The 144,179-nt window shown below is 47.5% G+C and overlaps 4 protein-coding genes across 8 annotated transcripts; 3 read left to right on the forward strand and 1 right to left on the reverse strand.

The window, feature by feature from the left end:
• Window positions 1–7,017: 7,017 nt before the first annotated feature.
• SFTPB (surfactant protein B) lies at window positions 7,018–33,110 on the forward strand. Its single transcript, XM_063931962.1, has 11 exons — window positions 7,018–7,083; window positions 14,439–14,569; window positions 16,492–16,563; window positions 18,575–18,700; window positions 19,370–19,519; window positions 21,093–21,179; window positions 21,813–21,996; window positions 23,221–23,372; window positions 32,480–32,560; window positions 32,748–32,855; window positions 32,970–33,110. The coding sequence occupies exons 1-11, from the start codon at window positions 7,035–7,037 to the stop codon at window positions 33,003–33,005; spliced, it is 1,176 nt and encodes a 391-aa protein (XP_063788032.1). The 5' UTR covers window positions 7,018–7,034; the 3' UTR covers window positions 33,006–33,110.
• Window positions 33,111–35,395: 2,285 nt separating this feature from the next.
• On the reverse strand, window positions 35,396–58,942 carry USP39 (ubiquitin specific peptidase 39). Its single transcript, XM_063931963.1, has 13 exons — window positions 58,796–58,942; window positions 57,715–57,790; window positions 57,532–57,626; window positions 57,299–57,435; window positions 56,745–56,897; window positions 56,380–56,605; window positions 56,208–56,285; window positions 53,102–53,169; window positions 40,007–40,195; window positions 37,640–37,782; window positions 37,183–37,318; window positions 36,574–36,660; window positions 35,396–35,765 (listed from the first exon to the last, which is right to left on the reverse strand). Exons 1-13 carry the CDS (start codon window positions 58,851–58,853, stop codon window positions 35,718–35,720), a joined length of 1,494 nt encoding a protein of 497 aa, XP_063788033.1. The 5' UTR covers window positions 58,854–58,942; the 3' UTR covers window positions 35,396–35,717.
• Window positions 58,943–59,116: 174 nt separating this feature from the next.
• C6H2orf68 (chromosome 6 C2orf68 homolog) lies at window positions 59,117–90,287 on the forward strand. 4 transcript variants are annotated; one of them, XM_063931964.1, is made up of 4 exons: window positions 59,117–59,302; window positions 61,197–61,312; window positions 62,951–63,096; window positions 88,367–90,287. In XM_063931964.1, the coding sequence occupies exons 1-4, from the start codon at window positions 59,178–59,180 to the stop codon at window positions 88,487–88,489; spliced, it is 510 nt and encodes a 169-aa protein (XP_063788034.1). In that variant the 5' UTR covers window positions 59,117–59,177; the 3' UTR covers window positions 88,490–90,287. The 4 variants fall into 4 exon arrangements, with proteins under 4 accessions (XP_063788034.1, XP_063788035.1, XP_063788036.1 ...); XM_063931965.1 differs by having other exon boundaries at window positions 59,122–59,278; XM_063931966.1 differs by lacking the exon at window positions 59,117–59,302 and adding an exon at window positions 59,310–59,392.
• Window positions 90,288–113,655: 23,368 nt separating this feature from the next.
• Window positions 113,656–123,884, forward strand: TMEM150A (transmembrane protein 150A). 2 transcript variants are annotated; one of them, XM_063931969.1, is made up of 8 exons: window positions 113,656–113,862; window positions 116,161–116,335; window positions 117,510–117,557; window positions 119,997–120,083; window positions 120,208–120,275; window positions 120,508–120,635; window positions 120,792–120,969; window positions 121,514–123,884. In XM_063931969.1, exons 2-8 carry the CDS (start codon window positions 116,271–116,273, stop codon window positions 121,753–121,755), a joined length of 816 nt encoding a protein of 271 aa, XP_063788039.1. In that variant the 5' UTR covers window positions 113,656–113,862; window positions 116,161–116,270; the 3' UTR covers window positions 121,756–123,884. The 2 variants fall into 2 exon arrangements, with proteins under 2 accessions (XP_063788039.1, XP_063788038.1); XM_063931968.1 differs by having other exon boundaries at window positions 113,657–113,862; window positions 116,192–116,335.
• The last annotated feature ends 20,295 nt before the right edge of the window (window positions 123,885–144,179 follow it).

The following is a 144,179-nucleotide window of genomic DNA, read 5'->3' on the forward strand; positions in this document are numbered from 1 at the left end:
ACTTGCAAAAAAGTTCAAATAAGAAATAAATTCTTTAGGTTTTTATTGTACAACTTATGTGTGCTGTACCCCACTGTGGTTACATAAATATAAGCACTGAATCAATATGGATCACTATCAGTCGACAGAAGAGCAGGTGCAGCAACTAAGTACTAGCGTCATGGCTATTGCCAGTCATGATAGTACTACACAGTCTAATAAAGGTGGTCCAGGGCACAAAAAGTTTAGGAAAGGGCACCTGAAATCAAAATATTTTACACTGTTAAAAAAAGGGGTAGAGGTGTTACATTAAAAACCAACAAATCAGTGCCCAAAAAAGGACACTAATGATGAATAACAAACTGTGTGTTCACAAATCCCCAAGGAGAGTCCACATTAGCTACTGTATGTGTGAGTCTGACATTTCTCAAACTGTACTCATAGAGAAGCCTAGAAACATAGAAACATAGAAACATAGAAACATAGAATTTGTCGGCAGATAAGAACCACTTGGCCCATCTAGTCTGCCCCTTATTTTTATTTTTTTTTATATTATTTTTTATCACTAACCTTATTTGATCCTTATTTCTTTGTAAGGATATCCTTATGTCTATCCCATGCATGTTTAAATTGCTCTACTGTCTTAGCCTCTACCACCTCTGATGGGAGGCTATTCCACTTGTCCACTACCCTTTCTGTGAAATAATTTTTCCGCAAATTTCCACTGAACCTCCCCCCCTCCAGTCTCAGTGCATGTCCTCGTGTCCTATTGCTTCTCTTCATTTGGAGAATGTTTCCCTCCTGGACTTTGTTAAAACCCTTCATATATTTGAAAGTTTCTATCATGTCCCCCCTTTCCCTTCTCTGCTCCAAACTATACATATTGAGATTTCTTAGTCTTTCTGGGTATGTTTTGTGATGTAGGCCATGCACCATTTTAGTTGCCCTCCTTTGTACAGTTTCTAATGTATTAATATCCTTTTGAAGATATGGCCTCCAGAACTGAATACAGTATTCTAGATGAGGCCGTACTAATGACCTATACAGTGGCATTATTACTTCTTTCTTTCTGCTGCTGATTCCTCTCCCAATGCAGCCAAGCATCTGACTAGCCTTCCTCATTGCCTTGTTACATTGCTTACCTGCTTTTAAGTCATCTGAAATAGTGACTCCTAGATCCCTTTCCTCCTCAGTAGTTTCCAGTATAGTGCCATTAATACTGTATTTAGCTTTAGGATTTTTGAGACCCAAGTGCATGATTTTGCATTTTTTGGCATTAAACTGTAATTGCCAGACTCTTGACCATTCCTCTAGTCTACCTAGATCCTCAATCATTTGTTTTACCCCACCTGGTGTGTCTACCCTGTTGCATACCTTTGTGTCATCTGCAAAAAGGCATACTTTCCCTTTAATGCCATTTGCAATGTCACCAATAAAGATATTAAAAAGCACTGGTCCAAGTACAGATCCCTGGGGTACTCCACTGGTAACATTTCCCTCCTGTGAATGCACTCCATTTACCACAACTCTCTGTTTTCTATCCTTCAACCAAGATCTTATCCATTCAATAATCCTAATATCCAATCCCAAACTTTCAAGTTTATTTAGCAGTCTGCGATGTGGAACTGTGTCAAAAGCCTTACTAAAGTCTAGATAAGCTATATCCATGGCTCCACCTTTATCCATCACTTTAGTCACACAATCAAAAAAGTCAATAAGATTTGTTTGACATGATCTCCCCCCAGTGAATCCATGCTGTTTGGGATCCAGTAAATTGCCGGATTTGAGATAATCTACAACTCTTTCTTTTAAGAGTGTTTCCATCAATTTCCCTACTACTGATGTAAGACTCACTGGTCTGTAGTTGTTTGCCTCTTCCTTGCTTCCACTTTTGTGCAGTGGGACTACGTTTGCTCTTTTCCAGTCCCCTGGAATTTCTCCTGTAGCTAATCATTCGCTCATTCCACCATTTCTGCAGCATCTGCTAATGTGGGGATGAACAGTACAAATAAAGATGGTGGTGGTGATGATGATGATGACGACATAAAAAAAACTGAGGATGCTACTGTGGAAGTGGAATGGGATGAGGGAGATATTTGTGTACTATATGATGCTACTGAGGATGATGAGGATGTTGATGATGTTGTTTGTGTAAGCCAGCCACCAATGGCAGCAGTCCTTGCCATGATAAAAAGAAAGCCATTGTGATGCCTGGGCATAAGACTAAAAAGCCATCTCTTGGGTGTGGGATTATTTTTACCCAAATCCCGATGATTGTGAAGGCTTCTGCTCCATTGTAAGGCACCTCCTCTATGTTATGTAATTTGCGGTGAAGTCATTAAATTTATTTTTACAAAATTATAAGAATTTATTGTACTTAACACCCTCATCATCAACCTCCTCATTAGTGATCGGAGGAAGACCTTCCAAAAAATTGGTTTGTGGGGGGGCCCCAAACAAACCAAGCACTTCAGCCACTAAAATGGCAGTCCATGTTGCTGAAGTGTTTAGTTTGTTAAACTGTGTATGTCCTTCATAAATGTGGATGGGAGGGCCCAATGACAATTCCATATTGCACCACTTCTCTTTTCATAATGGGCTGTATTTTTGAGGAGGGCATTGGAGATGGTGTTTGCATTACTAATTTGCAACACATTTTTAACAAGAAATTATATGGTTCCTCACACATGTTAATTTGAATCAATCAATCGATCATTCTTGTAGTCTCTTATAGCTTTTTCTCTCCTTGCTGTAAAACAGAAGGTTGATACAAGGGTTATTCAGCAGGCACCTGGCAGGTGTTGTTTGTATACTACACTATACTGAGTATGTTCTCCTACAGTATGTGAGGCACCTTCAGATGATTCTCGGACCCCTGCTCCTTCCTGTAAGAAGGAGGTCCAGGTGCAGAAAACGGATTCCGCTGGATGCCAGCGTCTTCACGCTCATGCGTGAACCCCAGTCCATGCATGCGTACTAGCACTGCCGAGTCAGACTTGGCAGTACTAAGTTTCACTGCTACAGAAGTAGCGGTTATTGGAACACAGGGACAGCTGATCTTCATATCAGCTGTCTCTGCACATGAGCAATATTGAATTGCTGTGCTGTTTTAGTATCCATCCTACTTGCAGCGCGTTGGATACTAAAGTTGCCAGTGTCTACTGCGCATGCAAAGGTCTTCGGGAAGATGGCCCCTGTGTCTTGTTCACACTATCTACAGAACATGCACAAATCTCCTGGGAGAATGGCCACTATACCATTTTCTCAGTGATTTGTGCTGCTGCTGCAGTGCCGACTTGGACTCTCATCCATCTCTCTGATGCATCGAGGAGTTTGTGTGCCTGGCACAGTCCGTTTCTCTGACGTTGGGAGTAGGGGGCTCTCTGGGTCAGTCCTTCTCTCTGCTGCCGGAAGAGGGGTGTTGCCAGCAGGGCCCTTCTCTTTCATGATTGGAGGAGGGGCCTTCCCGGAACGGTCCATCTCCTGACGCTGGGAGGAGAGTGTGCCCGACACAGCCTATAGTAGTCACTCACACCCAGCAGACCAGGCATGATGCAGTGTGATTGGGTGCAGGAAGAAAGACTGTTCCCGGGAGTACTGACTGAGCCCTATAGCACAGTCACACAGCCACACCCACTGCACCCACGATAGCTATACCTACGGCTTACATATTATTGATTAAATCTAATAAACTGTGCTTTGTATTATCAGTTTTCCAAAACAATGTGTAACAGTCCTTGCTGGTAACGTAAGAGTTACCTGGTCTGATCCTTTATGTGCATACATGAGATGTTTGCTGGACACTTCATAAGAGAAGATTTTGTAACCTTCTTCTAAATACCAGAGTACTTGAGAGAACAGTGTAGGAGATCTCATACCGCTTTGTGTGTTTAGTGGGGGCTAAAGACTAACGAGGAAGGGGGGGTGTATGCTACTGTGTATAATGGGGTATGGGTCGTTGGGTCGACTCAACTTAGGTCGACCACTGAAGGTCGACATGCATTAGGTCGACCGGGGCAAAAGGTCGACATGGTCATTGGGGCGACATATACTAGGTAGACAGGTCAAAAGGTCGTCATGGGTTTTTGGACTTTTTTGGTGTTGTTTTCTTCGTAAAGTGACAGGGAACCCCTATTAGTGCACCGTGTTCGCTCGTCATGCTTCGGGCAAGGTGCCTTGCTGCGCTCGGCAAAGGTTACCATTCCCAATTGTAGTCCACATAGAAAAAGTCCAAAAAATGGAAAAAAAAAGTGAAAAACTCATGTCAGAGTGGTCTATGGGACACAATACAACAACTGGTGAGGGTGCTATGGAATATTATTAATGGTTTATAATGTGCGCTAGAAGCGTTAAGCTGCCACCTTAACCTACACACCGGAAGGAGCCATTGGGCAGGAGCAGTATCCATACCAATGTACTATTATTTTATGTCCTGCTATTTATTTATGTAGCGCCACCATAATAAAAAGTGCTGTATAGAGAACATCTAATTATTCGCATCAGTCTCTATCCCATTACTGCTTACAGTCTATGTTTCCAAACTCACACTCGCATGCATGCACGCACACGGTTTGATTCAGCAGCCCATTATACTATCAGTACCTTACTGGAATCTGGAAGGGAACCAGAGCACATGGAGGAAATCTATGCAAACACAGGTAGAACATGAAACTTCAAACCGATTGGGCTCTGATCAGTAGAGAACCCATGGCGCCAGCACTGTGAGGCAGCAATGCTAACCACTGTGCCACGATTGTAGTCCAACAGTGGAACTACAATTAGGTGCTATGCTGGCTGGAGATGATCCCTATGCCAGCCACCAGCCTCTGCACTGCTCTTCTGATCATGGGGGTCATTCCGAGTTGTTCGCTCATTGGCCCTCATTCCGAGTTGTTCGCTCGGTAAAAATCTTCGCATCGCATCGATTTTCTGCTTAATGCGCATGCGCAATGTCCGCACTGCGACTGCGCCAAGTAAATTTGCTATGCAGTTAGGATTTTTACTCACGGCTTTTTCATCGTTCTGGCGATCGTAATGTGATTGACAGGAAATGGGTGTTACTGGGCGGAAACAGGCCGTTTTATGGGCGTGTGGGAAAAAACGCTACCGTTTCCGGAAAAAACGCAGGAGTGGCTGGAGAAATGGGGGAGTGTCTGGGCGAACACTGGGTGTGTTTGTGACGTCAAACCAGGAACGACAAGCACTGAAATGATCGCAGATGCCGAGTAAGTCTGAAGCTACTCAGAAACTGCTACGAGGTGTGTAATCGCAATATTGCGAATACATCGTTTGCAATTTTAAGATGCTAAGATTCACTCCCAGTAGGCGGCGGCTTAGCATGAGCAAATCTGCTAAAATTCACTTGCGAGCGAACAACTCGGAATGAGGGCCATTATTTTTTTCTCGCAACGGAGCGATTAGTCGCTAATGCGCATGCGCAATGTCCGCAGTGCGACTGCGCCAAGTAAATTTGCTATGCAGTTAGGTTTTTTACTCACGGCATTACAAGGTTTTTTCTTCGTTCTGGTGATCGTAGTGTGATTGACAGGAAGTAGGTGTTTCTGGGCGGAAACTGGCCGTTTTATGGGTGTGTGCGAAAAAACGCTACCGTTTCTGGGAAAAACGCGGGAGTGGCTGGAGAAATGGAGGAGTGTCTGGGCGAACGCTGGGTGTGTTTGGGACGTCAAACCAGGAACGAAACTGACTGAACTGATCGCAGATGCCGAGTAAGTGTGGAGCTACTCAGAAACTGCTAAGAAGTGTCTATTCGCAATTCTGCTAATCTTTCGTTCGCAATTTTGATAAGCTAAGATTCACTCCCAGTAGGCGGCGGCTTAGCGTGTGCAAAGCTGCTAAAAGCAGCTTGCGAGCGAACAACTCGGAATGACCCCCCATGTGTGGGGCTTGTATATGCGCAGAGAAGACCCATTTAGGCTCCTGAGTTGGACTAGTATGGCTGACATTTCCATCCTTTCCCCTTTACACAAATTTGCTATGGGGCCAGCCAATGCAGCTTTACAACACGGATGCAGCATATCTTCTCACTAGGAACTAGTGAATTAGGAATTTGTGTCATACTGTTGTCATTAGTTCCCTGTGAATTGAGAGGCTGTGTTCCCATAAACTTTAGATCATACCACAAAATGGCTGCCTCAAAGATTCATTAATTATAAATAAATTGATAGGCAGCTTTCAAGTGCCCACAAAATGGCTTCCGTCAAGTTGTGTAGACAAATGGTGTAATTTAGGTTTGAAGGGTGGCCACAAAAGATAGACAGGAACAAAGAGCAGATGGACAAATGTGTGTGATGAGTACAGTATGCATTATGAGGAGGGCTATCTTAATGTATAGGCACACTGGGTAGCTGCCCAGCGCCCCATGATTCTAGGGGCCTTTGAGAAGGGGCGAGCTGGGTCGGTTGCATCTGCCTCCTTGGGAGGCAGGTAACGAAAGCTGCCCGGTCGCTCTGCATTAAACACAATTTGAGTGACCCAGTTGCATTCTCTACCAGCCTCCCAGTCTGCAGCTAGACAGTGAATGGCTGTCAACATGCTGACTGGTGGATGGCTGGAGCTATCTACCAATCAGAGTACTGACAGCCGTTCACTGTATGGAAGCATGTGGAGAGAAGGTGCGGGACTGCAGGAGGGGTAAGTTATGATTTTTATTTAAGTATTCCCATAAATGGGTGGGTAGGGGCCCCAGTGCATTGCTTTGTCCAGGCCTACAATGTTGCTAAGACAGCTCTGACTATGAAGGTACAACTAGACACTAAATAAATTGTGCGCAAACACAGTTCTGCCACTGCTTACTGTAGACATTAAGGACACCAGTGAGGCTCGTAGTGAGTGGGTCAGTGTGCAGGGGTAGCAGCGAGTTGCAGGATGAATGTGTGGTAACATAATGTTCAGCGATGCATAATAAAGACAGTCCCTGCCAGTGAGCCTCAGTGGGAGTGGTACCTTATATCTGGGAGTGCCGTCTGCATCTTCCACCCCTCCTGCCCAGGTATATAGAGATAGCAGTTAGGGGATGAAGCCTATTACATCTAAACATGGAAAGGACACGCTTGAGCCTGTTATGCCTCCTGTGCGTGATTGCAGGTGAGTGCTTTCTCCTTATCATAGGATGTTATGCAGGAGATGTGAGGACAGATATGAGCAGTGCTGTAATAATGAGGAAGACAGGTGGTGTCCTCAGGCTGCAAGAACTTGTGGGCAGAATACTATACTGTACTTTTTCTTACATAATATAAGACAATGACAGTTATCTAGAAGACGACGTTCACCGCATATAAGTAACAGAATGACATAAGACATAAAGGGTATGACGCAGAGTTGAACGCAAGTCAGGTTTCGTACTGCACATGCTCCATAATCAGGCACCCACATATATGGAGGAGTTGTACACATCACAGTCACATCTAATGATCCAATTATGCTATGCTGTCATGTTAATTATTATTTAACTATTAAAGCTATATCTTGCACATATTAGTTCATTTAATTAAGGTTCATTAGTTCATTTAATTAGTTCATTGATTACAGCATCAATTTCTTGGATCTCCCTTTCGAGCCAAATATATTACTACTAGTTACCAGCCCATCAAAATGACGGAACAACATAACAGTAATGTCAGTGCCGCCGTCTGTGCGCTTCCGAACAGAGCAACACTTGAATTGCTCCGTCCGGCGCAATCTAGCGGCCTCCGGCCTGCAAAACACTTGAATTCCCCCAAAAGAGGAGCAGCATTATTCTTTTATTGGGTGTGGTATGTAAGGTCGAAAGTAAGTAGGTCGACCACTGTTGGTCGACAGTAAAGTCGACAGGGATAATAGGTCAACAGGGTCTTTAGGTCGACATGCTCTAGGTTGACAGGTCAAAAGGTCGACATGCATTTTTTTATTTATTTTTTTGGTGTCGTTTTTTCCGTACAGTGACCGGGAACCCCAATTAGTGCACTGTGTCCCCTCGCTATGCTTCGGGCAAGGTTACCGTTCCCAATTGTAGTTAGTCCACATGGATCGTAAAGTATGAAAAAGTTAAAATAACAATTAAAAAAATGGAAACCGCATGTCGACCTTTTGACCTGTCGACTTAGAACATGCCGACCTAATGACCCTGTCGACCTAGAAACCCTGACGACCTACTAACTGTCGACCAATAGTGGTCGACCAAAACATTGTCGTCCTACTTACTGTCGATCTAAAGACCTGAATCCCCCTTTTATTATATAGGATTGTCTGTGTCGACAGCAGTCAGTGCAGCATAGTGGTCAATTAATCCTGTGTAAGGCAATAGGACATGTCGCCTTAGTTTACTCAAGCAGCATTTTGTTGGTGAGAATGAGTTCTTATTGATGGAACAAATGCTAGAGCTGTGGTGTTTATCCCCCCCAGCCTCACTGGACTATCACACTTGTAGCACAAAACAGGTGTCTGCATTATCACTGATTAGCCGATAGTGCTGTCTGTAGAATTAATAAATGAACAACTATCACCGCACCAATGAGACCTGCTGCGCAGTGCTCTTCTATAGACATAAGGGACATGGACATACATCAGTCCCAGATCAACAGCCTTCATGGTAGATTGAAGTGATAGACTGAAGTGTGGAGTCTGGAGTGGGAAGAGACAAGTGAGAGGAAGGCAAGAGAGGAGAGGATTGCAGTAATCAAGGAGGGAAATGACAAGAGCATGAATGAGACTTTTGGTGGTGGCCATTGTGAGGAAAGGTTGGATTGCTTAGATGTGTACATTATGTTCCTACTTATGTGAGAGACAATGAGAGGTGGTGTAATAAAATATTCAGGGCCCCCCTTCCCCGATGGCGCCCTGATTGGGGCTTCTGTGTAAGGATACCACAGTGTTCATACCATACTTGCCTACCTGACCCGCTCCATGAGGGAGAAAATGCTCTGTTCCTGGACTTTCCTGGTAATGTATGATTGCCATCACCTGTGGTGAAACACCTTTCTTATCAATTAACTGGCTCACCACAGGTGATGGCAATCATACATTACCAGGAAAGTCCAGGAACAGAGCATTTTCTCCCTCATAGAGAGGGTCAGGTAGGCAAGTATGCTTCATACCCCACATTAGTAGTAACAAGTCCATACTATGAGTGTTCGGATTTGGTTCCCTTTTGGGGGTGTAAAGCCAACAATTTTTTGAATGCTGCAAAAATCTTTGCTGTTTATTACAGAAATGATCTTTGTACTTTGGGTTGAGCACCCACCTGAGATAAACCTAGATACAAGTGTATCTGGAGATGTGGCCTACTCAGCATAGACAGCACATTCCGGGTCGGGTGACCGGCAGTCAGTATACCGACACCGGGATCCCGTCCACCAGAATGCAGACAGTGGGGGAGCGAGCATAACAAAGCCCCTTGCAGGCTTGCTGCGCTCGCCGCGCTGTGGGTTCGGTTCCTCACTGCGCTCGCCACTGGTTCTATTCCCACTCTATGGGTGTCGTGGACACCCACGAATGGGAATAGTCCTGGGCCCCCTGCCGGCATTCTGCCAGCCGGGATCCCGACGTCGGTATGCTGACCACCAGGATTCCGACCGCATACCTCTTCCGATGTGCCACATTTACCTGTGCACGCCATTACTATCCTCACTTGCACTTGTACACCCCATTCTGCTTCTCCATGTGAAGGGGGGCTGCAAGTACAACTTAGGTGAAACACACACAGTAAAACAAATTGGAATTTTGCTCTTGAACTTGGATCTTACATCCAGTTCTGCTTAAATTATTAAATGATGAAGCAAACCTATACACTGTTTGTCACCATGATGATATACAATCACCCTGTGAGCAGGGTTTATATTGTGGAGATCTCTGCTCAATAGAACATTTGCAAAGACAGAGGACTCACTAACTAGGAGTAAATCTTTAGGGCTGCTCAGGGGATTACAGGTTACTTACAGCTACTGTAGGTCAGACACACTCATTTTAACTTTGATTCTTTTTTATAACATTACACGTGGGAAGAATTGTGCACAACTATTTCAAAATGATCACTGTGTAACACGTGACAAAATCAAAAAGTAAAGTAGGCAGATGAGAATTGGAGCTTATTTATTAAGGAAGCAAGGGTAGCAGCTGCCATGGGTCCTGACAGCTGAGGCTGAGCACTCAGGGGCCCCTACAGAATGCTTCTACAGGGATCCCAAGGTTACTCCCTGGGTTAAATATTTATTTATTGCTTAAATATTTATTTATTGCTTCTCCGATCCTATCAGCCTATCCCGGCGGTCAGGAGACCGACGCCGGGATACCGGCAGCGATCGCAGAGGGACGCCTAGCGTGCCCTCTGTGTTCGCCACGCTTCGGGCACGCATTATATCCCCATCGGGTGGTGGTGTGGACCACCACCCAAGTGGGGATTCCAGACGGTGTTTCACTGGGTGTCAGGATTCCAGCATCGGTATCCTGACAGTCGGTATCCTGACAGCCAGGATCCTAACAACAGGAAAATTGAATGTCTCCCGCAGCAGCAGGTCCATCTCTGGCTCCCAGCTCATATGCAAAATGTGGAGACCACTCAGCCACAGGCAGCTTCTGCAGACATGCGCTTGGAGGGCAGGAAACATGCCAGGCGCATACCTAGCAATGTGTGCCAGGCACACACCCAAGAGCACACTCACCATCTGGCAGCCAATAGCAGCAGTGCTAGAGCAGGCAAGGGACAGCTGTCTTATATTACTGTGTATACTGCCGGACAGCTGCACAGTATATATATAATGAGCAGAGGGGACCCATGTAAATAAAGAGAAATTATATTTTAGGCTTTCTGCAGCTAAAGCATACCTCCCAACATGACCCTCTCCAGGAGGGACAGAATGCTCTGCTTCTGGACTTCCCTCTTAGTTTAAAGTTGCCCTCACCTGTGGTAAAACACCTTTCTTATCAATTAACCTGTTCAATACAGGTGATGGCAATCATACATTAAGAGAAAAGTCCAGAAGTAGAGCATTGTGTCCCTCCTGGAGAGGGTCATGTTGGGAGGTATGGCTAAAGTGCTGAAGAAAAGTTGGCTGTATGTTTATGAAATAGACTCCCTAGAAACTACATTATCAGGATACTTAGAGGTAACTAAGTAATTTTACATTTTTTATTATTCTAGGTAGTTTTTTAGGTTTTGTACAATGTAACGGGGACAGAGCATGTTCCCACCCTGAAATTCCTATTTCCAAAGCAGATCATTACCTGCCAGGGCTGGTAGCACTATGGGGGTCATTCCGACCCGTCGCACGCAGTGGTTTTTCGCTGCTGTGCAAACGGGTGCGGAATGCGCATGCGCGGCGGGCGCAGGGCACATGCGTGACGTTGCCCGGCGACAGGGGTCGCTGGGTTATGTTGCGGCTTCCGACGGGAGCGGTCGCAGTGGCGACCGCTAAGAAGATTGACAGCAAGGAGGAGTGGAGGGGCGGATCCGGACCGTTGGAGAGCGTTTTCGGGGAGTGGTGAGTATAACGCAGGCGTGTCCAGGACAACGGAGGGCGGAGGTGTGACGTCAAAGCCGGGCCCATCATCGCTGAAGCCATCGCACAGGGTAAGTATGTCCAGGGCTACTCTTCCTCTGCTTGATTTTTTTTCTAGCTTAGCAGGGCTGCACATGCGATTGCTAAAATACACTCCCCCATAGGCGTGGACTATTGATCGCAGCCAGCAGCTAAAAGCTGCTGGCTGCGATCAACTCAGAATGACCACCTATAGCAGGTGGGTAGCGCGTAACCTCCCCCCATCCCATGGGGAAGCGGCCCCATGCTGATAGAGCTACGGATAATCCTCATGTAAAAAAATGTATTAATATTATTTCTTTTTTTACTTGTGCACTACAGGTCACAGCTAGCCCTGGCATGCCTGATATTAAAGTATGTCTGGGTATTCTGGCACCTGACATTTTTTAAAATAAATACAGTGCATGACACCACAGATCTAAATTCTTTAATAAATACACACCCAGACCCCACATTGTTACAGATCCATAGTTAAAAGTCCTCTTTGCATCCATGATACTTGTCAAAATAAGCCAGATTGCATAACATCACTTCCTATTAAGAGACCCCAACGCTAATGGTAGGTCACTCACGGGCACTACCATCGGCATAGATGGAGCAGTCTGGTCAGGGCATGGCACCTGCCATTACCATAATGATCTCATAGGAAGAGATCTTTTCCCAGTTTTTTTTTTTGTGGCCCCACATCCTTAGGGTTACCAGTCGTATGCTGACAGGCCTGGGGCTGCATGGCACTATGGCGGGGGAAGCCCCCACCGTAAGACCCACCTGCTATAGTGCTGCATTATATTGTGATTGATTCTGGGGGGTTCCTGGAAGCTTTGCATATATTCACATGCTATTGCATATGGTGACTTGAAACGGGAGGCAGTTAAGGTGCCGGATGTCGGAATCCCGGCAATCAGCATACCAATGACGGAATCCTGCCACCTGTCAAAATGCAGATGGCAGAATACCGACATGGTCAGGAGACCAATGCTGGAATACCGATAGCCGGCATCCCGACTATAAGTATAGTGGACGGGAGGTTAGCTTTAGTTGCCATTCAGTGAAGGGGGGTTGGGGTAGGTAGGGTTAGGCTACAGGGGGGGGGGGGGGGGGGGGGGGGGGGTTAGAGTTATGCTGCGGGGAAGGGGGTGTTAGTTAAGGCACCACTGGGGGCGAGGTTTGGCATTAAGAGAGATGTTAGGGTTAGGCACTAAGGGGGCAGGAAAGGGTTAGACTGCGGGAAAGGAGGGTTAGGGGGTAGGGGAGAGGGGGAAACATACTTACCCCGCTCCTGTATTGATTGTTATGATCGGGATTCTGGCATTGGTATTGTGACTTTCACCATTCCATTCGGTAGTCAATCAAACTGAATCCCTTGCAAAATCAAAGGCAAGTACATTACCCCTATATTTCTTATCTTGCACTACCTTTTCTATGACTATTTTATTTTGCTGCTGTATAATTAGACTAGTCCCACCTGTGGGTTTAGTATGAAATGCCGGATACGGGATCCCAGCGGTCATAATGCCGACGCTGGGATCCCGATGAGTGAAAGACCGATAGGGGTGAGTGTGGGCTGTTTTCCACTCTCCCCTACACCCTAACTTTCTGTTCCCGCACCCTAATCCTAACCTCCCTCCTTAGTGCCTGACCCTAACCACCCCCCAGAGGTGCTTAAACCTAATAACCCCCATCCCTGTTGCCTAAACCTAACCCTCCCTCCCTCCAATGCAGCCTAACCCTAACTGCCCATCCCCCCCAGGGGTGCTTAACCCTCCCTGCCTGCAGCCTAACCCCAACCTTCCTTCAGCCTATCCCTAACCCCCCTAACCCCCCCATATGGCACCTAAACCTATACCCCCCAAACCTAACCTGACGGCGTCAGTCTCCTGTCCCTGTCAGAGTTCCGGTGTCTGGATTTTAAAGGGAATCGAGATTCCGGCATAGGTAGTTCATCTGCCAGGATCCTGACAGCCGGCATCTTGACCACATCCCCCACCTGTGTGTCATGGCATTGGATATCTTTGTGTATATATAGTTGCAAGTAGAAAGTAATCTTGACAGCACCTCTACTACAGGGCAATGGTAAGCAACTTATGCCCGGCATGCAATTGTTGGCCTGATCCTCAGATTATCTGCGGACTGGGCCAATAATTGTACAGTGTATAGCAGCAACTGATCATCGATGAACATGGATGATCAGACAGTCGGTCATGCTGCAATCTTCCAAAATACCTGACTGATCAGATCATCCTTTACAGGGGAGGAACAGGAAATGTCTCCTCCACAGGGGAGGGACGGGAAAATGTATCCTCCACAGGGGAGGAACGGGAAATGTCTCCTCCACAGGGGAGGAATAGGAAATGTCTCCTCCACAGGGGAGGAACGGAAAATGTCTCCTCCACAGGGGAGGAACGGAAAATGTCTCCTCCACAGGGGAGGAACGGGGGAAATGTCTACATCACAGGAGAGGAACGGGGAAATGTCTCCACCAGAGAGGAGGAACGGTGACATGTCTCCATCACAGGGGAGGAACGTTGAAATGTCTCCATCACAGGGGAGGAATGGTGAAATGTCTCCACCAGAGAGGAGGAACGGTGACATGTCTCCATCACAGGGGAGGAACGGTGAAATGTCTCCATCACAGGGGAGGAACGGGGAAATGTCTCCATCACAGGGGAGGAATGGGAAATGTCTCCTTCACAGATATCCTGTGGCCATACTGGAGTGAGATATCTGACAGTGTGTGGCAAAGATATCTGCTGAGTTATAGGCTGTCAGATTATATGTCTGTTGGCCTAACAGGCATTTTATCTGGCAGTGTATATCCAGCATTACCACCTCCAATATACTGTATCAAGAATAAGAATTATTAAATGAATCCATCAAAGTTCATTACTGGTGCTATTATTATACCTCTTCTCGTAAATCCTCATATAGCTGCATCTGGGAAGGTTCTGATGAAGAACACATGTGCCCAGGGTCCAGAGTTCTGGTGTCAGGATCTGGTGACAGCCACTCAGTGTGGAGCAGTGGATCATTGCGAGCAGAATGTGTGGAAGGAAGGAGAGGTAAGACCTGAACAACTGCTGCACCTGATCCATGCCAGTGCACCCCATTGTGCTTATAGCTCTAGAACTAACCCCGGTAACTTTCCATATACTATGTGTACGTCCTCTTCTCTACCAATGCTGCCCATTACACTTGTATCTCTGTACCTAACACGTCTAGCTTCCCATATACAAATCTCTGTCTTTAGTGATCCTTTTATTATTATAACACTCTGTTAGGGTGGCTACACACCAGAACGACCACGATCGTGCGACGAACGTGAAACTATTTCCCTTCAACTTCCCGGGAGCTCCCGGGCAGTCCCAGGCTCACAATTTGTTAAAACCTGTGCATTTGTGCCAAACGATTGTCAAACGATCACAAATCTGATTCCGATGGTCGTTAGACGGTCGGATCTGGTGCATCGTGTGTTGCACAGCACACCATGCGACCATCTTGCAGATTGGCCTTTGTAATTTCAAATAGGCGGGTTGCACGATGAGCTTACGATGGATTGGAGATGCAAACGCACACATGATCTGCACACGATCGGCACCCAATCGAAGGTCAGATCGGAAATCTTTACTGCAGTAGGTAAAATCTCCAATCCGACATACGAGCGGCGGGGGCGCACATCGGATTGGAATCGTTGTCAAAACAGGTACGATTCTGCACTTTTTCCATAAAATCGATCGTACAACGCATCGAAATCGGGGGAATGGAGGTCAAATCGTCCTGGTGTATAGGAGTACTTACACTGTAGCTAATCAAAGTAACCAAACATATTGTACATACCAATGTACACAATACATACTACATGATACCCTGTAGGTACAAAAGGGCGACATGGCCAATACATCGACATGCAAAAGGTTGACAGTGCTTAAGGTCGACAGGTTCAAATGGTCAACATGACAATGGTCGAAACACACATGGTCGACACAAGGGTTTTTAAAATTATTTTTTTCAATTTGTTCATCCTTTATCACCCACGTGGATTACAATTGGGAATAGTAACCTGTGCCGAGTGAAGTGATAGTGAAGCGAGGCGCCTTGCCCGAGGTGTGGCCACCAAAAAAACTTGTGTCGACCTTTTCAAGTGTCTACCTTTCACATTTGAACATACTGACCCTGTTGACGAGCTGCATGATGACCATATAGGGTCAACCTATTGACTGTTGACCTAATACTGGTCGACCCAATGATCCACACCCCTATGGATGACATCATGGGGCAAGCTGCACATTTAGGCACTTATGCCTCTTCGCTGCTGCCCTTGCGTCTCTTACTGCATCTGTGACTTTAATCTGATCCTGCTACAAAGCCCTTCCCTGGTGTAGATCAGTGTGCCCGAATGTGCAAGGCCTGAGATACCCACTTGCAGCATCTACAGATGCTGCATTACCATCTGGTGCTTCTTTAGACGTACAATCGAAACTTGCACCAGACCTGTGGCAGCCTGAGAATGGCCTTCTATGTGAGCTGCTGCGCATCCTTGTATGCAAACGCTTTCAGCGACATGCCATAAGACTTATAGCCAGTCACCGTCCATGAGTGGCCCTTATCTGCTACCGTGCGACTAAACTTGATCTGCCACTCTGTACGAACAATCAGGACACATGCCCAGACGCAAAAAATTGGTCCTGTGTGGAGTTTGTATATTCTCCCTGTGGTTCCGTGGGTTTTCTCCCGGTACTCCAGTTTCCTCCCACACTCCAAAAATATACTGGTAGGTTATTTGCTCCCTACTAAAATGAATCCTAGCGTGTATATGTGTGTGCATGTGGTAGGGAATGTAGATTGTAAATTCCACTGGGGCAAGGAATTATGTGAATGGCCAAATATTCTCTGTAAAGCGCTGCAGAATATCTATACGCTATATAAATAAATAAAATAAACATAATCTGTCTCACCCTGTCTCTCGGTCTCTTTCCCTGAACAGGAGACCCTGTGTGACCAGTGTAAGCAGATTGTCGCAGTAATGCTTAACATGGTGAAGTCATCATCTATCCAGGTAATAAAGGAGCTGTAAAATGTAAATAGGAACATACAAACTATACTTTAGTGTCTGTGTTCTAAAAGCACCTCCTGCTTCTCCCAGCATATTTACTAAAGGATATCACTGCCACCTCTACGGTGTTTGACTTAAGAACTACACAGTAATTTTGCTGACCCAGCTATGAACATTGGGCCTAATTCAGACCTTATCGCTAGGCTGCGTTTCATACAGCGAGCAATCAGGTCTAAACTGTGCATGCGTATGTACCACAATGCGCAGGTGCGTCGCACGGGTACAAAGTGGATCGCCGCTCAGCGATGGGTTTGTGCGAAGAATCCATTCGCATGGGCGTTCGCAAAGAGTTTGTCAGGAAGAAGGCATTTGTGGGTGGCAACTGACCGTTTTCTGGGAGTGGTTGGAAAAACGCAGACGTGTCCAAGCGTTTGCAGGGAGGGTTCCTGACGTCAATTCCAGTCCCGGACAGGCTGAAGTGTTCGCAGCGGCTGAGTAATTCCTGGGCTGCGCAGAGACTGCACAAGATCTATTTCTACAGCTCTGCTACACATGCGATCGCACACTTGCACAGCTAAAATACACTCCCCCCGTAGGCGGCGACTATCTGATCTGCAAAAATCGCCTGCTAGCGATCAGGTCTGAATTAGGCTCCTATTCATAGCATCAAACTTGTTAGCATATGGGCAAAACCAGGTGCACTGCAGGGGGGGACAGATATAACATGTGCAGAGAGAGTTAGATTTGGGTGGGGTGTGTTCAAACTGAAATCTACATTGATGTGTACAAATAAAGCAGCCAGTATTTAGCCTGCACAGAAACAATATAGGGGGTCATTCCGAGTTGATCGCTAGCTGCCGTTGTTCGCATTGCAGCGTTCAGGCTAAAAATCGGCATTTCTGCGTATACGTATGCACCGCAATGCGCACGCACGACATACGGGTACACAGTACTTTGTGGTTTTGCACAGGTTCTAGTGTACGTTTTCATTCGCACTGGCGGCCGCAAGAAGATTGACAGGAAGGGGGCATTTCTGGGTGTCAACTGACCGTTTCAGGGAAGTGCTTAGAAAAACGCAGGCGTGCCAGGGAAAATGCAGGCATGGCTGGGCGGGTGTGTGACGTCAAAAGCCAACCCTCCAACGTTAGACTCATCGCACACGAAGAGAAAGTTCAGGGCTGGTCTTGTTTTGCACAAAATGTTTTTTTCAGGCGCTCTGCTGCACAGGCGTTCGCACTTCTGCAAAGTGAAAATACATTCCCCAGTGGGAGGCGACAGTGCGTTTGCATGGCTGCTAAAAACTGCTAGCGAGCGAACAACTCGAAATGACCACAATAACCAACCCAAATCTACCTCTCTCTACACATGTTATATCTGCCCCCCCAGCAGTGCACATGGGGGGGTCATTCCGACCCGATCGCTCACTGCATTTTGTCGCAGCGCAGCAATCGGGTCAGAATTGCGAGTGCGCCGGTGCATGGCAGCCGTCGTTGCCTAGTGATCGCCTCTGAGGCAGAGGCGGTCGCTGGGCGGGAGGGGGCTGCCGCCGTTTAGGGGGAGCGGTCTGGCCAACACAGGCGTGGCCGGACCATTGGGGGGGTGGGCCGCAGCGGCTCCGTGATGTCACACGCAGCCGCTGCGGGCCGGGGAGCGATGAGTAGCTCGCGGCCAGCACGCTAAAGCTGCACTGGCCGGGTGCTACTCTTGAAGTGCAAAGGCATCGCAGCTGTGTGGATACCTTTGCACTTCTGCGGGGAAGGGGGGGGGCGCGGCACTGACATGTGGGGCGGACTAGCCCTGTGCTGGGCGTCCCCCCGCATGTCCGTGTGAATGATCGTAGCTGTGCTAAATTTAGCACAGCTATGATCAACTCGGAATGACCCCCATGGTTTTGCCGATTTGCTAACAAATTTGCTGCTACGATCAGGTCTGAATTAGGCCCATTGTGCTCTGGCACTATACAGTATCGCCCAGTACAAGAGGCTTGTATTAAACATCATTATCATGTCTGCAGACGTCTATCAAGAAGTTCCTGCACAATCAGTGCACCCACATCCCTGTGTCCGCACTCATCGATCAGTGCTTCCAGCTGGTGGAGGAGTATGAGGGTGTCCTGATCAGCATCCTGGAAAACCAGATTGTAAGTAGCAGTCATCAATGTATTCCCTTTTATTTACCAGATGCATGAGTATACAACTCAGGGATGGGTGGGGCTGGAGCAGCCTGCAGCCAGACCATTCCAAGTTTCACTGGATTAGACCAATTTGCAACCAATCAAAACAAGTGTACATTCACAACAAAATAACAATACAGTATGTGTAGGAAAGTCTAATTTTGTTAAGTAGTCAGAAAGTGGTGGTAGGTGGTGGCTGTGGAAGTAGAAGCGTGGGGCTGGTAGTGTATTTGGCCAGGATACTGAGTAACTTTGTAAAGAGGACCAGTGGAAAGGTTGCACATAGCAATCCACCAGCTACTACCTATAATTTTATAGAATGTTCTTGAGAATTGCTACCTCCAATCTGATGGGTTGCTATGGGCAACTTCTCCACACTTTTCATCGCTTGATAGATCAACCTCAAAGGATGCTGCACGTCAGCCAAAGAGAGATTTGCTTCCATTTTCTTACTCCATACTAAAATAATGAGAGCTAAAATCTGACTGGTGGATATTGCCAATACCCCCTTTTCAGAAATGTCTGACAATATTGGTAGAAGAGCTTACAAATGTTATGTTGCAAAATAAAACATTGTAGGCCACAGCTTCCACTTATAAAGCACCGTATGAATTGTATTTATGTGCTGCTTTGCAGAACCCCACTTCAATCTGCTCTAAAATCACCTTATGTCCTTCTGAGCCATCCACTGACTGGAGCCCAGATATGCCGGGCAGCGCCATCTTGGAAAGTATCTTGCCTCTCATCCATGATAGTATTCAGACTATCCATGCAAAAGCAACCCAGGTAAAACATTTTCTTTTATATATTAAAGTTCAAGCGTCACCTCCACAGAGGAAGCAGCTACTTTGTACCCTGAACCAGCATTCATGAGAGAATGCGGCCAATCATTTTATCAGGAACTAGAGACAAATATATTGGCTCCACTGCATGTAGGAGATATTTCACCCGGACTAAAAGTACAAAATTCCTAGGATGGTGATATCCAAATTAAGGGCCCAATTCAGACCTGATTGCCGTTGTGCGATTTCACAAGGCGGCCAATTATCGATCGACTGCGCATGCGTATGTTTTGCCAAACCGCGAAAGAATCCAGCAATTTGTTTTGATCACTAGGCATACGCAAGTTGATTGACAGGAAGCGTACGTTTGGGTAACTGGCCGTTTTCTAGGAGTGTCAGGAAAAACGCAGGCGTTACCAAGCGTTTTCAGGGGTGTGTGATGTTAGCTCCGGCCCCTAACAGCCTGTTGCTATCACACTGTAGGAGTAAGTCCTAGGCTACGCACAGACTGGAAAAAACATTAGATTGTGAGTGAGTTGAGAATGGATTTGCAGCTGACCGACAGAGATTTTCGCAAGGCGTACGCAGACTTGCACGGGGCGGGTGTTCACTGTTTGGGCGGCGACTATCTGCAGAGGAGCGATTAGGTCTGAATTAGGCCCTAAATTTGGAACATGCACATAATGCACAGCTAACTGGTAAATCTAAAATTATGCAATATCATTTTGTGTGACGAAAAGTAAATTTCTGTAATCAGTGACACAGCCCACAGGCAGTCCAATGTCATTGTATTGCTGTATTACTGTATTTTGGGTACTAGATAAACAATCTCATATTACGGTATTACTGTGTTTCGGGTACTAGATGAATAATGTTATTATATTGCCGTATTACTGTATTTGGGTACTATATGAATAATCTCTTATTGCTGTATTACTGTATTTGGGTACTATATGAATAATCTCTTATTGCTGTATTACTGTATTTGGGTACTATATGAATAATCTCTTATTGCTGTATTACTGTATTTGGGTACTATATGAATAATCTTATTGCTGTATTACTGTATTTGGGTACTATATGAATAATCTTATTGCTATATTACTGTATTTGGGTACTATATGAATAATCTCTTATTGCTGTATTACTGTATTTGGGTACTATATGAATAATCTCTTATTGCTGTATTACTGTATTTGGGTACTATATGAATAATCTCTTATTGCTATATTACTGTATTTGGGTACTATATGAATAATCTCTTATTGCTGTATTACTGTATTTGGGTACTATATGAATAATCTCTTATTGCTGTATTACTGTATTTGGGTACTATATGAATAATCTCTTATTGCTGTATTACTGTATTTGGGTACTATATGAATAATCTCTTATTGCTATATTACTGTATTTGGGTACTATATGAATAATCTCTTATTGCTGTATTACTGTATTTGGGTACTATATGAATAATCTCTTATTGCTGTATTACTGTATTTGGGTACTATATGAATAATCTCTTATTGCTGTATTACTGTATTTGGGGTAATACTTGAGTATGTATCACTGTCTGACAGAACCTGAAGGAAGACTGGCCCATCCCAAAGCCAATGTGCTGGATGTGTAAATCTTTTATGTCAAAGTTTGAGGCAGCAATCCCAAAGGTAAGTCTCCTCCTAACACCACATACAGATGTCTTCACCACATAGAAAACTCCCACCAGACAAACTTCCATTCATCTTCCTCTAAAACCCTCAGTATTTACTCGTCAATAAATACCCTGCACGCTTTCCGTGCTCACGTATCGCTATGTGCCGTCAGCAGAGTCACAGGCAGGCGACAGAGGACTGGTCATGCTGGGCACATCACAGGGAAAACTGAATGTACATACTGACATTATAGAGAATGTGTTTTCTGTGATATCTCCATTGTATATATGCTGTTTTGCACCTGTGCCCCTATCTCATCACTGCCAATTAAAAACAAATCCAGAGGAACCATGAAGAAAGGAATAACAAAGATGGCAGCAGGTACTTGGGAGATGTTATGGCCCCTCAGAGACAATTTGTTCTCCAGGCACCGTGAAGCTGAAAGTCCAGAGCCTGGCGTCCACTTTAATTCCACTAAAGTATTCTGGAACATTGGTTGCGCCCAAATATTGTCTATCGTCACTGTGTACAGGTGCCTGAAAAGCATCTGCGTCAGGTTATAAAGCAATGTAATAGAATTCCTGAGCTGTGACGTTCTCACTGGTGTAACCCTTACTGTGACTGTAATGTGACATGTGCTGTTTGCAGGGCGCCATTGCAAAGGGTGCATCCGCTCTATGCCTAGCCCTGCCTGGAGCAATTGCCGGGGTGTGCCAGTGCTTGGTTGAGAAGTATACAATCATTATAATAGATACCGTAGTGGGAAAGCTGGGACCGAAACTGGTGTGTGGGCTGTTATTCCTGTGCGTTACAGAGGACAACTGTGTGTCCGGTGAGTACTGCTTATTCTATATACACATGTATTGCAAACTTGTCAGTTATTACAGTATAGGGGAGATGCATCAAACCTTGGAGAAAAACGGAGAGATATAAAGTATCAACCAATCAGCTCCTGTCATTTTTCAAATACAGCCTGTAAAATGATAGTTAGGAGCTGATTGGTTGGTACTTTATCTGTCCGCGGTTTGATACATCACTTCCTCTATCTTCAATAAATGCTCAAAAGTCCCATCAGTCTGAAAGTGAGGTCATCCTTTACAGTGTACACAGATCCTTACGGGATTCCGGTGCCCATCCTTAATACCCCATATGTTTTCCTATAAATAGGGCCAATGGGTTGTACTAAAGGAAAGACAAAACACAACTATAGTAATAACCACTGACAATATAAAAGGTACAAGAAAGTGAGGGCACAATGGCACTCCATGATCAATATTCATAAGTCGCTGGTTCCTAGACTACTGATATGTTAAATTCTACTTAAATAATAAATATAGTGATCATTAGAAAAATGATTTACAACACATGGTGCACTGATGGCAGGTGCCCATTAAAGATTAAAAGGTAAAGCCACATTACTATTAGGTAAATTTATAGTCGCCTAGATAATAAATGGTTAATACACTGAACCAGTGGGGATGGTATCAGAATCCCGGCACTTGGGATGCAGGCAGTCAAAATACAGACAGCTGCATCCAGACACCAAATTTGTGAGTAAACCACCCCAAACCCCCTATCCCCATAACCCTCCTTTCCTGCAGCCTGACCCTAAAACCACCACCCCGCCCCGCAGCCTAACCCTAACCCTCTATGTTGGTGCCTAGTCCCCCTCCCCGCATCCTAGTCCAACCCCCCCCCCCCTCTACGTCTTAACAGTGCAGATTGGCGGCATTCTGAGAAGCATTGTAGGGTTTCCAGCGTCAGTATTCCGACTGCCAGGATCCCGAGCGCCAGAATCCTGACTGGATCCTAACCAGTGACCAGTTGACCCTATAAGGAGCGCCAGCTGCTGAAATGAAGGAAAAGCAGTGTCTAGCCTGTGAAGTGCAGTACTTGTCTGTGATCTAACAACTGAGCACCACACTCCCAGTTGGAGAAGCTGCAAATGCCTTCTCCATCTCTCTCCTGCTAAGGCACGGATATTGGCTATGAAGTCGTTTTGTTACGGAGTTGCTTCTACTGTACATAAATGATGATGCATCTCTCTTCTGTACAGGAATAATTCCAGACCTGGAGTCTGAAGGGACCTGTGACATGTGTCTGACCATCACCTCCACTGTAAAGCCTACAAGAGGTGCAAACATGACGCAGGAAGAAATAAATGCTATTTTGTCCAGAGTGTGCACTGACTCGCTGGAGTGGAAAGAGGTGGGACATGGACTGACATCTGGCCCGGCTACATTTAGTTATTCAGACAATAGGATACAGGCTGAGGGCCTAATTCAGAGTTGATCGCAGCAGCAAATTTGTTAGCAGTTGGGTAAAACAAAGGGGGTAATTCCAAGTTGATTGCAGCAGGAATTTTTTTAGCAGTTGGGCAAAACCATGTGCACTGCAGGGGGGGGGGACAGATATAACATGTGCAGAGAGAGAAAGATTTGGGTGTGGTGAGTTCAATCTGCAATCTACATTGCAGTGTAAAATTAAAGCAGCCAGTATTTACCCTGCACAGAAACAAAATAACCCACCCAAATCTAACTCTCTGCACATGTTATATCTGCCTCCCCTGCAGTGCACATGGTTTTGCCCAACTGCTACAAAATATCCTGCTGCGATCAACTTGGAATTACCCCCAATGTGCACTCTAGGGGGGGGGGGGGGGGGGGGGCAGATATAACATGTGCAGAGAGAGTTAGATTTGGGTGGGGTATGTTCAAACTTAAATCTAAATTGCAGTGTAAAAATAAAGCACCCAGTATTTACCCTGCACAGAAACATTATAATCCACCCAAACCTAACTCTCTCTACAAATGTTATATCTGCCCCATCTGCAGTGCACATGGTTTTACCCAACTGATAACAAATTTGCTGCTGCGATCAGGTCTGAATTACCCCCGTGTCTCCCAAATCCAAAATACTTGGGACCAGAAGTATTTTGGATTTTTCCCTTGTTTGGAATATTTGCATACCATAAATGAGATACCTTGGAGATGGAACCAGAGTATAAACACGAAATGCATTTATGTTTCATTATATCACACAGAGCCTGAAGGTCATCTTATACAATACTTTTAATAATTTTGTGCATGAAACAAAGTTTGTGGATACTGAACCATCAGAAAGCAAAAATGGCAGTTGCTCTGTCACACTCCAAAAATGTGGGAGTTGGGGATTTTGGAATTTCGATTATGGTAGACTTAACCTGTTTCTGCTTCTAACTAATCAAAGGCTTTAGTGATTTCTCTATTTAAAAAGTGACCAGCAATCAAGTAAAATAACTTAAAAAGAAAAATTATTTTAACTGCTAATCATATTCGTTGAAAACATTATTACACATTTTTAGTCAGGGAGGTTAAATATATGCTGGAATTCCCATCCATTCAAGCCACAGGTCATGTCAGGCACTGATGGTGGGTGATCAGGCCTGGCTCACACTTCATCCCAAAGGTGTTTGATGGGATTGGGATCTGGACTTGGTGCAGGCCAGTCATATTCTTTGAAACTAAACCATTTTTTGATGCACATACCTTAGTGCACAGGGGCAGTGTTGAAACAAGAAAAAGGGCCTTCCCCACACTGTTGCTACAAAGTTTTAAGCAGACAATCCCCCAGAAAGTCGTCGCATGCTCCGGCATTACATTCTTCCTTCACTGGAACCAATGGCCCATTCTGTGAGTTTGTGCCTCCTACTGTTTTGCAGCTGTTGTTGATGCTTGAGATTCCTGACGTCCCATTTGCTGCTGTTACTGGTGCCGGGGCAGCCCCAGCAGGGCAGAAATCTAGCAGGCTCAGTGCTGGAAAAGTAGCATCAATGGATAGTCAAAGTCACGGAGCGCTCCTGTATAACCCATTAATGTATTACACACATCAACCACAGTAAAGACTTATTCCTATAATTAAGGCCAGGTATTGCTGGGTATGCTAATCTAAAGCTTTACAGGGTTGTATTGGCAAATATTAATGTATGGGCCTAATATAGCTCATGGAAAGCAGTCATTTTAAATTAGAACTATCCATTTTGTTTTCCATATAACCAAAATGTAATGTAAATAACTTCTTCAATGTCATTTCTGTACAGTTTCTAGAAATAACTTTTGGTATGAAAGTAATCCTAACAGTATGTGTATAGAATTGGATGGCTATGCCACATAGGATTTTGCAAATTTACGGTCAGCATAACAAACTAACTAATCTTACACTTTAAGTTTCGTGTGGCTGTTGCAAGGAAAGTAGACTGTAGTCTCCACTGGTATAGGGATTGAAGTTAATGGTTAAAATTTCTCTGTACATCTCTGTGCTAGATGTATGCACTATAAAAAGCATCACTAATACTAGAGATTTGGATTTCAATTGGCTGATGCCTTAAGTTGGGTACACACCTATACAATCGTCAAGTGAATGGCTGTTGATTGAACAGATGTGTATCCAATGCTGATGCAGGTGTATTAGCCGATAAACGGCTTATGACGCACCTGTAACAGTCAGGACCGGGAGGTCACATCTTATGTTCTGCACAGCCGACCTCCCGATCCCCTATGGAGAAACTGCTTACCCTCCGCCTCACAGGAGGTCCTGGCTTAATACACTAATCTGAAGCGTTTAACCCGATCAGCCAGGAATCGAATAGGTGTGTACTCAGCTTTAAGAGTGTGGTAGTCACTGGGTGTAATTCTGTTACATGTCAATTAGTAACCGACTTGTATGGATGTTAAATGTGGCCATAAGCACCTGGCAGGTATGTAAACAGGAGCATATGGCCATATATATATGCAAGGTGGTGGGATTTCTTGCATGGATAGGCTGGAAGACTGCGACAGCCCACAAAAATAGGATTTTGGTACTTACCAGGTAAATCCTTTTCTTTGAATCCATAGGGGTCACTGGAGTACTCTTGGGACATGGACGGGCTTCCGTAGGAACACAGCACTGAATATTTAAATTTAGTAACACTCCACCCCTCCATATCCCTGAGCACTTACTCAGTGTTTTTTACTGAGCCGAACAGGAATTAAGAGAGGTTAATAATGGAGTATTACATATAACATAACTGACAATAACGAAGTTAACCCATAACGTTACTGACAACTAACAGTTGACACCCTAACCAGCACTTGTAACTTGAACCAGTCGGTGAAAATGTGTTACCATAAGATCCTCAGAACTAACCCCAAGTAAGTAAACTGCTCTGGGTGGGCGTCCAGTGACCCCTATGGATTCAAAGAAAAGGATTTACCTGGTAAGTACCAAAATCCTATTTTCTTTTTCATCCACTAGGGGTCACTGGAGTACTCTTGGGACGTACCAAAGCTTCCCCCGTGGGCGGGAGAGCAGTTTGGCACTTGTAACACTAGGCGGCCAAAGCTAGATGCTGATGCCGCAAAAGTATCAAACTTGTAAAAGCGCACAAACGTGTGCACTGAAGACCATGTAGCCGCCCGGCAAAGCTGCGTCGCAGAAGCCCCACGACCAGCTGCCCATGAAGTTCCCACAGAACGTGTGGAATGAGCGGTTACTGACGTAGGCGGTTGTAACCTAGCATGAAGGTAAGCCTGGCGTATGGTCAGTTTTATCCATCTGGATAAAGTTTGTTTAGATGCTGGCCAACCCATCTTGGCAGCATCATAGAGAACAAATAACGTATCCGTCTTACGAACTGAAGACGTTCGGGTTACATAAACGCGTAACGCACGAACCACATCCAGAGTTCCAGACTGTGCTGTCAACACAGGAACTACTATTGGTTGATTGATGTGAAAAGATGACACTACCTTTGGTAAGAAGGCGGGATTCGTCCGAAGTTCCGCTCTGTCATCATGAAACACCAAATACGGTGGCTTGCATGACAAGGCACCCAAATCCGAAACACGCCTTGCCGAAGCTAAGGCTAAGAGAAAAATTGTTTTCCAAGTGAGAAACTTTATATCCACTTGTTGTAAGGGTTCAAAATATGAAGACTGTAAGAACTCCAAAACCAGATTCAAGTCCCATGGCGCTGTAGGTGGAATGAAAGGAGGCTGTACCCTGATTACACCTTGGAGAAAGGTGCGTATAGACGGCAATAGAGCCAATCGTCTTTGAAAGTAAATTGACAAAGCAGATACCTGCACCTTTAGTGTAGATAAACGCAAACCTCCATCTAAGCCTGATTGTAGAAACAACAAAAGGCGGCATAACTTGAAAGCTGATGTCGGAAATTTCCGAGCTTCACACCAACCTATATAGGCACGCCATATTCTGTAATAATGAGCTGCCGTAACCGGCTTCCTAGCTCGTAACATGGTTGGTATAACTGAATCTGGAATGCCCTCTCTTTTTAAGAGGGCGGTCTCAACAGCCACCCCGTCAAACGCAGCCGCGCTAAATCGGGGTAAAGAAAAGGACCCTGTTGTAACAGGTCTGGACGTATCGGGAGCGGCCACGGATCGTCTGCGAGTAATCCTCGAAGATCCGAGAACCAAGCTCTCCGAGGCCAATGAGGCGCCACTAGTATGACTGTGAGCGACTCTCCTTTGATCCGTTTTAGCACCAGAGGGAGCAGCGGAAACGGTGGAAACAGATACACCAGACTGTACGGCCACGCGACAGTGAGAGCATCCACCGCGACTGCCTTTGGATCTCTTGTTCTGGACACATACTGGGGCGTTTGATGATTGTGTCGAGATGCCATCAGGTCCACCTGAGGATAACCCCATCGCTGAACCAACATGTGAAACACTTCTGGATTTAATGACCATTCGCCTGGGTGAAGATCCCGACGACTGAGATAATCCGCTTCCCAGTTGTCCACTCCCGGAATGAACACGGCCGACAATATCACCTGGTGGTATTCTGCCCAATTGAGGATTCGAGCTACTTCCCGCATTGCCATGCGGCTTCTCGTTCCTCCTTGTTTGTTGATGTATGCGACCGCTGTCGCATTGTCCGACTGCACTTGGACAGGCTGAGAGCGAACCATGTGCACCGCTTGTCGTAGCGCATTGAAAATCGCGCGGAGTTCTAGAACATTTATTGACAGCAATTTTTCGTGATCCGCCCAGAGACCCTGGAGCTGACAATTTTGAATTACCGCTCCCCAACCTCTGAGACTGGCGTCCGTAGTTAGAATTATCCAATTGCAAACTCCGAACCGTCTTCCTGCGGTTAAATTGTGTTCCTTGAGCCACCATAGCAGAGAAACTCTTGCTATTGGTGACAACCTCACTCTGTGGTGAATCTGCAGATGCGAGCCCGACCACTGGGCAAGCACGTTCAGCTGAAATGGACGAGAGTGAAATCTCCCGAACTGAAGCGCCTCGAAAGCTGCCACCATTGTGCCTAACAGGCGAATGCACAAGTGTACCGACACTGTGCGTGGTTTGAGTACTAATTGTACTAGATGGCGTAGCATTTGTACTTTCTGTTGTGGTAGGTAAATCCTTTGATTGACCGTATCGAGAATCATACCTAGGAACTGAAGGCGTTGAGACGGAATCAGATGTGATTTCTTGAAATTGACAATCCAACCGTGGTGAACCAATACATTGTAAGTTAGCAGCGCATGTTGGGTAAGTATCTGTTGAGACGGAGCTTTGATGAGCAGATCGTCTAAATACGGAACTATCGTCACTCCCAGGGATCTGAGGTGAGCTATCATCACAGACATTACTTTGGTGAATACCCGAGGCGCTGATGACAGGCCAAACGGCAGAGCCTGAAACTGGTAATGGTTCTGGCGTATTGCAAATCGTAAGAATTTCTGATGAGGCTGCCAAATTGGAATGTGTAAGTACGCATCCTTGAGGTCTAGCGCAATCATAAATTCCTTGGTCTCTAACCCCGCAATCACCGACCGTAGAGACTCCATTTTGAATCTGTAGTAAGTTACGTACTGATTGAGGCCCTTTAAGTTCAATATTGGTCTGACTGAGCCATCCGGCTTCGGGACCACAAACAGGCTTGAATAATAACCCTGACCCTGTTGGTGTACAGGGACCGGAATCAACACTGCCGAATCCAGTAAGGACTGAATGGCAATTTGCAAAACTCTCCTCTTGTCGTCCGACAGAGGCAATCCTGTCTTGAAAAACCGCAGAGGCGGCAGACAGTCGAACTCTATTTTGTAACCTTTTAACACTAAATTGCGAATCCAGCCCTCCGCGGATGTGTGGAACCACGCCCCATGGAACGTCTGAAGGCGTGCTCCCACAATTGGAGAACCGAGATGGGCTGGTAACCCGTCATGCCACTGGCTTGTCGGTAACCTTAGCGTCTTGGCGAGTTGTGTTGGTTTGATGGAAACCACGTCCTCGACCACGTCTAGCAGGCGTGGCTGATCCTCTGCCACGTCCTCGAAAGGGCTGAGGTCTAAAGGATTTGAACGAAGGTCCAGCGTACCTTCTTCTTGGCGCAGGTGGAGGCAATGGTAAGAACACAGACTTACCTCCCGTAGCCTCCTTAATCCATGCGTCCAATTCTGGACCAAACAACTTCTTGCCATCGTAAGGCAACGCCTCTATACTTCGTTTGACCTCTGCCTCCGCTTGATAAGTACGCAGGTAGAGTGCTCTTCGTGCCGTAACTAGCGAAGATGAAATACGAGAAGTGAGCTGACAGACGTCAGTAGACGCTGTACAGAGATACTCTACAGCCTCAATCATTTGATTCACCTGAATTATCAGGTTTTCGTCATGTAAAGCCGATTTGAGTTCTGTAAGCCATATTATGAGCGCCTTAGTGACCCAAATGCCAACCAATCCAGGTCTTAGCATCACACCTGCTGCTACATACATGGATTTAAGCATAGTTTCTATCTTACGATCTGACGGATCTTTAAGCGTAGTAGCTGATGGCACTGGTATGGTTAATTTCTTGGTAAGCTTTGACACTGAAGAATCAACTATTGGTGGATTCTCCCATGTACCCGTTACCGATTCTGGAAACGGATAACTAGACTTAAATCTGCGAGGTATAGAAAACCGTTTATCTGGATTCTGTCTGGATTCTACTAACATCTGATTTAGAGAATCCGACACAGGAAAACTTACTGGCGTCTTCCGTCGTTTAGTAAATATGACCTGATCATTGGTGAGAGGCTGCTCAGCTTCAGGAAACCTTAGCGACTGCCGTACCGCTCTGATGAGATCATCAATGCCGGAACTGTTAACATCCTCGCCGTCTGACTCCACTTCGCCCTCCTCCCCCTCATCGTGTTCCGTGAGGTCTGGGATGGAATCGTCAGACTGCAACATAGCAGACACTGGAAAATCATAAGACATATGAAAATTATCCCGTTTGCCCAAAATGGATTTGGACCCTACGCAAGGCTGAGACGCCTCCGGTAGTTCTGGCGGTCTCACCCTAGACTCAGATCTTAGCGTTTCTCGCTCCAGACGAGCAGCGGTCATTTCAGTCTGAAATTTCTCCAGTACATTTACTAACATACCCCACGGAGGGTCCGGTGATGAAATTGGTTGCAAAACCGGAGCAGAAATGGTATTCTGAACGGAATCCACAAAACATACGTTACATGTGGTAGATCCAACCGGTAACACACTGCCACATACTTTGCAAATATGCTTTTTAGTTTTTGCTGGTGCCTTACTCATTATGGCGACAGACAATACAATACACAAAACACAGACACCTGCACGACTCAGTAAAATAGCAATAAGGTGGCTCTGTATATATATCTGGCCCAGTGCAATACACGTGGCCAGTACTATGAAATTTGATCCCAAATTCCCACGAACACCCCTGCGCCTCCGGTGGAGAAGAGATGTAGGACAGGAACGTTCTGGAATCACAGAGGAAGACACAGGAAGCTGTTAAAAATGGCTGCCCTGCTATACTTATACACATAATCACAGTGCATTCACTGATTATACTGTAACAATCCCTCTGCTGCTGCAGTATTTCACTGATATGTCCCCCCTGTAATGGCTGTTTATCTTATTACAGCGGCAGCGCAGCGTGTGGGCCCCCAGCGGGTATCGTAGAGCGCTACGTGTGTCCCAGCGGTGGGCTCCTATATATAGCGTGTCAGCTACCAAGGTAGCGCTGCTGTTCCGAGGTGCCTGGCCGGAGGCTGTGGCCTAACGGGCGGGTACCTGAGCGGGGAGAGCCGCGGCGCCTGCACGGAGGTCTGTGGCCGAACGTGTGGGCGCCTGAGTGGATAGAGCCGCTGCGCCTGCACGGAGGTCTGTGGCCGAACGTGCGGGCGCCTGAGAGGGGAGAGCCGCTGCGCCTGCACGGAGGTCTGTGACGAACGTGCGGGCGCCTGAGTGGAGAGAGCCGCGGTGCCTGCACGGAGGTCTGTGGACGAACGTGCGGCCGCCTGAGCGGGGTGGAATGGGCGGGCGCCTGAGCGGGAAGATGCCGGAGGCTGAGAGGGGAGAGCCGCTCCTTGCCGTCACCCAGCACTATGTCTCCACACGTCGGGGCGGCAGCGGGAGCTGACCGCCCCGTTTCACATACCTCACTCCTGCAGACGTGCGGAGGCTCCGACGGGGCTTTTCAGTAAGCGCCGGCCAGCCAGTGCAGGAGGATGTGAGGGCTGTGAGGGAGCTCTTTCAGAGAGGCCCGACACGCCCGTGCTGCAATCAGCAGCTGCACTATCCCTGACCCTGCCTTTTGGAAGGGGGACAGGGATGTGGTCAAACAGTAGAAAAAATAAAAATAAAAATAAATAAAAGTTTCTTCAACAAAACCGTGACTTCAGCTAAGCATGTGTTGCCACGTTCAGCACAGAAAAAACACTGAGTAAGTGCTCAGGGATATGGAGGGGTGGAGTGTTACTAAATTTAAATATTCAGTGCTGTGTTCCTACGGAAGCCCGTCCATGTCCCAAGAGTACTCCAGTGACCCCTAGTGGATGAAAAAGAAATGACGGTTGTGTATAGGCTCTTTAAACTAGCCCTAGTAGTAATCTCCCTATTAGATACCCTGCCACAGCTGAGGGAGAGGTCAAATGAACAGCATTCAGCACAGAATACACTTTGCTGTAAAAGTATGCACACAGGTTGTTAAAGTAAAATATTCTGCTAGTTCATTCCCTGCATGTTCAGTAAAATGTCAGAATAAAGCAGCACACAGAGCTGCCACTGCCTTCAGATTGGAATGTGTTAACACAATAGTGTGCTGCTGTTCTGCAGGTCTGGCCAAATAAGACACTATTTAAAATGCTAGTGACATAGTGCCCCCACATGGCCAAATATCAACAGGCAACTTTAGAACAAAGTCTCTCCCACAGTATGCTCTAAACATCTAATGCTTACAGAACATGCAGTATTTCAGTATAAAGTACCCTTTATATACAGGATCCTTTTCTGTGTTCTCAGTGTCATGTATTCCTGCAAGAACACCAGACACAACTATCTGAGCTTCTCCTCAAGCCTTGGGATAACAAGATGACCTGTCAGGTATGTAAAGTAGGCAGGTATTAAGGTTACATGGATAAATGAACAGGTCCAAAACATTGGTCTCAAAATTGTTGTGGAACTAAAAGGCAAAAGCATGCTAGAACTTGTAGTACCACGACAGCAGGAGAAAACAAGCATCTTTTATTATTGTGGAACAGCACAGTACAACCCTTATCTCTACCCACAGGCAGTAGGTGCTTGTCCAGCTCCATCTAAAACCACCCCGGAGGATTCTGGGTGCACAACTGGACCGACATATTGGTGCCAAAGCCTGGACACTGCAAGAGAGTGCAAGGTGGGTGTGGAAAGAGCTCACATATAACCCAATAATACTTGAAATTCTAACTTAAATGCTAACAGACAAAAACATATAAAATACAAGGTGATAATTTTTTATTCTATGTTCCAGGCCATTGGACATTGTCTTGCCCACGTATGGCATTAAACTGCTGTGTCGCAGATCACTTAATACTCACCTTCAATAAACTGATGTCTGTATAAATTCAGTTTCCACTCCTATGTTGAAATAAAAGCTGGCAACAAACATGAATATTTTTTTGTTTTGAATCTGCTGCCATTACTGCACCACATCAACACTCAGCTGTGACACAAAATTGGTCAGATCTGATAGAACCATGTGGGATTTTTTTATTTTATTTTCAAGACCGAATTTAAAAAAAATACAAAAAAGGGAGAAAGGTTGCATTACACACTGCTAACAGAAAGGGACATGATTTAATATGCTCTGTACAGCGCTGTACATTGTGCTGGCACTACATAAGCAAGAAATAAAACTGGTTAGTTTTCTGGGTGTAAATGTTTTACATTGCTTGTTAGAATGGACTTATGTATTAAGCTACGGATATGGGGTGTGCTTTGTCACATCTTCCCACAATAGACACTGACGTGTATGGCCCCCATCCCATGCCATGGTGTCCCAGATATTCCAAAGAACAGGGCAAGCAGGGCTAAGGGACTGTCAGCGTACGTCATGGAACTTGTTCTAGTAAGAGTCAAGTATCCTGAGGACCACTCATGGAATCTGTTGCAGGCGCTGCCATGGAAACCTATCAAATTTCTAGTAAACACGCTAAAACATTGCAGCACCGATTCTACAGTCTCCTTTACAACTTTCTAACGTTCTCTGTGTATTTCATAGGGTTTATCAGCGAAAGTGGGTCGTTAAACCTCGTTAGGGTGCAGGAATCCAGTCAGAATGTGGACTTGGACATAAGAATGACAGATATGTCAACAGAACATTTTTGTGTTATTTTTAGGATTTGCTTTAGGGTAAGGATAAAATATACCTGTCAAATCTCTGCATGTTGACCTTTCACACCACACCCAGTGTGCATTTAAGCGAGCAATGTATAAAACCCATAGAACAGAGTGGACCGAAATGGAAGTATATTCATTTTATTTAGAAAAAAAACAAACAAAAAACAAAAAAAAACACAAGAACCCCTCCCACACAAAATATAATCACTTAAGTGTTACCTAATGTACAAAAGTGAACTATACCTCTTTCCCGCACCAGCGCTGACTGGTACAGATGGGATGCAGTTCATTTCCCGACATTCGGGATCCCGGCGGTCGAAATACAGATGCCGGAATCCCAGCAACAGTCAAAATGACTATATTCCCCCACCCGAGGGGGAATTTAATAGTGTGGCGAGCGAAGCAAGCCCGCGAGGGGACACACTGCACTCAATGTCGGGATTTTGACATCAGTATTTCGACCGCCGGGAAATCCTACTGAATCCATACAGACACGTGTCCAGTTGTAAGCTTCGGTACCACCTTACCGACAATAGGGAATCTTCTATAACATCTAGAAAGTGCAAGTATACTGCTTTCAATGGTGCAACCTATACAGCATTGACAAAGCATGTTTTGTGAATCCAAAAAGACTAACGAAGTACACAACATACAAAGCACTTTTACAGCAATGTCTACACAGCGTCTCAGAAAGCAAAGAAGTCACTGATTGCATTGGATTAATCAGTGCTAGATAACTGCAATAATTACCGTACCTAGGGGCTAAGTCAGACCTGATCGTAGCAGAAAATTTGTTAGCAGTTGGGAAAAACCATGTGCACTGCAGGGGGGGCAGATGTAACATGTGCAGTGTGTTAGATTTGGGTGGGTTATGTTGTTTCTGTGCAGGGTAAATACTGGGTGCTTTATTTTTACACTGCAATTTAGATCTCAGTTTGAACACACCCCACCCAAATCTAACTCTCTGCACATGTTACATCTGTCCCCCCTGCAGTGCAACATGGCGGCTAGTTCAGACCTGATCGCTGCTGTGCATTTTCGAACAGCTGGCAATCAGGTCTGAACTGCGCATGTGCAAGTGCCGCAGTGCGCCGGCGCATGTCAGAGATGCGATTGGCCACTCAGCCCAGCAATCGCCTCTGCCTGGCGTTCGTTGGGCGGGAGGGGGCGGTGCTGGGTCACTGTTTTGTGGTGCACGGTCCAGGCAACGCAGGCGTGCCCAGACCGTGCAAGGGGCGGGCTGCGACAGGTAGCTCTCTGCCAGCGCGCAGCAATGCTTTTGTACCTGTGGATGGGGGGGCAGAGCCAGACATGCGGGGCGGACTAGCCCTGTGCTGGGCGTCCCCCCGAATGTCTGTGAAAGTGATCATAGAGGTGTTAAATTTAGCACATCATACGATCAGGTCTGAATTACCCCACATGGTTTTGCCCAACTGCTAACAAATTTGCTGCTGCAACCAACTCTGAATTAGGCCCCTAGTTACTAAAGAGCTCCACGCTGTTACCAGCAACTGAGGCAATATAGAGAATAATAATCACACGGACAAAAAACGCATCTAGGAGGAAACCGGTTTAATCCACAGGGACAACAAAAACATATAATCCATGGTTACTCCTTTTAGACTTTATCTATAAAATGTACACACGGTCACACAGCACCGAGGAGCTACAATAAAAGTGAGCTCTGCAGGAGACTATCAGGATGGAAAACAGGAGGAACAGTCGTCCGTCTCATTGGTCTTAGACAGAGCGTTTAGAACCATTAGTCTGTACAGTTCCTGGCTGTGTAAGGGTCAACACTCCACACTCAATATTACGGTCTCATTTCTCTCAAGTGTGTGTCCATCTCCCGAGAGAGAGAGGGGTTCAGTGGCTCTTATCACGCTCCATCCTGGTTCTGCTCACTGTCTTCGCGTCTCTTCCATATCTGTTGGTGGTGAAATAACAATCATTACCCTGGAGGCCAGAGATACTCAGCAGGTGAGGTCATAGGAACATTATGTGGCACTCAGGTTTACATCCTTCAGTGTGCAGGTTTGCAGAATTGAGGAACCCGCTCCGGAGAGTCTCTCCAGAGCTGCCGGGGTTCTGGGCAGGAGGACTGCTGCAATAGCGTAACATGCTCTGCTCCCCCCCCACTACACGCACCCAGTGGGCAGGCAGATACAAGCCCTGAAACACTGCTGTCAAGGGGCAATATTGTACAGAGGCACTAAAAAAAAAGTCAATCAACCAGGGGGTACCCCAACCACAAGAAACATCTTTTTTTTTTTTGCAAAAGAATAAAAGAGTTTATAGGCAAATAAGATTTGTAGTTAGCAGTTGTCACAATACACCCAGAACCGTTACACAACAGTCGCCACTTATCATGCAAGTGCACTTTACTTTCAGCTCCTTGAGCCACAAAGGGAACACACTGTGTATGTTCTGGTATATAAGAGGCACAATTCCTAGACAGCTTCTCTGAGACCTCTTACCCAATCATGTGCTCTACAGACACACCACCTACACCCCTCAGCATGCCTCACATCTCCCTCAGCAGGCTCAAGTACCGATTTCTTCTCTCGAGAGGACTTGGCAGCCTCCCTTACCCATTCCATAGGGAGGCGTGACCTCTCCACTTCTAATCACAGTGTGAGCACATGAACGCTGGCAGGGCTTGCTGCATATTTTGGTTAGTGTCCCCATAACACCACATTTTCTAACATGGGATGAATTTACAAAAAAATACCAACCTGAATATAGGCTTCTGATAGAGTGATCATCTGGGGCAGGATGTCCGTTACCTGCAAGTCTTGCATCTCATACCATTTCCCAGTGCCCTGAACACAGACAGAGACTGTCAGGGGATGATGATAACATTACAGAGCACATACATATCCTTGTGCAAGTACGTAAAACCAGTATGAACAGGATGGCAGCAGAATTATTAGGATAAAATGGCACAGCTGTTACCAGCCTATCTCGAAGCAACTAATAATAACTGTACCTTATATGTATAACACCCCCTACACACTTCTATCTATAATAGAACATTAACTATCTGTCCCCATATGCACCATCCAATAAGGGGGTGTATCGGACCATCACCCTGACATCTAAAATAATAAAGTAGAATGAAGGCGACGTTTGGCCACCAAGGACGTGTCTGTATGTGAGCAGGTCATAGCCAGGGAGCCTGCCATTCAAAATCCCCGTTGCTCTTAGACCTGGCAAAAGCATTTAAAACGACTCACTGGATCTTGAATAGTGAGGGGTGAGGGCAGCCAAAGGCCACTGCATTTATATTACAGATATGGGCATGTGGAAATGGCTATGGTGTAAAGTCTCATGGGAGTACTCACATGGTGCAGGACATGAATACGGTACGAGCCCTCATTGGGTTTCCCATCATGCACTATGTTAGCGATGAGATCGTAAGTTGTGCTCTTGTGCACAGCCTGGAATTCCTCGGCCAGATACTCGCGAAGATCCACATTCCTGATAGGGTGACAAGAGGAGTAATACAGCCAATGATATAAGCATCTTCAGCAACAAGGTAAGGAATCCTCTATCATAATCAGACACTCATTTTCGAGCCATAAGAAAAGGCATATCACCACGTCTTTGAAAATTGATGCAACTTGAATCAGTCTCTAGGCTTTATTTACAAGCAGAAAAATAACCTGGGAGTACCACACTTTACATAGAACCGATGGACAAAAAATGCTACATATGCAAATAAATACAGCTGTGTAAACAGTACTATGCTTCTGTATTGCACTCTGCAAGGTTCTTTAGTAAAGCTGCGATGACACTCACGTGATGGGGAAATTCACAATTGTCGGGTTTTTCTCCACAAAAAAGTTGTTCTTAGTGAAACGTTTAATGCAGAATATCAGGTACGGTGGCAGCTTAGTTAGCTGGAAGCGCTTCAGGAAGTTTTCTTTGTAGGTCTTGTACTCCTATAGAGACAAGATCACTTCCTACGTTACTCTCCACCAGGGCTCCATCAGTGTGCATGTATAACAAATAACATGATACAACCACTAGAGGGAGTATGTTCATCATCAGGAAAACTTGCAGTCAGGTTAGGTAATGGGATAGTTACAGAGAGCAAGTGTTCTCCGCACACAAGGCCTGATTCAGATGTGGTCGCAAACTGGATGGTGTTGCAACTGAGAAAGTATTAGTAGACTGCGCAAGCGTTCTGGCCACAGTGCACACGCGCCAAGGTACCTTTGCAATGCCGCTAGCAGTGAGGAATCCGTTGCAGTGTTTGACAAGACAAGACTGTTTGGGGGGAGGTAATAGGGAGAGTCAGCAAAAATGCTGGCGCGTCCTGATCGTTTTCAGGGTGTGTCTTGGCGTATGACCGCAATCTGATACGTATAAATTATAGAACCAGTGTCGCAGCTCCCACAGCCATAGACGCACTTAGGGAGTCGATGTTCCTCAAATCTGCATCAGTTACAATGTAGTACCCAGTTGCCGAGACTGGTGCAAAGGCTTCAGTGGGCAGCTGCTACACTTGCGTTGCCTCGCAGTTCCGTCACTGTAAAGAATCACTGCTGCAACGGAATTGCAACTGCATCTGAACAAGGCCCAGTTATTAGGAAACAGCTCTGCATTTGTGCTTTACAGCCTCATTCCCCACACAACACAAATTACTAGAAATCCCTGTTGTAATACCTAAGGGTCACTGTATATATGGAATGTGACTGTACGGATGGTGTAATGGTTAGCATTACTGCCTGACAGCATTGAGGTCATGGGTTTGATTACCCTGTGTGGAGTTTGTATATGCTCCCCGTGCTTGTGTGGGTTTCCTCCGGGTACTCTTGTTTCCTCCCACAATCCAAAAATATGCTGGTAGGTTAATTGGCTCTCAGCAAAAATAAACCCCAGATTGTGCATGTGATAGGGAATATAGATTGTAAACTCCATGTGAGTGACTGAATATTCTCTGAAAAAACTCTGCAGAATGTGTGATCTATATAAAGAACTGATAGTAAATAAAAATAATGCTTAATATAGGGTCATTTGATGGGATCTGGTCAGGATCCCAGTATTTGGTATGCCGGCAGTTGGGATACTGACACCGGAATCCTGACGGCAGGATGCAAACATTAATCGTACTGCCAGCACCGGGATCCCAAACATAAGTATGCAGAGGCTGCTGAGAGATAAGGGGGAATGGGGGGGTATTAGGTTTAGGCTGGGAGGGGGAGGTTAGCGTTAGGCTTGGGGTTTAAGCACCACAGGGGAGGGTTACAGTTAGGCTGCAGGGAGGCAGTGTTCCTTCTAGGCTGTTTCAGCAGGGTCCTGCACTCTGCCCTTTTTCAGTGCACCCTGCAGGATCGTAAATCACCGTTGTATACACAATGCAACAGTCAGAGTACATGTTACAATGTAGCCGTCTACGCCTTGCCCACCTCTGAAATTGGAACATAATTTCTATCCTTAGCTAAATGGATTGCAGAGGAGGGACTGTAACAGACATCACTACTGTGGCTGCCTGCATAACACAGCACTCTGATAAAGAGGGAAAGAACAGGGTAAGCAGTGAGCATGTACTGCTTACAGTATTTCCCTAGTAGAAGAACATACTTTCATTTTGTACCTATACTATATATTTTAACCCTCTGCTTAACTAGGGTTAGGCTTTGGGGGGTATGTTAGGGTTAAGTGGCGGGGAAGAAGGGTTAGGCACCACCAGAGAGGATTAGGTTTAGGCTGAGGGGAAGGGGGGGGGGGGTTTAGGAACCACCGGGGAGGGTTAGGGAAGGCATATCTACCTAGTAGGTGTCTGGATCCTGAGCATCGGGATGCCGCTATCGGTATTCTGACAGTCGGCATCCCAAACGCCGGTGATCCCCATACCATCCACATTTGACACACAGTGACTGGAACTCAATTTTCTAAGAGAATAAAAGTGAATGGAACCAGTATTACAGTGCTCCTGTCATCTCATACACAGTAAGAGACAGTCTACAGCTCAGCTGTATTTGCTGCATTTCCATGACTGGCTGCCTACAGAACTAGATTTCTGTCTAATGATCATTGGTCAGTCCTTAGAACAAGTGCTACCTCCGTGTCGTGGTTTGCCCAAGTGAAGTCACTGCTTCCTATACAGACTACATAACAAGGAGGGACAGATACAACGTAATGCAACATGTGACCTCGTACCTTCTCAGTGATGCCATTGAACTTGCCAAGGATACTGAAGAGCGGCACCTGTGGGATGATGAGCTGCTCCTTTTCATCCTTATAGAGCGGGGCAGTAGGCAAGTCTAAGGTCAGGTACATGAAAGGAGACTCCAGGATTTTCTCCTGGTACTCCTCATTGTGCAACAGCTGCTCCTTCTCCTCGGCTGGCTGGGGAGAGAACACAATAGTTAGTGCTTAGATTAACTAGTCGAGTCGCCTAAGACACCATCTCCCGCAGGAAATGGCTATACAACACTGACATCATCTATGTCACTTCTGCTGTATAAATGATCATAGGTGACAAAGAGGGAAATAGGATTTTGGTACTTACCAGATAAATCCTTTTCTTTGAATCCATAGGGGGCACTGGAGTACTCTTGGATATGGATGGTGCGTTAGCAGGGATAGGCACATTTAAATATTTAAATGTGTAACCCTCCTTCCCCCTCCATACTCCCCAGATGCCTCAGTGTTTTTTTTGCCGAGCCAAATAGGAGCCATAGAGAGGATGTACCATGGAGAATTACATATAACCTAACATTACAGACAACTATAAAGTTGACACGACAATAGATAACAATCACCTTAACATTTGAACAACTCGGTGAGAATGTGTTACCATAAGATCTACTGAACTTACCACAAGCCAGGTGAAACTGCTCTGGGTGGGCGTCCAGTGCCCCCTATGTACTCAAAGAAAAGGATTTATTTGGTAAGTACCAAAATCCTATTTTCTTTTCCATCCACTAGAGGTCACTGTAGTACTCTTGGGACTTACCAAAGTTTCCCCCTTGGGCGGGAGAGCTGTTTTGCATCTATAACACTAGACGGCCAAAGCTAGATGCTGATGCCGCAAACGTATCAATCTTGTAAAAGCGCACAAACGTGTGCACTGATGACCATGTAACCGCACGGCAAAGTTGTGTCGTAGAAGCTCCACGACCTGCTGCCCATGACGTTCCCACAGAGCGTGTGGAATGAGCTGAAACTGATGCAGGCGGATCTAGACTAGCATGAAAGTAAGCCTGACGAATGGTCGGCTTAATCCATCAGGCCAAGGTCTGCTTGGAAGCTGGCCAACCCATTTTGACAGCATCATAGAGAACAAACAACGTATTTGTTTTACGTACTGTTGATGTTTGTGCTACATGAACGCGAAGTGCACTTACCACATCCAAAGTAGCTGGAGTTCCTGCATCTTCTGAAAAAACGGGAACTACGATTGGGTGATGTGAAAAGAAGATACCACCTTTGGTAGAAAAGCGAGATTCCTCCAAAGTTCCGCTCTGTTATTATAAAATACCATATACAGTGGCTTGCAGGACAAGGCACCCAATGCAGAAACACACCCTGCCGACGCTAAGGCTAGGAGAAACACTGTTTTCCAAGTTAGAAACTTAACATCCACTTGTTGTAAGGGTTCAAAAATAGAACACTGCCAAAAATCTAAAACTAGATTCAAGACCCATGGCGCTGTCGGTGGTATAAATGGAGGTGGACTCTAAGGACACCTTGCAGGAAAGTGTGAACTGTTGGCAAAAGAGCCAAACGCCTTTGAAAGAAAATTGACAAGGCAGAGACCTGCACATTTAGTGTAGCTAAACGTAGTCCTCCATCCAACCCAGTCTCCAAAAATAGCAAAAGACGGGATAACTTGAAAGATGTCGGAAACTTCCGAGTTTTACACCAACCTATATAAGCTTGCCAAATCCTGTGATAATGAGCTGCTGCTACTGGCTTCCTAGCACGTAACATGGTTGGTATACTCTGGAATGCCCTCTCGTCTTAAGAGAGCGGTTTTAACAGCCATCCCGTCAAACGTAGCTGCGCTAAATTGCGGCCAAGGAACGGACCTTGTTGTAGTAGGTCTGGACATAGCGGAAGCGGCCACGGATAGTCTGCGAGTAGACCGCGGTGATCCGAGAACCACGCTCTCTGAGGCGTCACTAGTATGACGGTTGTGGACTCTCTTTGATTCGCTGTAGCAACAGAGGAAGTAGCAGAAATGGTGGACACAACTACACGAGGCTGTACGGCCACGCGAATGTGAGAGCATCCACTGCCACTGGATCTCTTGTTCTGGACACACTGGTGTGTTTGATGATTTTGGCGAAATGCCTTTAGAACCACCGCTGGACCAACATCTGGAACACTTGTGGATGTAAAGCCCATTCTCCTGGATGAAAATCCTGACATCTGAGATAATCTGCTTCACAGTTGTCTACTCCTGGAATGAACACCGCCGACAATGGGGGTCATTCACAGTTGATCGCTAGCTGAAAATGTTCGCTGCGATTAAGGAAAAAAAAGTCACTTCTGCGCATGCGGAGCAGTGCGCACAAAGCTTTTCAGTCGCACTGCTGACCGCAGAGTGATTGACATGAAGTGCGCGTTTCTGGGTATCAACTGACCGTTTTCAGGGAGTGTTCGAAAAACCGCAGGCATGGCTGGCCGAACGCAGGGCTTGTTTGTGACGTCAAATCCGTAACTGAATGGTCTGAAGTGATCGCAAGCGCTGAGCAGGTCTGAAGCTACTCAGAAACTACACAATATTTTTATGTAGCCGCTCTGCGATCCTTTCATTCGCACTTCTGCTAAGCTAAAATACACTCCCAGAGGGCGGCGGCTTAGCGTTTGCACGGCTGCTAAAAACTGCTAGCGAGCGAACTCGGAATGACCCCCAATATCACATGGTGATGCTCGGCCCAATTCAGGGTTCAAGCAACTTCTCGCATGGCCATGGGACTTCGAGTCCCTCCTTGTTTGTTGATGTATGCGACTGCTGTCGCGTTGTCTGACTGCACCTGAACAGTCTGAGACTGGAGCATGTGCACTGCCTGTCGCAGCGCGTTGTAAATTACCCTGAGTTCCAGGACATTTATTGACAGTAATCTTTTTCGGTCTGACCATAGACCCTGAAACTGTAGGACTGCAACTGTAGGACGACTGCTCCCCAACCTCTGAGATTTACGTTCATCGTCTCCGAATCTTTTTCCTGCGGCGAGATTGTGTATGTGGAGCCACCAGCGTAGTGACACTCTGGCACTTGGAGATAACTGTACCATCTGATGAATTTGTAGATGAGAGCCTGACCACTGTGCTAGAAGATCTAGCTGAAAAGGGGCTTGAGGGAAATCTTCCGAACTGGAGTGCTTTGAAAGACGCCACCATTTATCGTAATAGACGAAAGAACAAATGCACCGAGACTGTCCGTGGTTTGAGCACTAACTGTACCAGATGACGAATACTTTGTGATTTCTGTTGTGGCAGGCAAATATGTTTATCCACCGTATCCAGAATCCTTCCTAGAAATTGAATTCTTTGAGACGGGACCAGGCTTGATTTCTTGAAGTTGACAATCCAACCGTGCTGAACTAGTACATTGTACGTGAGTAAGGTATGTTGAAGGAGTATATGCAAGGTCGTCTAAGAACGGAACTATTATCACTTCCAGGAATCTGAGATGAGCTATCATCACAGACATCACCTTTGTGAATACCGGAGGTGCTGATGAGAGGCTAACCGGTAGTGCCTGAAATTGATAATGGTTGTGTTGAACTGCAAACCGTAAGTACAGCTGATGAGCGCATTATTGAGATCCAGCAAAATCATGAATTACTGTGGTTGTAAACCTGCAAACACTGACCGCAGGGATTTCATCTTGAATCTGTAGTAAGTGACATCCTGATTGAGCCCCTTTGGGGTCAATATCGGTCTGACTGAGCCGTCCGGCTTTGGCACTACAAAAAAATTGGAATAACAACCTTGACCCTGCTGGTGAACTGGAACCTGAATCAAAACGTGCTGAATCTATGAGACATTGAACTGCCGTCTGCCGAACTGCCTTTTTGTCAGCTGACACAGGCAGGCCTGTCTTGAAACAGCGCTACGGTGGTAGACAATCAAACTATTTTGTAATCTTGAACACTAAATTGCGGATACACCCATCTGTGGATGTCTGAAACCACACCAAGTGAAACGTTTGAAGGGGTGCATCCACAACAGAAGAACCTAGATGGGCTGGAAGCCCATATTGCCACTAGCTTGTTAGCGTCCTTTGTGTCCTGACGACGGTTAGTGGTTTGATGAAAACCACGTCCTCTACTACGTCTACATCTGTGAAAGGACTGAGGTCTAAAAGATTTGCATGCTGGTCCGGCGTAATTCCTTTAGGAACTGGTGTAGGCAATGGTAGAAACAATTTCCCTCCAGTAGCCTGAGAAATCTATTTGTCGATTCAGGACCAATAACATCTTCAGTATAAGGCAACGCCTGTTCTCGTTTCAACAGAGCCTTGGCCTTCAAAGAACGCAACCACAGCGGTCTTCAGGCCACAATTAGTACAGCTGAAAGCCAAGAACAAACTTTGCAGACATCCACAGAAGTCGTTCCTAAATACTCAGCCAATTCACAAATGTGATTGGTAAAAAGTATAAGCAGGTCTGAGGGAAAAACCCTGTTGTAGACATAACCTGAGCTGTTTCACCCATGCAACTACGGGCTTGTTAATCCAATTCCAACGCCAAGCGGTGTAAGCAACACTCCTGTTGCGGTATACATGGACTATAGCATGGCCTCCAGCTTACGCTCTGAGGGGTCTGTAAGCGTAGCTGCAGCTCAGACTGAAACAGTTAACTTTTGTGAAAGTTTTGAAACGGACTCCACCGGTGGTGATTTAGAGGTCATAGCCAGTGGGAAAAGATATTTAGACAGAAATCGCTTTGTCACAGAAAAGCGTTTAACTGGTTAACTGCTTATTAAGGGATTTGAAAAAGAGAAAAACACAGTCGCCGTTTGTCTGCAAGCAATAAAACCTCATGTTTTAGAGCAACCTAGCAGTTGGCGCACTGCTGTCTATGAGTGACCTCACTATCTGACTCCTGGTCCAATTCTGAGATATCAGATGCGGCATTGAATCGTCATAATGTAATTATGATACAAACTATGACTATTTGTAGAAACTTTGTAAAAATAACTGATGTCTATAATACAGCGTGCACCGCACCGTGTTATAGAGCAAATTTATGAAGTTTGTGGTCAACGTGCCACCTACCAACACCCCTGCACCCTCCAGTGGCTGTGTGTTGTAGGACTGACATATTTGTGCACAAAGAAGCAGGAAGTAAGTTTGTAACCTTTGTGGTAAAATGGCATACCAGCATGGGGTTTTTCTTTTTTTTCTTTTTTTTTTAACACATATATACATTACCTATACCATAGATGTAAAACATATGTACCCCTGAAAGCACGCATAACTTAGGCTTAATAGCCTGTTATGCCCCCTATAGCTGTGGCCACCACCCCTTATATGTAAGGCAACCTATGGACTAGGGACCACCATGACCTCACCCCCACCGCTTAAAGCTGTGCATGTGTGCCCCGTGGCTAGCTTCTTGCACCCAGCCCCCCCCCCCCCACCACCACCACAGTGCTAGCGGCGTCTGTGACGGCGCCCTGCAGCAGCAGCTACCGCCTGCGATCTGGTGGAAGCCGGAGAGTGGGGGATGTGTTTGACGGGCGCCCAGCGGCGGCAGTGTGCTCTGACCGCAGCCGGGAGCCGATTCTGAGCCCTGACAGGCGCCCAGCGGCAGCGCTGTTTCTCCTGTGGTGGAGATGTTGGAGTGTGACGGGCACCCAACGGCAGCAGTGATCTGACCGCCGCTGTGAGCCGCTCAGCTGGACTGTACTTCAGCGGGGAGCGCGCAGGCGTGGAGCGTGACGGGCGCCCAGCGGCACTGTGAGCTGACCGCTGCTGGGAGCCGGAAAAGGAGGGCTCAGTAATGTTAAACATTAGTAAGCAGCTTCTCTGCAAAACACGGAAGGGCGGCAGCAGTAGCGGACCGCCCCACTATCACAGCAACCAGGCCCCCCCACTTATTACCTCAGTGTAATGTGGAGGCTCCGACGGGGCTTCTCTCTAAGCTCCGTCCAGCTCCTGCAGCCAAGGCTGAGCCAGCTAACGCTGTTGAAGGTCTATGGCGGGGCTTCTCTGTCTAAGCACTGACAAGCCTTCACTGCACATCAGCAGCACACACTCCCGGACCCACACTTCTTAATAAGCTGGGAAGGGAGTGTGATTGATAAAAGAAAAAAGATTTTACTTACCGATAAATCTATTTCTCGTAGTCCGTAGTGGATGCTGGGGACTCCGTCAGGACCATGGGGATTAGCGGCTCCGCAGGAGACAGGGCACAAAAATAAAGCTTTAGGATCAGGTGGTGTGCACTGGCTCCTCCCCCTATGACCCTCCTCCAAGCCTCAGTTAGGATACTGTGCCCGGACGAGCGTACACAATAAGGAAGGATTTTGAATCCCGGGTAAGACTCAAACCAGCCACACCAATCACACCGTACAACTTGTGATCTGAACCCAGTTAACAGTATGACAAACGTAGGAGCCTCTGAACAGACGGCTCACAACAATAACAACCCGATTTTTTTGTAACAATAACTATGTACAAGTATTGCAGACAATCCGCACTTGGGATGGGCGCCCAGCATCCACTACGGACTACGAGAAATAGATTTATCGGTAAGTAAAATCTTATTTTCTCTGACGTCCTAGTGGATGCTGGGGACTCCGTCAGGACCATGGGGATTATACCAAAGCTCCCAAACGGGCGGGAGAGTGCGGATGACTCTGCAGCACCGAATGAGAGAACTCCAGGTCCTCTTTAGCCAGGGTATCAAATTTGTAGAATTTTACAAACGTGTTCTCCCCCGACCACGTAGCTGCTCGGCAGAGTTGTAATGCCGAGACCCCTCGGGCAGCCGCCCAGGATGAGCCCACCTTCCTTGTGGAATGGGCCTTGACAGATTTAGGCTGTGGCAGGCCTGCCACAGAATGTGCAAGTTGAATTGTGCTACAAATCCAACGAGCAATCGTCTGCTTAGAAGCAGGAGCACCCAGCTTGTTGGGTGCATACAGTATAAACAGCGAGTCAGATTTCCTGACTCCAGCCGTCCTTGAAATATATATTTTCAATACCCTGACAACGTCCAGCAACTTGGAATCCTCCAAATCGCTAGTAGCCGCAGGCACCACAATAGGCTGGTTCAGGTGAAACGCTGACACCACCTTAGGCAGAAAATGAGGACGCGTCCGCAGTTCTGCCCTGTCCGAATGGAAAATCAGATATGGGCTTTTATACGATAAAGCCGCCAATTCTGACACTCTCCTGGCTGAAGCCAGGGCCAGTAGCATGGTTACTTTCCATGTAAGATATTTCAAATCCACCGATTTGAGTGGCTCAAACCAATGGGATTTGAGAAAATCCAAAACTACATTAAGGTCCCACGGAGCCACGGGGGGCACAACCGGGGGCTGTATATGTAGTACTCCTTTTACAAAAGTCTGGACTTCAGGAACTGAAGCCAATTCTTTCTGGAAGAAAATCGACAGGGCCGAAATTTGAACCTTAATGGACCCCAATTTGAGGCCCATAGACAATCCTGTTTGCAGGAAATGTAGGAACGACCCAATTGAAATTCCTCCGTGGGGGCCTTCCTGGCCTCACACCACGCAACATATTTTCTCCAAATGCGGTGATAATGTTGTGCAGTCACCTCCTTCCTGGCTTTTACCAGTGTAGGAATGACCTCTTCCGGAATGCCTTTTTCCCTTAGAATTCGGCGTTCAACCGCCATGCCGTCAAACGCAGCCGCGGTAAGTCTTGGAAAAGACACGGTCACTGCTGAAGCAGGTCCCGTCTTAGAGGTAGAGGCCACGGATCTTCCGTGAGCATCTCCTGAAGTTCCGGGTACCAAGTTCTTCTTGGCCAATCCGGAGCCACGAGTATCGTTCTTACTCCCCTTTGCCGTATAATTCTCAGTACTTTTGGTATGAGAGGCAGAGGAGGAAACACATACACTGACTGGAACACCCACGGTGTTACCAGAGCGTCCACAGCTATTGCCTGAGGGTCTCTTGACCTGGCGCAATACCTGTCTAGTTTTTTGTTGAGGCGAGACGCCATCATGTCCACCTTTGGTTTTTCCCAACGGTTCACAATCATGTGGAAAACTTCTGGATGAAGTCCCCACTCTCCCGGGTGTAGATCGTGTCTGCTGAGGAAGTCTGCTTCCCAGTTGTCCACTCCCGGAATGAACACTGCTGACAGTGCTATCACATGATCTTCCGCCCAGCGAAGAATCCTTGCAGCTTCTGCCATTGCCCTCCTGCTTCTTGTGCCGCCCTGTCTGTTTACGTGGGCGACTGCCGTGATGTTGTCCGACTGGATCAACACCGGCTGACCCTGAAGCAGGGGTTTTGCCAGGCTTAGAGCATTGTAAATCGCTCTTAGCTCCAGTATATTTATGTGAAGAGACATTTCCAGGCTTGACCATACTCCCTGGAAGTTTCTTCCCTGTGTGACCGCTCCCCAGCCTCTCAGACTGGCATCCGTGGTCACCAGGACCCAGTCCTGTATGCCGAATCTGCGGCCCTCTAACAGATGAGCACTTTGCAACCACCACAGAAGAGACACTCTTGTCCGTGGCGATAAGGTTATCCGCTGATGCATCTGCAGATGTGATCCGGACCATTTGTCCAGCAGATCCCACTGAAAAGTTCTTGCGTGGAATCTGCCGAATGGAATCGCTTCGTAAGAAGCCACCATCTTTCCCAGGACTCTTGTGCACTGATGCACAGACACTTTCCCTGGTTTTAGGAGGTTCCTGACAAGTTCGGATAACTCCCTGGCTTTCTCCTCCGGAAGAAACACCTTTTTCTGAACCGTGTCCAGAATCATTCCCAGGAACAGCAGACGTGTCGTCGGGGTCAATTGAGATTTTGGAAAATTCAGAATCCACCCGTGCTGTTGCAGCACTACTTGGGTTAGTGCTACTACGTCCCCCAGCTGTTCCCTGGACCTTGCCCTTATCAGGAGATCGTCCAAGTAAGGGATAATTAATACGCCTTTTCTTCGCAGAAGAAACATCATTTCGGCCATTACCTTGGTAAAGACCCGAGGTGCCGTGGACAATCCAAACGGCAGCGTCTGAAACTGATAATGACAGTTTTGCACCACGAACCTGAGGTACCCTTGATGTGAAGGGCAAATTGGGACATGCAGGTAAGCATCCTTGATGTCCAGGGACACCATAAAGTCCCCTTCTTCCAGATTCGCTATCACTGCTCTGAGTGACTCCATCTTGAACTTGAATTTTTGTATGTACAGGTTCAAAGATTTCAGATTTAGAATAGGTCTTACCGAGCCGTCCGGCTTCGGTACCACAAATAGTGTGGAATAATACCCCTTTCCCTGTTGTAGGAGGGGTACCTTGACTATCACCTGCTGAGAATACAGCTTGTGAATGGCTTCCAATACCGTCGCCCTGTCTGAGGGAGACGTTGGCAGAGCAGACTTTAGGAACCGGCGAGGGGGAGACTTCTCGAATTCCAACCTGTAACCCTGAGATACTATCTGCAGGATCCAGGGGTCCACCTGTGAGTGAGCCCACTGTGCGCTGAAATTCTTGAGTCGACCCCCCACGCCCCTGAGTCCGCTTGTAAAGCCCCAACGTCATGCTGAGGGCTTTGCAGAAGCCGGGGGGGGGCTTCTGCTCCTGGGAAGAAGCTGCTTGGTGCACTCTCTTACCCTTTCCTTTGCCTCGGGGCAAATATGACTGTCCTTTCGCCCGCTTGTTCCTATAGGAACGAAAGGACTGCGGCTGAAAAGACGTTGTCTTTTTCTGTTGGGAGGGGACCTGAGGTAAAAAGGTGGATTTCCCGGCTGTTGCCGTGGCCACCAAATCCGATAGACCGACCCCAAATAATTCCTCCCCCTTATACGGCAATACTTCCATATGCCGTTTGGAATCCGCATCACCTGACCATTGTCGCGTCCATAAACTTCTTCTGGCAGATATGGACATCGCACTTACTCTCGATGCCAGAGTGCAAATATCCCTCTGAGCATCTCGCATATAAAGAAAAGCATCCTTTAATTGCTCTAAAGTCAATAAAATACTGTCCCTATCTAGGGTATCAATATTTTCAGTCAGGGAATCCGACCAAACCACCCCAGCACTGCACATCCATGCAGAGGCGATGGCTGGTCGCAGTATAAAACCAGTATGAGTGTATATACTTTTCAGGGTAGTTTCCAGCCTCCTATCCGCTGGATCCTTGAGGGCGGCCGTTTCAGGAGACGGTAACGCCACTTGTTTAGATAAGCGTGTGAGCGCCTTATCCACCCTAGGGGGTGTTTCCCAGCGCGCCCTAACCTCTGGCGGGAAAGGATATAATGCCAATAACTTCTTTGAAATTAGCAGTTTTCTATCGGGGTTAACCCACGCTCCATCACACACTTCATTCAATTCGTCTGATTCAGGAAAAACTACAGGTAGTTTTTTCAGACCCCACATAATACCCCTTTTTGTGGTACATGCAGTATCAGAGATATGCAAAGCCTCCTTCATTGCCGTGATCATATAACGTGTGGCCCTACTGGAAAATACGTTTGTTTCTTCACCGTCGACACTAGATTCGGTGTCCGTGTCTGGGTCTGTGTTGACCGACTGAGGTAAAGGGCGTTTTACAGCCCCTGACGGTGTCTGAGACGCCTGTACAGGTACTAACTGGTTTGTCGGCCGTCTTATGTCGTCAACTGATTTTTGTAATGTGCTGACATTATCACGTAATTCCATAAACAAAGCCATCCATTCCGGTGTCGACTCCCTAGGGGGTGACATCACCATTACCGGCAATTGCTCCGCCTCCACACCAACATCGTCCTCATACATGTCGACACACACGTACCGACACACAGCAGACACACAGGGAATGCTCTTATCGAAGATAGGACCCCACTAGCCCTTTGGGGAGACAGAGGGAGAGTTTGCCAGCACACACCCAAGCGCTATAAATATATAGGAACAACCCTATAGAAGTGTTGTCTCCCTTATAGCAGCTTAATATATATCAAAAAACGCCAAAAAAGTGCCCCCCCCTCTCTGTTTTACCCTGTTTCTGTAGTGCAGTGCAGGGGAGAGTCCTGGGAGCCTTCCTCGCAGCGGAGCTGAGCAGGAAAATGGCGCTGTGTGCTGAGGAGATAGGCCCCGCCCCCTATTTCGGCGGGCTCTTCTCCGGAGTTTGTGAGACCTGGCAGGGGTTAAATACATCCATATAGCCCCAGGGGCTATATGTGATGTATTTTTTAGCCAGAACAAGGTATTCTCATTGCTGCCCAGGGCGCCCCCTGCAGCGCCCTGCACCCTCCGTGACCGTTGGTGTGAAGTGTGTGACAATGGCGCACAGCTGCAGTGCTGTGCGCTACCTCATGAAGACTGAAAAGTCTTCTGCCGCCGGTTTCTGGACCTCTTCACTTTTCGGCATCTGCAAGGGGGTCGGCGGCGCGGCTCCGGGACCGGACTCCATGGCTGGGCCTGTGTTCGATCCCTCTGGAGCTAATGGTGTCCAGTAGCCTAAGAAGCCAATCCATCCTGCACGCAGGTGAGTTCACTTCTTCTCCCCTAAGTCCCTCGTTGCAGTGAGCCTGTTGCCAGCAGGACTCACTGTAAAATAAAAAACCTAAAAACTTTTTCTAAGCAGCTCTTTAGGAGAGCCACCTAGATTGCACCCTGCTCGGACGGGCACAAAAACCTAACTGAGGCTTGGAGGAGGGTCATAGGGGGAGGAGCCAGTGCACACCACCTGATCCTAAAGCTTTATTTTTGTGCCCCGTCTCCTGCGGAGCCGCTAATCCCCATGGTCCTGACGGAGTCCCCAGCATCCACTAGGACGTCAGAGAAAATATCTTTAGAAAAATTAAAAGTAAACCCTGGAGTGATTTCAGGATGCAAACTTCCCTGGTGAAGGCACAAAAAACACTGAGGCATCTGGGGAGTACGGAGGGGGAAGAAGGGTTACACATTTAAATATTTAAAATGTGCCTATCCCTGCTAACGCCCCATCTATATCCAAGAGTACTCCAGTGACCCCTAGTGGATGAAAAAGAAAGGCTGTCACAAGAATTACAAAAATAAAATAAAAACAACCCACAGAATAGGTGTTTGGACGAATAGAGAAAGTATCCAATAAGGGAATGGCAACTGCCTTGTGTCAACATACATGATGCACTTTATATGACTGGACTAGAGGCCCAATTCAGGTCTGATCGTAGATGTGCTAAATTTAGCACATCTACGATCAGTTTCTCAGACATGCGGGGGGACGCCCTAGTCTGCCCCGCATGTCTGGCTCTGCCGCCCCGCACGGGTGAGAAGCCTCGCTGGCAGGGAGCTACTCGCCGCAGCGGCTGCGTGAGACGTAACGAAGCCACCGCCGCAATGGTCCGGACTGCGCCCCACCAACGGCGTTCTAACGCCGTTGGCACAGCCCCTCCCGCCCTGCGACCGCCTCTGCCTGTCATTTAGGCAGAGGTGAACGCAGCGCTGAGATGCAGCGATCCAGTCTCAATTACCCCCTATATGCAAAACCATATGTACTACTGCTGTTGACCACCTTCTAGACATTGCCAGTTTTTAACAGAACACTCAGCTATTAACATGTAGGAGAGTATACAGCACGTAGATGTGGAGGACACTGGCTGGTAGATGGAGGAAATAGTATGATATGTATGGAAGACCATGGCCGGTATGTGGAGGCCCCAATATGCCGTGGGGAAATGGGTATTTGTAAAAGATACAGGACATTTCAGCTAGATCATTTATAGACAGGTGGAACGTAACTGACACTATAAGAGTCTAAGGGGGACATTTACTAAGCAGTGATAAGAGCGGAGAAGTGAGCCAGTGGAGAAGTTGCCCCATCAACAGCTCTGTATAATTTTATAGTATGCAAATTATAGATGTTACTTCAGGGCTGATTGGTCGCCATGGGCACTTCTGCACTGGCTCACTTCTCCACTCTTATCACTGCTTAGTAAATGTCCCCGTAAACTGTAATGTGCATCTGGCAGCTTCCCAGTCCTAACAGAGCTGACCAAGAGAAAAAGATACAAGTGATAAAAAAAAAAAAAGTACAGACTGAATATAAATGTTTTTCTATACAAAATCCGCTCTCTCCCTACACGTCTGCAGAAATATCTGCTTAAAGTATGCATAATCTTACCAAATCAGGATGAGGCAACTTCTTTGTGAAAATCCTCATTGATCCCTGGAACACATCAGTTACAATAGCTGAAAAAAGGAGAAAGCATTGGATATAGCACAGTTTAATCCACACAACTAATGTGTAAGCCTTAGGGGGGGTGGTATCCAATTTCCTGAGAAGAAACATCGGGCGAGAAAAACTTTACATTTTGCCCCATATTTCACCTGGTTTTTTTTTTTTTTTTTTTTACAGGTTATCCAATTTGGTCACCTGTAAAAAAAAAAAAAATTCTCACGAAAACACAGGTTCAGTGACACCTGTGTGTTTTCGGTAGAAACAGCCCTGTCTTCGGATGAAAACGGGGATGTTTCCGGGGATTTGGTTTTGCCTGCCTGAGGCAGCCCCCATCGGCTTGTTGGGGCTAATATAATAGCCCACGGTGAGACAATTAGCCGCATTAATTGACCGCAATTAACTGGATACCCCCCTTAGTCATTTATTATGAAAAACAAAAAGCACAGACAGGCATTAGACAAAATCAATTCAAAAGCCCACAGGTTTCAATGTTCTACAAGTAGCAGTATATTTGGTAAAATGTATTTGTAAATGACTTGTGTAAAATCAGAGTGTGTACATCTTCTCGTTGCGTCACATCTACTATTTGTTAAATCATAATTTCATACACTCTACTGCTTGATTTGATGGTCTGGAGTGCCCACTGCTATATAGCTCCTCGGTTACAATCGAGCACAAAATTTAATAATCACAAGTTAAACTGAAGCACAGTAACTAATCAGAAATTATCTTCTGTATTTTGCACTATAGCCAATGCAAGCAAGTGTCCGATTGGTTACTACAGTTTGGTGCAAATTTTGACCCTAAACACAAGGTCATCAGTCAGGTGTTAAGTCAGATCTTTCACTACAGGCTCTGTGGCCGTCAATATTAAACTAACACATCAGCGGGTTTGACTATTTATTTAATACCTCCCAGTGACTTATCAGTTTGCATAGGTTAAGGTACAGCCACCTTTGAGAGATGCACAAGTAGGAAAGACATTTAAACCATATACCCAACTTATGTAGAGATTAAACACACAAACAAAATATTGTTTTGTGATTTCACACAGCACCAGTATTCACTCATTACGCACACTAAAATCTCAAATCTGCTCCTATGGCAAATGTATCTTTAGCACCTGCTGAGATACCATTTCTTCATTTTGTTTCCCATTAAATATTTTTAATACCTTATCATGCATGGTCTATGTCACTACACGCATCAGTCTTAGGACAGACCATCCACGACTATTATATAGTTAGATTTGGGGGGGGACCAGACATAAAGGGCAAATACAAGTCAGTGACTTTCAGGGCCTGCAAAATGTATAACAATCTATTATACAGTGAGACAGAAGACTTATAAAAAAAAACTCTCTCTCTATGGCGATCCCTATCACTTGTCTACAGAGATCACCGCTCTATTAGATCGACCAAAGTGTCCAGCACGGATTGTCCCGCACTCAGAAAAACAGCACCTTTATAAAGCATAAGCTACATTTCCGCTCTATGGGCTGGTGTACAAGCCATGTTTTCCTCTCCTCGAGTCTGACAACTCCCTCCTTTCCTATATAAAGTCTACTGAATGGAGCCCAACCCTAAGATCTGCTAGGAGGAGTGCTGCGGAATCTCTTACAAACAAGTCTCTTACAGTCATATGAAAAAGTGTAACTTGACCAGATACCAGACACATAATTTTATTTATATAGAGCTCTTTCTCCAATAGGACTCACGGCGCTTAACAGATACATAGCCTAATATAGTACAGAGACAATTGAGTACAGAACAGCTTTTCATAAAATACAGAAGCATGAAGATACTAAAGGGACATTATAGAAATGCTTGAATAAACAGGAAAGTCTTGAGTCTATTTTTGAAGGATTCTATAGTTGGGGCCTCTCGCACTGTGCGGGGGAAGCGAGTTTCATAGAGTCAGAGCTGCATGACTAAAAGCTCGAAACGCAGATGAATTATGGGAGATTCTAGGTACTGCTAAAAGTCCTTCATCTTCAGATTGCAGTAATCGAGTGGGGCAGTATGTAGTGCTTTGAAACTCAGTAAGCCAATCTTGAAGATGATTCATCATCTTATAGGCAGCCAGTGAAGGAAGTAGATGATGGGTGTTATGTGGCTAGAACGGGGCTGGCTGCTTAACAGCCTAGCAGCTGTGTTTTGCACCAGCTGTAAGCAGTGCAATTCTTTTGCTGGGAGACCAAGGTAGAATGCATTACAGTAGTCTAATTGAGATGATACAAATGCATGTATGACTTTTGGCAGATCATGTGAGGGAATTAAGTGCTTTATTCTGGTTATGTTCCTCAGGTGAAAGAATGAGGATCGGTGGTTTGTAATTCTGAATCCCCAAGTGTAAGTCCAGTTGGTTGGCTATGCTGCAGTCTTGTCCTTTGATGTTGCGGTCCTATCATAAGGACCTCTGTTTTATCCGGGTTCAGTTGCAGCCAACTGGCACTCATCCACTCCTGGAGCGCAACTAGACAGCCATCCGCACATGCAAACAATGCAGCTGTACAGTAGTGTCTGTTTTACGTGGCACAGTACAAGAATATTAGTTCCGTAACAGGAGGAGATTGTCAGGAGACCATTACACAATTGTAATCTAATCATATAATGGGAAGATGAAGTATAATGAAGTATATTTATACTTTGAACCTTTTTATCCTATCGTTGTTTAGATGTATGCAGCTGCATGATTGTATCTTACACTTCCCATCTACTATAGAGCAGGTTTTCAAAATGCGGCCCTCCAGCTGCTGTGGAATTACTCATTTCAGCATGCCCTACCGTAGTTTTGCTATTAAGGCATGCTAAACTGTAACAGGGCATGCTGGGATGTGTTGTTTCACATCAGCTGGAGAAACACACGTTGAATACCCCCATTATAAAGTATTGCTTTCTGTTGCATTAAACATGGCTGTTGAATGTTTACATATATGGCTGTAGTCATAGGACCTGCTTCACTGTTACAATCTCCTTTCCCCTTCCTAACCATAATCTCCATCACTACGTTCTGGATCTGTAGAAGTACTAGAAGAGTGGTCACTTACTTTTCTTCTTCTTCTTTGTGCCCCCAAGAGCAGAGTTTAAAGCATTTAAGAACCAGGAGAGAAAGTCCACTCCATCACCTGCATAGGTTACAGATGGGAAAAGTTATCAATGTAAAGTGACATGTTGCCAGACCCTGGGATCAGTGAAGCTGCCACTGAGTGCTTCTCTCACCCTGCTTAGTGATCTGGAAGTTCTTCTTGCTGCAAAGGACCACAGCCTGCAGCATCTCATGGGGGGAAACATGGGCCTTGAAGTTTCTGGGGTTCCACAGTTTGCGCATCAGCTCTCCAAACCTCTGCACTAATAGGAACATTATATCCCCTGGTGGGCGCTGGATGGTACGGTAATTTTCTTCCTCCAAAAAGTAGTTCCTCAGAGGAGGAACATTTGATAATGCCTGAAACCAGAATAAGTATGCATCTAGTAGTCTGATTCCATATGAAAAAGCGTGACAATTCTGTATATACCACACATACAGGCATAATAGAGCCTCTGATGGAATGTTCCTCATACAGATCACCCCCCAATTTCCTCACCTGCAACACAGCATTGGCGTAATCATTCGCTTTGATGTTATTGAGCCCCACAATTCCTGGAAGGTAAGTGGTCCCATCATAAGCTCGGGAGAGCTTGGCCTGTTTATCCAAATTTCTAATTTGGGCTTGGGTGAATGTTGGCTTCAGTACATACTGGAAGTATGAGACAGGTAGACAAGAGTCAATGGAGCGTTAGGAGCAGCACGACACAAATGCAAATGAGAGACCCCGACTACCGGAGAGCCCAAGAAAGGGCGGCAGCACCTACAGGCGAGGCAAAATAAAATGAAAACAAAGCACACAGGAGAACTTTGTCTAGGTAAAGGGTTACTTTTGCCTTTAGATTCTGTAAATTTATTATCAATATTGTACATAACGGTATGTTTCTATTATCCAATGAGCATTTATACAATTGGCTTCTTATTTGTCCCTTATGTGTGACATAACATCACCTGAAACAATTACGGTCGTTTCCCCAGCAAGCTACTCCTTCACCATGTAGAGATCACACTGAAAGTCATTCTTACACTGTACACAGCCTGGCCAGCACATACCGTAATATCCTCCAATGAGGAGTCTATAATCTTGTAGTTATCTGGAAGGCAATAAAACCTTAGGGTATGAAGATTCAGGAAAACATGGTGACTAAACTGGACACTGTGGATGTAGGCATGAGATTTCAACCCGCGACCTGCAGCCAATTAGAAGAGGAAAAAAAAAATATATATAAACCACTTTGTCGCTCTAGAACGTAGATCGACACACATACTCCATTGCCGTTACTCACCCTGGAAGTATTTCCCGCACACCAGACATGCATATACATTGATGTGGGAGAGTGAAATAGAGCATAGCTTCTCAAAGTCAAAATCCAGGACACTCCTGTTATCGAGGGGAGAAGCAAAGAACTAGGGTTAGCCTTCTGGAAGTAAACCACAAGAGCAGACACCTGCATCATCTTCATACTTACCTATTGATTGTGTCCAAATAGGGACAGTGGCGGCTACGTCGGTCTTCAGGCTCATTGCGCCAACGCTTTGCTGAAACTGAGAGAACAAATGCCACAAGGTCATACCATGTAAGTAGGGTCAGTGCAATATAATTATTATTATTATTATCATTATCATCATCCTTTATTTATATGGCGCCACAAGGGTTCCGCAGCCCCCAATTACAGAGTACATAAACAAATAATCAAACAGGAAAACAGCAACTTACAATTAATGACAGTATAGGACAAGTACAGGGTAAATAAACATAGTTACATCAGCAGATGACACTGGAATAAGTATCAGGTGGCAGAAGACTGCTGGATTTGGTGCAGTTGAAGATTATTAAAGTAAGAAAGGATAAGCACATGAGGGAAGAGGGCCCTGCCGTGAGAGCTTACATTCTAAAGGGGTGGGGTAGACAGACAGGGGTGACACAGATGGGGTACATAATCACTTGTAACATGTATTTGAAGCACAATAATCTGACATAAATTTAATTTGGTTGCAACTTGTAAGCAATATTTTTTTCTGGCTGTTATTTATCCTGGGGAAGGGGGGTGGGATCAAACTTTCTAAGGTATACAAGTGGCGTGCTGCCCTTAGAAATCAATCTCACGGATCATATTACAAAATGTACTCATGAGAGGGTTTGATACATTTTCGCCTATTAAGCTGCAGTGGAACTACATGGTCACATAGCATACAGTGCTGGGATATGTAGTTCATGAACAAATGGCTACCGCTGGTCTATGTAATAAAATACACCAGTTGTCTTCAGAGGGGCCTGCAGCAAGCAAATACCCTGCAAACACCTCTGCACAAAACACAGCAGGGTCATCAGGGATGTGAGCGCAGAAAGTGGCAACGATCAGCTAGCAACTTGGATTTCCCCATTGCTGAGTGGAAGTAAAGTGCAGCAGTGCTGGGCTGCTCGAATACTAGGTGAGACGTGACACAGGGTAAATATAGCCTGCCGCCTCCGGCATGTAGAAAGGTATTACACGTCTTCGCCTCCGGGCATGCAGAGAGGGAACAGGGCCCAAATATAAAGACTCCTACCCGCCTCCTCATCCGGGTAATCCTCCGCATCCCGATTAAGCCGCTTCTCCGCACTCATACTGCCCACACACCGCCACCGGGTCGGCTGTGTGTTGCGTACCAAGCCTCCCAACCAACGCCGTCCCCGCCCCTCTCCCACAAAAGCCTCCGATTGGGTAATACTGCCACCACAGGGAGGCTTGACACGCAGAATATTTTTGGATTCTGATTGGCTTCCTGTGTGAGAGCGTCGGGAACGATTCACCAATCAGTGGTAGCCGCCCCACAGGAGCCACTCACTGGGTAGCGTCTAGATTACCTTCGTGGAGTGTCTCTTAGTGGGCGTGTCTGTGATATTTGACTAATCAGGGAGGGGGTTTGGTTGAGGCGCACCGGCCGGGGCATGGAGGAGGAAACGGAACGGCGTGGGAAAGCCGGGCCTGGGGGGCGGCTGGACATGAGTCACGGCTTCGTCCACCATATCCGCCGGAACCAGAAAGCGCGGTGGGAGAGCTCGGATATCACTGCGTGTGTGCTGCAGTGGCTGCAGCCCGGGGTCATGGGGATCCAAGCACAGCATGGATGGAGGGTGGTAGAGGCCACACACACAAACTGGGGGTACAGGGCAGGACAGATCCGGTAGCGGTTGGGCACTAGTGAGGGGGCTCTGGTTAGAATGGGGACTCATGGTCTTAATCCCAGTGTTATGAGATTGCAGTGCTAGCCACTGTGCCACCGGGATGCTGGCTGTCAGTATACCGACAGCAGCATCTCGGCCACCATTATGCCGGCAGTGGGGTGAGCGTGCTACGCCGCATGTACGGTGGCTCGCTGCACTCGTAACAGGTTATATTCTACCTCTATGGGTGTACTAGAGCACAGGTTCTCAAACTCGGTCCTCAGGACCCCACACAGTGCATGTTTTGCAGGTCTCCTCACAGAATCACAAGTGAAATAATTACTCCACCTATGGACCTTTTAAATTGTGTCAGTGAGTAATTAATACACCTGTGCACTTGCTGGGTTACCTGCAAAACATGCACTGTGTGGGGTCCTGAGGACCGAGTTTGAGAACCACTGTACTAGACCATAATCTACCTCGCTGGTATTCCACTGCTGCGCGGGATCCTGGCATCGGCATTGTGATGGCCGGGATCCCGCGCAGCGGTATCTTATCCCCTTCTCCCAGAGGGGTTTGGTATCAATTATACCCCTTTCACATCGCCAATGCCGGATCCCACCCAGGAATTGGAAACGGGTCCTTCCTGGGTGGGATCCGGCATTGGACGCAACTGCTGGCTTCCCTGACCCGGCAATATGCTTGGTGCGTTGCCATAGCGGTGGGCGGCGGGGCTGGCAGCGGGGGCGGAGGCAGCTGCTGAGAGATGAGAGCATCTCCGTGCCGCCTCTCCCTGTTGTAGTTAATGGGCCGGGAGCCCGTTTACGCTGCCATTGACCCGGTATTCAACCCGGGAATAACACTACTTTATTCCCAGGTTGAATTGCTGGGTCAGGTGACCCGGGATTTCAGCTATGGCGCTTTCACACCGCACGCTGACCCTTGTCGATTTGGCAATATGCCGGGTCGATACCAGGTTATTTGTGTAGTGTAAAAGGGGTATAACTGATGGCCAGGATGCCAGCCATCAGTGGCATCCCAGTGTCTGGTACATCTGGGTACTATAGCCTAATGAGTAATGACTACTCCAGTGGCTCCCAAACTGGGTGTCTCGGGGCACATGCAGGGGCGCCCTGGGTTGGTGATCTAGAACCAACTGAAATTAATTATGGTCAACGTAATATGCAAAACCAGTGCCTGTGGGTTCCAATCGTACAATATTTGGAGAAACAGAAGGGAGTCCTGTGGCTAATCACAGAACTGAAACTAATGGCCCATACAAACTGGCCGATTTTGAGCTCACAGTAGCTCACTTTTGGGGTTTTGAGCTCAAACTCGGCAGTGTGTATGGCCGGATGGTGAGCGCTTATCCGTGCTCCTGCATCGTCGCTGGGCGCCGCCGTCTGTTGGATAGTTTTAACAGCCGAGTGAACCACTTTCCACAGTCTCCTACTGTGGACAGTGGTTCACCCTCCATGAACATTGCTGGGCAGTGAAAATCGTATGCACTGAGCTATTTTCCTGCCAGCGATGTTCACATCATTGCCCAAAACGCCCAGTGTGTATACACCTTAAGGATGACAGATAAACAAGTTTTGTAATATTTTTTTCTGAATTCTTCAATAAGAAACTTTTGGCCATAAAAAAATTCTGATACTGCCCTGATTCAAAAATAGTTTGGGAACCACAGGACTACTCTGTGAGCCAGGCTTTTGTTGGAGTATATCTATATAGTAGAGATACACTTTCTTGTGGCTGCACCTAAAGCACACTTAATGTATATGTATATATTTTTATGATTAGAGATGATTATGACAAGGAAGTTAAGCAGGCTCAAGAGAAACAAAAGAAAAGGCACACTCCCGGACCATCCCGACCCAAGAAACCAGACCTCCAGGTGTACCACCCACGTCAGAGAGGTGAGATCACAGCAGAGGTTTATACAGAAAACTCTATGATGTGAGCAGGGAATCACCAGATGTTTACATTAAGTGAGCCCACATGTTATGTAATGGTGGTTCTCATGTTCTTGGATATTAGGGGTTTCTGATGGTCTCTTTTAATGTAATATTTATTATACCATGTGCAGCGGCTAGCTGTCCTTCATAGGGTTAAGCTGTGTGTGGAGGAGGGGGGGGGATTAGGCACCGCCAGGGAGGGAGCGGTAGGTTTAGGCGGCGGGGAGGGAGGGTAGGTTTAGGCTGCGGAAGGGTGGTTAGGTTTAGGCTGCGGTAAAGGTGGGTTAGGGTTCGTGGGGTTAGGGATCAGGGTTAGATGTCGCATTAGTCAGGGTGGGTATTTCAATAAACGGATGTCGCTGTCTGTATTTTACAACGCCTACATCCACTGCTAGACTGTGACCTAGTAATCTGCTCTCCAGTTTTCAAATCAGTTAAATTGCAGCCAAACGGAAGACATATTCTTTCTTCATTGTATCCCACCTTGTATCCAGCGTATCTGCCGGCAGCCAATCACTTTTTATGACTTAAATCCAATTTTTCTATCCTTCAAAGAGATGTGTGCTGAGTGAGGAAGGAAGGGGGGGGGGGGGGGGGGGAGGGCTCAATTCACACAGCTGTGAAGTGAGCGATCTAGAGTCAGCGATTGCGACGGGCCACGCATTGCTATGGGGCATACACACGAGAGATCCGTGCTTAACTTCTAAGCAGTCTAGTCAGATTGCTTAGAATTTAAGCACGGAATTCTCAGTGTGTACCCCCCCTTTACCCACTCTGGCACACAATTGTATTACTGACCTCATATCCTGCTCCACATCTACTTGTCTGTGCAGAAGCCAATCTACTCTCCAGATACCTTAGCACTGCTGCTGAATCTGGACTGCCATCCTTTCTCTGCCACACGTCTGGAAGCTCCCATTGCCTGTTGGGGATCAAAATGAATTCTTGCACCTCTTAAAACTCTGTTTTTGAAGTACTACTTAGGAAAATCAATGTGAGTTCTTAGTTTAGTTTACGCCCTATCCCTGCTAACTAATGAATTTGTTTTCAGTATATTTTTGCACTTCTTTGGCCATTGAACAACTGAGGGGCAGATTTATTAAGCTCGGTGAAGTGATAAAGTGGAAGGTGATAAAGGACCAGCCAATCAGATCCTATCTTCCATGTAACAGGCTGGGTTTAAAAAATGACAGTTAGGAGCTGACTGGCTGGTTTTATCACCTTCCAATTTATCACTTCACCGAGCTTAATAAATCTGCCCCTGAGTTCCTGAAGGGGCTAATGTCAAAATGAAGCAATAAATATATAATGTATCCTGTACAGGCTATGAGCCAACAAAATAGGTTGTTTGCTATCTGATCTGTCTTTTGACCAAGAGTAAAGGAGTAACTTGGTATAACTTTAAGATTTTTGAACCTTTTCATAGGCTGCAATAGCAACAGTGATGCTGGAAAATTACCTAAATAAATGTGGTCATCAAGTCCCTTATTCTCCCTAATGAAAAATACTTTTAACACAGTCTCTCTAAATCCCATATGTTGTGCTCTGTGTTCTATAGCACTTCCTGGTACTGAAATTAATGTTCCTGTCTCTCCTCAGATAGGGGGCACCACAGTTCAGATCTGGTTGATGATGGGATGAGTGATAGCGATTCCAGTACAGACCCGGAGCAGCTAGGGAATCAGCTCTTCTGCCTGGAGTTTGAGGCGGATGGAGGTGAAATTACGTCCATTATTGTGTACGAGGTATGTTCTTCTGTCTGCAGTTTCAACTTGTGGTGAAAATTGTTTCAGATTTTTGATAACGATGATTTTATTAAGTTACTTACCAGTGACTGCACAATATCTATTGTGTGTTGGTAAAACAGAAGTGAGTGTTAGCTGTTGAGGAAGGGAGAATTGGTGTACTACACTTGGCTATCGGATGAAACAACTCCTGAAACCTGGTATTTGAAAAGTTTAGTGGCTAATTGCTTCACCTTTACTGGGCTGTCTTTCAGGTTCACTTTCATTTCTCTTACGTCCTAGAGGATGCTGGTGACTCCGTAAGGACCATGGGGTATAGACGGGCGCCGCAGGAGACATGGGCACTATAAAGAACTTTAGATGGGTGTGCACTGGCTCCTCCCTCTATGCCCCTCCTCCAGACCTCAGTTAGATCCTGTGCCCAGAGGAGACTGGGTGCACTACAGGGGAGCTCGCCTGAGTTTCTCTGAAAAATAATTTTGTTAGGTTTTTTATTTTCAGGGAGCACTGCTGGCAACAGGCTCCCTGCATCGTGGGACTGAGGGGAGAGAAGCAGACCTACTTAAATGATAGGCTCTGCTTCTTAGGCTACTGGACACCATTAGCTCCAGAAGGTCGGAACGCAGGTCTCACCCTCGCCGTTCGTCCCGGAGCGGCGCCGCCGTCCTCCTCACAGAGCCGGAAGATAGAAGCCGGGTGAGTATAAGAAGAAAGAAGACTTCAAAGGCGGCTGAAGACTTCAGATCTTCTCTGAGGTAACGCTGCGCGCCATTGCTCCCACACACAACACACACAGCGGGCACTGAAGGGTGCAGGGCGCAGGGGGGGCGCCCTGGGCAGCAATAATAAACCTCTATGGACTGGCTAACATATATATATATATATATAGGCTGCAGAGACAGTATATTAAATAATCCTCCACCAGTATTGGAAATTTGAGCGGGACCGAAGCCCGCCGCTGAGGGGGTGGAGCTTGATCCTCCAGCACTAACCAGCGCCATTTTCTCCACAGCACACTGCAGAGAAGCTGGCTCCTCGGACTCTCCCCTGCTGAACACGGTGACAGAGGGCAAAAAAGAGGGGGGCACTTTTAATTGGCGCAGTGTGTGTGTGTGTGTGTGTGTGTGTGTATATATATATATATATATATATATATATATATATATATATATATATATATATAATTATTATTATTATTTTTTATATATAAAAGCGCTGTTTTATCTGGGAATTTTGTTTCCAGTGTCAGTTGGCGCTGGGTGTGTGCTGGCATACTCTCTCTGTCTCTACAAAGGGCCTTATTGGGGAATTGTCTCCATATAGATATATCCCTGAGTGTGTGGGGGTGTCGGTACGCGTGTGTCGGCATGTCTGAAGCGGAAGGCTCATCTAAGGAGGAGGTGGAGCAGATGATTGTGGTGTCTCCGTCTGCAACGCCGACACCTGATTGGTTGGATATGTTGAATGTTTTAAATGCAAATGTGACCTTATTACATAATAGATTAGACAAAGCAGAGTCCAGGGATAGAACAGGGAGTCAATCCTTGGCTTTGACTGTGTCACAGGGCCCTTCAGTGTCTCAGAAACGTCCCCTGTCCCAAGTAGCAGACACTGATACCGACACGGATTCTGACTACAGTGTCGACTACGATGAAGCGAGGTTACACCCAAGGGTGGCCAAAAGTATTCATTATATGATTATTGCAATAAAGGATGTTTTACATATCACAGATGATCCCTCTGTCCCTGACAAGAGGGTACACATGTTTAAGGAAAAGAAACCAGAGGTAACCTTTCCCCCATCTCATGAGCTGAACGCGTTATTTGAAAAGGCTTGGGAAACTCCAGACAAGAAACTGCAGATTCCCAAAATAATTCTTATGGCATATCCTTTCCCTGCGCAGGACAGGTTACGGTGGGAATCCTCACCCAGGGTGGACAAGGCGTTAACGCGCTTGTCTAAAAAGGTGGCGCTACCGTCTCCAGGCACGGCAGCCCTCAAGGATCCTGCTGATCGCAGACAGGAAACTACTTTAAAATCAATTTATACACATACGGGTGCCTTGCTCAGACCGGCAATAGCGTCGGCTTGGGTTTGTAGCGCTGTTGCGGCTTGGACGGATACTTTGTCAGCTGACATTGATACCCTGGATAGGGATACCATTTTATTGACCTTATGTCACATTAAAGACGCAGTCTTTATATATGAGAGACGTTGGTCTGCTAGGTTCGAGAGCCAACGCCATGGCGATTTCTGCTAGGCGAGCCCTGTGGACCCGCCAATGGACGGGTGATGCCGACTCAAAGAAGCATATGGAAGTTTTACCTTACAAAGGTGAGGATTTATTTGGGGAAGGTCTTGCGGACCTGGTTTCCACAGCTACCGCGGGTAAATCTACTTTTTTACCTTATGTTTCCCCACAGCAAAAGAAAACGCCGCAATATCAGATGCAGTCTTTTCGGACGCATAAGTCCAGAAGAGGTCGGGGCTCTTCCTTCCTCGCCAGAGGTAAGGGTAGAGGGAAAAGACTGCCTGCTACGGCTAGTTCCCAGGAGCAGAAGTCCTCCCCGGCTTCTACTAAATCCACCACATGACGCTGGGGCTCCACTGAGGGAGTCTGCGCCGGTGGGGGCACGTCTTTGACTCTTCAGCCACGTCTGGGTTCAGTCAGACGTGGATCCTTGGGCAATAGAAATTGTATCCCAGGGTTACAAGCTGGAATTCGAAGACGTGCCTCCTCGCCGTTTTTTCAAATCGGCTTTACCAGCTTCTTCCCCAGAAAGGGAGATAGTTTTAGCTGCAATTCAAAAACTGTGTCAACAACAAGTGGTTGTCGAGGTTCCCCTAGTTCAACAGGGGAAGGGGTACTATTCAACCCTATTTGTGGTCCCGAAACCGGATGGCTCGGTCAGACCCATTCTAAATTTAAAATCCCTAAACCTGTACTTGAAAAAGTTCAAATTCAAGATGGAATCGCTCCGGGCAGTTATCTCCAGCCTGGAAGGGGGGATTTTATGGTGTCACTGGACATAAAGGAGGCATACCTTCATGTCCCCATATATCCCCCTCATCAGGCGTACCTGAGATACGCTGTACAGGACTGTCATTACCAGTTTCAGACGTTGCCGTTTGGGCTTTCCACGGCCCCGAGGATTTTCACCAAGGTAATGACGGAAATGATGATGCTCCTGCGCCGGCAGGGAGTCACAATTATCCCGTACTTGGACGATCTCCTGATAAAAGCGAGATCGAGAGATCAGTTGCTGAAAAGCGTGGCGCTCCCCCTGAGAGTGCTGCAGCAACATGGCTGGATCCTAAATCTACCAAAGTCACAGTTGGTTCCAACAACTCGGCTATCTTTCTTAGGCATGATTCTGGACACGGAACAAAAGAGGGTTTTTCTCCCAATGGAAAAGGCCCAGGAACTCCAGAACATGGTCAGAGACCTGTTAAAACCGAAAAGAGTGTCAGTCAATCAATGCACTCGAGTACTGGGGAAAATGGTGGCAACCTACGAGGCCATCCCCTTCGTCAGGTTTCATGCGAGGATGTTTCAGTGGGACCTTCTGGACAAGTGGTCCGGGTCCCATCTTCAAATTCATCAGAAAATAAGCCTGTCCCCCAGGGCCAGGGTGTCTCTCCTGTGGTGGCTACAGAGTGCTCACCTTCTAGAGCAGGGCTGGCCAAACCGGTCCTCGAGATCTACCAACAGTTCATGTTTTCCAGGCCTCCTGGAGATCTGTAGAATTGTCAGTTAGGAATGAATGCAGCACATCTTAATTAGTAATGACTACACCTGTGCACCAGCTAGGTGGTCTGGAAAATGTGTACTGTTGGTAGATCTCGAGGACTGGTTTGGCCAGCCCTGTTCTAGAGGGTCGCAGGTCCGGCATTCAGGACTGGGTTCTGGTGACCACGGACGCGAGCCTCCGAGGATGGGGAGCAGTCACACAAGGAAAAAACTTTCAGGGACTATGGTCAAGCCAGGAGGCCAAGAGACCGAAACGCGTCGACAGACCACTGTTTGGGACCTATATTTGGGAGCCAAGCATTTCCATACAGAATTGCTACACAGGCCTTTTTCTGCTTGATATAAGTTGTGGAACAAGGACCAGATAAAGATACCTTGATGGGATTCAACCTGCATATCTATGTGTGAGTTGGGGTACGCCCATGAGATATATTTCTTCCATACAAAGATACAGTTATAGGAGTTTCGCCTATATTTATTGTGTGAGTGAGGGGTACGCATACCTTATTAATATTCTGGTGAAGGGCCCATGTGTTGGTGGTGCACATGAAACCATAAGAACATTTCACACGGTGGAATGAATGAATGTGTAATCAAGGCACGGAAATGATCCATAATTGCAAATCTTATATATAACACATGGTAAAGAAATTACTACACATTGGATATTTCTCTCTCATTTTTTCATGCGAATGAGGTCATCACACATTGAGGATACATTTTTATGAATTATCGTGAGAGGATATTTGAAAGAAACCTTGATAGGAGTCCAGATTCCCATTTCCGTGTGAGTTGGGGTACGACATCCAGGACTATCTTGATATAGGATTATTAAAGATACCTTGATGTGTATAATTTACTTCATATCAGCGTTAGTGGGGGTACGCCAAACAAAACACTGTACCATTTGAGTTAGGAAAGTACTATTACTTCCTCATTTTTCAAGTTTTCCTTATGCGCCAAAGGAAGCCATTGACTCTATCTTGCTTTAGATTTGTACAAATTATTTTGGATTAAGGGGTGATATCCAATTTGAGTCAATAGTTCCCATCAGGCAGCATTCCCCTTGCGTCAATTTGTGGAAATTACAGAAATTTCTTCCCTATCTCAAAGCCAGGAGGCTTATCTACACATCAACGTACTGGAATTGAGGGCCATATACAACGGCCTACGTCAAGCGGAGAATCTTCTTCGCGACCTACCGGTTCTGATTCAAGCAGACAACGTCACAGCCATGGCTCATGTAAACCGCCAAGGTGGGACAAGGAGCAGAGCGGCAATGGCGGAAGCCACCAGGATTCTTCGCTGGGCAGAAAATCACATAAGCGCGTTGGCAGCAGTCTTCATTCCGGGAGTGGACAACTGGGAAGCAGACTTCCTCAGCAGACATGATCTCCATCCAGGAGAGTGGGGACTTCATCAGGAAGTTTTTGCAGAGATAACAAGTCATTGGGGACTTCCTCAAATAGACATGATGGCGTCACGCCTCAACAAGAAGCTTCGGAGGTATTGTGCCAGGTCAAGGGACCCTCAGGCAGTAGCAGTAGACGCCCTGGTGACACCGTGGGTGTTTCAGTCGGTCTATGTGTTCCCTCCTCTTCCACTCATCTCAAAGATATTGAGAATCGTAAGACGAAAAAGCGTGCGGACAATACTCATTGTTCCAGATTGGCCTCGAAGGGCCTGGTATTCAGATCTTCAGGAAATGCTCACAGAAGATCCGTGGCCTCTTCCTCTCAGAGAAAACCTGTTGCAACAGGGGCCCTGCGTGTTCCAAGACTTACCGCGGTTACGTTTGACGGCATGGCGGTTGAACACCGAATCCTAGCTGGGAAAGGCAATCCGGAAGAAGTCATCCCTACTCTGATAAAGGCTAGGAAGGAGGTAACGGCGAAACATTATCACCGTATCTGGAGAAAATATGTATCTTGGTGTGAAGCCAAGAATGCTCCTACTGAGGAATTCCATCTGGGCCGTTTTCTCCACTTTCTACAGACAGGAGTGGATATGGGCCTAAAATTAGGCTCCATTAAGGTACAGATTTCGGTCCTATCAATTTTTTTTCAGAAGGAATTGGCTTCTCTCCCAGAAGTCCAGACTTTTGTAAAGGGAGTGCTGCACATACAGCCTCCTTTTGTGCCTCCAGTGGCACAATGGGACCTTAACGTGGTGTTACAGTTCCTACAATCTCACTGGTTTGAACCTCGTTAAACGGTTGAACTAAAATTTCTCACTTGGAAGGTGGTCATGTTGTTGACCTTGGCATCTGCAAGGCAGGTGTCCGAATTGGCGGCTTTGTCTCACAAAAGCCCCTATCTGATTTTCCATGTGGATAGAGCTGAGTTGAGGACTCGTCCTCAATTTTTGCCTAAGGTGGTTTCATCGTTTCATATGAACCAACCTATTGTGGTACCTGTGGCTACGGGTGACTTGGAGGATTTCAAGTCCCTTGATGTTGTCAGGGCCTTAAAAATGTATGTAGCCAGGACGGCTCGGGTTAGGAAAACAGAGGCGCTGTTTATCCTGTATGCAGCCAACAAAATTGGCGCTCCTGCTTCTAAGCAGACTATTGCTCGCTGGATCTGTAACACGATTCAGCAGGCTCATTCTACGGCTGGATTGCCGTTACCAAATTCGGTAAAGGCTCATTCCACTAGGAAGGTGGGCTCTTCTTGGGCGGCTGCCCGAGGCTTCTCGGCATTACAGCTTTGCCGAGCGGCGACTTGGTCGGGTTCAAACACTTTTGCAAAATTCTACAAGTTTGATACCCTGGCTGATGAGGACCTCATGTTTGCTCAATCGGTGCTGCAGAGTCATCCGCACTCTCCCGCCCGGTCTGGAGCTTTGGTATAATCCCCATGGTCTTTACGGAGTCCCCAGCATCCTCTAGGACGTAAGAGAAAATAAGATTTTAAACCTGCCGGTAAATCTTTTTCTCCTAGTCCGTAGAGGATGCTGGGCGCCCGTCCCAGTGCGGACGTATTTCTGCAAGGCTTGTATATAGTTATTGCTTACATAAGGGTTATGTTACAGTTGAGATCAGTCTTTGGCTGATGCTGTTTTTGTTCATACTGTTGACTGGTTGCGTATATTCCAGGTTATACGGTGTGGATGGTGTGGGCTGGTATGAATCTTGCCCTTAGATTAACAAAAATCCTTTCCTCGTACTGTCCGTCTCCTCTGGGCACAGTTCTCTAACTGAGGTCTGGAGGAGGGGTATAGAGGTAGGAGCCAGTGCACACCCATCTAAAGTTCTTTTGTAGTGCCCATGTCTCCTGCGGAGCCCGTCTATACCCCATGGTCCTTACGGAGTCCCCAGCATCCTCTACGGACTAGGAGAAAAAGATTTACCGGTAGGTTTAAAATCTTATTTTTTCTCATTATGGTCTGCTATTATCATGTGTCTTTTCTGTCAAATCTGACAAGACCACAAAGCTGGGATTTGTACTGTGAACCAAGGGAAGGCCTTGTACCGGTCTTAGCATAAACTTGCACACAGATGTGGGAACGACTGACTCAGAATCAGGACTCAAGTGTCCACCAGTGTTTTCAGGATTGGGAAGAGTCTAAAACTAATGTCTCCATAAGGAGGGGAAAGTGTTGCCCAGTTGAGATTTGTGAGATTTCAATTCAGGGCGAGTATGAGATCTCGGGTTCTAGAAGTGCTCCAGGAACTGAACATCCTAGAATTTGGAATTCCAGAAGTTCCTAATGATTCTCTGTTTCAGTGTACAGTGAATTGTATGGCTTAATTTCCTCCCTTTCTGTATCTGTTGGCTCTGTTTACCCAGACGTGGGCACAACCAGGCAGTAAGCTTTGGGTACCGCACAGATATTTGTCCCCTTTCTATTGAGGTGGTAGATGATTGGGAATATACCCTATATTGGATGACTCCATTTCGAGGTTGTCTAAATCTACTACCATTTCTTTCATGGGAGTCCAGTTTTGTAGCAGCTGGAGCCTCCTTTAGGCCTGTTGATATGTATCCACTTGAGTGGCTGAGATGATGAAGAAACCAATATTGGTGGAGCTCTCTGGGGACTTACTGTCAGATATGACTAGAGCAGAGCTGTTTAACTTGGAATATTTCTGGAATGTCTTAGAGCACAGGTTCTCAAACTCGGTCCTCAGGACCCCACACAGTGCATGTTTTGCAGGTCTCCTCACAGAATCACAAGTGAAATACTTGGCTCCACCTGTGGACCTTTTAAAATGTGTCAGTGAGTAATTAATACACCTGTGCACCTGCTGGGTTACCTGCAAAACTTGCACCGTGTGGGGTCCTGAGGACCGAGTTTGAGAACCGCTGTCTTTAGAGTACCTGGGTGTTTCAGCCTTGAATGCTGTCCACATCAGGCAGTGATTTCTGAATCTATAGTTCCTGTGATGTGTTTGTAGAATCTAAGCATACAGCCATGCGGTCACTATAGCCAAGCTATTAGCGGTAGACTGAATTGTACTGAAGACCTCCGTGACTTTCAATATGGCACATAGGATGCCATCTTTCCAACATGTAAGTTTCTCAAATGTCTGCCTTGCTAGAGCTGCTTCAGTAATCTGCAAGTGCTGTTATTGTGCAGTGGAAATGTGTAGGAGCTGCAAAAGCAGTGAATTGCAGGATGGGACCTCCGAGTGCTTAGCATATAGAAAAAAAAGTCTGTCTGCAGTTGCAGCTCTCACTACCAAATGTCAAACTACCTCTGGAAGCAACAACCGCACAGGAACTGTTTGTCTGGCGCTTCATGGGTTGGTTTTCTATTGTCGTGGACCCATGCGCAAGTCTCCAATCACCATACACCATTCCAAACCTCAGCTGGCATGGAAGAACACAGTAATTGGACTGGAGCAGTGGAAATCTCACTTCATTATCCGATTACCTGATCCTGGGTTTGGTGGAGGCGGGGAGAAGGCTTCCTGCCTGAATATGTGCGGGCAACTGTAACGTTTGGCTTAGAAGAAATATACAGCTGCAGACAATTTTCATGGTTTAGTCTTAGTTGCAGCTAAGGGAAATGTTAATGCCACAGCATACAATTAACATCCATCCATGACCTCTTCATATCTAACAACTTCAATCTGCTGGCTACAGAAACCCGGCTCACAGAATCAGACACAGCCTCCCCTGCAGCACTGGCACATGGTGGTCTCCACTTTACACACACCTCCTGGCCTGGTAACCATAAAGGAGGAGGAGTTGGACTTTTACTTTCCCAATCTTTCGCATACACTGTTCTACCACAGGTTTCATCACTCACATTTACATAATTTGAAGTACATTCCATTAGGGTTTACTCTCCTTTCTCTCTCTCTCTCTCTCTCTCTCTCTCTCTGCGTGTTGCAGCTATCTACCGCCCACCTGGGCATCCCAATTTCTGGAAGATTTTTCTGCCTGGCTCCCTCACTTCCTATCCTCTGACAGCTCCACCATTATCATGGGTGATTTCAATATTGCTATTGTTTGTTCAAAATCTGCTGCTCACGCCTCCAAACTATTCTCTCTAACCTCCTCTCTTGGCTTCGCCCAATGGACTGACTCCTCTACTCATCAGGATGGCCACTGCCTTGATCTAGTATTCACCAGACTATGCTCCGTCTCAGAACTCACTAACACTCTTTTCCCCCTCTCAGATCACAAACTTATCACCTGCATGCTCTTCTCCGTTAATTCAAACTCTGTGTTGCTGAAGTCCTCCAATCCCCCTCAAACTCACAGAAATATTAACACAATTAATCTTCAAGAACTTTCCACTTCACTCCAACAACTGCTTTCACCTATTTCTGCATTCACCTCTCCTGAGATGGCTGTATCACACCTGAATGAGACTCTAGAACTAGCCCTTGATGAAGTGGCTCCAGCTACCCATCACACTCCATGTAGGCCTAGATGTCAACCATGGCACTCCAAATTAACAAGATAACTACAAAAACTCACGTGAAAACTGTCAGTGGCGTAAATCTCGTATTTCAAGTGACTTCCTCACATATGAGACACTCTACCACTCTTATAGAAATGCCCTGGACACTGCCAAACAAACATATTTCCAAACTCTTATCTCTGCTCAAGCCTCTAACCCCAAATGACTTTTTAATACATTTAAATCACTTCTGAATCCTCCCTCATCTACCCCACCAGCCACTATCAAGGCACATGATCTTGCTTCCTACTTCAAGGAGAAGATTGATAAGATCCGAGATGAAATGGTATGCTCTTCGACAGCCAGTGACCTGCTTCGTTCTTTACCTGAACCCTCTGGCACTATTTCTTCATTTGATCCCACAAATGAAGATGAAGTATCACTCTTCTCATCCTGCTTCTCTACTACCTCTCCTCTTGATCCTTTACCCTCACAAATAAGTAAAGCTCTGTCTCTGGTGCTCATCCCTACCTTAACTAACATCTGCAATCTCTCTCTAGTGGGATTTTTCCTTCACTCTTCAAGCATGCAGTGATTACTCCCATTTAAAAAAACCAAAATTCTGACCCTAACTCTCTCTCAAACTATCGCCCTATCTCTCAGCTCCCTTGTCTCTCTAAGCTACTTGAGAGACTTGCCTACACTTGACTCACACAGTTTCTTAATTCACACACTTTATTGGACCCCCTTCATTCAGGCTTCCGTTCCCAACACTCCACAGAGACAGCACTGACTAAAGTGGTTAATGATTTGGTCACTACGAAGTCTAAAGGCTATTTCTCTTACATGCTGGGGTCCACATTAGTACCATGGGGTATAGACGGGTCCACCAGGAGCCATTGGCACTTTAAGAGTTTGAGAGTGTGGGCTGGCTCCTCCCTGTATGCCCCTCCTACCAGACTCAGTTTAGAAAATGTGCCCAGAGGAGCCGGTCACAGCTAGGGGAGCTCTCCAGAGTTTCCTTAGTAAAAGTTATTTTTTAGAGTTTGTTTTACAGGGAGGCTGCTGGCAACAGCCTCCCTGCAGTGAGGGACTTAGGGGAGAGCAGTGTCCGCCTTGCGGGGTCTGAGCCACTGTCTCCGCTGACTGGACACTGAGCTCCAGAGGGGATAGATCGTTCCCCGCCACAGGGGATCGCTCACCCCAGCAGCATGCCGCCACCCCCTTGCAGAGCTGAAGATTGTGGCGAGTGAGAAACCGACCCCCCTAGCAAGCAGGGGGCCTATGTGAAGATGGCGGCATCAGGGTAGGAGCGCAGTATTGACTGCGCTTCGGGAGGCTCAGCAGTACATTGTGTGGCGCTGTGAGGGGCGCCCTGAGCCAGCGCCTGCACCCTACACTGGTCACGCAGCCTGTCGGGGTCCCCGGATCTCTGCCAGCATCAATCCTCAGGCCAGTATAATCCTATGAAGAGCTGGAAGGCAGCGCCATTTTGGGGGCGGAGCTTCTCAGAGCGGGCCCAGCGCCATTTTACTGCCTGCACAGCGCTGTAAAGCAAGTCCCTCCACAGCAATCTCACTGTATGGGGGGCGGGGGGGCTGTAAAACGGCTGTGTAACCCATTAAGGTACACAGTCGGCACTCATAAGGGGTCTCCCCTTATATGTATAAAAGCGCTGTGTGTGGGTTGGCTCCAATCTCTGTGTCTCTCTTGCCATTCTTGGGGAGAAACTCTGTCTGTATCGTGTGTGTGTGTGTGTGTGTGGAGTGTTTGTGGTCACCAATAGCAATGTCCAGGGACTCTGTGTCATATGCTGCAGAGGATTTGTCCTCTCAAGATGATCCCATTCCATGTAATCTGGATTGCACTGATTTGGCAAGGGAATTGATTTAGCACAGATTCCAGCAAGGGAGCCGGAATGGTTATCCTCTATCAAAAATATGATTTCTCAGATTTCACAGGGTTGCACAAAATGAATCTACTACCCAGATCCCCCGATGTGTACTCCCATAAGCGTCCTTTAGCACAAATTATGCAGGATGACACCGATACAGATTCTGACAGTGATGATGGGGTACGGGGGACAGCATCTCTTGCTAAAGGGGTGCAGTTGATGATAGAGGCTATTAGGGATGTGTTGAATATTAATGATACACCACCTGAGCAGGTTGAGGAGGCTTACTTCACTGAGAATAAGAGAGCCTCGCTAACTTTACCTGTGTCAAAAGAATTAAATGCTATTTTTGAAAAGGCTTGGTGAAAACCCTGAGAAAAAATTCCAGATCCCTAAGAGGGTTCAGGTGGCATTTCCTTTCCCTGTTGAGGATAGGAAAAAATGGGAAAACCCGCCTATTGTTGACACGTCAGTATCCAGACTTTCAAAAAAGGTGGTGTTGCCTGTTCCGGGATCTACCGCCTTGATAGAGCCGGCTGATCGTAAGATTGATAATACGCTCAAATCCATGTACACGGCTTCAGGGGCTATAATGCGTCCCACTATTGCCAGTGCTTGGATTGCCAAAGCTATAGTAAAGTGGTCTGGCACCTTACTTGAAGATTTGGATACTATGGATAAGGAGGATGTTGGCTTATTTTTGTGCAACATTCAGGATTCAGCGGGATTTCTGGTGGAATCCATGAAAGATCTGGGTTCCATGGCTGGAGGAATTTCTTCCATGTCGGTCTCAGCGCGGCAAGGACTGTGGCTACATCAATGGTCTGCCAACACAGAATTCAGGAAAAGTGTGGAGTCCCTACCGTATACAGGTCAGGCTCTCTTTGGGGAAGCGCTAGATGCGTGGATTTCCACGGCTACAGCGGGTAAGTCTCCCTTTCTTCCCTCAGCTGCTCCTTCTCCGAAGAAACCGTTTTCTTCACCTACATCACAGTCCTTTCGGACTACGAAGCCCAGAAAGGCCAGGCCGTCCAACACCTTCTTTCTTCAAGCATGCATACCTCCACATTCCGATCTGGCTACCGCATCAGGCGTATCTCCGTTTTGCCTTGTTGGACTGTCATTTCCAGTTCCAGGCCCTGCCATTCGGCCTCTCAACGGCACCTAGGGTATTCACCAAGGTGATGGCAGAGATGATGGTTCCCCTTCGCAGACAGGAAGTGAACATCATTCCATATCTGGACGATCTGCTAATAAAGGCATCGTCTAGGGAGAAACTATTGCGGTCCATTGCTCTCACGACCGATCTTCTCTGTGTCCACGGTTGGATTCTGAACCTTCCAAAATCACACTTGGAACCAACCAGGAGGTTGTCCTTTCTGGGGATGATCCTCGACACGGAAGTACAGAGGGTATTTCTTCCACTGGAAAAAGTGTTGGTGATACAAACAATGGTCCGGGATGTCCTGAAGCCAGCCCGGGTGTCGGTTCATCAATGCATTTGAATTCTGGGAAAGATGGTGGCCTCTTACGAGGCTCTCCAGCACGGAAGGTTTCATGCTCGGTCCTTCCAACTGGATCTCCTGGACAGGTGGTCAGGATCTCATCTGCACATACACCTGAGAATTCGTCTATCGCCAAAGGCCAGGATTTCGCTCCTCTGGTGGCTCCAACTACCTCACCTTCTGGAGGGCCGCAGGTTCGGGATTCAGGACTGGATCCTTCTAACCACGGATGCAAGCCTCCGTGGCTGGGGCGCAGTCACTCAAGGGGAGACCTTCCAAGGAAGGTGGTCAATTCTGGAAGTCGGCCTTCCGATCAACATTCTGGAATTAAGAGCCGTATACAACGGTCTTCTTCAGGCGGCCCATCTTCTAAGAAATCGGGCCATTCAAGTGCAGTCGGACAACGTAACAGTGGCTTACGTAAACCGACAGGGCGGAACGAAGAGCAGAGTTGCCATGGCGGCGGGAACAAGAATCCTCCTTTGGCCAGAAAAACACGCGTTGGCGCTGTCGGCAATCTTCATTCCGGGAGTAGACAACTGGGAAGCAGACTTCCTCAGCAGACAAGATCTCCATCCGGGGGAGTGGGGTCTCCATCCGGAGGTGTTCAAAGACATAACAGACCTTTGGGGATTACCCCAAATAGACATGATGGCCTCTCGTCTCAACAAGAAGCTTCTGCGTTATTGTTCCAAGTCGAGGGACGCAGTGGCAGTGGACGCCCTGGTGTCCCCGTGGGTGTTCCAGTCGGTGTACGTGTTTCCACCACTCCCACTCATCCCAAGAATCCTAAAGCTCATAAGGAGAACAAGGGTTCAAGAGATCCTCATTGCTCCAGACTGGCCGAGAAGGTCTTGGTACGCGGACCTTCTGGATCTACTACAAGAAGAGCGGAGGTCCCTTCCTCTTCGAAAGGACCTGCTGCAGCAGGGGCTGTTCGCCTATCAGGACTTACCACGGCTACGTTTGACGGCATGGAGGTTGAACGCCTGATACTAGCTCGGAAGGGCATTCCGAACAAGGTTATTCCTACCCTGATTCAGGCTAGGAAAGGAGTAACGTCTAAACATTACCATCGTATTTGGAAGAAATATGTGTCTTGGTGTGAGTCCAAGAGGTTTCCTACGGTGGAGTTTCAACTGGGCCGGTTTCTCCTCTTCCTGCAGGCAGGAGTGGATATGGGCCTGAGGTTGGGATCTGTGAAGGTCCAGATTTCGGCCCTATCCATTTTCTCCCAGAAACAATTGGCTGCCCTCCCTGAGGTTCAGACCTTTTTGAAGGGAGTTCTGCACATCCAGCCTCGCTTTGTATCTCCTACGGCGCCATGGGATCTTAACGTGCTGTTGCAGTTTCTCCAGTCCTGACTGGTTTGAGCCTCTGCAAGAGGTAGAGGTCAAGTTTCTTACATGGAAGGCTGTCACTTTGTTGGCCTTGGCTTCTGCTAGACGTGTGTCGGAGTTAGGGGCTTTGTCGTGTAAGAGCCCCTACTTGATCTTCCATGAAGTTAGAGCTGAGCTCCGGACACGTCGGCAGTTTCTTCCGAAGGTTGTGTCGGCATTTCATATCAACCAACCTATTGTGGTGCCAGTTGCTACTGACTCCTCAATTTCATCTAAGCCCTTTTAGATGTGGTAAGGGCTCTGAAGATCTATGTGAAGAGGACTGCTCGTCACAGAAAATCGGACTCTCTTTTTGTCCTATATGATCCCAAGAAAATTGGGTGTCCTGCTTCTAAGCAGACTATATCTCGCTGGATCAGGTTCACTATCCAGCATGCGTATTCTAAGTCTGTTAAGGCCCACTCTACTTGTAAGGTGGGGTCTTCCTGGGCGGCTGCCCGGGTTGTCTCGGCATTACAACTTTGCCGAGCAGCAACTTGGTCTGGGTCGAACACGTTTGCATTGTTTTACAAGTTCGATAATTTGACTGAACTTCAGATAATCAGAGGCCAATCAGTTTTGCAGGAGCCTCCGCGCTCTGGGAGCTTTGGTATATCCCCATGGTACTAATGTATCCTCTAGGACGTAAGAGAAAATAGGATTTTAATTACCTACCTACGCTTCTCTGAATCTACCTCCTCTTCGCTACCTCTTTCAGTTGGGAATACTGCAAGGCTCAGTCTTGGGTCCTCTGCTTTTCTCTATCTATACCTCATCTCTTGGTAAACTAATCAGCTCTTTTGGATTTCAGTATCATCTGCGTACAGATGATACTCAAATCTACCTATCCTTCCCTGACTTGTCCCTATCTGTACTGGGCCATGTTACTGAATGCCTTTCTGCCATTTCATCCTGGATGACATCTCGCCACCTCAAACTTAATATTTCAAAGACAGAGTTAATTATATTTCCACCGGCCAATAGTAGGTACCAACCTGATATCACTATCACTGTTGAAAACTCGACTATCTACCCTACCTCACAAGCTCGCTGCCTAAGTGTCATCCTTGACTCTGATCTATACTTTGTTCCCCACGTTCAATTTGTCTCAAGATCATGTTACATGCATCTAAAAAACATATCCAAAATACGACCATACCTTAAACAAGACACTGCTAAAACTCCAATCCACGCTCTCATTATCTCCCGCATTGATTATTGCAATAGTCTCCTAACTGGTCTTCCTAAAACGAGACTCACCACTACAATCCATTCTGAATGCAGCGGCGAGGCTAATCTTCCTCGCTAGACTTTCATTGTCTGCGGATCCACTCTGTCAGTCCCTCCATTGGTTACCTGTATTCAATATAAAATACTTTTACTCACACACAAGGCCATTAACCAAACTACACCAACGTACATCACTTCGCTTATCTCAAAATATCTCCCAACCCGACCTCTTCGCTCTTCATAAGACCTGCGTCTCTCATCCACACTCATTACTCGCTCCCACTCAAGATTGCAGGACTTTCATCGGGCTGCACCCACTCTGTGGAATGCCCTACCACGCACAATAAGACTCTCCTCTAGTCTCCAAACCTTTAAGCGCTCCCTGAAAACTCACCTCTTTAGGCAAGCATATCAAATTCCAGAACCGCCCACATAGCTTTAATAAACCTTCCTATCAAATTGCATCCACTCTGCACAGTCCACACACATCCTCATATGTCTTCTCATTCTTCACTTTCCCTTCCTCTCGAACCCGGTTCATCATTGCTGTATGACCATATCATGCAGCCCACTAAGCACCTTTGCCATCTGGCTGACAACTATGCAATAGATAGCACCTTTCCTTGTATATACATGCCTATTTCCCTATAGATTGTAAGCTTGCGAGCAGGGCCTTCCTACCTCTGCCTGTTTGTTATTACCCGGTTTTGTTATATCATTATTTCTAATTGTAAAGCGCAACGGAATTTGCTGCGCTATATAAGAAACTGTTCATTAATAAATAAATACAATAACATTTTAGAAAATTGTGTTTCCAACTTTGTGGCAACAGTTTGGGTGCTGCCTGTGTCCTGTATCAGTATGATGGTGCCTCTGGGCACAATTTGCCAATTTTGGTTTGGAAGAACTAGACTCGCCTGTACAAAACTCTGATCTCAACCACCATCAAAAACCTTTGGGTTGAAAGGGAACACAAAGGGCAAGCCAAGCCTTATCGGCCAACATCTGTGCTTCACCTCCTCCTGTGGCTGAATGGCCGTGAATCCGCTCAGCTCCAAAATCTAGTGGAGAGCTTTCCCAGAAGAGTGGAGGCTTTTACAGCAGCAGTGGGGCAAAGGACTATATATTAATTACCACATTTTTGGAATGAGCAATTAAACAAACACATGGGGTTGATGTTTGTGTCGGACCATATAGTGTGTATAGACTATGGGGTATATGCAATTAGCGGCGAATCGCGGCAATTTTTCGCCCGTTTTTTAATTCGACACAATTCGACCGTCGAATTCCGGCAAGTGGGTGCCGAAATTCAACATATTCAATAAAAAACGGATTCGACAGTCCCGCTGTCGAAAAACGGACGATTTGACGGATTTTGATCCGATTTTTAAAAACCGGGAAAAAACCCGGAAAAAAAAATTGCGTGTGGTCCCCCCTCCAAAGCATAACCAGCCTCGGGCTCTTCGAGCCGGTCCTGGTTCTAAAAATCCGGGGAAAAAACTGACAGGGGATCCCCCGTATTTTTAAAACCAGCACCGGGCTCTGCGCCTGGTGCTGGTGCAAAAAATACGGGGAACAAAAAGAGTAGGGGTCCCCCGTATTTCTCTGACGTCCTAGTGGATGTTGGGAACTCCGTAAGGACCATGGGGAATAGCGGCTCCGCAGGAGACTGGGAACAACTAAAGAAAGCTTTAGGACTACCTGGTGTGCACTGGCTCCTCCCTCTATGACCCTCCTCCAGACCTCAGTTAGAATTTTGTGCCCGGCCGAGCTGGATGCACACTAGGGGCTCTCCTGAGCTCTTAGAAAAGAAAGTTATATTTAGGTTTTTTATTTTCAGTGAGATCTGCTGGCAACAGACTCACTGCTACGAGGGACTTACGGGAGAGAAGCGGACCTACCTGCTTGCAGCTAGCTTGGGCTTCTTAGGCTACTGGACACCATTAGCTCCAGAGGGCTCGAACACAGGCCCAGCCTCGGTCGTCCGGTCCCGGAGCCGCGCCGCCGTCCCCCTTGCAAAGCCAGAAGCAATAAGATGTTCCTAAAAATCGGCGGCAGAAGACTTCGGTCTTCATTAAGGTAGCGCACAGCACTGCAGCTGTGTGCCATTGCTCCCCATGCACACCACACACTCCGGTCACTGATGGGTGCAGGGCGCTGGGGGGGGGGGGGGGGGGCGCCCTGGGGCTGCAATAAGAGTACCTTACTGGCAAAATAACACATAATATAGTCATTAAGACTATATATGTGTAAAATCCCCTGCCATATATTCCATAAAAAAGCGGGAGAAGCCCGCCGAGAAAGGGGCGGGGCTATCTCCCTCAGCACACTGGCGCCATTTCCTCTCGCAGCTCCGCTGGAAGGACGCTCCCAAGGCTCTCACCTGCAGTTTCCAGACTTCATAGGGTAAAAAAGAGAGGGGGGGCACTAAATTTAGGCGCAGTATCTGTATATTAATAGCAGCTATAAGGGAAAAATCACTGTATGTATAGTGTGAATCCCTACATTATATATAGCGCTCTGGTGTGTGCTGGCATACTCTCTCCCTGTCTCCCCAAAGGACTTTGTGGGGTCCTGTCCTCAGTCAGAGCATTCCCTGTGTGTGTGCGTGTCGGTACGGCTGTGTCGACATGTTTGATGAGGAGGCTTATGTGGAGGCGGAGCAGGTGCCGATAAATGTGATGTCACCCCCTGCGGGGTCAACACCTGAGTGGATGGTTATGTGGAAGGAATTACGCGACAGTGTCAACTCCTTACATAAAAGGTTTGACGACATAGCAGATGTGGGACAGCCGGCTTCTAAGCCTGTGCCTGCCCAGACGTCTCAAAAGCCATCAGGGGCTCTAAAACGCCCGCTACCTCAGATGGCAGACACAGATGTCGACACGGATACTGACTCCAGTGTCGACGATGATGAGACTAGTGTACATTCCAATAGAGCCACCCGTTACATGATTACGGCAATGAAAAATGTGTTGCATATTTCTGATATTACCCCAGGTACCACAAAAAAGGGTATTATGTTTGGGGAGAAAAAACTACCAGTGGTTTTTCCCCCATCTGATGAATTAAATGAAGTGTGTGAAGAAGCGTGGGCTTCCCCCGATAAGAAACTGGTAATTTCTAAAAAGTTACTAATGGCGTACCCTTTCCCGCCAGAGGACAGGTCACGTTGGGAGACATCCCCTAGGGTGGATAAAGCGCTCACACGTCTGTCAAAAAAGGTGGCACTACCGTCTCCGGACACGGTTGCCCTAAAGGAGCCTGCAGATAGAAAGCAGGAGGCTATCCTGAAGTCTGTATATACACACTCAGGTATTATACTGAGACCGGCTATTGCTTCAGCATGGATGTGCAGTGCTGCAGCTGCGTGGTCAGTTTCCCTGTCGGAAAACATTGATACCCTAGACAGGGACACTATATTGCTAACCGTAGAGCATATTAAAGACGCTGTCTTGTACATAAGAGATGCACAGAGGGATATTTGCCGGCTGGCATCTAAAATAAACGCAATGTCCATTTCTGCCAGGAGAGGATTGTGGACTCGGCAGTGGACAGGAGATGCAGATTCTAAAAGGCACATGGAAGTATTGCCTTACAAGGGTGAGGAGTTGTTTGGGGATGGTCTCTCGGACCTCGTTTCCACAGCGACAGCTGGGAAGTCAGCATTTTTACCCCATGTTCCCTCACAGCCAAATAAAGCACCGTATTATCAGGTACAGTCCTTTCGGCCCCAGAAAGGCAAGCGGGTTAGAGGCGCGTCCTTTCTGCCCAGAGGCAGAGGTAGAGGGAAAAAGCTACAACATACAGCCAGTTCCCAGGAACAAAAGTCCTCCCCCGCTTCCTCTAAGTCCACCGCATGACGCTGGGGCTCCACAGGCGGAGCCAGGTACAGTGGGGGCCCGTCTCAAGAACTTCAGCGACCAGTGGGCTCGCTCACAGGTGGATCCCTGGATTCTACAAGTAGTATCTCAGGGGTACAAGCTGGAATTCGAGACGTCTCCCCCTCGCCGTTTCCTCAAATCTGCCTTGCCAACAGCTCCCCCGGACAGGGAGGCAGTGCTGGAGGCGATTCACAAGCTGTATTCTCAGCACGTGATAATCAAGGTACCCCTCCTTCAACAAGGACGGGGTTACTATTCCACAATGTTTGTGGTACCGAAACCGGACGGTTCGGTGAGACCCATTTTAAATTTAAAATCCTTGAACACTTATATAAGAAGGTTCAAGTTCAAGATGGAATCGCTTGGTGATTGCAAGCCTGGACGAGGGGGATTACATGGTATCACTGGACATCAAGGATGCTTACCTGCATGTCCCCATTTACCCTCCTCACCAGGAGTACCTCAGATTTGTGGTACAGGACTGTCATTACCAATTCCAGACGTTGCCGTTTGGTCTGTCCACGGCACCGCGGGTATTTACCAAGGTAATGGACGAAATGATGATACTCCTTCGGAGAAAGGGAGTTTTAATTATCCCGTACTTGGACGATCTCCTTATAAAGGCGAGGTCCAGGGAACAGTTGTTGATCGGAGTAGCACTAGCTCGGGAAGTGCTACAACAGCACGGCTGGATCCTGAATATTCCAAAGTCGCAGCTGGTTCCTACAACGCGTCTACTGTTCCTGGGGATGGTTCTGGACACAGAACAGAAAAAAGTTTCTCCCGGAGGAGAAGGCCAAGGAGTTGTCATCTCTAGTCAGAGACCTCCTAAAACCAAAACAGGTGTCTGTGCACCACTGCACGCGAGTCCTGGGAAAGATGGTGGCTTCTTACGAAGCAATTCCATTCGGAAGGTTCCATGCAAGGATCTTTCAGTGGGATCTGTTGGACAAGTGGTCCGGATCGCATCTTCAGATGCATCGGCTGATAACCCTGTCTCCAAGGACCAGGGTGTCGCTGTTGTGGTGGCTGCAGAGTGCTCATCTTCTAGAGGGCCGCAGATTCGGCATACAGGACTGGATCCTGGTGACCACGGATGCCAGCCTTCGAGGTTGGGGGGCAGTCACACAGGGAAGAAACTTCCAAGGACTATGGACAAGTCAGGAGACTTCCCTACACATAAATATTCTGGAACTAAGGGCCATTTACAATGCCCTAAGTCAGGCAAGACCCCTGCTTCAACACCAGCCGGTGCTGATCCAGTCAGACAACATCACGGCGGTCGCCCATGTAAACCGTCAGGGCGGCACAAGAAGCAGGATGGCGATGGCAGAAGCCACAAGGATTCTCCGATGGGCGGAAAATCATGTGTTAGCACTGTCAGCAGTGTTCATTCCCGGAGTGGACAACTGGGAAGCAGACTTTCTCAGCAGACACGACCTCCACCCGGGAGAGTGGGGACTTCATCCAGAAGTCTTCCAAATGGTTGTACACCGGTGGGAAAGGCCACAGGTGGACATGATGGCGTCCCGCCTCAACAAAAAGCTAAAAAGATATTGCGCCAGGTCAAGGAACCCTCAGGCGATAGCTGTGGACGCTCTGGTAACACAGTGGGTGTACCAGTCGGTGTATGTGTTCCCTCCTCTGCCTCTCATACCCAAGGTACTGAGAATAATAAGAAGGAGAGGAGTAAGAACTATACTCATTGTTCCGGATTGGCCAAGAAGAGCTTGGTACCCAGAACTTCAAGAAATTATCTCAGAGGACCCATGGCCTCTGCCGCTCAGACAGGACCTGCTGCAGCAGGGGCCCTGTCTGTTCCAAGACTTACCGCGGCTGCGTTTGACGGCATGGCGGTTGAACGCCGGATCCTGAAGGAAAAGGGCATTCCGGAGGAAGTTATCCCTACGCTAATTAAAGCTAGGAAAGAATTGACCGCAAACCATTATCACCGCATATGGCGGAAATATGTTGCGTGGTGTGAGGCCAGGAAGGCCCCAACGGAGGAATTTCAGCTAGGTCGATTTCTGCACTTCCTACAGTCAGGGGTGACTATGGGCCTAAAATTGGGTTCCATTAAGGTCCAGATTTCGGCTCTATCGATTTTCTTCCAAAAAGAACTGGCTTCACTACCTGAAGTTCAGACATTTGTTACGGGAGTGCTGCATATTCAGCCCCCTTTTGTGCCCCCAGTGGCACCTTGGGACCTCAACGTGGTGTTGGATTTCCTAAAGTCGCATTGGTTTGAACCACTTAAAACCGTGGAACTAAAATATCTCACGTGGAAAATGGTCATGCTGTTGGCCTTGGCTTCGGCCAGGCGTGTGTCAGAATTGGCGGCTTTGTCTTGTAAAAGCCCTTATATGATTTTCCATATGGATAGGGTGGAATTGAGGACTCGTCCCCAATTTCTCCCAAAGGTTGTTTCAGCGTTTCATTTGAACCAGCCTATTGTGGTGCCTGCGGCTACTAAGGACTTGGAGGACTCCAAGTTGCTGGACGTAGTCCGGGCCCTAAAAATCTATGTTTCCAGGACAGCTGGAGTCAGAAAGACTGACTCGCTATTTATCCTGCATGCGCCCAACAAGTTGGGTGCGCCTGCTTCAAAGCAGACTATTGCTCGCTGGATCTGTAGCACGATTCAACTTGCACATTCTGCGGCTGGACTGCCGCATCCAAAATCTGTAAAAGCCCATTCCACGAGGAAGGTGGGCTCTTCTTGGGCGGCTGCCCGAGGGGTCTCGGCTTTACAACTTTGCAGAGCAGCTACTTGGTCGGGGTCAAACACATTTGCTAAATTCTACAAGTTTGATACCCTGGCTGAGGAGGACCTAGAGTTCGCTCATTCGGTGCTGCAGAGTCATCCGCACTCTCCCGCCCGTTTGGGAGCTTTGGTATAATCCCCATGGTCCTTACGGAGTTCCCAGCATCCACTAGGACGTCAGAGAAAATAAGATTTTACTCACCGGTAAATCTATTTCTCGTAGTCCGTAGTGGATGCTGGGCGCCCGTCCCAAGTGCGGATTGTCTGCAATACTTGTACATAGTTATTGTTTAACTAAAGGGTTATTGTTGAGCCATCTGTTGAGAGGCTCAGTTATATATTTCATACTGTTAACTGGGTATAGTATCACGAGTTATACGGTGTGATTGGTGTGGCTGGTATGAGTCTTACCCGGGATTCAAAATCCTTTCCTTATTGTGTCAGCTCTTCCGGGCACAGTATCCTAACTGAGGTCTGGAGGAGGGTTATAGAGGGAGGAGCCAGTGCACACCAGGTAGTCCTAAAGCTTTCTTTAGTTGTGCCCAGTCTCCTGCGGAGCCGCTATTCCCCATGGTCCTTACGGAGTTCCCAGCATCCACTACGGACTACGAGAAATAGATTTACCGGTGAGTAAAATCTTATTTTTTTACACCAGCATCGGGCTCCACTAGCTGGACAGATAATGCCACAGCCGGGGGTCACTTTTATACAGCGCCCTGCGGCCGTGGCATTAAATATCCAACTAGTCACCCCTGGCCGGGGTACCCTGGGGGAGTGGGGACCCCTTCAATCAAGGGTCCCCCCCCCAGCCACCCAAGGGCCAGGGGTGAAGCCCGAGGCTGCCCCCCCCCCCCCCATCCAAGGGCTGCGGATGGGGGGCTGATATCCTTGAGAAAAATGAAAGAATATTGTTTTTTTCCAGTAGTACTACAAGTCCCAGCAAGCCTCACCCGCAAGCTGGTACTTGGAGAACCACAAGTATCAGCATGCGGGAGAAAAACGGGCCCGCTGGTACCTGTAGTTCTACTGGAAAAAAATTCCCAAATAAAAACAGGACATGCACACCTTGAAAGTACAACTTTATTTCACACATGTCGACACACACATACTTACCTATGTTCACACGCCGACCTCTGTCCACTTGTCCAAGTGGAATCCACGTGTACCTGTGAATAAAATTATACTCACCTGATCCAGTGTCCAGATTATAATCCACGTACTTGGCAAAAAAAAAAAAACGAACACCCGGACCAAACGGACTGAAAGGGGTCCCATGTTTACACATGGGACCCCTTTCCACGAATGCAGAGACCCCCCGTGACTGCTGTCATAGAAGGTCCCTTCAGCCAATCAGGAAGCGCTACTTCGTGGCACTCTCCTGATTGGCTGCATGCGCGTCTGCTGTCAGACAGCGCATCGCACAGCTCCCTCCATTAGTTTCAATGGTGGGAACTTTGCGTTCAGCGGTGGGGTTACCCGCGGTCAGCCGCTGACCGCGGGTGACCCCACCGCTGTCCGCAAAGTTCCCACCATTGAATATAATGGAGAGGCTTTGCGATGCGCTGTCTGACAGCTCAGACGCGCATAGCCAATCAGGAGAGTGCCACGAAGTAGCGCTTCCTGATTGGCTGAAGGGACCTTCTGTCTCTGCATTCGTGGAAAGGGGTCCCATGTGTCAACATGGGACCCCTTTCAGTCCGTTTGGTCCGGGTGTTCGTTTTTTTTTTTTTTTGCCAAGTACGTGGATTATAATCTGGACACTGGATCAGGTGAGTATAATTTTGTTCACAGGTACACGTGGATTCTACTTGGACAAGTGGACAGAGGTCGGCGTGTGAACATAGGTAAGTATGTATGTGTCGACATGTGTGAAATAAAGTTGTACTTTCAAGGTGTGCTTGTCCTGTTTTTATTTGGGTATTTTTTTCCAGTAGAACTACAGGTACCAGCGGGCCCGTTTTTCTCCCGCATGCTGGTACTTGTGGTTCTCCAAGTACCAGCTTGCGGGGGAGGCTTGCTGGGACTTGTAGTACTACTGGAAAAAACAATATTCTTTCATTTTTCTCAAGGCTATCAGCCCCCCATCCGCAGCCCTTGGATGGGGGGGGACAGCCTCGGGCTTCACCCCTGGCCCTTGGGTGGCTGGGGGGGGGGACCCCTTGATTGAAGGGGTCCCCACTCCCCCAGGGTACCCCGGCCAGTGGTGACTAGTTGGATATTTAATGCCACGGCCGCAGGGCGCTGTATAAAAGTGACCCCCGGCTGTGGCATTATCTGTCCAGCTAGTGGAGCCCGATGCTGGTGTAAAAAATACGGGGGACCCCTACTCTGTGTCCCCCGTATTTTTTGCACCAGCACCAGGCGCAGAGCCCGGTGCTGGTTTTAAAAATACGGGGGATCCCCTGTCATTTTTCCCCCCGGATTTTTAGAACCAGGACCGGCTCGAAGAGCCCGAGGCTGGTTATGCTTAGGAGGGGGGACCCCACGCCATTTTTTTTCTGATTTTTACCATTCCATTTAAAAAAAAAAAAAAAAAAAAAAAAATTTTTTTAAATATATAAATAATACTTGTGCCTCCAAAATAGACAATCCAAGTACCTAATCCCTTCTAATATAAATAGATATGCTATTACCAATAAAAAAAACACCAAAAAAACATGTTTTTAAATTTTTTTATTAGATTCCGCCACCAAAGTGTGGCGGATTGAAAATGACGAATTTATTGTCTAAAAGCACTGTTGTCGAATTTCCAAACTTCAATTGAATATACTTTTGGCGAATTGCCGCATTTGTACCATTGCAGAAATGTCGAATTTCAAAAAGTCGAATTTGGATAGTCCGTTTTTTTGACGGAAAGTACTGAATTGCATTGTCGATTTTATTTTTTATTTTTTGGCGAAAAAGTCCCGTTTTTCGACAATTTCGGGAATTCGACCGCAATTGCATATACCCCTAAATATGGAAACTGTAATCTGATTTTTTTTTGTTTTTCATTTGTGCCTGTAGGATGATGATGCTGAGCAAGTGGCAACAAAAATCTCAATCCAAAACCAGCTGGAAGCCAGGATGAAGGAGGCACTGAAAAGACGTATTCAAGAGGAAATCACCAAGAGAAGAGTGCGCAGCTGAATTCCTTCCCCTTATAGCACAGTATAAATAATCAACGGTTTCTGCTCTTGTCCATACAGTGTTGGGCATTGTCTTGTTATAGATTTTGACTGAAGGGAAGACAGGCTGCAATGTGGCCCTATAGTATGGAGAACTTGTATTAACCCATAGCTCTGCATTAGTCAGAATGGCGGCGGTCTCACCAGCAATGAAGAGGCTCCTCATGCTCTCTTGTATGTCCTGCTACGAGTGCAGTAAAAGTACTGCTGCAACTATTTGGTGCCACAGATCTTGGGGAGAATAAGGGCGATAGTGCCTTATGAACTGTCGTGGATCCTAATACGTTTGCAGTTACTTTTTTGTTCTTTATTGTATTTATTGTTCTGCTGACAGTATTGTATCATTAACCCAAAATACCTGAAATGAGCTGAGAGTTTCCATACCACGCAGAGAAAGATCAGAGACTCCTCAGGCCTGCTGGGAAATGTATTTCTGCAACAGCTGAAATAACACACTTTCCTGAAACCAGAAGATTTGTTTAACGAATCAAAGCTCCTGTAGGTATTAAATATATAGTCTAAAGTGGAACATGCTTAATATGCAGCTTCCTACATCCCACAGTGATCAACGTGCATAAGAACAAAATGAAATGCTTTTGAAAGTGCAATTTTTAAGTATGATCATGTATATTGGAAGTAGATCACCAGGTATTCTGTGATGCTCCTACTGTGTGTTTGTGTATATCTATACAATATTACATGCAGCAGGCAAATACCTAGTAGCATATACTAGAACCTATTACTTGTGATCTATGTAAGATTATCCTGCAAAGCAAGCTTTGCTGTCTACCATTAAGTGTACCTGGAAAATGACTGTATTATAGGTACCTGGTGAGTTGGTTGGGTGCCCTGTATTCAGACTTGTGATGGTTTAAATGTAATTTCTAGGGCAGCCATTGGGGGGACACTGGAAACACAGTGTGGAGCTAGGAGCCTGGGCACATTATAAACTAAAGGTGGCCATCCACTACTCAGACTTGTCTGAACTGCAGATATCATCAGATTTCTCTTGAACTCTCCCGGGAGCTTCCCGGGAATCGGATCTGACCCTGGGCTTAATTTTCACTACATTCACTTCAGATATATCTGATGAGATCTATCATGTTTCAGATCGCATCAGATATATCTGATGCACACATGCTACATGCGATTGATCTGCTGCCGCCCCGTCTTGTGGTGGGTGGGAGTGGCCAGGGAGATGCCAGTCAAGTGACGCTTCAGATGAATCTGATCAGATACATCTGAAGTAAAAAAAACACTCTGATGTGCACCTGATTTCTTCAGATTCAGATAAATAGATGGGGCAGCCTCAGAGATCTCTAGTTCAGACAAATCTGACACGGGAGTGCGCATCGGATCGGAAGAGCCATCCGATGTGACACTTTTCTTCAGATTTGACGGTCAGATGCGTCGAAATCTGAAGAAAACTGCCCAAATCGGACTAGTGGATGGGGGCCTTTAGGCTCTTCCCCCTCTGTATCCCATGGGTGCCTGGGAACTTCAGTGTAGTTAGGAGACCTCCAGAAGCCTATCCTCATTAGTGTCTCATAACTAAACTGTATCAGTATTCGTTCTAATGATGTGTAATGGGCCAATATTACAGAGCTGTACATATGTATACATTTAAAAAGAAATGCAATGTTCTACAGATCAACAGAAAACATGGAGTGATGTGAGCTTCAAATTTCAAGGAAAATTATTCTGCTCTCAGGAAAGTTTTTGTTTAGGTACAGCGTGAATAAAATCATGGACTTCATGGAGATCAGACTGTTATGTGCTTTATTTAGCTTTCCAAAACTCCTTTTGTACTTTGTTGGCGTACGGTGGGGATTGAAATGCTGGCGGTCAGAATACCGCCCCTGGCATCCCGTTGTTGAGAATCCCGACGGGAAAGGTACCCCCAATGTCCCCCTAGCCCTCCCTTACCACAGCCTAAAATTCCAGCACCACAACCACTGCTTACCTTTTCTGTGGGCCTACGTACGCTCATTCATGATCCTGGCACTCAGGATTCCGGCGCCGGGCTTGTGACCCTATTCGGGATGCTGGTGTCGTCATTTCAGAGTAGGGTCGGTATTTCGATGTGACACTATTTTGATGCCCCAACATGCCTGTGCCCAATTTTACAGCACAAACAAATGTGAGTTATTTTGTACATTTAAAAAATTATAATGACCATCACTATGAGGAAGTCCATTGGAATGAAAGAGTGTATGGGTAAGTACCAGGCTATATCTTTGCAAAGTATTTTTATTGGTGTTTATTATCTCCTATATAATAGCCCTGTGACTCTGTGCCTGCATTTCTAACGCTGGGCGGAGTCACAGTGCCTGTCCATCACATGTGCAGGAAGTCTCTGCTCCTGCTGCCTGTCCATCTCCCCACTCCGAGTCCCCCATCAGCAACTCTCACTCACCGGCCGCGGTGCCGGGAAACAACAACTGCTGCCGCCGCCGCTGCCATACACATTTCCGAGGGACGGGTGGTGCAGAAGAAGGGTTTCATAGCCCTCCCTGCGCCGCGTACACACCCGCTGCCTCCTCCTCCTCCGCACACGTGAAGTTACTCCGCTGCCTCCCACCATCGCCAGAGGCCGGACTCCACAGCACAGGGCCTGCCCTGCCGCCCGAAAGCACTGAGACGGGGACACGGACAGCGTGCGTCCGACTGTGAGTGCAACACTGAGAGTGACAGGTACGAGCTGGGGGACAGGAGAGAGAGCTGCCACCCCGGTTAGGTGTCTGGGGTCACGCTGACAGCACTTCCACCACTGCCCACATCCACCAGGCCCCCCATACTTTACCTGTATCCCCGGAATCAGGAGCAGACTCGGGTCACTGCCCTATCTAGCCTGTGCAGTATCACTTCCTGTTCTCTGTTCCCTAGGTCTCCGCTTCTGGTGTCCACCCCCTCCACTACTTTCCCTCCTCTCCAACACCTTCCTCACTGGAGACTCTCCCTACCGCCCCGCGCCTCTGTATCCCCTCCCTACCGCCCCGCGTCTCCCTGCCATCCCCTCCCTGCCGCCCCGCCTCTCCGCATCCCCTCCCTGCCGCTCCGCGTCCCCTCCCTACCGCCCCACGTCTCTGTATCCCCTCCCTACTGCCCCGCGTCTCTGTATCCCCTCACTACTGCACCGCGTCTCTGTATCCCCTCACTACCGCACCGCGTGTCCATATCCCCTCCCTACCGCCCCGCGTCTCTCTATCCCCTCCCTACCGCCCCGCGTCTCTCTATCCCCTCCCTACCGCACTGCGTCTCTGTATCCCCTCCCTGCCGCCCCGCCTCTCTGTATCCCCTCCCTACCGCCCCGCGTCTCTGTATCCCCTCCCTACCGCCCTGCGTCTCTGTATCTCCTCCCTGCTGCCCAGCATCTCTATCCCCTCCCTGCCGCCCCGCCTCTCTGTATCCCCTCCCTGCCGCCCCGCCTCTCTGTATCCCCTCCCTACCGCCCCGCGTCTCTGTATCCCCTCCCTACCGCCCCGCGTCTCTGTATCCCCTCCCTACCGCCCCACGTCTCTGTATCTCTTCCCTGCCGCCCCGCGTCTCTGTATTCCCGTCCCGCGTCTCTGTATCACCTCCCTGCCGCCCCGCGTCTCTGTATCACCTCCCTGCCGCCCCGCATCTCTCTGTATCACCTCCCTGCCGCCCCGCATCTCTCTGTATCCCCTCCACGCCGCCCCGCATCTCTCTGTATCACCTCCCTGCCGTCCCGCATCTCTGTATCCCCTCCCTACCGCCCCGCGTCTCTGTATCCCCTCCCCACCGCCCCGCGTCTCTGTATCCCCTCCCCGCCGCCCTGCGTCTCTGTATCCCCTCCCCGCCGCCCCACGTCTCTGTATCCCCTCCCCGCCACCCCGCCTCTCTGTATCCCCTCCCTACCGCCCTGCGTCTCTGTATCCCCTCCCTACCGCCCCGCGTCTCTGTATCCCCTTCCTACCGCCCCGCGTCTCTGTATCCCCTTCCTACCGCCCCGCGTCTCTGTATCCCCTCCCCGCCGCCCCGCGTCTCTGTATCCCCTCCCCGCCGCCCCACGTCTCTGTATCCCCACCCCGCCTCTCTGTATCCCCTCCCTACCGCCCTGCGTCTCTGTATCCCCTCCCCACCGCCCTGCGTCTCTATCCCCTCCCCACCGCCCAGCGTCTCTGTATCCCCTCCCTACCGTCCCGCGTCTCTGTATCCCCTCCCTACCGTCCCGCGTCTCTGTATCCCCTCCCTACCGTCCCGCTTCTCTGTATCCCCTCCCCGCCGCCCCGCGTCTCTGTATCCCCTCCCCGCCACCCCGCGTCTCTGTATCCCCTCCCTACCGTCCCGCGTCTCTGTATCCCCTCCCCGCCGCCCCACGTCTCTGTATCCCCACCCCGCCTCTCTGTATCCCCACCCCGCCTCTCTGTATCCCCTCCCTACCGCCCTGCGTCTCTGTATCCCCTCCCCACCGCCCTGCGTCTCTATCCCCTCCCCACCGCCCAGCGTCTCTGTATCCCCTCCCTACCGTCCCGCGTCTCTGTATCCCCTCCCTACCGTCCCGCGTCTCTGTATCCCCTCCCCGCCGCCCCGCGTCTCTGTATCCCCTCCCCGCCACCCCGCGTCTCTGTATCCCCTCCCTACCGCCCTGCGTCTCTGTATCTCCTCCCTGCTGCCCAGCATCTCTATCCCCTCCCTGCCGCCCCGCCTCTCTGTATCCCCTCCCTACTGCCCCGCGTCTCTGTATCCCCTCTCTACTGCCCCATGTCTCTGTATCTCTTCCCTGCCGCCCCGCGTCTCTGTATTCCCGTCCCGCGTCTCTGTATCACCTCCCTGCCGCCCCGCGTCTCTGTATCACCTCCCTGCCGTCCCGCATCTCTGTATCCCCTCCCTACCGCCCCGCGTCTCTGTATCCCCTCCCCACCGCCCCGCGTCTCTGTATCCCCTCCCCGCCGCCCTGCGTCTCTGTATCCCCTCCCCGCCGCCCCACGTCTCTGTATCGCCACCCCGCCTCTCTGTATCCCCTCCCTACCGCCCTGCGTCTCTGTATCCCCTCCCCACCGCCCTGCGTCTCTGTATCCCCTCCCTACCGTCCTGCGTCTCTGTATCCCCTCCCCACCGCCCCGCGTCTCTGTATCCCCTCCCTACCGTCCCGCGTCTCTGTATCCCCTCCCTGCCGTCCCGCGTCTCTGTATCCCCGCCCCGCGTCTCTGTATCCCCTCCCCGCGTCTCTGTATCCCCTCCCCGCCACCCCACGTCTCTGTATCCCCTCCCCGCCGCCCCGGCTCTCTGTATCCCCTCCCTACCGCCCCGCGTCTCTGTATCCCCTCCCTACCGCCCCGCATCTCTGTATCCCCTCCCTACCGCCCCGCGTCTCTGTATGTCCTCCCTGCCGCCCCGCGTCTCTGTATTCCCGCCCCGCATCTCTGTATCACCTCCCTGCTGCCCCACGTCTCTGTATCACCTCCCTGCCACCCCGCATCTCTGTATCCCCTCCCCACCGCCCCGCGTCTCTGTATCGCCGCCCCGCGTCTCTGTATCCCCTCCCCGCCGCCCCACGTCTCTGTATCCCCACCCCGCCTCTCTGTATCCCCTCCCTACCGCCCTGCGTCTCTGTATCCCCTCCCCACCGCCCCGCGTCTCTGTATCCCCTCCCTACCGTCCCGCGTCTCTGTATCCCCTCCCTACCGTCCCGCGTCTCTGTATCCCCGCCCCTCTGTATCCCCTCCCCGCCACCCCGCGTCTCTGTATCTCCTCCCTACCGCCCTGCGTCTCTGTATCTCCTCCCTACCGCCCTGCGTCTCTGTATCTCCTCCCTACCGCCCTGCGTCTCTGTATCTCCTCCCTGCTGCCCAGCATCTCTATCCCCTCCCTGCCGCCCCGCCTCTCTGTATCCCCTCCCTACTGCCCCGCGTCTCTATCCCCTCCCTACCGCCCCATGTCTCTGTATCTCTTCCCTGCCGCCCCGCGTCTCTGTATTCCCGTCCCGCGTCTCTGTATCACCTCCCTGTTGCCCCGCGTCTCTGTATCACCTCCCTACCGCCCCGCGTCTCTGTATCCCCTCCACGCCGCCCTGTGTCTCTGTATCCCCTCCCTACCGCCCCGCGTCTCTGTATCCCCTTCCTACCGCCCCGCGTCTCTGTATCCCCTCCCCACCGCCCCTCTGTATCCCCTCCCCACCGCCCCGCGTCTCTGTATCCCCTCCCCGCCGCCCTGCGTCTCTGTATCCCCTCCCCGCCGCCCCACGTCTCTGTATCCCCTCCCCGCCTCTTTGTATCCCCTCCCTACCGCCCTGCGTCTCTGTATCCCCTCCCTACCGCCCTGCGTCTCTGTATCCCCTCCCCACCGCCCCGCGTCTCTGTATCCCCTCCCTACCGTCCTGCGTCTCTGTATCCCCTCCCCACCGTCCCGCGTCTCTGTATCCCCTCCCTGCCGTCCCGCGTCTCTGTATCCCCTCCCTGCCGTCCCGCGTCTCTGTATCCCCTCCCTGCCGTCCCGCGTCTCTGTATCCCCTCCCTGCCGTCCCGCGTCTCTGTATCCCCTCCCTGCCGCCCCGCGTCTCTGTATCGCCGCCCCGCGTCTCTGTATCCCCGCCCCGCGTCTCTGTATCCCCTCCCCGCCACCCCACGTCTCTATCCCTTCCCTGCCGCCCCGGCTCTCTGTATCCCCTCCCTACCGCCCCGCGTCTCTGTATCCCCTCCCTACCGCCCCGCGTCTCTGTATGTCCTCCCTGCCGCCCCGCGTCTCTGTATTCCCGCCCCGCATCTCTGTATCACCTCCCTGCTGCCCCACGTCTCTGTATCACCTCCCTGACACCCCGCATCTCTGTATCCCCTCCCTACCGCCCCGCGTCTCTGTATCCCCTCCCCGCCGCCATGCGTCTCTGTATCCCCTCCCTACCGCCCCGCGTCTCTGTATCCCCTCCCTACCGCCCCGCGTCTCTGTATCCCCTCCCTTCCGCCCCGCGTCTCTGTATCCCCTCCCTGCGTCTCTGTATCCCCTCCCTGCGTCTCTGTATCCCCGCCCCGCGTCTCTGTATCCCCTCCCTGCCACCCCGTCTCTCTGTATCCCCTCCCTACCGCCCCACGTCTCTGTATCCCCTCCCTACCGCTCTGCGTCTCTGTATCTCCCCCCCCCCCCCTCATCTCTGTATCCCCTCCCTACCGCCCTGCGTCTCTGTATCCCCTTCCTAACGCCCTGCGTCTCTCTATCCCCTCCACTACTTCCCCTCCTTTCTTCATCAGCTTCCTCACTGGGGATTACTACCGCCGTGCGTCTGTGTGTCCCCTCCCTACCGCCGTGCGTCTGTGTGTCCCCTCCCTACCGCCCCGCGTCTGTGTGTCCCCTCCCTACCGCCCCGTGTCTCTGTATCCGCTCCCTGCCGCCACACGTCTCTCTGTCCCCTCTCTACCGCCCTACACAATCATGTACAAAATATTTAGACAGCGCTGATCACACCCCCATATCACTATCCACACACCCGCCGTGCTGGTACACCCCCTACAGTGGCCCTTACTAGGCCCAGCAGAAATTTCAGCTCCAGGCCTATGATGACCTTAATCTGCCAGTGACACACACACCAGCACCACACAGCGCCCTCTCCTCCCCTCACATCGTGCCCGGCTCGCTGTGTGACCCTCACTGTGTGACCCTCACTGATGAGAACCCATCCAAACTCTACTTATCCCCTGTCTATGCTCTGCTGCTCCCATGCAGGGTCCATACCACCGGCTCCTGGATACCTCCCTGACAATCCGGCACCAGGAGGCCAGGAGCCGTAACCCCCTCCGGTCCCCCCCCCCCCCCTGTAATTACCGGTATATTGGTGATACCCTGCCATCTCCTCCTTATCCCTCACACACCGAGCACGTGACTGCGCTGCCCACGCTCATTGTCCCTGGGAGCAGCACGAGGCCCCGCCCCCTCCTCATACTGCACCTCAGGGGGGGCGCACAGATAGCGCATGCAGAGGGAACTGGTGCACCTGAGGCCTGCGGCTGCGTGGAGGGCTTGCGTGCGTCACGTGCCCGCGTTTCTCACCTGAAGGATCAGACGGTGTAGAGACAGGACACAGCTGCCCCTGTTCTCATTGTACCAGCACTCCCCTCTGTGTCTAATAACACCACATACCTCTTCATGCGGGTATGTCTATACCACATACATCCTTATCCGTGTCCTATATATAGTTACACATACAATCACATAGTTATAGGTCCCGCTCCCCCCCCTCCATCTGCATCCACCCCCCCTCCACCCGCAGCATCTACAGACACCCTACCTCATCCGCCTTCCCCCCCGCACCCGCTACATTCTGTACATCGTGCCCTGCAGGCGCTGCTCACACCGTCTCAAGGGACTGCGCCCCCTTCAACATTGGACGCCCTTTCGTCCTCCAGTATTTAACCACTACCAAAACTAGCAACGCAGGTCATACGCCATATAATACAACTATTGAACCCCAGAAAGGCATGCAGGGGTTAAGGGGGTGTAGCCCCTTGCGACGGTGTGAAGAGCGCCCGTAGGGCGCGATGAAGCACCTAGTTTGAAATATATGGCTGTGTGTAACCGTCACAAATTTATTTTTATACAGATAGGTCCATATATTTGGACACTGACACAATTTTTTTTTTCATTTTAGTGGTTTACCAAAGCATATTCAGTTAATCTGCACTTTAAAACCATAATCATTATATAACCGCTTTAATTTGAGGGTATTCACATCCAGATTGTAGGGAAGATTTAGAAATTACAGCCCCATCTGGTTCAAGGGATTAAAAGTAATTAAACAATTGACTCAAAAGCCGTTTCATGGACAGGTGTTGGTTATTCCTTTTTGTTTCTTCATTAATTACACAGGCAAAAGATCTGGAGTTGATTCCAAGTGTGGCATTTGCAATCTGTCGCTGTGAACCCACAACATGCGGTAAAAAGAAGATATGTATGCAAAGGAAATAGGCTATCCTGGGGGTGCAAAAAAAACTAGACAAAAAATCCATCAGGTATTGGGAACTTGGTACATTCTGAGAAAATGTAATTAAAAAAATTCCACAGCGCTAATTTAATGAATAAATGATAGCAGCTCTGTTTAATAAACCTTATACTATTGGTAAGAATGGAGCACTTATGTAAATTATGAATGCTCATACCTGTAAAAAAAATTAAAACATTAGTATTAAATGTTGACAGCTCTTTTGTGAACATTTATGAGAGGAGAAGTCCAATTTTTTTATATGTACTTAGGGTTCCGATATTCCGTCCGGTTAGTAATGATTCTTAGTGGGTGCGGTTCCAGATACACTCTGTCCCTGCTCTCCCTACCTTAATCAGCCACTAGCCGCAGCTTCCCGCTGATTTCCGGCTCTTGGTTCCTTTGTGTATTCCGTATGTTAGCGCCGTCTAATCGCGTTCAGCAATGACATCACACTTTTGACTCCGTCCTCTGTAAGCGTGCTCTCCAACGCATTTCGGGCATTAATCAGAGGTTCCCAAACACGGTCCTCAAGGCACCCCAACGCTCCTGGTTTTAAATGTATCTATGCTTGGCCACATGTGACTTAATTAGCACCTTGGTCAATTTGATTTAACCATCTGTGCTGAGCCATGGATATACCTAAAACCTGGACTGTTGGGGTGCCTTGAGGAACGCGTTTGGGAACCTCTGCCTTAGATCCATGACTAAGGGCATTAAAGCTGGAAACACGTTAGTGACAGCATGCTTTACAGAGAATGGAGCCACAAGTGTGATGTCATCACCGAGCGCGATTAGACGCCGCTAACATACGACGGAGTACACAAGGGAACCAAGATCTGGAAATCAGCTGGAAGCCGCGGCTAGTGGCTGATTAAGGTAGGGAGAGCAGGGACAGAGTGTATCTTGAACTACCCCCATTAAGAATCATTACTAACCGGACGGAATATCGGAACCTTAAGTACATATAAAAAATTGGTCTTCTCTCATATACGTTCACAAAAGAGCTGTCAACATTTAATACTAATGTTTTAATTTTTTTTTTGCAGATATGAGCGTTCATAGTTTACATAAGCGCTCCATTTTACGAATAACATTCTGAGAAAGGAATGTACAGCTGAGCTCGGCAACACAAAAAGGCCTGGATATCTACGGAAGACAAGAGTGGTGGATGATCGCAGGATGCTTGTGAAGTGTTTTTTATTTTCTATCGCAATATCAAACCAAATGAAGAACACTCTCCAGAAAGTAGGGATATTATTATCCAAGTCTACCATAAAGAGAAGACTTCACGAGCGCAAACAGAGTTAACCACAAAGTACAAACCATTCATAATTCTCAGAAATAGGCCAGATTAGACTTTGCCAAAAAAATTTTTTTCAAAAGCCAGCCCAGTTCTGGAACACCATTTTTTGGGCAGATGAAACGAAGATCAACCTGTAACAGAATGGTGGGAAGAAAAAAAGTATGTAGAAGGCTTGGAATGGCTCATGGTCCGAAGCATACCACATCATCTGTAATACACGGTGGAGGCCTTGTGATGGATTGTTCCTGCATGGCTTTCAATGGCACTGGGTCACTAGTATTTATTGATGATGTGACCGAAGCAGCTGGATGAATTGTATGCAGTTATATTGTCTGCTTAGATTCAAGACCCAAAACATACCGCAAAAGTAACTCAGGAGTTTTTTTTTATGGCAAAGAAGTGGAATATTCTGCAGTTTCCGAGTCAGTCTCCTGATCTCATTCCTATCGAGAATGCATTTCACTTGCTGAAGACAGAACTAAAGGTAGAAAGATACAAGACCAAACAATGGAATATATCTGCAGTAAAGGCCTGGCAAAGCATAACAGGAGGAAACCCAGCATTTGGTGATGTCCATGGGTTCCAGACACCAGGCAGTCACTACCTGCAAAGTATAGATAATTAACATTTTATTTATGATTGTGTTAATTTGTCCATATACATTTGAGTCCCTGAAAATAGGGGACTGTAAAACAATGGTTGCTATCCCTAAATCTTTCATATAATAGTTTGGATCGACCCCTTGAATTAAAGCCGAAAGTGTGCACTTGTTATTAACAGTTTCTTGTATAATGCAGCATATTTCGTTGAGCTTTACAATTGGAACAACAGTGATAACACAAAACTGGGTAATAACAGACACATGTACTTCAATTGCATCTCAGTTTAATTTCAAATCAAGGCCCAGATTTATCAAGTCTGGGAGAGAGATAAATTGCACGATGATAAAGTACCAACCAACCAGCTCCTAACTGCCATGTCACAGGCTATGTTTGAAAAATAACAGGAGCTGATTGGTTGGTAATTTATCATGGTGCAATTTACCACTCTGCAAGGCTTAATAAATATCGGCCCTTGTGATGGCATACAGTCAAAATCAGGAAAATTGTGTTTGTGTCCAAATAGATAGGGACCAAACATGTCCTTTTCTAGGCTTAATCACAAATTGGGATATTTAAAATGAATTTCTCTTTCAGGTTGTAGAAGCATAGAGCAGGAAGCCACTGGTTGAATTAGCTTTACAAAGGAAAATCTGTACTGCCTGCTTAGTTACAGGGTTTGCCAAATGGGTGGATAACGATACCTCCCACCATCACCAATTCCAGGAGGGGCAAAATGCTCTGTTATACCCCATTCACACTGCACAAATAACCCGGTATTTTGCCTAGTCGACACAGGTCGCTGTGTATTGTGAACGGGTCACTGCCGAAATTCCCGGGTCGCCTGACCTGGTGATTCAACCCGGGAATAAAGAAGGGTTATTACTGCAGTGTGAACGGGTTACCCCGGTTGATGCGACCTGATACCCGTTCACAGCAGAGAGGCAGTGCGGAGATGATGTCATCTCCAGCGCCACTTCTGTACCCGCCCCCGGATGGCAACCCGAGCTGGCATATTGCCGGGTCGGGAAGTATGTTCTCAGGGTCTAATGTCGGGTCGCACTCTGGAAAGCCCCGTATCCAATTCCTGGATGCGACCCGGCAATTGCAATCTGAACCGGGTGTTACTGAACTTCACTTAATTTAAGATTGTGGTGATATACCTTTCTTATCACTTAACTAGTTCACAGGTGATGGCAATCATACATTAAGAGGGAAGTCAAGGAGCAGATCAGTGTGTCCCTCCTGGAACGGGTCATGTTGGGAGGCATGGTTGTAGCCAGGTTAAAAATCTTGGATCGGACCCAGTACTTATACCCCTTTTCCACCTAACAGTCAGATTGCAGGGCAAGTAAGGTTAGGTACACACTGGTTGTTTTTTTTTTTTTTTTTTAATCGGGACAACAAATGCATGGCCACAGGTGACTTAATTAGTACCGCAGAAAATTTGACTTAACTATTTGTGCTGAGCCATGGATAACTTTAAACCCTGGACTGTTAGGGCATACCTCCCAACATGACCCTCTCCAGGAGGGACAGAATGCTCTGCTCCTGGACTTCCCTCTTAATTTATGATTGCCGTCACCTGTGCTGAAACACCTTTCTTATCCATTAACCTGTTCAACACAGGTGCTGGCAATCATAAATTAAGAGAAAGTCCAGGAACAGAGCATTGTGTCCCTCCTGAAGTGGGTCATGTTGGGAGGTATGTACATCCCGGGTCGGCCACGCCGTTTCCACTGCACTTTCACACGGATTATTCCTGGGTCGCATCTGTTTCCACTTAACCCGGGTAAGATCTGTAAAAGCTATTGATGTTACTGAAAACACGGGTAATGACTATTTCCACTGCACAATTACCTGGGTCATTACCGTGTTCAACCCAGGTAGCTACCCGGGTAGGATTCCAGGGTCACTCAACCTGTGTTGAGCTGTTTCCACCTACTAAAAACCTGTGTTGATGCGCGCCACCGTGAAAAAACACGGGTAAATTTAGCTAGTGGAAAAGGGGTATAACTGAGAATTTCAGCATGCAAAATTTTTTACTGAGGCAGTGTCCCTCTGCGTGGTGCTCCGGGTAGCAGCATATGATGCTACAATAAGGGATGTATGTATGTATGATTACATGATAATGTGTGGTTAGGACGTTAGGCAGGTGCCTGCGCTATATTTGTAAAACAGGGTCATTTGGGATGGCATTGTTGGGCCTATAGATAGTTCTCCCCCTTGTCTTTTTTACTGCTGTAATGCATTTGCTGTTTCACCATATTGTAAGCATTTTTTCTCTAACGTCCTAGTGGATGCTGGGGACTCCGTAAGGACCATGGGGAATAGACGGGCTCCGCAGGAGACTGGGAACTCTAAAGAAAGATTTAGTACTACCTGGTGTGCACTGGCTCCTCCCTCTATGCCCCTCCTCCAGACCTCAGTTAGAATCTGTGCCCGGCCAGAGCAGGGTGCTTTTAGTGAGCTCTCCTGAGCTTGCTAATAAGAAAGTGTTTTAGTTAGGTTTTTTATTTTCAGAGAGCTTCTGCTGGCAACAGACTCTCTGCTACGAGGGACTGAGGGGAGAGAAGCAAACCTACTAACTGCGGCTAGGTTGCGCTTCTTAGGCTAATGGACACCATTAGCTCCAGAGGGTTCGAACACAGGATCTTAACCTTGGTCGTCCGTTCCCGGAGCCGCGCCGCCGCCCCCCTCGCAGAGCCAGAAGTCAGAAGCCGGCAGAAGCAAGAAGACATCGAAATCGGCGGCAGAAGACTCCTGTCTTCACATGAGGTAGCGCACAGCACTGCAGCTGTGCGCCATTGCGCCCACACTACCCACACACTCCGGTCACTGTAGGGTGCAGGGCGCAGGGGGGGGGGCGCCCTGGGCAGCAATTAGGATACCTCTTGGCAAAAAGACACATATATACAGCCGGGCACTGCATATATGTACGAGCCCCCGCCATTTTATTTACACAGACCCGGGACAGAAGGCCGCCGCTGAGGGGGCGGGGCCTTCTTCCTCAGCACTAACCAGCGCCATTTTCTCTCCACAGCTCCGCTGAGAGGAAGCTCCCCAGGCTCTCCCCTGCAGTATCCAGGTAGAAAAAGGGTGAAAAAGAGAGGGGGGGCACATAAATTTAGGCGCAAATTGTCATAAACAGCAGCTACTGGGTAAACACTAAGTTACTGTGTAATCCCTGGGTTATATAGCGCTGCGGTGTGTGCTGGCATACTCTCTCTCTGTCTCCCCAAAAGGCCTTTGTGGGGGTCCTGTCCTCAAGTGAGCATTCCCTGGGTGTGTGCGGTGTGTCGGTACGTTTGTGTCGACATGTTTGACGAGGAAGGATACGTGGAGGCAGAACAAGTGCAGATGAATGTGGGGTCGCCGCCGACGGCGCCGACACCTGATTGGATGGATATGTGGAAGGTGTTAAATGATAACGTAAGCTCCTTGCATAAGAAGTTGGATAAAGCTGAAGCCTTGGGACAGTCAGGGTCTCAACCCATGTCTGATCCTACAGCTCAGAGGCCGTCAGGGCATACTTGCCTACCTGACCCTCTCCATGAGGGAGAAAATGCTCTGTTCCTGGACTTTCCTGTTAATGTATGATTGCCATCACCTGCGGTGAGCTAGTTAATGGATAAGAAAGGTGTTTCACCACAGGTGATGGCAATCATACATTAACAGGAAAGTCCAGGAACAGAGCATTTTCTCCCTCATGGAGAGGGTCAGGTAGGCAAGTATGCGTCAGGGTCTCAAAAGCGCCCACTATCCCAGATTGTTGACACAGATATCGACACGGATTCTGACTCCAGTGTCGATGACGATGATGCTAAGTTGCAGCCTAAAATGACTAAGGCCATCCGCTACATGATTATAGCAATGAAGGATGTATTGCACATATCAGAGGAAAACCCTGTCCCTGACAAGAGGGTTTATATGTATGGGGAGAAAAAGCAAGAAGTGACTTTTCCCCCTTCACATGAATTAATAAGAATTTACTTACTTACTATTTCTCATAGTCCGTAGTGGATGCTGGGAACTCCGTAAGGACCATGGGGAATAGCGGCTCCGCAGAAGACTGGGCACAAAAGTAAAAGCTTTCTGACTAGCTGGTGTGCACTGGCTCCTCCCCCTATGACCCTCCTCCAAGCCTCAGTTAGGATACTGTGCCCGGACGAGCGTACATAATAAGGAAGGATCTTGAATCCCGGGTAAGACTCATACCAGCCACACCAATCACACCGTAAAACTTGTGATCTGAACCCAGTTAACAGTATGATAAACGTAGGAGCCTCTGAAAAGATGGCTCACAACAATAAACAACCCGATTTTTGTAACAATAACTATATGCAAGTATTGCAGACAATCCGCACTTGGGATGGGCGCCCAGCATCCACTACGGACTATGAGAAATAGAATTATCGGTAAGTAAATTCTTATTTTCTCTGACGTCCTAGTGGATGCTGGGAACTCCGTAAGGACCATGGGGATTATACCAAAGCTCCCAAACGGGCGGGAGAGTGCGGATGACTCTGCAGCACCGAATGAGAGAACTCCAGGTCCTCCTCAGCCAGGGTATCAAATTTGTAGAATTTAGCAAACGTGTTTGCCCCTGTCCAAGTAGCTGCTCAGCAAAGTTGTAAAGCTGAGACCCCTCGGGCAGCCGCCCAAGATGAGCCCACTTTCCTTGTGGAATGGGCTTTTACCGATTTTGGCTGTGGCAGGCCTGCCACAGAATGTGCAAGCTGAATTGTACTACAAATCCAACGAGCAAGAAGCAGGAGCACCCAGCTTGTTGGGTGCATACAGGATAAACAGCGAGTCAGATTTTCTGACTCCAGCCGTCCTGGAAACATATATTTTCAGGGCCCTGACTACGTCCAGCAACTTGGAGTCCTCCAAGTCCCTAGTAGCCGCAGGCACCACAATAGGCTGGTTCATGTGAAATGCTGAAACCACCTTAGGGAGAAATTGAGGGCGAGTCCTCAGTTCTGCCCTGTCTGAATGAAAAATTAGGTAAGGGCTTTTATATGACAAAGCCGCCAATTCTGAGACACGCCTGGCTGAAGCCAGGGCCAACAGCATGACCACTTTCCATGTGAGATATTTCAATTCCACAGTGGTGAGTGGTTCAAACCAATGTGATTTTAGGAGACTCAACACTACATTGAGATCCCAAGGTGCCACTGGAGGCACAAAAGGAGGCTGTATATGCAGTACCCCTTTGACAAACGTCTGAACTTCAGGCACTGAAGCCAGTTCTTTTTGGAAGAAGATCGACAGGGCCGAAATTTGAACCTTAATGGACCCTAATTTTAGGCCCATAGATAGTCCTGTTTGCAGGAAATGCAGGAAACGACCCAGTTGAAATTCCTCTGTAGGGGCCTTCTTGGCCTCACACCACGCAACATATTTTCGCCAAATGCGGTGATAATGTTTTGCGGTTACATCCTTCCTGGCCTTGACCAGGGTAGGGATGACTTCATCTGGAATGCCTTTTTCCTTCAGGATCCGGCGTTCAACCTCCATGCCGTCAAACGCAGCCGCGGTAAGTCTTGGAACAGACAAGGTCCCTGCTGGAGCAGGTCCTTCCTTAGAGGTAGAGGCCACGGGTCCTCTGTGAGCATCTCTTGAAGTTCCGGGTACCAAGTCCTTCTTGGCCAATCCGGAGCCACGAGTATAGTTCTTACTCCTCTCCATCTTATAATTCTCAATACCTTGGGTATGAGAGGCAGAGGAGGGAACACATACACTGACTGGTACACCCACGGTGTTACCAGAGCGTCCACAGCTATTGCCTGAGGGTCCCTTGACCTGGCGCAATACCTGTCTAGTTTTTTGTTGAGGCGGGACGCCATCATGTCCACCTTTGGTTTTTCCCAACGGTTTACAATCATGTGGAAGACTTCTGGATGAAGTCCCCACTCTCCCGGGTGGAGGTCGTGTCTGCTGAGGAAGTCTGCTTCCCAGTTGTCCACTCCCGGAATGAACACTGCTGACAGTGCTATCACATGATTTTCCGCCCAGCGAAGAATCCTTGCAGCTTCTGCCATTGCCCTCCTGCTTCTTGTGCCGCCCTGTCTGTTTACGTGGGCGACTGCCGTGATGTTGTCCGATTGGATCAATACCGACTGACCCTGAAGCAGAGGCCTTGCTTGGCTTAGGGCATTGTAAATTGCCCTTAGTTCCAGGATATTTATGTGAAGAGACGTTTCCATGCTTGACCACAAGCCCTGGAAATTTCTTCCCTGTGTGACTGCTCCCCAGCCTCTCAGGCTGGCATCCGTGGTCACCAGAATCCAGTCCTGAATGCCGAATCTGCGGCCCTCTAGAAGATGAGCACTCTGCAACCACCACAGGAGAGACACCCTTGTCCTTGGAGATAGGGTTATCCGCTGATGCATCTGAAGATGCGATCCGGACCATTTGTCCAGCAGATCCCACTGAAAAGTCCTTGCATGGAATCTTCCGAATGGAATTGCTTCGTAAGAAGCCACCATCTTTCCCAGGACTCTTGTGCATTGATGCACTGACACTTGTCCTGGTTTCAGGAGGTTCCTGACTAGCTCGGATAACTCCCTGGCCTTCTCCTCCGGGAGAAACACCTTTTTCTGGACTGTGTCCAGAATCATCCCTAGGAACAGTAGACGTGTTGTTGGAATCAGCTGCGATTTTGGAATATTTAGAATCCACCCGTGCTGACGTAGCACCACCTGAGATAGTGCTACTCCGACCTCTAACTGTTCCCTGGATCTTGCCCTTATCAGGAGATCGTCCAAGTAAGGGATAATTAAGACGCCTTTTCTTCGAAGAAGAATCATCATTTCGGCCATTACCTTGGTAAAGACCCGTGGTGCCATGGACAATCCAAACGGCAGCGTCTGAAACTGATAATGACAGTTCTGTACCACAAACCTGAGGTACCCTTGGTGAGAAGGGTAGATTGGGACATGGAGATAGGCATCTTTGATGTCCAGAGACACCATATAGTCCCCTTCTTCCAGGTTCGCTATCACTGCTCTGAGTGATTCCATCTTGAATTTGAACCTTTTTATGTAAGTGTTCAATGATTTCAGATTTAAAATCGGTCTCACCGAGCCGTCCGGCTTCGGTACCACAAACAGCGTGGAATAATACCCCTTTCCCTGTTGTAGGAGGGGTACCTTGATTATCACCTGCTGGGAATACAGCTTGTGAATAGCTTCCAATACTGCCTCCCTGTCGGAGGGAGACGTTGGTAGAGCAGACTTCAGGAACCGGCGAGGGGGAGACGTCTCGAATTCCAATTTGTACCCCTGTGATACTACCTGCAGGATCCAGGGGTCCACTTGCGAGTGAGCCCACTGCGCGTTGAAATTTTTGAGACGGGCCCCCACCGTGCCTGAGTCCGCTTGTAAAGCCCCAGCGTCATGCTGAAGACTTGGCAGAAGCGGGGGAGGGCTTCTGATCCTGGGAAGAGGCTGCCTTTTTGCAGTCTTTTTCCCCTTCCTCTGCCCCGGGGCAGAAATGAGTGGCCTTTTGCCCGCTTGCCCTTATGGGGACGAAAGGACTGAGTTTGAAAAGACGGTGTCTTTTTCTGCTGAGAGGTGACCTGGGGTAAAAAGGTGGATTTCCCAGCCGTCGCCGTGGCCACCAGGTCTGACAGACCGACCCCAAATAACTCCTCCCCTTTATACGGCAAAACTTCCATATGCCGTTTGGAATCCGCATCACCTGACCACTGTCGTGTCCATAAACTTCTTCTGGCAGAAATGGACAACGCACTTACTCTTGATGCCAGGGTGCAAATATCCCTCTGTGCATCTCGCATATATAGTAATGCATCCTTTAAATGCTCTATAGTCAATAATATACTGTCCCTATCCAGGGTATCAATATTTTCAGTCAGGGAATCCGACCAAGCCACTCCAGCGCTGCACATCCAGGCTGAGGCGATTGCTGGTCGTAGTATAACACCAGTATGTGTGTATATACCTTTTAGGATATTTTCCAGCTTTCTATCAGCTGGTTCCTTGAGGGCGGCCGTATCAGGAGACGGTAACGCCACTTGTTTTGATAAGCGTGTGAGCGCCTTATCTACCCTAGGGGGTGTTTCCCAACGCGCCCTAACCTCTGGCGGGAAAGGGTATAATGCCAATAATTTATTAGAAATCAGCAGTTTTTTATCTGGGGAAACCCACGCTTTGTCACACACCTCATTTAATTCATCTGATTCAGGAAAAACTATGGGTAGTTTTTTCACACCCCACATAATACCCCTTTTTGTGGTACTTGTAGTATCAGAAATGTTCAAAGCCTCCTTCATTGCCGTGATCATGTAACGTGTGGCCCTACTGGACATTACGTTTGTCTCGTCACCGTCGACACTGGAGTCAGTATCCGTGTCTGGGTCTGTGTCGACCATCTGAGGTAACGGGCGCTTTAGAGCCCCTGACGGTGTTTGAGACGCCTGGACAGGCACTAACTGATTTGCCGGCTGTCTCATGTCGTCAACAGTTTTTTGCAAAGTGCTGACACTGTCACGTAATTCCTTCCATACCACCATCCAGTCAGGTGTCGACTCCCTAGGGGGTGACATCACTATTACAGGCAATTGCTCCGCCTCCACATCATTTTCCTCCTCATACATGTCGACACAATCGTACCGACACACAGCACACACACAGGGAATGCTCTGATAGAGGACAGGACCCCACGAGCCCTTTGGGGAGACAGAGGGAGAGTTTGCCAGCACACACCAGAGCGCTATATATATGCAGGGATAACCTTATATAAGTGTTTTTCCCTTCTATAGCTGCTGTATATGTATTTTCTGCCAATTAGTGCCCCCCCTCTCTTGTTTTACCCTGATTCTGTAGCAGGACTGCAGGGGAGAGTCAGGGAGCCGTCCTTCCAGCGGAGCTGTGAGGGAAAATGGCGCTTGTGTGCTGAGGAGATAGGCTCCACCCCCTTTTCGGCGGCCTTTTCTCCCGCTTTTTTTAGGAAAACTGGCAGGGGTTAAATGCATCCATATAGCCCAGGAGCTATATGTGATGCATTTCTTTAGCCATATAAGGTTTAAAACATGTTTTATTGCGTCTCAGGGCGCTCCCCCCCAGCGCCCTGCACCCTCAGTGACCGGAGTGTGAAGTGTGCTGAGAGCAATGGCGCACAGCTGCAGTGCTGTGCGCTACCTTATTGAAGACAGGAACGTCTTCTGCCGCCGATTTTTCCGGACCTCTTAGCTCTTCTGGCTCTGTAAGGGGGCCGGCAGCGCGGCTCCGGGACCCATCCAGGCTGAACCTGTGATCGTCCCTCTGGAGCTAATGTCCAGTAGCCAAGAAGCCCAATCCACTCTGCATTCAGGTGAGTTCGCTTCTTCTCCCCTTAGTCCCACGATGCAGTGAGCCTGTTGCCAGCAGGTCTCACTGAAAATAAAAAAAACCTATTTAAAACTTTTACTCTAAGCAGCTCTGGAGAGCTACCTAGCATGCACCCTTCTCGGCCGGGCACAAAAATCTAACTGAGGCTTGGAGGAGGGTCATAGGGGGAGGAGCCAGTGCACACCAGCTAGTCAGAAAGCTTTTACTTTTGTGCCCAGTCTCCTGCGGAGCCGCTATTCCCCATGGTCCTTACGGAGTTCCCAGCATCCACTAGGACGTCAGAGAAAAATTAATTATGTGAAAAAGCTTAGGATTCTCCTGATAGGAAAGTACTGATTTCCAAAAGAATGCTTATGTCGTACCCTTTCCCGCCAACGGACAGGTTATGCTGGGAATCCTCCCCTAGGGTAGATAAGGCGTTGACACGCTTATCTAAGAAGGTGGCCCTGCCGTCACAGGATACGGCCGCCCTAAAGGATCCTGCGGATAGGAAGCAGGAAGGAATCCTGAAGTCTGTTTATACACATTCTGGTACTCTACTGAGGCCAGCAATTGCTTCGGCCTGGATGTGTAGTGCTGTAGCAGCATGGACAGATACTCTGTCTGAGGGGATAGATACTCTGGACAGGGAGACTATTTTACTGACCCTGGGACATATCAAAGACACTGTCTTATATATGAGGGATGCCCAGAGGGATATTTGCCTACTGGGCTCTAGAGTAAACGCAATGTCAATTTCTGCCAGAAGGGTCCTGTGGACTCGGCAGTGGACTGGTGATGCCGACTCTAAAAAACACATGGAGGTTTTACCTTACAAAGGTGAGGAATTGTTTGGGGACGGTCTCTCGGACCTGGTTTCCACAGCAACGGCTGGGAAGTCGGATTTTTTGCCATATATTCCCTCACAGCCAAAGAAAGCACCGTATTACCAAATGCAGTCCTTTCGTTCACAAAAAAGCAAGAAAGTCAGAGGTGCATCTTTTCTTGCCAGAGGCAGGGGTAGAGGAAAGAAGCTGCACCATGCAGCTAGTTCCCAGGAACAAAAGTCCTCCCCGGCCTCCACTAAATCCACCGCATGACGCTGGGGCTCCACAGGCGGAGCCAGGAGCGGTGGGGGCGCGTCTCCGAAATTTCAGCCACCAGTGGGTTCGCTCACAGGTGGATCCTTGGGCTATACAAATTGTGTCTCAGGGATACAAGCTGGAATTCAAAGTGACTCCCCCTCACCGTTACCTAAAATCGGCCCTGCCGGCTTCTCCCAGGGAAAGGGAGGTAGTGTTGGCGGCAATTCACAAGTTATATCTCCAGCAGGTGGTGGTGAAGGTTCCCCTTCTTCAACAGGGAAGGGGCTACTATTCCACAATGTTTGTGGTGCCGAAACCGGACGGTTCGGTCAGACCCATTTTGAATTTAAAATCCCTGAACATTTATCTGAAGAAATTCAAGTTCAAAATGGAATCGCTCAGAGCGGTCATTGCAAGCCTGGAAGAGGGGGATTTTATGGTGTCGCTGGACATCAAGGATGCTTACTTGAATGTCCCCATTTATCCACCTCATCAGGAGTACCTCAGGTTTGTGGTACAGGACTGTCATTACCAATTCCAGACGTTGCCGTTTGGCCTGTCCACGGCACCGAGAATATTTACCAAGGTAATGGCGGAGATGATGGTACTCCTTCGAAAGCAAGGAGTTACAATTATCCCATACTTGGACGATCTCCTCATAAAGGCGAGGTCCAGGGAGCAGTTGCTGATCGGCCTAGCACACTCTCAGGAAGTGTTGCAACAACACGGGTGGATCATGAATATTCCAAAGTCGCAGCTGATCCCTACGACGCGTCTGCCCTTCCTCGGTATGATTCTGGACACAGACCAGAAGAAGGTGTTTCTCCCGGCGGAGAAGGCTCAGGAGCTCGTGACTCTGGTCAGAGACCTCCTAAAACTGAAACAGGTGTCGGTGCATCACTGCACGCGAGTCCTGGGAAAGATGGTGGCGTCATACGAAGCCATTCCCTTCGGCAGGTTCCATTCGAGGATTTTTCAGTGGGATCTGTTGGACAAGTGGTCCGGATCGCATCTTCAGATGCATCGGCTGATCACCCTGTCCCCCAGGGCCAGGGTGTCTCTTCTGTGGTGGCTGCAAAGTGCTCACCTCCTCGAAGGCCGCAGGTTCGGCATACAGGACTGGGTCCTGGTGACCACGGATGCAAGCCTCTGAGGATGGGGGGCAGTCACTCAGGGAAGAAACTTCCAAGGGCTGTGGTCAAGTCGGGAAACTTGTCTGCACATCAATATCCTGGAACTAAGGGCCATATACAACGCCCTGAGTCAAGCGGAGCCTCTGCTTCGAAACCAACCAGTGCTGATTCAGTCAGACAACATCGCTGCAGTGGCCCATGTAAACCGCCAGGGCGGCACAAGAAGCAGGGTGGCAATGGCAGAAGCCACCAGGATTCTTCGTTGGGCGGAGAATCACGTACAAGCACTGTCAGCAGTGTTCATTCCGGGAGTGGACAACTGGGAAGCAGACTTCCTCAGCAGGCACGACCTCCACCCGGGAGAGTGGGGACTTCATCAAGAAGTCTTCACGCAGATTGCAAATCGGTGGGAACTGCCACAGGTGGACATGATGGCGTCCCGCCTCAACAAAAAGCTAAAAAGGTATTGCGCCGGTCAAGGGACCCTCAGGCGATAGCTGTGGACGCACTAGTAACACCGTGGGTGTTCCAGTCGGTCTATGTGTTTCCTCCTCTTCCTCTCATATCAAAGGTGCTGAGAATTGTAAGAAAAAGAGGAGTGAGAACAATACTCATTGTTCCAGATTGGCCAAGAAGGACTTGGTACCCGGAACTGCAAGAAATGCTCACAGAGGACCCATGGCCTCTGCCTCTCAGACAGGACTTGTTGCAACAAGGGCCCTGTCTGTTCCAAGACTTACCGCGGCTGCGTTTGACGGCATGGCGGTTGAACGCCGGATCCTAGCGGAAAAAGGCATTCCGAATGAAGTTATTCCTACGCTGATAAAGGCTAGGAAGGACGTGACAGCAAAGCATTATCACCGTATATGGCAAAAATATGTTGCTTGGTGTGAGGCCAGGACGGCCCCTACAGAGGAATTCCAGCTGGGTCGATTCCTGCACTTCCTACAGTCTGGAGTGTCTATGGGCCTAAAATTAGGGTCCATGAAGGTCCAGATTTCGGCCCTATCCGTTTTCTTTCAAAAATAACTGGCTTCACTGCCTGAGGTTCAGACGTTTGTTAAGGGAGTGCTGCATATTCAGCCCCCTTTTATGCCACCAGTGGCACCTTGGGATCTTAACGTGGTGTTGGGTTTCCTGAAATCTCACTGGTTTGAGCCACTTAAAACCGCGGAGCTAAAGTATCTCACGTGGAAAGTGGTCATGCTGTTGGCCTTAGCTTCGGCTAGGCGTGTGTCAGAATTGGCGGCTTTGTCATGTAAAAGCCCCTATCTGGTTTTCCATATGGACAGGGCAGAATTACGGACTCGTCCGCAATTTCAGCCAAAGGTGGTGTCATCTTTTCATTTGAACCAACCTATTGTGGTGCCTGCGGCTACTCGTGACTTGGAGGATTCCAAGTTGCTTGACGTAGTCCGGGCTTTGAAGATTTATGTAACCAGAACGGCTGGCGTCAGGAAGACGGACTCGCTGTTTATCCTGTATTCATCCAACAAGCTGGGTGCTCCTGCTTCAAAGCAAACTATTGCTCGCTGGATCTGTAACACGATTCAGCAGGCTTATTCTGCGGCTGGATTGCCGCATCCAAAATCCGTGAAAGCCCATTCCACAAGGAAGGTGGGCTCTTCTTGGGCAGCTGCCCGAGGGGTCTCGGCATTACAGCTTTGCCGAGCTGCTACTTGGTCGGGATCAAACACATTTGCAAAATTCTACAAGTTTGATACCCTGGCTGAGGAGGACCTTGTGTTTGCCCATTCGGTGCTGCAGAGTCATCCGCACTCTCCCGCCCGTTTGGGAGCTTTGGTATAATCCCCATGGTCCTTACGGAGTCCCCAGCATCCACTAGGACGTTAGAGAAAATAAGATTTTACTCACCGGTAAATCTATTTCTCGTAGTCCGTAGTGGATGCTGGGCGCCCGTCCCAAGTGCGGACTTTCTGCAATATGTGTATATAGTTATTGCTTACTAAAGGGTTATGTTATGTAGCATCCGTTGAGTGATGCTCGTTTGTTGTTCATGCTGTTACCTGGGTATGTTATCACAAGTTGTACGGTGTGATTGGTGTGGCTGGTATGAGTCTTACCCTGGATTCCAAAAATCGTTTCCTTGTACAGTCAGCTCTTCCAGGCACAGTTTCCTTAACTGAGGTCTGGAGGAGGGGCATAGAGGGAGGAGCCAGTGCACACCAGGTAGTACTAAATCTTTCTTTAGAGTGCCCAGTCTCCTGCGGAGCCTGTCTATTCCCCATGGTCCTTACGGAGTCCCCAGCATCCACTACGGACTACGAGAAATAGATTTACCGGTGAGTAAAATCTGATTTTTTTTCATTACAGTGTTCATGTTCTGTATTCATTATTACCTCTAATAGATTATGATGCACTTTCCACGTGTCTGTATATTTTATAACCTACATGTCTATTTACTTCCTCCCACCAGCCACATTAATAAACCAGTGGGCTGTCATGGAGATAATGGCAAACTGCTTTACGCCTCAAAGGTGACTTTAAGGTGTGTCAGTGATTAGTTCTGTCTCCACGACTACTGCTGTGTAATGGCTGCTGCAAGCCCCCTGCCTGTGTGCTGTCACTGTGTGTACTGTATTATATATTATATGTGTCACGTGGCTCTCCTGGAGGAGGGGGAGGGGCTGTTACAGAGGGAGCTGTTTACGATGAGCCTCGGCAGCAGCAGCAGCATACCCAGTGACGTCAGGTGCGCCTTCATTCCAACATACCTATGAACGTCAGTACGCTGCTGCGATTCCCGTTACCTGTTACGCTACGCTCTCCGCGCAGAGGCTGCCGGGTAACGTAGTCCCTTCTGTCCGGTGCGGCCATAGCACGCAGCTTTCTGTGTACTACAACTCCCGTCAGCGGAGGCAGTTTAATGAGTTGAAGGACTGTTCGGCGGAGGCTCCGGGGGACCTAGGGGCAGCGGGGAGCGGGTGTGTATACCGTGGGGGGTGTGGGCGGCGTTGTCATTGTGTAAGTGTGTGTACCTGTGCTTTCCAGAGTGAGTGCATGTGTGTATATGTCCTCAGTGTGCTGTCCGTGCATCTTATTCTGTGTGTGTCACCCGTGCCTGCATTGTGTGCAGCGTATGTCCTGCAGGGTGACATGTTCTGCTGTTGTTACAGGTGTATTTACATGTATGTGTATGGTAGTATGCAGTCGTTGGTGTGTTAATACAGGATTAGCCCAGTTGCCTGGCACACAGATGGGGGCATGGAGTAATCTGCTCCTGCATGGTGGCTGGTGGGAACACTGTGATAAAGGCAGATGCATTGCCCTGTTATGTGTGTGCACAGTATCTCTACCTGCATACACATACATGATGGAAGTCCTGCTGCTGGCCATCCTCCCAGCACACACATCTGTGCTCTGCTCCCCCAGCTGGTGGCTATAATAACAATGATGTGGCTGTAAGGCAGTCCTTTTATAGGGATAAGTAGTGATGTGCTTTATAGGGATCAGTAGTGATTTGCACTCACTATTAGCAGTGTGATATATGGGGCCACACTGATAGGTCACAGGACAGGTGGCATTAATATCTGACACACATGCACAGTAATTGGATAACCGTCCTACAGGGACCTTTGTTAATCGGTCATGCATCACTCTTACCTGATAACATATGGCACAATCTCTAGTCCGTAGTGTAGGGTTGGCCTTAGATGGCCCCAATATGTTTGGGGGGAGGGGGTTAAATTACAGTAATTTTTTCATTTGTCATAATCAATTATAGTTGTTGATTCACTCTCCTTTATTAAACCTTATATAATGATTGCGTTTGAATGCTCCTAAATAGCTGCAGACGATCCTCCTTGCTTATTTCTGAGCGGATTCGGTTTTACTCGGTTCTCAAAACCGAATCTTATTGGCTATCCAAAACACGTGACATAAGTGAGCCAATAAGATTCGGTTTTGAGAACCGAGTAAAACCGAATCCGCTCATCACTGCTTATTAGGTAACCACGATACCAAGGCATCTTTTAGAATCAAAATACCTGCTGAATATATTTGCTATTGTTATCTGGCTATTTGTGTGTATATTCAGCACAGCCATATTTTCCTACAGGTTTTTTTATTACACGCTCCAATATCGGTTATCCTAAAGTAAGAATGTGAATTTCAGGCACACAATTCTTTTTCGTATTTGATTATATGCCAAAAACCTGTTCTCTCATGTTTATGGGCACACCTCTCTATTCTCAGGTCACATATTTTCGTAAATTCCTTGTACTTCTAATGCTAGGTAAACACTGTTTGGCTGTCCAGGCAATCTGGGAGATTTTCCGAAAAATTAAATGACCCAATATCTTAGCCACACTTAGCATTTTTTTATATATTCATAAGTAACTAGTTTCTGACAACACAACGCTGAATTTACACATGTCTGCTCACAAGAAGGATGGCATAGTTACGGCAGTGCGTGGGAAATATGGTCAGATCATTGAGACTGCCCACACCTTGCAGGAGATTAAGGCTGGATTTTCTGTCATGGCTGACTGATCCGATAATCGATGGAGTGTGTTTTTGACCCTGATTTCTCCGGCTTGTCGGTGAAACTAGTGTATCACCAATAAGCACTGAGATACAGACCAACGAGTGCTGGAAGCCCCAGAGCAGAGAGTGACACCCACCAAGAACTGCATGGTTTGTTATATTCCTCCTCCCACCCACCCCTGGGGTCCATAAGGCACCCCAACGGTCCAGGTTTTAAATATAGCCATGGCTCAGCACAGATCGTTTAATCAAATTAACTGAGGTGCTAATTAAGTCACCTGTGGCCAAGCATGGATATACTTAAGATCTGGACCGCTGTGGTGCCTTGAGGACCGTGTTTGAGAACCTCTGGTCTAGTCAGTCTTATTTTAGATCAGTGGTAGAGACCTTAGTGTCTCTGGCTATTGTGGATCTATTATTAGCCATTGACTGGCGGAGCATGCTGTGAGTAGTAGTTCCATCCTAAGCCCCAAGGATAATAATTACATAATAACCTTTTATTTAAGTACTCGTATAATAACTGCCTGTTACATGATAACCGGGACCTGCGGTTTGTTAGTGCAAGCATAACCGTATAGATTTGAATTCCTCCATTGGTCATTTGTTTCCATACATTCTCTCACAGTGTGTGACTTCTAATGCTGAAATATCAGTAGTAACAAGCTGACGTTTCTCTTTCTCATTATGTGTGATCCTTCCCACTGGTTAGTTATGTCTCTCTTCTCTCACACAAGCAGTCAGTGAAATGTACCTTGCTCTGGTTATTAGTGCCTGCTGATGGTGTGCTGGGGAGATTCCTGTGTGGCCTGCTCGTCCCCCTCCCTTGACCCCTGGACCTTCCTCACTAATGACTGGCTGGATTGTCTTACCCATCAGCCTGTCTGCATTTTCCATCCCTGGGATATGGATAGTGTAAGTAGGCATCCTTTCTGCAGATGTGACAAAAACGCCCAATTTGAAAAAAAAATATATAGAGGTCTGACATAAAAAGGAAAGAAAACAGCAAATACAAAGTAGGAGAGACCATATAAAAACAATGTATAAAATTTAGCATGTTCAGTGGCTTAAGACTGGTTAGAGAACATAACTAGAATTAAAAAAAATAGAGGATAGACTGAAGCAACCATATACAGATTGCCCACAGGTATATAAACCCCATATGGCGTAATAGCATCAAGATGGGTAACTGAAGGTGCCATTCAGGCTTTCCCCTCAAACAATCAAAAGAAGTGCCAGCCTGTAGAGACAGATGGACTAATTTTAGTGGTTTATTACCCTGTATAGAGAGTGGCTGTATATGCTCGAACTTGCGGTACTGAGGTGTCAGCCACCCCATGATAAGTCTCTTAGGGGGTTATTCAGTAAGGATTGCAGATTCTGCTATAAAGCAGAATCTGCAGTCCTTTCTATCGCATTCTGAATGGCCTGCCCAGCGGCTGCGACCGCAATTTAATTATGGTAGCAGCAACTGTGGACAGCCCCACTGCAGCCACAGCTAGGCTGCGCATGCAGGCATTCCACTGGCATTTTTCCCAACAGAGCGGCTGCGTGTGATGTCATGTAGCCGTCTCGAAAACACTGTCTCACCACCCCAGTTTTCCCAGCACTGCCCCCGCATGGGTCCATCGCCGCCCCGTGAACGCCTATGCTTGTCAGTTGCGTTGCGACCTCAATAACCACCTTAGTCAGGAGTATAAACGACCAGTAGGTGGATAGCTATTGGGTTATGTACTATGGGTAGGCCATTGAGGAGATGAGTTATGGGGCTGCAGCTGCTATATGTAAAAGTAGTGTGATAAAGTTATGTGTTTTTAATAGACCAGACGTTAGTATGTTATGTTGTCCACACACCAAGTGATATACCAAAACTGACCCAGTATCGCAACTGGTGTGGCCAACCAATTACTGCAATACTCATTAATATTGATCATTCAGATCATTATTAGGCATGTTGGTAAATGTGGGCAGAAGATCAGGGAGGCAGCGTTACTTGTTAGGAAGGGAGATGAGATGTATGGGTAGGGTTAGTATCACTGTAGTAGGGCTTGGCACTATTAGTGCTTACTTTTGCTTTTGTTTCCTCCAGGTACGCAATGGCTGTGGTGAACCATCACGTGTGCCCTGTAGAGAACTGGTATATAACACGCTTACATGCACCCTCTCTCTGTTACCCTGGCATATTTATTGGGCATTGTGATTTACAGACTATCCTAGAGTCACCACATTTTGCCTATCCAGTCTGTATGAGCAGTTTGATAGACATTGGGGGTAATTCAGATCTGATCGCTGCTGTGCATTTTCGCACAGCGGGCGATCAGGTAGCAACTGCGTATGCACCGCAATGCGCACGCGCATCGGACAACAACGGGCATCGCTGGTCAGCGATGGGATGGTGCGAAAAATCCTATCGCACAGGCATTCGCAAGGTGATTGACAGGAAGAGGCCGTTTGTGGGTGGCAACTGAGCATTTACAGAGTGTGTCCAGAAAAACGTCGGCGTGCCCAAGCGTTTTCAGGGAGGGTGTCTGACGTCGGCTCCGACCCCAATCAGCCTGTTCTCATCGCACTGGAAGAGTAAGTCCTGGGTTGCGCACAGACTGCACACAGTGGATTTTTCGCAGCTCGGCATACACATGCGATGGCACACTTGCACCGCAAATTTACACTGCCCCTGGAGGTGGCGACTATCTGATCGCAGGACAGCAAAGTTAGCCTCCCAGCGATCAGATCTGAAATACCTCCATTATCTGTTCATTTCCAGCAGTGACCTGCGCTTGGTGTACTGTTATGGCTTCCAGTCATGGTGGTGACTAATTCACTTTCTCCTCCTTCCAGGTTGATGGGCAGGTCCCAACCTTCCTTGGATGGCAATTGGCATATAAATTAGCCTGATTATCAGCACAAAGAGGATAATATATTATCAGAGAGCGCATATAATTTTATATCCAATTTATTACTTATAAAATAAGAATAATTACAATTATAAACACATGTACACATTAAAAATAAAAATAAAAACTCCCCCTACTGCAGCAGGTAAAACCTTAATAATGGGACACTTCCACCACATCCAGATTAATGATTCGCAGTAAGGAATACTCCTATATTAAAGTCCAGATCAAGGTGTCAGTCCTGGAATAAAGGAACAACTGATAGATTTAAACGTTTTGGTGCAGCTGTGAGCATTTGCACATGCTCTCTGAGATCTCTGTATATAAGGGCCGGGCGGCCGGCTTTCAACTCCCGCTAATTAAAGCCGCAAAGCGGCCAGGTGTATTTGCTGTTGAACTTTAGTGTCCGTGCATACATACAAGGCTTGTATGTCTACTCCCGTTGTGCTTAGGGCCAAATAGCAAAATGTCCACTTTACTCACGGCCAGCAGCGGAGGATCTCATGAGATGATCAGCTTCCAAAAAGCAGTTGTTGTAAAGATGTTGGTAAATAGGTATCGCTGAAATGTAGGAGGGCATCAGTGAAGAATAAGCCCCATCTCATGAGATCCTCCGGTGTATCCCGCACTATGGAAAGGAACAGTGCCGCCTCCCGACTGTGACAACTATCGATAACGGGGGCCGTCCACAGATGACAAGCAAACACGCTGCTGGCCGTGAGTAAAGTGGACATTTTGCTATTTGGCCCTAAGCACAGCGGGAGTAGACATACAAGCCTTGTATGTATGCACGGACACTAAAGTTCAACAGCAAATACACCTGGCCGCTTTGCGGCTTTAATTAGCGGGAGTTGAAAGCCGGCCGCCCTGCCCTTATATACAGAGATCTCAGAGAGCATGTGCAAATGCTCACAGCTGCACCAAAACGTTTAAATCTATCAGTTGTTCCTTTATTCCAGGACTGACACCTTGATCTGGACTTTAATATAGGAGTATTCCTTACTGCGAATCATTAATCTGGATGTGGTGGAAGTGTCCCATTATTAAGGTTTTACCTGCTGCAGTAGGGGGAGTTTTTATTTTTAATGTGTACATGTGTTTATAATTGTAATTATTCTTATTTTATATGTAATAAATTGGATATAAAATTATATGCGCTCTCTGATAATATATTATCCTCTTTGTGCTGTTTTGTTGGTGGACAGGTCAGTACTGTCCAGTTGAGAGCTGCTTTTTTGATATAAACGACCAATTCTATTAGTCAGGTGGCCAGGAGGCGCTGGAAATATTTGTTTTCTTTTTTTCAGCCTGATTATCATTCTAGTCTCGGTTTCCATGCTAGAATCTTTCCAAGGCAAAACTATGTGCCCGGTGACATTAAACTATCAGGCACACAGCTCAGGCATTGGCAGGATCTGCCCATTTTTATTGCTCATGTCATTACACACTATGGGGGAACCCTTTATACTTTCCTGTTGCCCACCTAAATCAGGGCTCCATGTGTAGCACAGCGGCTGTGCAAGCAGAATGGGCTTCTGGGTGATGCCTACTTCAGTCACCGTAACACACTGGAAAGCTATTGATGAGGAAAGCGTGCCCACCTCCAGTTATATTAGAGACATACTGTAGAGAATAAAGGAGTGCCAGCATATGTACCCACAAGTATAACACATCTATTACAGGACATACAATGTGACGTGCTCCGATGACAACACTAAGCAGGGGACACCTAAATCTTGCTGCACCTTAGAGGATGTCCCTCTCATCAGGTGATTGCTGCCTCTCCTGGTCTCTGCATCTTCACTACCCGCATCTCTACTATTTGTTTTTTTTAACCTTAAAATGTATACAAGTTTCTTGTACTGACATTATTGTCTTTCCCTGTCTGATCAGTAAGTGCGGGACATACCCGCCTGAGAGCTGCCTCTTCAGTCTGATTGGGAATGTTGGTGCTTTTATGGGTGAGTTGTCCCCAAGAATCTTCCTATGTGTTCATTATCCAAAGTTTCCATTCGTGTACTTCCCTATTACCCTCACTGACATCCACTCCCTGTCCCTCCTCCTACCACACTTATCATATCCTTCCCATTGCCACATTCCACCCAAATACTTTACTTTTCCCCATCCATCCCCTGCCTCTCTCAGCCCTGTGTCCTCTGTCCCTCCCTTCTCCCTGACTCTCCTTTCTCTCAGTGGTGATGATCTGTTTGCTGAGATACAGCCAGGTCATCGAGCTCAGCCACAGCTCCTGGCTGAACACTGTTGCTTTGATCGCCGGCTGCACGAACGCGGCAGGTCTAGTCATGGTCGGAAACTTCCAGGTAAGAACACTGTACTACTTCTTCCTGTGTGTATAGCAGTTTTGCTGTTAGATCCGTGGGTACATGTGTTTTGCATTGTGCTTCTGTAAATCTTCTTTTCTGTATTGAATTTTCATACATCTAAATCATAGTCATTGAGTTGTCAGTCTCTGGCAGGTGGATTATGCAAAGTCTCTCCATTACATCGGCGCAGGAGTGGCTTTCCCAGCTGGTTTGCTGTTCGTATGTCTTCACTGCATCCTCACGTACCATCTGGCTGCTAGCGCTCTAGACTGCTGGGTGGGACACCTGCGTGTAAGCCTGACCACTGTGGCCTTAACATCCCTTGTCCTGAGTATCCTTCACAGAACCAGTATTTAATGTTTCTTGGAGAAAAGTATGTAGGCAAAATGCATTGTGTATATTGAGGTGTGTTTTAGGTTGAGGAAGCGAAACGCGTTGCTATGTATGTTAGATTGAATATGTTGCTGAATGTAGCGGTATTGGGCGAAATGCATTTTTTGGAGAGAGGAGGAGCAAAGGGTTAGTAGAAAAGCAAAATGAGTCATTGGTAGCATGCAGGGTAAATTGAGGTGAAATGCGTGAATTTTTGGTGATTTAGATCAGTGGTTCTCAACTGCGGCCCTCAACTACCCCCAACAGTTCATGTTTTCCAGGTCTCCTCACAGGATTGCTCCACTTGTGGGTCTTTTAAAATGTCAGTGAGTAATGAATACACCTGTTCAACTGTTGGGCGACCTGGAAAACATGAACTGTCGGGGGTACTTGAGGACCGAGGTTGAGAACCACCGATTTAGATAATTGGAAATGTGTGTATTAGGCTGGAATAGGTTGCACTGATGGCACTTCTAGTGTGTTTCCCTTAATTTTCTGCTCAGGTGGTGTATTTTTCATTCATGAAAGCTTCCTCCTTCAGCACTTGGCTGCAATCTGCGAGTGGATCTTCGTCCTGGACATACTTGTCTTCTATGGGACCTTTGCCTACGAATTTGGCTCCGTTTCCACTGACACGATCATGGCCGCTCTTCAAAGCACCGCTGCCCGCAGCTGTAAGTCACCAGGAAGCAGCAGCACATCCACTCACCTCAACTGTAATCCTGAGCGGATTGCCATGATATGAGGAGGATGGAGTGGGGGCAAATGACCCACCACCAATCCCTGACACTCAGGATTATTTTTAAGACTTTGTTTTTTTTTTTTTACCAAATATAAAGAATTGTAAGCCAGTTTTAACTCTTTATAGTCAGACAGGAATATAATAGTAGTCTTGGCTACAAATGGGTTATATAAAACAACAGTATTCACAGATGTTCACTTTTATTTTTTTCTCCATGTGTGTTTTCACGTCTAACACTTTTCGGGGGTAAACATTTTTTTTTTTTTATTTAATACAATTTTTTTATTTTCCTTTCTTTTAACTGGTGGGTGTATTTCAAAGTGCACCAGTTGCTTACACTCAGTGGAAGCAGTCACTCTGTGGACTGAGCCAATACTCATAGCATTGCAGTATACAGGTTGAGTCTCCCTTATCCAAAATGCTTGGGACCAGAGGTATTTTGGATATCGGATTTTTCCGTAGTTTGGAATAATTGCATACCATAATGAGATATCATGGTAATGGGACCTAAATCTAAGCACAGAATGCATTTATGTTACATATACACCTTATACACACAGCCAGAAGGTCATTTTAGCCAATATTTTTTTATAACTTTGTTCATTAAACAAAGTGTGTCTATATTCACACAATTCATTTATGTTTCATATACACCTTATACACACAGCCTGAAGGTCATTTAATACAATATTTTTAATAACTTTGTGTATTAAACAAAGTTTGTATACATTGAGCCATCAAAAAACAAAGGTTTCACTCTCTCACTCTCACTCTAAAAAGTCCGTATTTCGGAATATTCCGTATTTCGGAATATATGGATATGGGATACTCAACCTGTATTTCACTAGGAACCAGCGATTGGTCCCTTTCTGTGTATTGGTACAGCCCACCCAATGCTCTCTGTATGTTTGTTGGCCACTATTGTATCTTGGGGTTTTGCTGTATGGAGACACCATGTGGTTGTTCTGAATAATTGTGGGATTAGGACTACACACATATAGGGTAAAATGAACGCATTTTGGAACTGAATATAATGGTGCTATGCACAAAGTACCCGTGGATTGCTGGTGATGTGTTTTGTATAAGGATACTCGCTGGTCATATATGGATGATGTAAACGGCTCATTATTCCACACAAGGATACAGAGATACCAAACAACTCATGCTACAAAATTCAGTAACGTGGTGCTATTAGCTCATTATTCAGAATAGTAAAACTGGCTTTTATTTGTATATTGCAAGTTAAATGAATACAAGTAATATGTGTAATTTATAGGGTTTAGATAATGACGCAAAGCACTTTACCTTGCAATTTCCATGTTCTCACAGCAAATTTCTTTTTTAGGTGTATGTAGTGTGGTGCGTGTATAATTAATATTAAAAATTTTTTTTTTTTTATATATATAATATATATATATATATATATATATATATATATATAAATATACACACACACAATATATCGGCTTGCCATTTAATTATGGACACCTATGACTTACACACGTGCTGTGGTTGATTAAAACCAGGTGACATGCAGGCTTACATTTAGCCGGCCGCAGAACCTGTGTAAATCAGTGGTGTCCTGGATTAAAGGGATATAATGGCATGCCTAAATATATGGGAATTTTTTGTTTTTTATGTTGCCGGTTTTGTCCAGAATTAGTCAGAGAACCTCTCACACAGTATTTTTGCAATAATGAAGCAGCGTGCAGTACTCCAGATCAATCACAAGGTGTAACAATGCGATACTCAAGCAGGGCAGGGACATTGTACTGTTATGTCACCCACCTCAGGGTCGTGTATCCACAAGCCTTAAAATTGTAAGTGTACGGCTTTGTTTGGATTTGTTTTCTTTTCCTGGAGAAGACTGTTGCTGCCTCCGCTGGGTGTGGAGGACTCTTCCTGTCTGATACTGTTACACTTCCTCACTGCCACTTATCACATACAGGATTGCGTAGTACAGCAGGCCAGACAATTCTCCAGTATCCCAGGGGACCCACACAGTTGTACATGCTGCTCTAACAGTGGACGTTGCATTACAGGATAGCTCCAGGGTATTATAAATCTATTATTTTTTACGTGATCCTCAAGGTTGTTTTTTGTTTTTGTTAATAAAAGTGGAATTTTAGAAACTCTTGTTTGGACAATTATTTTTGCCATTCCCAAGATGTTCCTAATGTAAAATATGAGTAACTGGTCTTCTTGAGGAAACGGATGGAACAACTATGACTGACCAGAATGAAACCTGCATGGGATTTGTGTGTGTGTTTCTCTGGTAAGGAGAAATTGCTGGGTGCAGTGGGGCCACTGGTTGATGGATCAGGACCAAGTCAAATTATTTATGGTCAATGAGCTGGCTGCTAGTCATAAAATGTGTGCAATAAATGGGGGTAGGTATGAGGTCAAAGGCGCAACTTAATAAATGTTGACTGACGATCAGAGGTAACGTGCAAGATCCTCACCCAGGGGGATATTCAGACCTGATGGCTCCTCTGCGAATTTGCAGAGGTTTGCGATCAGACAGCCACCATCCAAACAGAGTGAATACCCGCCCCATGCAAGTCTGTGTACGCCTTGCGAAAAATCGCTGCATTTGCCGGTCAGCTGCAAATCCGTTTTCAACGGTATACGGTCGTTATAAAGGTCGACATGGGCATTAGGTCGACGGGTCAAAATGTCGACGTGAGTTTTTCACTTTTTTTTTTCTTCAATTTTTTGACTTTCATACTTTACGATCCACGTGGACTACAATTGGGAACGGTAACCTGTGCCGAACGCAGCGACACTTTCTCCAAGAAAGCTCTAGAAGCATTACCATACGCAGCGGATACTCTGTTCAGACAGGAATTAAGCAATATTGTTACCTCACTGGCTACGGCTAAAACGGCTTTTCTTCCATCTGCAGCAGCCCCTAAGCCTAAGACTTCCTTTCACCCCTTTGGTATACAGGGATGATCCAAGGACCAGAACTCCTCTCGTTACCAGACCCAGGCGAAGAACAAGCCTCGCACAAAGCAACCTTGGACTAACAGACGCCCGGCCACCAAGCCAGCCGAAAAACCTGCCACTTGACGGGGCGGGCCCTTCTCTGGGGGATCCCAGAGTGGGGGGCCGACTGCTGTCTTTTGCTCCACAATGGTGAGACATTACAATGGACGCCTGGGTCAGACAAGTAGTGACTCACAGTTACACCTTGACATTTTGTGCCATAGGCGGCACAAAAGCTGGTTGTATGTGGAGTACCCCTTGCAAGACGGTCTGAACTTCTGGCAACACTGCCAATTTCTTCTGGAAGAAAATGGAGAGGGCTGAAATCTGGACCTTAATGGAACCCACATGTAAGCCCTTATCTACACCAGCCTGCAGGAAACGTAAGAAACGTCCCAAGTGGTACTCTGCAGGTGGATACGTGCGTTCCTCGCACCAAGAGAAATATCTCCTCCAGATATGATGATAGTGTGTTGACGTCACAGGTTTCCTGGCCTGAACCATGGTGATAACCTTGGAAAGGACCTTGTGAGCTAGGATGCTCCGCTCAACCTCCATACCGTCAAACGAAGTCGCCGTAAGTCCGGGTAGACGAACGGCCCTAGTTGAAGATCTCTTCTTAGTGGTAGAGGCCAAGGGTCTTCGACGGACATGTCCAGAAGATCCGCGTACCACGCCCTCCGAGGCAATCAGAAGTGCCTAGACACCCTGATTCCTAATTCGCTTTAGCACCTTTGGGAGCAATGGAATCGGAGGAAACAGGTAGACTAGCCGGTAAAGCCAAGGCGATGCCAGTGCGTCCACTGCCCTCGTCTGAGGATCCGTGAGCAAAACCAGTGAAGCTTCTTGTTGAGACGAGAAGCCATCATGTCTATTTGTGGGCAACCCCACCAGTCGATCTGCTAGAACACCAGATGGAGCCCCCACTCCCCCAGGTGGAGATCGTAACGACTCAGGAAGTCCGCATCCCCGTTGTCCACACCCGGAATGAAGATTGCTGACATCGCTCTTGCATTTCTTTCCACCCAGAGGAGTATTTTTGACACCTCTCGCATGTAGGCTCTGCTTTTTGTCCTTCCTTGTCTATTGATATATGCCACAGCCGTGGTGTTGTCAGACTGTACCTGGATCGCGTGATCTGTGAGCAGAGAAGCCTGAAGCAGAGCATTGTAGATCGCCTGAAGTTCCAGAATGTTGATTGGAAGGAGTGCTTTGCAGGCTGACCACCTGCCCTGGAACTGCGCACCTTGGGTGAAAGCTCCCCATCCCCGTAGACTTACATCTGTCGTGAGGAGGGTCCAGTCCTGAAACCCAAAACTTCGGCCTTCCAGGAGATTGGAGGATTGCAGCCACCACAGGAGGGAAATCCTGGCCTGAGGTGACAGCCGAATCATCCGGTGCATCTGCAGCTGTGATCTGGACCACTTGGTCAAGAGATCCAACTGAAACGTTCTGGTATGGAACCTCCCATAATGGATTGCCTTGTATGAATCAACCATCTTTCCCAACAATCGTATGCAAAGATGGACGGACACTCGAGTAGGTCGGAGCACCATGCGGACCATCTCCTGAAGTGATTTCACCTTGTCCTCTGGTAGAAACACCTTCTGTGCCACAGTATCCAGCAACATCCCCAGGAACAGGAGCCTCTTAGTTGGCTCCAGGTGGGACTTCTGCAAGTTGAGGATCCACCCATGGTCTGACAGAAGATGGATGGTGCGGTCGATATGGAGCAACAAAAGTTCCCTGGATCGTGCGTTTATCAGAAGATCGTCCAGATAAGGGACCACATTGACCCCCTGGACCCGGAGTTGGAACGTCATCTCCGCCATCACCTTTGTGAATACCCTCAGGGCTGTGGATAGGCCGAAGCGTAGTGCCTGGAATTGGAAATGATTGTCCAGTAGGGCAAACCACAGGTACGCCTGATGAGGCGGCTAAATCAGAATATGGAGATAGGCGTCCTTGATATCAAAGGAGACCATAAATTCCCGCTCTTCCAGGCCCACAATCACTACTCGCAGGGATTCCATCTTGAACTTGAACACCTTAAGGATTTGAGATTCAAAATGGGTCTGACCGAACCGTCCGGTTTCGGCACCACAAACAGGTTTGAATAAAACCCCTTGCCGCATTGTGGTAGTGGTACTGGAACAATGACGCGGGACTAAACCAACTTTCGGATTGCCTGTTGCAACGTACCTTGCATATCCTCCAAAGCTGGTAAACTTGATTTGAAAAATCGTTGAGGGGGAGTACTGTCGAACACCAGCCTGTAGCCCTGAGAAACGAGATCTCTGACCCTGGCATACTGGCAGGAAATCTCCCAGACGCTGCTGAAGCGACGCAGTCCAGCTCCCACCTCGAGATCCCCATGGGGTGGGTGGGCACAGTCATGCTGAGGCCTTAGTGGAAGCAGAACCGGTGGACTGTTCCTGAGAACTGGTGCTTGCAGGTTTTCTGGACTTGCCTCAGGTGCCTCTAGCTGCATTGGAGGCACCTCTGGCCTTAGATCGAAATCTGTGAGACCGAAAGGATTGGGCAAATGGCCCCAGATAGGAGCGTCTCGCCGGTGGGGCCCCCGAGGGGAGAAACGTGGATTTCTCAGTCGTAACTTTGGAAATCCAGGTATCCAATTCGACCCCAAAAAGCCATTCCCCAGAAAAGGGGAGGGATTCCACACTACGTTTGGATTCTGCGTCCGCAATCCACTGACACAACCACAAGGCCCTGCTAGCCGACACTGCCATTGCAGAAGTCTGAGCATTAATGTTCCCCCATCTCCTTGAGTGCATCACAGAGGACACTGGTAGTGTCCTGAATGTGGTTCAGGAGGGTTACCATAGCAACTAATGGCATATCCCCCGAGAGGCCCCCAGAAATTGGGTGGCCCAAGAATGAATGGCATGGGTCATCCAGCAACCCACAATGACCGGTCTTTGTGATATACCTGCTGCTGTGTATATAGATTTTAGGGTAGTCTCTATCTTCCTATCCCCAGGATCCTTCATGGTAAAGGAGCCCGGGGCGTGCAGCACCGCCTTTTTAGAAAGGCGAGAGACTGAGGCATCCACCCCAGGGGGTTCCTCCCAAAAATTTTCTAACTTCAGGAACAAATGGGAATTTTTTGTCTGGATTTTTCCATGCCTGTTTGAATAAGTCATCTAACTCTGTAGAATCAGGGAAAGTGACATTAGGCTTGTTTTGTACAAATTAAAAAAAGACTGCAGTGACGCAGCGTCCTCTAGAGGGAGCTTTAACACATCCCTTATAGCCAAAATGAGGGGTTCAATACCCTGAGCAGCATTGGGATCCAGGTCATCCCCATCATCCTGTATATCATCATCTGTATCAGATGATGATATACAGGATGATGGGGATGACATGGATCCCCATCATTCTGTATATCATCATCTCATCTCAGATAGTATAGCAGGTAAACATGCTTCTGAGGACCTGCATGAGAGAGGGGGGCTGTGCATCTGCCCTAGCGGCTAAATCTGCAACAGCTTGGTACAGTAGCTGAGTTTTCTGCACATTAGCAGTGAGCTGGGATGACATATCAGACATCATTAGGGTATATGCAATTGCGGAATTCGACCGTTTTTTGATTCGACAGTCGAATCCTGGCCGCCGGGACCCGAATTCGACATATTCAATAAAAACCGGATTCGACAGTCCCGCTGTCGAAAAACGGACCAATTGATGACTAGTGTGCGTCCTGGATTCGACTTCATGGACGGCACAAAAGTGTTAAAAAAAAAAAAAAAAAACCTGAACAAAATTGCGTGGGGTCCCCCCTCCTAAGCATAACCAGCCTCGGGCTCTTTGAGCCGGTCCCGGTTGTAAAAATACGGGGGAAGAAATGACAGGGGATCCCCCGTATTTTAACAACCAGCACCGGGCTCTGCATCCGGTCCTGGTGCCAAAAATACGGGGGACAAAACACGTAGGGGTCCCCTGTATTTTTAACACCAGCACCGGGCTCTACTAGTCAGAGAGATAATGCCACAGCCGGGTGACACTTTTATACCGGTCCCTGCGCCGTGGCATTAAATCCCCAACTAGTCACCCCTGGCCGGGGTACCCTGGAGGAGTGGGGACCCCTTAAATCAAGGGGTCCCCCCCTCCAGCCACCCAAGGGCCAGGGGTGAAGCCCGAGGCTGTCCCCCCCCCCCCCCATCCAAGGGCGGCGGATGGGAGGCTGATAGCCAAGTGTCAAAAAAAAGAATATTGTTTTTTGTAGCAGAACTACAAGTCCCAGCAAGCCTCCCCCGCAAGCTGGTACTTGGAGAACCACAAGTACCAGCATGCGGGGGGGAAACGGGCCCGCTGGTACCTGTAGTTCTACTACAAAAAGAATACCCAAATAAAAACAGTACACACACACCGTGACAGTATAACTTTATTACATACATGCACACCGACAAACACGCATACTTACCTATGTTGACACGAAGGCTCGGTCCCCTTCTCCACGTAGAATCCACGGGGTACCTGTAAATAAAATTATACTCGCAACAATCCAGTGTAGATCGGTCCTCTTCTTAGTTTGTAATCCACGTACTTGGCAAAATAAAATACGCAAAACACGATCCACGCACTGAAATGGGTCCCTTGACCGCGAGTAACCTCAACCGCTGACCGCAAAGTTCCCACCATTGGATACGTGGCGCTCCCTGATTGGCTTAAGGGACCCTCTTTGACAGCAGTCACGGGGGGTCCCGGCAGTCGGGGAAAGGGGTCCCATGTGTAAACATGGGACCCATTTCAGTGCGTGGATCGTGTTTTGCGTTTTTTTATTTTGCCAAGTACGTGGATTACAAACTAAGAAGAGGACCGATCTACACTGGATTGTTGTGAGTATAATTTTATTTACAGGTACCCCGTGGATTCTACGTGGAGAAGGGGACCGAGCCTTCGTGTCAACATAGGTAAGTATGTGTGTATGTCGGTGTGCATGTATGTAATAAAGTTGTACTGTGACGGTGTGTGTGTACTGTTTTTATTTGGGTATTTTTTTTGTAGTAGAACTACAGGTACTAGGGGGCCCGTTTTCCCCCCGCATGCTGGTACTTGTGGTTCTCCAAGTACCAGCTTGCGGGGAAGACTTGATGGAACTTGTAGTTCTGCTACAAAGAACAATATTCTTTTTTTTGACACTTGGCTATTAGCCTCCCATCCGCCGCCCTTGGATGGGGGGACAGCCTCGGGCTTCACCCCTGGCCCTTGGGCGGCTGGAGGGGGGGACCCCTTGATTTAAGGGGTCCCCACTCCTCCAGGGTACCCCGGCCAGGGGTGACTAGTTGGGGATTTAATGCCATGGCCGCAGGGACCGGTATAAAAGTCTCCCCCGGCTGTGGCATTGTCTCTGACTAGTGGAGCCCGGTGCTGGTGTTAAAAATACGGGGGACCCTTAAGCGTTTTGTCCGCCGTAATTTTGGCACCAGGACCGGACGCAGAGCCCGGTGCTGGTTGTTAAAATACGGGGGATTATTTTTACAACCAGGACTGGCTCAAAGAGCCCGAGGCTAGTTATGCTTAGGAGGGGGGACCCCACGGAATTTTTTTCAGGAATTTTAACCCATTCCCACTGAAAAACATGCACTGATCTCTCCATATTATTTTAGTCAGTAAAAAAAATATATATATATATTATTTTAAAAAATATATGAAATAATACTTGTGGCTCCTAAATAGACAAACCAAGTACACTGCTCAAAAAAATAAAGGGAACACTTAAACAACATAATGTAACTCCAAGTCAATCACACTTCTGTGAAATCAAACTGTCCACTTAGGAAGCAACACTGATTGACAATCAATTTCACATGCTGTTGTGCAAATGGAATAGACAACAGGTGGAAATTATAGGCAATTAGCAAGACACCCCCAATAAAGGAGTTGTTCTGCAGGTTTTGACCACAGACAACTTCTCAGCTCCTATGCTTTCTGGCTGATGTTTTGGTCACTTTTGAAAGCTGGCGGTGCTTTCACTCTAGTGGTAGCATGAGACGGAGTCTACAACCCACACAAGTGGCTCAGGTAGTACAGCTCATCCAGGATGGCACATCAATGCGAGCTGTGGCAAGAAGGTTTGCTGTGTCTGTCAGCGTAGTGTCCAGAGCATGGAGGCGCTACCAGGAGACAGGCCAGTACATCAGGAGACGTGGAGGAGGCCGTAGGAGGGCAACAACCCAGCAACAGGACCACTACCTCCGCCTTTGTGCAAGGAGGAACAGGAGGAGCACTGCCAGAGCCCTGCAAAATGACCTCCAGCAAGCCACAAATGTGCATGTGTCTACTCAAACGATCAGAAACAGACTCCATGAGGGTGGTATGAGGGCCAGACGTCCACAGGTGGGGGTTGTGCTTACAGCCCAACACCGTGCAGGACGTTTGGCATTTGCCAGAGAACACCAAGATTGGCAAATTCGCCACTGGCGCCCTGTGCTCTTCACAGATGAAAGCAGGTTCTCACTGAGCACATGTGACAGACGTGACAGAGTCTGGAGACGCCAAGGAGAACGTGCTGCTGCCTGCAACATCCTCCAGCATGACCGGTTTGGCAGTGGGTCAGTAATGGTGTGGGGTGGCATTTCTTTGGGGGGCCGCACAGCCCTCCATGTGCTTGCCAGAGGTAGCCTGACTGCCATTAGGTACCGAGATGAGAGCCTTAGACCCCTTGTGAGACCATATGCTGGTGCGGTTGGCCCTGGGTTCCTCCTAATGCAAGACAATGCTAGACCTCATGTGGCTGGAGTGTGTCGGCAGTTCCTGCAAGATGAAGGCATTGATGCTATGGGCTGGCCCGCCCGTTCCCCAGACCTGAATCCAATTGAGCACATCTGAGACATCATGTCTCGCTCCATCCACCAACGCCACGTTGCACCACAGACTGTCCAGGAGTTGGCGGATGTTTTAGTCCAGGTCTGGGAGGAGATCCCTCAGGAGACTATCCGCCACCTCATCAGGAGCATGCCCAGGCGTTGTAGGGAGGTCATACAGGCACATGGAGGCCACACACACTACTGAGCCTCATTTTGACTTGTTTTAAGGACATTACATCAAAGTTGGATCAGCCTGTAGTGTGTTTTTCCACTTTAATTTTGAGTGTGACTCCAAATCCAGACCTCCATGGGTTAATAAATTTGATTTCCATTGATATTTTTTGTGTGATTTTGTTGTCAGCACATTCAACTATGTAAAGAACAAAGTATTTAATAAGAATATTTCATTCATTCCGAACTAGGATGTGTTATTTTAGTGTTCCCTTTATTTTTTTGAGCAGTGTAGATAATCCCTTCTAATATAAATAGATATGCTATTAGCAGTAAAAAAAAAATGTTTTTAAAAATTTTTATTAGATCACGACAGCAAAATGAGGCGGAATGAAATTGACGAAATGACTGTCAAAAAGCACTGTTGTCGAATCAACATTCTTCAATTGAATATACTTTTGTCGAAAAGCCGCATTTTTACCATTGCAGACATGTCGAATTTGAGAAATGTTGCATTGCAAAAAGTCGAATCTGAAACGGCAGGTTTTTTGTCGAAAAGTACTGTATTGCATTGTCGAATCCAATTCGACAGGTTTTTTTTTGTCGAAAATGCCCGTTTTTCGATATTTGCGGCAATTCGACCGCAATAGCATATACCCCATAGTCTTAAAAGACCCTAACCAGTGGGGCTCTGGACCCTCTCCCCCAGCCCCTTCACTGATTTGTGAAGATTGACTGCATTGTTCACAGGAAACAGAGTCATTAGATAAGGGAGAGAATGTAGTGTGACATACACTGCACAGCTTGTGTTTACCCATATTTCACAGTAAGCACAATAACATACACATAGACATAAGTTATAGTGCAGTTATAATGCAAGCCTGCCCTACTGTATGTGAGAGGAGACACAGAGAGGACACCAGCACACCCTGAGCTGCACAGCCCCAGTGAGGCTGTCAGCTCACTATACCACTTTAAACACTAACCATTTCTATCCTAAATAGGATTTATATAGTGTACACAAGTTATCCAGCGTGTCTGAGGATCAGGAAGCGCTGTGTGTGCTGTCTGTTCTGCAGTAAACATAGGAAGGCGCCAAAACGCCTCAGGTCCCGCTCTGAGGTAGCTCCTCCCCCTCCAATGGCGCCGGAGATAACCAATAGTATTATAGTGGCAAAGTCTCAGTTTTTGCTCAAAACCTCACAACAAGTGCTTAGTCAAGCGTTTGTGCCAGTTTCCACATGGGGGATCTTAGCGGGAACTCCCCGAGAGGGTCCCGTACGCTGCGCCCATGGTCAGCCGCACTTTGAACCGGGGGATCTCTCTAGCGGGGCCCCCAGTTTGAACTCACCACCGATGTCACCTTCAGGCAGCGTTAGGGGTGTGCGGCTGTGACAGCTAAGGCACAGTGCCCCGCTGAACAACAACCCCTGCAGCTGGGAAGCGGCTCTGCACCTCGGAAGGCCCTGAGGACGGGGTTGTATCCCTGAAACATGTCGGATTATTAAACTGACCTTCACTATACCTATGTAAGAGTCTGTTTGAGTGCCGCCTGCTCCATGAATTATACATTGAGGAATTGAAACATTCTCTAGGAGGGCACCACAGCCGGATGTACTGTCTAAGGGGAGTGCCGGGTTGTTGCCTTGTGTGTATAGGACCCTAGCAGAATTTGTGATTTTATGGCCATTTGTCATAGAATATGAATGATAACTCACAAACTTTTCTGTCACTCATGGTTAGTAGTTGGGTGATGCCATTTATTGTCAAACAACTGTTTACTCTTTTTAAATCATAATGATAACAGAAACTACCCAAATGACCCTGATCATCTGACGTCAGCGGTCTGGGGCCGGAAGTACAGTGACGGAGCCTGCGGTGGCTGCCGGTGACGGGCGGGAGCACAGAAGACCGGTGAGTATAAATCTTTTCACTTGTATGTTTAAATGTTAGCCTGATGATGGGGTGAGACCCCTTGAAACGTTGCTATAAAGTTTCATTTCACCTTTACCAGTCTGGGAGTGCCGCCTAAGCTTTTCGATATTTATGGGAAATTCTCTCTTGGATGGCACACCAGCAAGTTGTTAGGAGGTAACACTGTCCTCAGAGTGCCGGATTTGTGTATCCATATATATATATATAAAAAATATTGCGTCCTAGAGGATGCTGGGGACTCAAAAAGGACCGTGGGGTATAGACGGGATCCGCAGGAGCTTGGGCACACTAAAAAGACTTTGACTGGGTGTGAACTGGCTCCTCCCTCTATGCCCCTCCTCCAGACCTCAGACTTTGTGCCCAGGAGTGACTGGACACACACTAGGGGAGCTCTACTGAGTTTCTCTAGAAAATACTTTTGTTAGGTTTTTTATTTTCAGGGAGACCTGCTGGCTACAGGCTCCCTGCATCGTGGGAGTGAGGAGAGAGAAGTCAGACCTACTTCTGCTTAGTTAAGGGCTCTGCTTCTTAGGCTACTGGACACCATTAGCTCCAGAGGGTTCGATCACTTGGTTCGCCTAGCTGCTTGTTCCCAGAGCCGCGCCATCACCCCCCTCACAGAAGCCAGAAGAAAGAAGCCGGGTGAGTATGAGGAGATCCAAAGGCATCAGACGGCAGAAGACTCCAGTAACGAGGTACAGCGCAGCAGTAGCGCTGCACTCCATGCTCCCACACACTTCACCAACGGCACTTGCGGGTGCAGGGCGCTGGGGGGGGGGGGGGGGCGCCCTGGGCAGCATGTTACTGGGGTCATTGTTAGCTGGCAGACAGGCATATTCGGTGCCCGGGCACCGTTTTTCATACCCCCGCCAGCATAAGAGATTTGAATATTTGCGCGCGGCGCCATTTTCCCATTCACAGCCGCTGCCTGAGACGCTGGCCCGGGACCTCCAGGCTCCATTCAAGTAAAAGGGAGCAAAACGGGGGGGGGGGGGGCACAGATTAATTGGTGCTTGTTTATAATTAAGGGCAGCGCTATCATCATCATATTATATTGGTATGATATATGGGCGCTGGGGTGTGAGCTGGCATACTTCCTCTGTGTTTCTCTCTCCGGGCTTCCCTGTGGGTCTGTCCCCTGGTTTGGGCAGTGTGGGTGTGTTTGTACTACGTGTCGGCATGTCTGAGGCTGAGTGTTCCTCCCCGGAGGAGGTTACTGGAGGCGCAGAAAAGGGGCTGGAAATGGCTCTGTCGGCACAGCCGACACCTGATTTGGTTACTATGTGAAGTACACTTAATGCAAATGTGGCCTCATTGTCTAAGAGGTTGGATAAATCTGAGTCTCAGACACAAGTATGGAGGAAATCCATGGAGGATGCTTTTACTCAGGTGCAGACCACTTCAGAGTCACAAAAGCAATCGTTTACCCAGATGGTAGATACGGATACCGACACGGATTCTGAGTCCGATGTCGATTTCAATGAGGCTACTTTACACCCAAGGCTAGTTAAGAGTATTCAGTACATGATTGTGGCTATTAAAGATGTTTTACGTATCTCTGACGTGCAGGAAACAAGGATTTGTTTATTTAAAGGGAAAAGACCTGAGGTGAAGTTTCCCCCCTCTCATGTAATGAATGCTCTTTGTGAAAAGGCTTGGGAGTCACCAGACAAGAGATGGCAGATTCCCAAGAGAATTTTCATGGCATATCCTTTCCTCTCTGATGACAGGGGAAAATGGGAGTCGTCTCCGAATGTCGACAAGGCTCTATCCCGTTTGTCTAAGAAGGTGGCGCTTCCGTCCCCTGACACGGCAGCTCTCAAGGATCCGTCGGATTGCAAGCTGGAAACATATTTGAAGGCCATTTTCGTTAATACGGGTGCATTGCTCAGACCTGCTGTGGCGTAGGTATGGGTGAGTAGTGCTATTGCTAAATGGGCTGATAATTTAGCTTCTGATATGGATACCCTTGATAAAGATAATGTTCTTTTGACTCTTGGTTATATCAAGGACGCTGCAGATTACCTGAAGGATGCGGCGAGGGATGTTGGTCTCTTGGGATCAAGAGCCAATGCCATGGCGGTCTCGGCCAGGAGGGCGCTGTGGATCCATCAATGGAATGCTGATGCCGACTTCAAGAAAAATATGGAAGCTCTTCCCTTTAAAGGTAGTGTCTTGTTTGGTGACGGCCTGGCTGACCTGGTGTCTACCGCGACTGCGGGTAAGTCATCTCTTTTTCCTTATGTTCCCACACAACAGAAAAAGGCACCCCATCAGCAGATGCAGTCCTTTCGACCCAATAAATACAAGCGAGGAAAAGGCTCGTCCTTCCTCGCTTCAAAGGGTAGAGGAAGGGGAAGTCGCCTGCAGTATCAGGCGCCCAGGACCAAAAGTCCTCCCCCGCCTCTACCAAGTCCACTGCATGACGCTGGGGCTCCCCTGTGGGAGTCCGGGCCGGTGGGGGTCCGTCTACGGATCTTCCGTCAGGTCTGGGTTCAATCAGGCCTGGATCCTTGGGTCCTAGACATAGTGTCTCAGGGATACAAGCTGGAGTTTCAGGAGATGCCCACTCACCGCTTTTTCATTTCGGCCTTGCCAGTGTCTCTTCCGGAAAGAGATGTGGTAAATGCTGTGATACAAACGTTGTGTCAACAGAGGGTCATTGTTCCCGTTCCCCCGTCCCAACGGGGGGAGGGGTTCTATTCGAGCCTCTTTGTCGTACCGAAGCCGGACGGTTCGGTCAGACCGATTCTGAACCTAAAATCCCTCAATCCATACTTGAAAGTTTTCAAGTTCAAGATGGAATCTCTTCGAGCTGTGATCTCCAGCCTAGAAGGGGGGGGTTTTATGGCGTAAGTCGATATAAAGGATGCCTACTTACACGTCCCGATATATCCTCCGCATCAGGCTTTCCTGAGATTTGCGGTGCAGGATTGTCATTACCAATTTCAGACGTTGCCGTTTGGGCTTTCCACGGCCCCGAGGATTTTCACCAAGGTCATGGCAGAAATGATGGTTCTCCTTCGCAAGCAAGGGGATACAATTATCCCGTACTTGGACGATCTCCTGATAAAGACGAAGTCCAAGGAACAGTTGTTAAGAAATGTGGATCTGTCTCTGTCGGTTCTGCGACAACACGGTTGGGTTCTAAATTTGACAAAGTCTCAGTTGATTCCGGCCACTCGGTTGCCCTTTCTGGGCATGATTCTAGACACGGAGTTACAGAGAGTGTTTCTTCCGGAAGACAAAGCTCTGGAAATACAGACAATGGTCAGGGAGCTTCTGAGGCCGACAAGTGTGTCGATTCATCAATGTACTCGGGTTCTGTGGAAGATGGTTGCGGCTTACGAAGCCATTCCGTTTGGCAGGTATTATGCCCGGGTGTGTCAGTGGGATCTGCTGAACAAATGGTCCGGGTCTCACCTGCACATGCACCTGAAAATAAGTCTATCTTCCAGGGCCAGGATTTCTCTCCTGTGATGGCTACAAGGCTCTCACCTTCTAGAGGGACGCCAATTCGGAATCCAGGACTGGGTCCTGCTGACAACAGATGCAAGTCTCCGAGGCTGGGGCGCAGTCACCCAAGGAAGAAATTTCCAGGGAAAATGGTCAAACCAGGAATCTTATCTCCACATAAATGTTAACATAGAAACATAGAATTTGACGGCAGATAAGAACCACTTGGCCCATCTAGTCTGCCCCTTTTTTATTTTATCCTTTAGGCAATCTCAACCCCTTTTTAACCTTAATTCTTTGTAAGGATATTCATATGCCTGTCCCAAGCATGTTTAAATTGCCCTACAGTCTTAGCCTCTACCACCTCTGATGGGAGGCTATTCCACTTATCCACTACCCTTTTTGTGAAGTAATTTTTCCTTAAATTTCCCCTGAACCTCCCCCCCTCCAGTCTCAGTGTATGCCCTCGAGTTCTAATACTTCTTTTCCTTTGAAGAATGTTTCCCTCCTGAACTTTGTTAAGACCCTTGATATATTTGAAAGTTTCTATCATGTCCCCCCTTTCCCTTCTCTCCTCCAAACTATACATGTTAAGATCTTTTAGCCTTTCCGGGTAAGTTTTGTGATGTAGGCCATGCACCATTTTAGTTGCCCTTCTTTGTACACACTCTAATGTATTTATATCCTTCTGGAGATAGGGTCTCCAGAACTGGACACAGTATTCCAGATGGGGCCGTACCAATGACCTATACAGTGGCATTATCACTTCTTTTTTCCTGCTACTGATTCCTCTCCCTATGCAACCAAGCATCTGACTTGCCTTTCTCATTGCTTTGTTGCATTGCTTTCCTGCCTTTAAGTCACTTGAAATAGTGACTCCTAAATCTCTTTCCTCCTCAGTAGTTTCCATTATAGTACCCTTGATACTATACTTAGCCTTTGGGATTTTGAGACCCAAGTGCATGATTTTGCATTTTTTAGCATTAAACTGTAGTTGCCACGTTCTTGACCATTTCTCAAGCCTACCTAGGTCATTAATCATTTGTTTGACCCCTCCCGGTGTGTCTACCCTGTTGCATATCTTTGTATCATCTGCAAAAAGGCATATCTTCCCTTCAATACCATCTGCAATGTCACCAACAAAGATATTAAAGAGAACTGGACCAAGTACAGATCCCTGGGGTACTCCACTGGTAACATTTCCCTCCATAGATTGCACTCCATTAACTACGACTGTCTGTTTCCTATCCTGCAACCAGGTTCTTATCCATTTAACTGATTTATAATCCACCCCCAGGCTTTCAAGTTTATTTAGCAGTCTGCGATGTGGGACAGTGTCAAATGCCTTACTAAAGTCTAGATATGCTACATCTACAGCTCCCCCTTGATCTATTATTTTCATCACAGAGTCAAAAAAGTCAATAAGATTTGTTTGGCATGATCTCCCACCAGTAAATCCATGCTGTTTTGGATCCTGTAAGTTGTTTGATTTAAGATATTCCACTACTCTTTCTTTTAATAGTTTTTCCATTACTTTCCCTACTACTGATGTAAGGCTTACTGGTCTGTAGTTACTTGCTTCTTCCTTGCTTCCACTTTTGTGCAGTGGAACTACATTTGCTCTTTTCCAGTCCTCTGGAATAGCAACTGTATTTAGTGACTGGTTAAATAATTCTGTTAAAGGTGTAACCAGCACATCTTTTAGCTCTTTGAGTATCCTTGGGTGTATCCCATCTGGTCCCATTGATTTATCCACTTCCTCGAGTTTAGAGCCATTTACAACGGCCTGCTACAAGCAAAGAGCCTTCTTCAGGGTCGTTCTGTCCTGATCCAGTCGGACAACATAACAGCGGTGGCGTACGTAAACCGCCAAGGCGGAACAAGGAGGAGGGCGGCTATGGCGGAGGCCACAAGAATCCTTCGCTGGGCGGAACAGCACATGAGCGCTCTGTCAGCAGTCTTCCTCCCGGGCGTGGACAACTGGGAAGCAGACACGATCTCCATCCGGGAGAGTGGGCTCTTCACCAAGAGGTATTTTCAGAAGTGACGGGGTGTTGGGGAATTCCTCTGATAGACATGATGGCGTCTCGCCTCAACAAGAAGCTTCCGAGGTATTGTTCCAGGTCAAGAGACCCCCAAGCCAGTGCAGTGGATGCCCTGGTAACTCCGTGGGTGTTTCAGTCGGTATATGTGTTCCCTCCGCTTCCTCTCATTCCAAAGGTGCTGGGGATCATATGACGAACAAGGGTTCAGGCGATTCTCGTCGTTCCAGACTGGCCACGCAGGGCCTGGTATCCGGATCTTCGGGAATTGCTTGTGGAAGATCCTTGGCCGCTTCCTCTAAGAGAGGGCTTGTTACTGCATTGGCCCTGTGTGTTTCCGGACTTACCGCTGCTGCGTTTAATGGCGTGGAAGTTGAGCGCCAAATCTTAGCTCGAAAAGGTATTCCTGGGGAGGTCATCCCAACTCTCCTTAAGGCTAGGAAGGAGGTTACGGCGAAACATTATCATCGTATTTGGAGAAAGTGTTTCGTGGTGTGAAACGAAAGCTACTCCTGCGGAGGAATTTCACTTGGGTCGGTTTCTCCATTTTTTGCAGGCAGGCGTCGATGCAGGCCTGAAATTGGATTCCATCAAAGTGCAGATTTCGGCTTTATTTTCTTTCAAAAGGAATTGGCCGTCCTTCCAGAGGTTCAGACTTTCGTGAAGGGAGTGCTGCATATCCATCCTCCATTTGTGCCGCCTGTGGCGCCGTGGGATCTTGAAGTGATGTTGCAGTTTCTTATGTCTCACTGGTTTGAACCTTTGCGTAAGGTTGAGTTAAAGTTTCACACTTGGAAGGTGGTCATGCTTTTGGCTCTGGCGTTTGCCAGGCGAGTGTCAGAGTCCACAAGAGTCCATATTTGATTTTCCATTCGGATAGAGCAGAATTGAGGACTCGTCAACAATTTCTGCCGAAGGTGGTTTCTTCGTTTCACATTAACCAACCTATTGTGGTGCCTGTGGCTACAGATGCTGTGGCGGTTCCAAAGTCTCTTGATGATGTAAGAGCTTTGAAAATTTACGTCGCCAGAACGGCTCTTACCAGGAAAACAGAGGCTTTGTTTGTCCTGTATGCTTCCAACAAGATTGGAAATCCTGCTTCTAAGCAAACTATTGCACGCTGGATTTGTAATACGATTCAGCAAGCTCATTCTTCGGCTGGGCTACCGTTGCCGAAGTCAGTAAAGGCCCATTCTACCAGAAAAGTGGGCTCGTCTTGGGCGGCTGCCCGAGGGGTCTCAGCAATTCAGCTTTGCAGAGCAGCTACGTGGTCGGGTTCAAACACCTTTGCTAAGTTTTACAAGTTTGATACCCTGGCTGATGAGGACCTCATGTTTGCTCAATCGGTGCTGCAGAGTCATCCGCACTCTCCCGCCCGTTCTGGAGCTTTGGTATAGACCCCATGGACATAAGAGAAAATAGGATTTTAGTACCTACCGGTAAATCCCAGTGCGGACTGTTACTTGCAGTGTATTATTACTGGTTAAATTTGTTTACACGCGGGTTGTGTATTAGTTATATTCAGCTTGTTGCTTTTGTTAATTCATACTGTTATCTGGTTTCCTGATACTCCGTTTGTATGGTATGTTTGTGGTGTGGGCTGGTAGGTTTCTCGCCCTTAGTTTTAAACAAAAATCCTTTCCTCGAAATGTCCGTCTCTCCTGGGCACAGTTCCTATAACTGAGGTCTGGGGGAGGGGCATAGAGGGAGGAGCCAGTTCACACCTAGTCAAAGTCTTTTTAGTGTGCCCAAGCTCCTGCGGATCCCGTCTATACCTCATGGTCCTTTTGGAGTCCCCAGCATTCTCTATGGACTAGGAGAAAAGGATTTACCGGTAGGTACTAAAATCCTATTTTATATATATATATATATATATATATATATATATATATATATATATATATACACACACTGTACATACACTACCTTTTTGCCCACAGCTTCGCCCGCTTGGAAATCTTAACACGATAAGACTATTTTCATTGCGCCCATCTTCAAGTTTAAGTTCACTACCCCTTCTCACCCCCCCATGCTGATGGGGGCTGAACTTGGACTGAAACTGCATCAGGAGTGTCACTATTCATTGCAGCGCCCCCGAAAGCTATGGATTTTTACATGTCACCCCCTAGGGGTGTCTTACCCCCACAGTATATTTTTCCAGATTGTAAATCATATGTGTACCAAGTTTAGGGTAAATTGCTCCAGGCATTCCAGAGTTATGCTGGAACATACATACACACATTTATTTATTTATATATATATATATATATATATATATATATATATATGATTTGACATACATTGTACGATATGGCAGCTTGCACTCAAATTAATGCTGATGCAAGCAGCTTTTGCATTACCCACAGGCCGGGATGTAATGGGAGATGATAATGCCATCCGGGAAATTCTCACCACATCGGACTTTACAAATGTGCGTCTATTTCCCGTAACTCTGTCAAAATGGGATGCAGTTAATATCCCAAAGGACGGGATCCTGGCAGTCGATACACCGACACCGGAATCCCGAAGGGCGCCATAAGGCCGGCATCTAAATCCCGACAGAGGTCGGGATCCCGGCGTCAAATAACGACAGCCGGAATGCCAATCATTCTTCCAGCGGGACGCGCTTGTGTGGGGGGGTGGGAGGGTTAGGTTTAGACATTAGAAGGGGGGTTAGGGTGCAGGGACAGGAACGGTATGTTTAGGTTCCAGGGAGGGAAGGTTAGGGTTAGGCACCTCCAGGGAGATTTAGGCACCGACAAGTGAGGGTTAGGGTGGGGGGCAAAGGAGGGTTAGGGTACTTTATAGGGGGCTGCCGGGATTCTGACTGCTGGCATCCTGTCCATTGGGATATCATACTGAATCTTTCAAAATGTATTGAAAAGTGTTTAATTATTGCAAATGTGCTTGAAAAGTGTTCTTAAAATTGATTTCCAACATTTTCATAAACAACTTGGCTAAAAAAATAACCTACATAGTAACATAGTATCTAAGGTTGAAAAAAGACAATTGTCCATCGGGTTCAACCTATTTGTGGTCTCCTATGCACGATTATTTTGTATAAAATTTTGACTGAAGTTGCTGACTGCCGTTCCGATTAACCCCTCTTTTTTATAATAACCACAGTGCGTGACTATGCCCCGTAACCCTGGATATCCTTATCCATTAGGAATTTATCTAACCCATTCTTAAAGGTGTTGACTGAGTTGGCCATTACAACTCCCTCAGGCAAGGAATTCCAAACACGTATCGTCCTTACCATAAAAAAAGCCTTTACGCCGTATTGTGTGGAATCTCCTCTCCTCTAACCTGAGCGAGTGTCCACGAGTTCTCTGTGTTGATCTAACCAAAAACAGGTCCTGCGCAAGATCTGTATATTGTCCCCTTATATATTTGTAAATGTTGATCATGTCCCTTCTTAATCTCCTCTTTTCCAGTGTAAACATGCCTAGTCTTGCAAGCCTTTCCTTGTATTCCAGCGTCTCCATACCTTTAATTAGTTTGGTCGCCCGCCTTTGAACCTTTTCTAGCTCCAGGATATCCTTTTTGTAGTAAGGTGCCCAGAATTGTACACAGTATTCAAGGTGTGGCCTCACAAGTGATTCATATAACGGGAGTATAATACTCTCATCCCTAGCATCAATTCCCCGTTTTATGCATGCTAATATCTTATTAGCCTTCTTTGCTGCAGTCCTACTTTGGGTACTACTGCTTAGTTTGCTATATATGAGGACACCTAAGTCCTTTTCCAGTACAGAATCCCCTAATTTTACCCCATTTAATAGGTAGGTGTTATTTTTGTTCTTGTTACCACAGTGCATTACCTTACACTTGTCTGTATTGAAGCGCATTCTCCATTTCGCTGCCCAAGCTTCTAATTTAACTGAGTCATTCTGAAGCGACTCAGCATCCCCTTCCGCATTTATAACTTTACACAATTTGGTATCATCTGCAAAAATTGACACCATGCTCTCTAGACCTTCTGTTAGGTCGTTAATGAAAATATTGAACAATAGCGGTCCTAATACCGAGCCTTGCGGCACACCACTTAGCACTTCAGTCCAAGTTGAAAAAGATCCATTAACCACAACGCGCTGCTCCCTATTATCTAACCAGTTTTTGACCCAAGTGCATATTGTGCTTCCTAGCCCTGATTCTTGTAGCTTGTAGATAAGTCTCATGTGTGGTACAGTATCGAACGCTTTGGCAAAATCTAAAAAGATTACATCCACCTCTTTACCCTGATCTAGGTTTGCGCTTAATGTTTAATAAAAGCCAAGTAAGTTGGTTTGACAGGATCTGTCCTTCATAAACCCATGTTGATTCCTTTTAATGACCTTATTGACTTCAAGGAACTTCTGAATACTATCTCTTAGAATACCTTCCAATACTTTCCCCACTATAGATGTAAGACTAACTGGTCTATAATTACCTGGTTCAGCTTTACTTCCCTTTTTGAATATAGGCAGTACTTCCGCTATACGCCAGTCTTTGGGAACCATACCTGATATTACTGAATCCTTAAAGATCAAAAATAGCGGTTTTGCAAGTTCAGAATGAAGCTCCATTAGAACCCTTGGGTGAATACCATCGGGACCTGGTGGCTTATTAATCTTTAAATGTTTTAATCTGTCACAGACTACTTCCTCGCTTAAATAAATACCCATCAGTGGGATATTTTCATTATTGAGATTATATGTTAGTACCTGAATTGGGTCCTCTCTAGTAAATACTGTTGAAAAAAACTCATTTAGTGTGTCCACTATGTCATTATCATTTTTGCTTAAGACTCCCAACTTGTCTTTTAAAGGGCCTATACTCTCCTTCTTTAATCTCTTGCTATTAATGTATTTAAATAATCTTTTGGGATTCGCTTTGCTTTCCTTTGCTACTAGTTTTTCAGTTTCTACTTTAGCCGCTCTTATTTCCTTTTTGCATATTTTGTTACATTCCTTATAGTGCTAAAATGACTCTGCTTCCCCGTCAGATTTGTATTTTTTAAATG

The sequence above is a fragment of the Pseudophryne corroboree genome, chromosome 6 (genome assembly GCF_028390025.1).
Source record: "Pseudophryne corroboree isolate aPseCor3 chromosome 6, aPseCor3.hap2, whole genome shotgun sequence".
Classification (NCBI taxonomy): domain Eukaryota; kingdom Metazoa; phylum Chordata; class Amphibia; order Anura; family Myobatrachidae; genus Pseudophryne; species Pseudophryne corroboree.

Excerpts from the sequence above, each read along its gene's own strand:
- SFTPB (XM_063931962.1), top strand. The coding sequence starts at position 7,035 with ATGGAAAGGACACGCTTGAGCCTGTTATGCCTCCTGTGCGTGATTGCA. Across the intron at positions 14,570-16,491 it reads ATGTGTGGAAGGAAGGAGAG|GAGACCCTGTGTGACCAGTG; the intron begins GTAAGACCTGAA and ends TTCCCTGAACAG. Across the intron at positions 23,373-32,479 it reads ACTCGCTGGAGTGGAAAGAG|TGTCATGTATTCCTGCAAGA; the intron begins GTGGGACATGGA and ends CTGTGTTCTCAG.
- USP39 (XM_063931963.1), bottom strand. The coding sequence starts at position 58,853 with ATGAGTGCGGAGAAGCGGCTTAATCGGGATGCGGAGGATTACCCGGAT. Across the intron at positions 40,196-53,101 it reads AGTTGCCTCATCCTGATTTG|CCAGCCGAGGAGAAGGAGCA; the intron begins GTAAGATTATGC and ends TTCTCTCCCCAG. Across the intron at positions 37,319-37,639 it reads ATTGTGAATTTCCCCATCAC|GAATGTGGATCTTCGCGAGT; the intron begins GTGAGTGTCATC and ends TCACCCTATCAG.
- C6H2orf68 (XM_063931964.1), top strand. The coding sequence starts at position 59,178 with ATGGAGGAGGAAACGGAACGGCGTGGGAAAGCCGGGCCTGGGGGGCGG. Across the intron at positions 61,313-62,950 it reads GTACCACCCACGTCAGAGAG|ATAGGGGGCACCACAGTTCA; the intron begins GTGAGATCACAG and ends GTCTCTCCTCAG. Across the intron at positions 63,097-88,366 it reads CGTCCATTATTGTGTACGAG|GATGATGATGCTGAGCAAGT; the intron begins GTATGTTCTTCT and ends TTGTGCCTGTAG.
- TMEM150A (XM_063931969.1), top strand. The coding sequence starts at position 116,271 with ATGACTGGCTGGATTGTCTTACCCATCAGCCTGTCTGCATTTTCCATC. Across the intron at positions 117,558-119,996 it reads GTGTGCCCTGTAGAGAACTG|GACATACAATGTGACGTGCT; the intron begins GTATATAACACG and ends CATCTATTACAG. Across the intron at positions 120,636-120,791 it reads TCATGGTCGGAAACTTCCAG|GTGGATTATGCAAAGTCTCT; the intron begins GTAAGAACACTG and ends AGTCTCTGGCAG.